This window comes from Metopolophium dirhodum, chromosome 1 (genome assembly GCF_019925205.1).
Source record: "Metopolophium dirhodum isolate CAU chromosome 1, ASM1992520v1, whole genome shotgun sequence".
Classification (NCBI taxonomy): Eukaryota; Metazoa; Arthropoda; class Insecta; order Hemiptera; family Aphididae; genus Metopolophium; species Metopolophium dirhodum.
Window position 1 is genome coordinate 82,795,754 of NC_083560.1, and position 134,738 is coordinate 82,930,491.

The 134,738-nt window shown below is 30.7% G+C and overlaps 4 protein-coding genes and 1 long non-coding RNA gene across 9 annotated transcripts; 3 read left to right on the plus strand and 2 right to left on the minus strand.

Annotated features, from left to right (window-relative positions):
• The first annotated feature begins 4,327 nt into the window (after positions 1–4,327).
• LOC132934719 (uncharacterized) lies at positions 4,328–69,446 on the plus strand. Its single transcript, XM_061001057.1, has 13 exons — positions 4,328–5,032; positions 40,874–41,032; positions 44,860–45,086; positions 51,882–52,093; positions 52,818–52,897; positions 52,990–53,183; positions 55,034–55,194; positions 56,930–57,098; positions 60,430–60,623; positions 61,061–61,190; positions 61,844–62,033; positions 64,627–64,769; positions 68,516–69,446. Exons 1-13 carry the CDS (start codon positions 4,759–4,761, stop codon positions 68,693–68,695), a joined length of 2,313 nt encoding a protein of 770 aa, XP_060857040.1. The 5' UTR covers positions 4,328–4,758; the 3' UTR covers positions 68,696–69,446.
• Positions 69,447–69,780: 334 nt separating this feature from the next.
• LOC132934271 (uncharacterized) lies at positions 69,781–76,662 on the minus strand. 5 transcript variants are annotated; one of them, XM_061000560.1, is made up of 4 exons: positions 76,520–76,662; positions 75,080–75,297; positions 71,517–72,420; positions 69,781–70,940 (listed from the first exon to the last, which is right to left on the minus strand). In XM_061000560.1, the coding sequence occupies exons 2-4, from the start codon at positions 75,238–75,240 to the stop codon at positions 70,392–70,394; spliced, it is 1,614 nt and encodes a 537-aa protein (XP_060856543.1). In that variant the 5' UTR covers positions 75,241–75,297; positions 76,520–76,662; the 3' UTR covers positions 69,781–70,391. The 5 variants fall into 5 exon arrangements, with proteins under 5 accessions (XP_060856543.1, XP_060856542.1, XP_060856541.1 ...); XM_061000559.1 differs by lacking the exon at positions 76,520–76,662 and adding an exon at positions 76,128–76,272; XM_061000558.1 differs by lacking the exon at positions 76,520–76,662 and adding an exon at positions 75,782–76,272.
• Positions 76,279–81,158, plus strand: LOC132934274 (uncharacterized). The gene is made up of 3 exons (XR_009663004.1): positions 76,279–76,431; positions 76,530–76,939; positions 81,023–81,158. It is a non-coding gene; the product is annotated as an uncharacterized LOC132934274 (long non-coding RNA).
• A 196-nt stretch (positions 81,159–81,354) lies between these two features.
• Positions 81,355–85,028, plus strand: LOC132934273 (GON-4-like protein). Its single transcript, XM_061000563.1, is given in 10 exon segments — positions 81,355–81,427; positions 81,430–81,513; positions 81,912–81,983; positions 82,090–82,253; positions 82,310–82,375; positions 82,462–82,923; positions 82,985–83,100; positions 83,312–83,452; positions 83,849–84,056; positions 84,765–85,028. Coding segments are annotated over 10 exon segments (1,530 nt in total). The 5' UTR covers positions 81,355–81,360; the 3' UTR covers positions 84,915–85,028.
• Positions 85,029–89,288: 4,260 nt separating this feature from the next.
• On the minus strand, positions 89,289–90,632 carry LOC132933987 (uncharacterized). The gene is made up of 2 exons (XM_061000261.1): positions 90,192–90,632; positions 89,289–89,561 (listed from the first exon to the last, which is right to left on the minus strand). Exons 1-2 carry the CDS (start codon positions 90,630–90,632, stop codon positions 89,289–89,291), a joined length of 714 nt encoding a protein of 237 aa, XP_060856244.1.
• Between the last annotated feature and the right edge of the window lie 44,106 nt (positions 90,633–134,738).

A 134,738-nucleotide genomic window follows, 5' to 3' on the forward strand; every position in this document is an offset into this window, starting at 1 on the left:
ATACCTCATTATAATATCAGGTCATTCAAGAATCAAAAGTGTTGTCCTTGTACGATTTTTATTATTCCAAATTCTTAATTATTATTTGTTTTCACTGTATAATATAAATAATATACTATTTTCTAATATTGTTTAACTAATATTATCATTAAAAAACGCCTTAACAACCTAATTTATTATAGATTAGTAAGAAGAAGAATGTGTGGATAAGGTGACAATTACCTTAGATAGTATATATGACTATATGAGAGCATTTCTTATAATTTAAGTGATGGAGCGTTCGATGCGAAGCATATGATGAATGATAATAGTATAATACGTATATTTATGGAATGAGCTAGGCAATGACCTCAAAAAAGGTCCGAGAAAAAAGGTCAAAGAAAAATAGGCCATTGAAAATAAGACCAAAAAAAAATATACATTGTCCTTTAAATAAGTAAGCAATAATTGAAACAAAATAAAATAACAAAATATTGTATTGAATAACATAATCAAATTAAAATAAATATACATATCTATAGAGTATAGATACCTAAAGTGTTATTAAAAAAATATTTAAAAATAGATATTATAATACGGGTACATTATTTTATATTTATATAATAATTATAAAAACATTTTAAAAGCTTTAATTTACTATACTCCAACAACTATGCAGCATTAATTTACAATTGTTATTTTGTTCGCCCCTAGCGCCTATGCACGTCTGCATTGCTGTTATTGACGTATTTGTGTATATTATTATTTATTAATGTTATTAAAATCGTTTTGTATTTGACTGATTCGCGTCTGTCCGTCAGTCATCAATCGCTTATTTAATTATCATCAATCTTCTCAGTGTGCCCCCTAAATGACAATGTGTGTACCAAATCTTATAAAGTGTATTTGAATCTTAACTGTAAGCCTTTTTAAATAACAATATTTTCAATAGTCCAATACACTTTTTTAGTATTCATTTAAATTAACACTTTGTTCAAATATCATAAGCATTAATGTTCACATAACAAGAGATTTATTATACTGTAATATGGTGTGATGTTAATTTTTAGTGCACATTTATACAATATATACATTTTTAGATTAAACTTAATTGGTACCTAATTCAAAACATTTTGTTCCGACCATTCATAATTATTTGTCGATCGTACTATTTATGATTTTGATACGTCGGTAATGTCTTTATCTATCTACAGTTTAACTGCTGTTATAAATATTATGCATTCGTATTTTTGTTTGCTCAAAAGAATTGTTAAAACAATTTTGTTCATTTTTAAGGACATTATTGCGGTTAAAATACATTTTTTTTTAGGGAATTATCGCTATTTTTAGAGCATTTTTGGATAGTTCATAGGGCATTTAAATCCGGGGCCAAAAAATTTACTGCTTTAGAATACGAAAAAAATTGTTTCAACATGAAAATATATAAAAAAAAATATATATATATGCAGACTATTGCCAATGACCCAATACAATCATCATTAAGATCGGTCGCTTCAAGTACTACTAAATAAATAAGCTTACTATGAGTTACCTACTTAAACAACTAATTATTCACTAAATGATTGTGTACCCAAGTAAAAATGATCTATCTATCTATCAAAATATGTATAATCTACATAATATTATCCATAATTTATGATTCAAGTACAATAAAAATAACAAACAAATAATTAAAAACCCCTCAATAAATTTGAATTTAAAAAAAATGTATCACCTGTTGATTATGGTGATAGGTGAATAACCAAAAGTCAAAAATAAAGTTCTAAAAGTTTAGGTTACAATAGTATAGGGCCGATTTTTTCTCATTTATAATGGGCCGACTGGGTCCCACTTCGCCTCTGCACTTATAATACGCTTAACGCGATTATGACCTTCCTATTTTCAAATAGGTATATTACTAAAACGTAAAAAAAAAAATTAGTTTCTCGCACTCGTATATCTTTTTGATCTAAATTCCCGAGTTTGACCTACGAAATGAAAACTTAAAATAATCAATTTGTTTTCTTGTCCATTCTATGAAGTTATAACATAACATAATTATAGTATAAAAAAATTAATTATATAATAGGAACAATAAGGTACTTATTACTTTTCAGCGAGAAGTTCTCACTTATTGTATAATACGTTAATAGTTGACAATCAATTAAAATGTTTTCACATCATTGTGGTCTGCAATAAGTAGTAATTTAGAATTCTCTTTTATGTCTGTACAACAGTCATATATTGGTCATGGTATCTATGCCAAGGAGTTATTATTTATTTTTTTATTGTCTCAGTACCTATTTGTTTTTGGAAATATTAATTTGAAAACGAAATATACTGCAAGATAACTGACAAGTATAAAATGTCTGTTTATCATTTTCTCGCGTATGTGACAATAACACGGTTAAATATATTTGAGTTAAAATTGAAGAAAAATAATGAATAAAAACCGTAAAAACTATAGTTTTCTAAGGTGCACCATAACTTATAGGGGACGATTATACACTCCGTATGCTTGAAAGACTCAAGTTGAGATCTTGTATTTCAGTCCACCGACTTAAGGTTAGCATCTATATAAACAGATAAGGAACTGCAACTGACATTCTTCACATGGTTTCCAAACATTTTATTAAATACTATATTGTATAAAATATATAAACTATGCCATTGCACATTTTTTTGTTGAATTTTTTTTATACATATTTATGATTAATTATAATAAAACGTTTAATGATTTCGAACTTGTCTTTTTACTTAAGCTTTAGAGCTTTTGTGGTATTAAATTTGTCTATAGTTTTTTGTACTTATACTTTTTAGCAATTGTTTTTTATTCCTTAATGAGGAGATTTAATTTGAAAAGAATTATGAACGTAAAATAAAAGATCGCACGATAACAATATTATACATAAAAAATATGTATAGGTAGTTGACAAATTCAGACATATTTTGGGAAACTAACCTGCCCAACTTCACGCAAACCTATACGTTGAAGTTTTCCGTTAACTATATATTTTGAACTTTAACTTCTGAACTCTAGTAGGCCAGGCGCCGATTCAGGGGGAGACTTAAGCAACCTTCTTTGTAAATGTTATTTATTAATTATTATGTATTTATTTATACAATAAATAGTTCATATTCGTATTTAAATTCATAAATTTAAAATACAAAAAAAAATTGTTTAATATTGTTATCAAATCTAATCTATAATTTTATCTACATATTTAATTATGTACTAAAATTATAATTGTATTTTTTCTGAACAAAATTTATCCCCTCATAATTTCAGATGTCTAGATCCGCGCCCGTGCTAGAATTACTACCTGAATGAATTGTTCTTATACCTACATTGTGACATAATACCTCAATTAGGTATATCATGTTTATGCACCGATATATGTCGTAGCTACAAGTATTACTTGTATAATGTGATCTATGCGGCGGAAAGTAAATGTCGAAGAGCTTAGACTCGGTGACGCCAATCTTACGACGCGGGAGGTGGGAGTTATTATCCTCCACCACAAAGGCGCGTGCAGGCCTGAATTTCGGGGGGAGGGGGTAGGTCAGGTTAGGGGGGTGTCTACAATATTTTTGGGCCCTCTCTTAAAAATATATGTACATTATTAATCGGTGGTATATAATTACGATAGTACCAAGTTATATATTATTTCCTTAGATCTAATATCTATTTCTAAGATTATTTTTATTTTTATTCATTATTTGTACTTTTATAAATAACATCTATATAGCTGTTATAATCATAATAATGTATTCCACACAAATTTATAATATTTTACGTTTCATTATTTTTTTTTTTATCCCAAAACACGATTTATTTTTACCACATATTTTAGAAAATATTAAATTTTATTCTAATAACATCAGTCAAAATACAGTTATCTATGCTCTGGGACTTACACATTTTAAGGCCCCAATTACAAAATGTACCCCCCCCCCCCTCCGTGCGCACGCCTATACTCCGCCGCCATTCAGACGTTATATTAACAAAATATGTTTCTACTCTCGGATACGTTTTTTTTTGCCACCGTTATATTTTTCGCAGATGAATTAGCTAGCCTGCTGGACCCGTTCTACGAGGTCCAAGTCTATGATCTAAACTATAATCGGAATAATGTTTATTTAATTTAAATATAATATAATACACTGGGGCACTGGGGCCCTGTGCAGCGGCGTGCGACGAATGAGGCGATGACGTGCAGTTGCCGGAGCGGTGGCGGCGTCGTCGTCCACCTTGGAAGAACCAAAGAAAGTGAAAGAGATGCGTGTTTACTATTATAGAGGGGCACGTGGACAGACACCGCCGCCGCCGCCTAAATAACAATAATATATCTACGCGATAACTGACGAGCGTCAGTCGATGGCCGGCTCTGTACGACCGGCGAATAATATAAATGACATATCAAGCCAGATAATAAATTGCGATTATAAAAAATCAAAATAACATAAATCTTTCTACTAAATTATTATTCTCGACGACACGGCAACACAACACCAATAATATTAATAATATATAACCGTCAGTCGCGAGATAGGCGACCGCAGTCGACGATCATAACTCACCTACGACACGTACCATTACATATCATACGCGCAGTGCTGATATCGAGTACCCGAATACACGTCCGCAGGTACTCCACCTGACCGTTAGCGCCGACGCCCGTGTGTAGGTTTTGGGTCCATCGCCTTCGGATCCATACGCACGTCGTCGCCTTTGCATCTACACATACGTCCCAACCTTTTTCGGACGTACACCCGACCATGTCCATGTCGTTTCGACGATGGCCACTGCTGGTCGCCCTGCAGTGTTTCGTCGCTTACGTCGCGATCGGGCCGGACCAGGTCCTGGCGAACCGGAAGTGCGATTCCAGACACTTCGCAGCCCTAAACGGAAGCGGATTCAATGAGTGTCATCAGAATGAATCGTCATCATCGTCACCCACGGGACAGCCGGAGCAACAGCGGCGATACGCCTCTTTGTCGGCCGACGACAATAAGAACGTTTCGTTCCTAGTTCAAAGAGACATGTACCGCGGTGAGTAAGAATAGGATAACTATAATGTTTAAGGTGATTGGTGATGATCATCATCATTGACGTATTTATAAGACGCGTACCACTTGTGTCCAGAGTTTTTTCCGCGTTAGTCATATCGTCGTGAAAACGGTAAGAATACAAGTTTCGTGCTTACAAGAGTATCGTTTGATTTTTGGCACGTGTAGCTAACAACTTAAGCTATGGGTAGGTAAAAGAGTACAACTACTAGGCGTCTATATATAAACGTACAAGAATTGGAAAATCACATATAATAATATACCGAAAGTCCGAAATGCACAGCCAAATCTGATCAGTGGACATTTCTTTTGATTCAATAACTTATGAATATGTTTCAAATGCGAACAAAGCACATGATCTCAAATAATAATATAATTATTATAGAACACACATATTAATTAAGGTTTTCTGTGTTTGTTAGGTACCTACTTTCTTAAATAATTATAACAATATAATAGCTATACTAATAATAGGTATATAGCGTATCTAGCTCTATGCTCAACATCGTGTTGTGAAATAAATCGTAAAATTTGTGAAATACGATAGTGACAACAACCTCCAAACAACGAAACGAAACCGCTGACCAGTTTAACCCGCGAAAAAAAAACCACCGGCAATTAATTCAAAACGCGCACACAGGTTGTACTATGCTTATTTTGCAACGGTCATACCTATCATTTCCAGCAACAATTCCGTCAATCAGGTTTATCCGATTCGTCAAATAGAATGTCTTCAAAAATTCAAAATCATTACGCGATGATATAAATGTACAATAATCAGGTCATTTAACTATAACTATTATATTAATGTCAAAAAATAATAGCTAACGCAATGACCAGATTTTTTTAATTTTATCAGAAAATATATACATTAATTTTAAAACCTCACGTAAATACTACCTAGTACCTATATATATATATATATATGTATGTTATCCATAGGTACTACTTTACCCGGTCTTCACCAGAAATTGCGTTCCAATTTTCAATATAACAAATACTTACACCAATAGTTTATCTAATAAATCTTAGAATATTATACTATGAACATTTTGTGTACATCAATTTATGAAACAAATTTATATGGTGAAATAATAATATGACGTTTTTATTTATTAAATTTCTAGACTAGTAAAGTCTAATATATTTTTATTTATTATTATAATTTTATAATTTATCATTATTATAATATTAAATAGTATTGTAGTACTTCCAACTGTTTGTCACGCTTTTTTTTTGCTCATCAAGTCCATCGGATAATTACCTTCAATCAATTGTTATTTGAAGACCATATAGACAACATCGTTCTTATATAGATTTATAACTAGTATTGGTTACCTTTTGAAAATACTAAGTCAACAGATATATACAATATTTTTTGTCGGTTGCATAAATCCGTTAATTATTAGAATACCTTAAACTTGTATAAAACACTCATAGAGGTATAAAAATCGTTTTAATCATATTTTTCGAGTTTATCGTACCCATAAATTATTATATTTATTTTAATATTTGTTATAATGGTGATATATATGGTGATATGGACATCATTTACTTATTTGGTCTAATTCAACACATAAAATGAAATATCTATACTAAGTAAGACAGAACTGATAGACTTGATAATTAAACTAATTTGCGTAATTCGTAAGTACATAAACATAATATAAGTTATAATGTATATTGTATATGAATATGATTGCGAAATTAATTTAATATAATATGAATAAATTAACAAAAAAATAAAACAGGACAAGATATAATGAATAGATTTATACTTATATAATTCGATCTTTGTAGACGCAGACGTAACTATCTATTTAAATCTAATAATTATGTTACCTATAAAATTGTATAGCAATTTTTATTGTTTTAAGTTAAGAATGCCATAATTAGAAAATGTAAAAACAAAATTTAAATACTTAAATAAATGATGTGCCTATCAAAAACATATTATGTTTTTAAATGAGAATGTACCGTTTTATTTAAACGGATTTTGGTGCAATTTTGGTTAATCTATCGAAATTATTTACCGTAATTATATTTTTGAGATACCGTTCTCATTCTTACACCTATATAGGTACAAAGAGAATACTGTTGTACTGTCGAAGTAATTACACAAACTATACCTAATTAGTATAGATATGAGTAGGTAATATTTTCTTAACGGCTTTTGAAACATTTGTGCTGTAGTTCGAACACTTAGATACAATAATTTATATAATTATATTTTAACTATTTTAATGTAAGGTTTGGGTTCTACAATTCTGAAAATATTATATAGGCAGGTACTTTACGTCCGTAATGACATTATTGTGTAACCCGAGACATAAACATTTTACAGCGTATGATAGTTTGCCGAGTGAAATATTTGTCCTCGCAAATTTAAGTTATTGTGCATAAATTATTTTTATTAGGTAATAGCTAATAACATATATTATGGTATTAGGCGGGTATGGAACGTATAATCAAAAATTGTACAAATTATATTTTACCTAGCAAAACAACGATGTTGCGTATCTTTATACAATCTACATACACGGATTACAAATATTACGCCAACATATTTTATAGTTTCTGCAAACTGCAGAGTATGTTTAATTGATAACTGTGACAGGTGATTCGACAATCATAAATTTTATCCATTATTGGTTGCTATTATAGTAATGTTTAAAATGTTTAATTAATATATTTGTAAATACTTAGCCGTGTACCTACCGTCCAACCTATCCTGAAAACTCGGACAATATTTGTATTCATAAAATGATAATTGATTTTAAATATTGATAACTACAATTTTTTAATCATCGATGCTTTCATATTTTCTAAGACTTTTATCCTTAGTTTTTAGTATTTATACATTTTATTAACTCAAAGAACTTTTATTCGGATTGAGAAGCCTCATTAATATTTTCAAAAAAATAATCATCTGCTTAACAATTTACGGTAAAAAAACTATACCATTAAAAAATTATAAGTTTGTATCACCAAAGTGCACATCTCTTGAAATCTCAAAGTATTTTAAAATATGGCTGTTAAAATGTTGGTTGGAATTATTCTTGTGAAAGCGTTATCACTTGTCACATATTAAATTTGAATACTTTCAATACACAAATACATATATTTAAATATTTTAAATGGAGAATAATTTTTAACTTACTTATGAACCCTTCACACCTACGACATACATAATAATAAATATGTTATTGGTCTTACCGTTAACATATAATATGATATATGATGTTGAATTGAAATTGTTTCATTATATTGATAATGACCAGAGGACATCTCCGCAAACAAGTTGATTTAATTTCGTACAAGTAGCTGTAAATTATAAAGTCCGTTTACCTATATAAGTTGTGTAAAAATAATTTAATACTTCGTTGATTTCATTAAACGTGTCGTAAGCAAAATGTAAATTTCTCCTTCAAATAATGTTATATCTGCTATACGCTTAAAATAAACTAAGGAAAAACGTCCGTTAATGCATAAATTATATTATATTCACTTCGCTCAGGTAAATCGGCTATTACGCAGGTGTCACATTCGCATACATATATATATAATCAATATTTGATTGTAGTTGCTTACTTTGGATTTAGGGTTAAACATCGTCATCATAACCATTAATGCAGTTCCGCGGTTATCATCGGTTGGTAACAACGTCTTGTATTGGTTTTATTATTAATATTGTGATTAATGGAACGTATCTTGCGTGAGTGGCAGTCTGCAGCGTGCAAACAAAATATTATTTAGGTATATGCATTTTGACGTTAAGCCTTTTAAGGGGCTTTCTGCGCACCCACTAGCGAAAGAGAACACTAAGACTCGTCGATAGAACTCATAGGCTTTGTTAGAATACAAAATAAAACAGTCATAATAAATTAAGAGAGAGAGAACATTTTGATAGGTCATCAGTTAATATATAATATTTTACATAGCATTTCAAGTAATAAATAATAATAATTAGTTATTTTCTTGGGAGGAGGGTCTTTGGCATTTTTTGGGGCATAGATAATTTTTCAATATAGTATATTATAAAATAATAGGTCATATAATAAGATAATAATAATTTGATGGCAACAGGGCGAAATATAATATTATAATTTATAATGCTAATGCATTAGAGATCAGAAAACGTTTTTTGGCACAATATGGAAAATATATAATAACAGAGTACTTAAGGATTGTGGAGACGAAACGCACATTACTGTTGATTATATGGGGGGAAAGAGAAATGTTTAAAATTATTAAGGGGGTCTAAATTCTACGACGCCATGGCACAATATCAGATTATTATTATTATCGTTAGTGACCAGAATTATATTTGCATTGAAAATATGTTGAATATGATGCAAATTTACAAGTCAAAAATTGCAAAATATGCTCTAATATTATAGATGTAAGTATATAGATCTGTATATTTAATTCATAAAAATTATTTATTTCATCAGGTTGTCATATCAAATTATATAGGTAAACAATAAGATAAATTAGAGCAGGTACCTAAATAACGCTTATTCATTGGTATTTTTTCTTTGCTTTTGATAACTTTTCAGATTTACAGTGTACCTACCTAAAATACCGGAATTACATCATTTCTATAAAATGTTTATTTATTTTTAATATTCTTGATTATCAATTAATACTTAATAGTTCAGCAATGTCACGTTTCTATCGAATATCATTTAATATTAAAAACTAAATAAAACTAACATTCATATTGTTTACTTTAAAAGTGTACCTACCTATCAGATTTGCAAAGTGCAACGTATTCAAAAATGCACTATTGATAAAATATGCCTCAACCATCAAAATATAGACTTATATATTATATCAGTAGGTATATTATGCAAGATTCCATATTTTTATTTCTATGAAATCAGTTTAATTTTAAATTACAACATTTCAAACCCTCGTAAATGAATAATGACTCAGTTTTCTATCTACCTATATAAACATGGAAATACGTTTAATTTTTCTAATTATAGTTTTTTCCCATTTAAATTCTATACACGTCATGCATTGCCATTAATCGATAAGTACAGCGTATTCGTTTAAACACTGTAACCATAAGTAAATTTGTCAAAGAAGTCAGAGATTAAACAAAATAGAAACTAAATGAAAAATCGTTTATTTGGCTGCACTAATAAAACGATGCATGACAAATTAAGCCCAACAAATTAAATACATTTTTAAAAAACATTTGTTTTCACTATTATGCTATTTTTTCAATATTATATTATCATTCCATCAATTATTATTGTATTATATTATATTGACGGTTTCATAACATCAAAAAGCAAGGAACACACTTATAATAATAAATAAACCAAACTACATTATTGAAGACAAAATATAACGTAATAAATATTTTGGAAAATTGTATACCATAATATATCATTCAAAATTAGTATAGATTGATTTTTTTTAATCTTTAAGTTGTACATTTTATTTTTGTAAAACACGAAGCATATAGGTCATTACCTATAAAATATGTTTTAAACAGAAGACACGTTTTAAGTGTGAAATTTCTCAGGACCTTAGTATAGCCTTTATCTGGCTCTCCGTGTAATATAAGCTGCATTTTAGTAGGTTCGTATGTTTAAATGACAACTGTTCATAATAATAATTGGACGTTCATCGTAGCATTTTGCAATTTATTTTTGTTAGGTATAATATGCATGTTTAATAAATAACTATTCGTAGTATATCGTGCAGTATGGTCTGTCAACTACAGTGTATATGTGTATATATATGACGTGCACTTATCATTTTTTTTTCACTTCGCTATCTGTTCAATAATTCCACAATCAACGAAATACCATAATACATTGTACCTACCTATGTGCCGATTAATTTTCTTTGAATCTCTATAATAATAGTAGACTATTTTTTTTATTATTATTTAAATTTATTACAAATTCATAAAATATTTCATTGAGTGCAATAACTGAACGTGCTATTGCGACACATGTGTTATTAAATATTTTTAAAATTTTATACTATATAAAATAATTAATTAAACTAATATTCAAATTTTGTTTTTTTTCTAACTAACGTATGAATTATATATTAAACAGCTGATGATTCAAACAGTGCAACAGACTTTTATTTGTAAAAATAAATATAGGTATATTATTATTTACCTGGGTATAGGTACCTACCACACTTTAAACGCCATAGAGTTAATTATTTCATATGAATTCGTGTGTGAAGTGATAGGAAAGGAATAAGAAATGTTTTTTGTGGTAATTTTTTTTCTTATCGTTATCCATATAGTACCTACGAGTCTATCGTAAGAAAAATTTTCGGAATCAAATGATATTATTTTATAGATTTGAATAAAATATGTTTTTTACGGAAGTGGATCGATATCAAAATAATGTCTAGAGAGAAGTATAAATTTAAAAGAATTTTAGGTCCCTAATCTAACCTTGCCATCATTGTCTGACAACTCACTTATGTTTCAAAATAATCCAGGTACTATACAGTGTGCTGCTAACATTATGGTGACGGCCTATAAAATATGTTTTTATACTTGCTCAGCACCTGCAAAGCAAAAACTTAATACTATTAAAATCCTGACTCGACTATACAGCGTGATTTATGCTCAATCCCATCTATATTTCTTCAAAAATTTAGTTAATCATATTCCATCTCAGAATTTTTAAATATACTTTAAGACTATATTTTTAAATTATTGTGATTTTTAGTACAATTAAAGAAGTGCTATGGAGAAACTTCAACAAACTTTTATTTTTAAAATGAGAACCTCCTTTTCTAAAATAAATTATTTAGCAGACAATTTTTCTAAATGTCAACGTACCAAAATTAAAATTCAAACGAGTAGTTTTAGTGTTATTTAACTTTGTATGTATATATACTAAGGATAATAATATTATGTCCATGATAATTGTGTTTGGAAGGTACAGGGGCTATGGTGACTTGAACATTTTAGTGATTATTAATAAACTATCAATATTTATAATTTATAAAAAATTGTCCATGCACAATAAATACTAGATCCAATATTATTAATCTATTTCAAATTATTGTTGTAAACCATTTTGCCACTGCCTTTAATATAAAATATTTCAATAACTGAAAAATCACTTTGTTCACATTTTCAATTATGTAGATACATCAACATTTTCAAAAAAATTATTCACATGAAAAAGTATATTTAAAAATTCCAAAATTCGGAATTCGAATAAATAATTATTAGGTACCAATATGAAAAAATGGGGTGTTCATGCTTTATGAATCACACTGTATTATATAACACGTCAAGTTGTTTAGAGATAGCTCTTGGACCCATTTATTGGTTTTCCTCGTCCGTCATTGTTGAGTTAAAAACCGAAAAATTGGAGGCAGCGTACAATATTTACCAAAGCAGCTACGATAATCAAAAATAATGTCTCGATTAGCGTTCATTTGGTAGGCGTATCATAGGTTTAGTGTGAAGAGTTACACGGTTATTCACACCGTTGGCATAACACTATAATATTATACAATAGCAAATATATCATTCCGTCACGAATTTTAATACCCATCATGTCTGTTATGCAAATATAATATACGCGTGGATGGCTGTGTTTCTAACACGTCAAACCTTTTTGAAATATGATTTAGGAAAATCATCAACTGCTTGTACTTATATAATATTATTACTATTATTAGTGAGACACGATTATTATGCACTCTTTTTATGGTATTTTTCGATTTAACTAAGCTCTTATAATTAAAACCGTTTAGTTTCATCGAGTGTCCAACTGTCCAAGTATGTATATACTGGTAGGTATATAACCTGTAGTAATGTATGTAAGTACGCAAGTCTTAGAGCTAAGGAATATTTTATTGGCATTTCTGGCACGCAGTAGTGCAGTACCCCTGTCTACACAACACCACAGCAGATGGATATGTGTAAGACTAACAAATTATAAGAACAATAAATAACAATATATGTAGGTACCAAAAATAAAATGAAAATATGCGAAAAAATCATAACCACATTAGTACAATTGTTTGTTTTATTGATAAAATAATAATATGGAAATATACTGCATTAAAAAATGAAGGTTTTTATCACTGGTATTTATTTAAAGTACATTGTTTTTATTTGTCGTAAAAATATTGATAAATTTAATAATGTACCTAGCTGTTTCCTAGAAGGTATTTTCCAATATTTCAAATTGTTAGTAAATATGTTAAGTCCACTCGGTCATTATATGAAAACTTATCCTAGCGGTCAGCTGACGAAAGAATGTTCATAATATTGTGCTGTGCGGGATGTATCATTATATTATGTGCACTTGCTGTCTGTTACAACTTGATAATAAACTTATGACCAACAGCCCATATTTAGTATAGGTTAATAAAGGTATTAAACGCTTGGTCATTACTATACGCGTGTCACACAATATAATTATGTCTATATCGCATATAGGACGACGACTGGCGACGACGTAATTTTTTTTTTAAATATTATAATTAAAAATCGTACAGGTGCCTGGTGCATATATTACAATCAATAAACACGCGAGTCGGAGTATAACATAATACGAGTTAGGCGCGACGGACGCGCATAACGCTTACCCAACCCAATCATACAGTTATTATTGTACGATAAACTCCTTGTACTTTCTGTCGTGGATGTTCATTAATTAACAATAAATTATTCACTTGAAACGGTCGTAATGATTTGGTCAGTAATAGTTTAACACCCAAAACTGTATTCGTTGTACCTAATGCAGTTTAATAATATCCCGCGAGTGTAATTATTATTACACAATCGATTCCATACCTTATAGCGGTACGCGTCATTTTCGAAAATATTTACCTACTCGAAAACGACATAATTAAAAACGTCACTGACATTGAATATCATACGTATATGGTATACCTATATGCCCTGAGTAATAATAAGATATTACGACACAATATACCTACATTACGTATATAACGTGTATTTAACGAATTGTTTTGACGGTGCATCATTGCCTGTGACAAATAAAAAAAAAATAATACATTTATTAGTCAGTATGTAGTATAATAATTGTAGTCAGTGTAGTTGCTGTATAGAAACAGTTTACATTATCTCGCTAGAGAAAGGTAATAGCATTGAGTATAATAAACTGCATACACAATAAATGTTCATTGAATGGTAAATCTCATGTTTCTGTTTCATAAATTTTAATCGATTGAATGTTCAAAAAAATTAACAACCAACCGAATATAATTAAAATTTTTAACACAAATTTCTTATGGTTTCGATCACAATTTATGATTGTAATTTGTATAATTATGCACTTTATATACTTATACTATTCTTATTGAATAATGAGATATGAGAATTTGCAATACCCAACTTGTATTTGATTTAATTAAATCATTCTGGTGAACAAAGAAAAAATCAAACCACGTAGATTTATAACTGCCGTTCGATCAGTTATATGACGAAATTACTTTTTTTTTATGATATTAAATTATAATATTCGTAAACATCTTTTAAAAACTATCTAACAGAAAAAACTTGACCAACCTTGTAACAACTAAACTAACCTAACCTTGTTTATTGAATTATATAATATTATTATTTTTAATATGGGTGATGGCAAAACTAAAACGACTTACCTTTAAAAAGTGCCACTTTATAATAACTGATTATTAGGTTTTTGTTTATACATATACTAAAATCAACATTTTAAATCAAATTTTTTTATTTTTTTACATTTTAAAATGTATTGAAATGTTAATATTATTAAAAACATAAAAAGGTATACTACAAGTGACAAATGCAGTAACCAAATATTGTTGCACTATATTTTTAGTCGAAATATGCTGTATCTGTATTTACCGATGTTAAATTCAGTATAAACGTAATTTCGTACCTCAAAATTTGAATTTTAAATAATATCTAACTACATATTTTTGTACAATAGAAAAAAGTGACAACAAAATTAAATATTTCAGTTTTTTAAATTTTTAAATATTATAATAATGAATTAAGTGTGTTTTTCAAAACAATTAAGCGTGAACACATTTAAAGTGAAATTATGCATCAAAGGATGTATAATTATCGTTTAGTAACTACATCGAAATTTAAATTATTAAAAATCAAATTGTTTATTAAAAAAGTTATTTAAAATAAAAAGTAATATAGGTACAGCGATACTTCCATATTCATGGGCAACAACAAACATTCATATTATAGAGAAATTTGTTAAATAGAATAAAATAGAATAATATGGTTCTCATTTATGGTTTGATTTCCAAAAATTTTTCGTTAAACAGAAAATGTTTTTAAATCGAAGTTCCTTATATGGAAATTTCACTATATATTATATATTTTTCCCAACAAATGCATTTTTCGCAATTAAAAACTACTGCACTCTAGCCACCTCTAGCAATAATCATCTACATATTACATTATACGTATTATCTCATATCTGCGATTCGATTTTTGGCGAGGGGAGGGGAGGTGGGCTCTCGTACAGTTGCATATTCCCATCGCCAATAACAATATATTGCCTGTTGCTTAAGCCGCCACTGCAGCCCATCACCTACGTCATATAATATCACAACGAAGTGTTCGCTGGTCATCACTCATCTGTCAAAACTACGCACTCCACTCACATTCATAATATTACGGATGTAACTACCTACGTAGTCGTTATTGACACGTACTCGGCAGATCATAATGGCAGGCAGATCCGTGTGCCGTATGTTGGAATCGCATGATATTATATTATGCATATGTATGGACTAACGATGTGAAGTGCATAATACGCACATTCGAATTAATTTGTAAATGCATCTACGCGACAATGTTACAAAATTACATTGAAGACATATTATTATAATAATATTATTCAGCAAAACTGTATATTATACTTTATATATTTATATATGACGCGACGTCGTTAAGCATTCATTTTTTGGCCGAACACAAAGCGTTGTCGCTTGCCGAGAGGCAGTAAAATAAATTATGTCACGTTATACCGATGATTGTAACTTTTTCTATTTTCCGTTTAAGATGTAAAACTAGAAATCATAAATTATGACTTGTGATGACAAACCTTATGAAGTTAATGACAAATTACAAAATAAAACCACTACACTGACGAGTGGTGACTCCCTGCAGTGATCTACAATAATCCGCGGTAGTTTACCGCATCAATTAGGGCGATTGCGTCCTCTGATGTACCTACCTACGTACGCCATATATAGAGCCAAATTAATTTACTACTTAAAAGTTAAAATGTATATATACTACTCCTACATCTCATTAGCTCAATAATGTACAGTTTAAATATAATTATTTACTATACAGTAACTATTTAGTAATTTCATGTTAACCAAAATACTAAATGTAACAAGTCTTTCACTTTCTAATATAATAACAGTACATATAATAATAAATAAGTATAATATAGTATAAAAATAAACAAAAAGTTATCTGAAAATTCCATGAAGTGTGAACATTTTTTCGGTGACTCAAATGTTTTTATTTTTTACTATAAAAATTTGATAACTCCAACGCCCTTAAACACATTGACACAAATATAGAGACCGGCTCGGGGGGGACTAAGACTATTATGCCTCCTTTCTACAAAATCATTTTATTCTAAAAATTTAAATTAAAATCAATAAATATGATTGAAAAAATAAGTTTTGTCAGATACTCCGGTTGCTTAGTATATATAAAATGTAAATGATTTCATTTATGTGAATAATACTTCATAGTTTGTACGTCTATAACTTTAGTTGGTGGCCGGGAGAGGGGCTACGCCCCACGGTTTTTTAATCAAGCCCCCCAAAATAATTTGGGCTATTTGCACCAATTATACTTATTTTTAAACATAAACAATCAATTTGTACAAATATACGCAAAAGTGCAAGACTCTCGATGTCTCGAATAACGTTCGTCGCTAGGTATATTATCGGTAAAAACTGTAAAGTGAAAAATAATTTATAATGTCGCTGTTAATTTAATCGTAACAATATTTGTACCTACTGATTGTAGGTAGAGTCTTTAGTCATTTAAGTCATTTTAGTCTTTAGTCATTAGTGACACATTCTTATACTTTAATCCTAATTCCCAACTACCATCAGAGGATGGCGATATGCTCATGGTTGGTATCTGCAGTTGCAGGTGTAGTGTACTCGAGTTTTTTTTCGAAAACGATGGTTGGTAATATAGTATAATAGTAAAATCTACTAAAAAGTAAAAACGTGTAAAACATTTTTTATTTAAATTGACAATGACCCGCAAGATGGTACGACTAAAATATTTTCATCGTCGTGCTTTCTACACAAAACTCGTCTAGCCAGGCGCACGCGGTCAGCTGCGTATATTAATAATGATACGTATAGGTTCAGAGGTTCTACACTCTTATTAATATAAAAAACTATATTATTATACATTTATTATAATATAAGACATACCTACGCAAGGTCATCCAGTTACGATGCACTTTAAACCGCTGCCGCGGTCGTCCACATCGGTTTTAATAATATTATGCAACGACTCCGACTAAAATGTTACATAATAATATTTTAAACACACACATTGTCGCACATATTATATACAACTTACACATAAAGTGCGTATGTATTTTTTTTTATCGTTGTCATTATTATTATAACTATAATTTCTCTATCAATCTGTCTCTCTGTCTCTCTGTCTCTCTGTCTCTTTGTCTCTCTGTCTCTCTGTCTCTCTCTCTCTTTCTCTCTTTCTTATTTTTGTGTACCCAGAAAAATTAATTTTTTGTTGTTTTTTTTATTGGAGAGGGCACCGAATTTCATAGGTGGAACTAGAGTTCTAATGTTTGTCTTCTTACACTTTTACCAATAGCTAGGTAGCTGGTACCTACTCTTTCTTAGTTTTTTCCAATCGCAAACATGAACAGGTAAATAAAAACACTAAAATATGTATTAATATTCGTAACTATACTTAGTAGGTACATAGTTTACGAATTAACCATTTTTAATTGACGCTAGGTTATTTTGAAGAAATCCGCGAGAAATGTTTTTCTCGTGGTATATTATTTGGGTCCATCTCCATATATCTGATTATTTTTTAGAGAAGGCGATGTTTTAATCTTAGATAACAAGGTATGTTTAAGATTTGAGAATATTATAATATATAACTATATAAGGATCCCTAAAGTTTAACTTTTGGTCTAAAATTACACCAAAATATTTTATGACCAACGTCCCTGATTTTTAGGGTCGAAGGAGTGTTTTAAACATTATAGACTTTATAAGAGTAAATAGTTTTGCAGAGGGATTTAGAATTTTTGTATGATTAGTAAGACCCTTCAACTTTCAGTCGTCCAGATATGAATCTGGAATCTTAAATGGGTTTGAACGTTCAGTAAAATTGTTTCTAGTTTGTTTGAAGTTTGAACTTAAGTACCTAATGATAGTTTAATACTGTACTATATGTATATCACCGGCAATATAGCGATATCTGTATTTTCATTTTTAATTATATTTGTGCAGATATGTAAACTTATATATTATTTAGTAAACAAGAGGGGGGAGCACTTACCAAGCATCTTTACCACCATTTTTCCTTTAATAAAATGATTCATTCAAATTCCGATTTGGTATCATTCATACGTACCTAGTACCTAGACCTGCGTATTCTGATAGTCATATAGACATTTTAAGTGTACCTTTATTATTACTTCGTATTTTTGTACCGTTTAAGCGTTTAAGGAGTGTCCTCTGGCGATAACAAATTATTTTTGAAATGAGAATCACGCTTTTTTCCTGCAAATTGTTGAGCAAATGGCCTTATTTAATATGTCGATTATTGGTGTATCGAAATCAAAGTTCAAACGACTATTTAGTTTTTAACTATATGTGTACTAAGAATAAAAGGTCCCATGGTAATAGATGGTTTGACAAATATGGGACCATGGGGTCTATACATTTTGATGATTTGAAAATTATATATTTATTAAATCCATTATCTTATTAGTTATATTTTTGTAAAACCATTTTTAAGAATTATTATTCTTGTTGTATAAGTTTAATAACTCAGAAATTATACTCTTTTGAATTTTGTTAAAGATGTGTACACCAAAATGTTCTATAAAATCATTTGTTTAACAATTTACAGCAAAAAAGTTTAGATATCATTAAAAAAAAACGCATTATCAAAAGACATATAATAGAAGTAAACATACTTGGTGAATCATCCTGTATACTATATTCAGAAAAGGAGAAGTCGGGTGATAATTTAGAACTTTTACGGCGGGAGTCCTCCATACACTTGTTTTAAATAAAAAGGACTGATCGCTATAACAGTTATCAAATTGACGGATTCACGTGATTTTACTTATTCATAATATTATCGTCATAAATACTAAATTTGGTATTTAAATGGTATTATAATATAATACCATTTATATATATTATATCAAATTGTATGGCAATGATAACGTTCACAACGTAGGTGGACTAGGTGGAGCCATCATAAGGGTGTGCTGCAGGCTACGCTGCAGGGTATATTATATCCCTGAGGTAACTATACTTCCCCAAAAAATTATTCGAAAAAACGGCATGGTAATAATATGATGTTAATGCTTTATAATAACGACTATAAATTAGTGTTTTTAAAAAAACTATTTTATTCATAACTGTTGAACGAAATCCGTGAAATATTAATTTTTATACCTTTGGGTACCTTCTACTTAATATTGTTAACTAACAGTAATATTTGAATACTTGACGAACTCTGGGTATAATAATAGAATGTTTGATAACTTATTTAAGTAATAATTAAGGTATAAATGTTCAGTTTTTTTTTCATCCCTTGAACACGAGATCTATGCCAATGGACGGCTCGATTTCAAACGGGTCGACTTTCGAAATAAAATAACTTGTCACGTTGTAAGTGCATGTATTATATTATACCATTTATGAGTATGGCTAATGGCTATTGGCTACTCGTAGATTATAGTATTATACCTATAGTTTGTTTCAATATAGGATTCGAGAGAAAATAAGCGTTTGATCAAACCCGCAGACTACATCTATAATAATGTTATAATATAAGTACACGGGTCATTTAAAAACAATATAATAATATACAATTTGCGAAAAAATAATTTCGCATTCGTTGAAAATGAAAGGAATATAATATACGAGGTAACCTCATTCTACGATCGTATAATATTCTATAAATTAGTTTAAATCGCTATTACTAATACATCTATTTTGAAATGTTTAAGCTATAATAAAACAATAATTGGAAATAACTTAGTTATTTTATCAGCACATTTATTTGGTTAATTAAGAAACATTCTATGCATCAAAAAAAGCATGCGTTATTAGTTATTACCTGCAAAATGTCGAATTAAAATACCGTTAAGATTTCAAACATAATACACCTACATATTATATGGTATTATGGTATTATGGTATTATCGTTAAATAGGAAGGTAGGTACCCAGCAATAACTACTAACATTTCATATCAATTCTATGCGTAAAGTTACTTATGTATAGCCATTAGCCTGTAGGTCACGACTTTTGAGTACGTATGACATTTAAAGTATAATATAATACGAGAATTATTACTAACCATTAGCAATACTGTCAATATTAAACCAACTGGTCAAGACGATCGTGTCTTAATTCGTTCAGTCCATGCGGACGATCATCCATCTGTTAAGTCGTTCCACACTCATCAAAAAAATGACTGGTTGAATGTGGCTGTATATGACAGTATGTTGTCCGCAGGATTGGGCCTTCTGTATGTCAGTACTTTATGAGCTGACGCTTTGCAGTGGTGCCTAAATTTGGGCCTTAAGTTTACGACCAACTTGCACTTAAACAATTTAAAATAGACTTTTGAATTTTCGCAAACGATCTGTTGACTCTAGGTTTTTCATCCATGTCCCGTCGATTGATATTGCAGGGCCGACTTCACAGATTCAATAATTATATTATATGGTCTTACGAACGTGACTGTGTTCATGTTTAACAATCGCCTGACTCATCTCACGGCTCGGGATAGCGTCCGTATAAAATATAGTGGTTAAGTTCAATATCACATCATTATAAATTTGAATGTAAGATCGTGACAAATTTCAATTGTAAAAAAGTTGAAAGAATACATCGATTCTGTAAAAAATTAGCCCAAAAGTGATCGATAGGTTAGAATTACAAAAGATGTGTCTTTACATTTATGGTGTCTTCACCATAAATCAAGATTTATAAAATGATATGGTAGTAGGCACATCATGTAACAGTATAATATCGTATATTATTTACAGATAAAAAAAATAGGCCTGATGGGCGATCGTCAACCCCCTCAAAGACGCTTTTTCTGAAGAATAGACAGCCCCTTATCGTTGTATCGTAACAACTAATAACATTTACGTACAATATAATATGTCGAAGCGGTGACATGAGGATTTCGCAAAGGCGATGGTTTGTAGAACAGTAATATGTACCTATACCTATACGTAACAGCCTGCATACCATTGTAAGTACTTATCTACCACGCGTATACCAGACATGAGTCGTAGGTAGGTACCTATATAATATATATAAATATATAATTACAACAATTACAGTCCATCAGATTCCATAAACACTCACACACATCACACAAATATTTAGGCTTTGGTCTTTGATGAAATATCGCATAATCGGCCGTCGTGATTTTTTTTTCTACAAATAGTTGCTTAAATCTTTGTCTGACGTTTGCCCATAATATTATTATAGTAACATCATTACACTCGTCGTGTGCATAATATATTACAGCGTGTGTACAGGGTGATTGTTTTATTAAAAAAACTGTAAACTTACGTATTTTTCAGAACATACTTTTCTCGATAAATCGTACTATTTTTTATCATTATAATGTTATAAATTTCTTATTTTTTTTTTTAAAATTACAACACAACTACTTTTTTTAAATTCATATTCAAAAGCAGAATATTTTTCTGAGAATTTGTATTTACTATAATAATGGAATATCGAACGAAAATGTTGGTTGTAGATATTATAGTAAATGTATTAATAACATTGTTATATCATGCATTTGTACGTAAAAAATGACGTGTTTTGCGGGATAAAAGAATCCCGCTGTATATTATGTAAATGGTAATAGGTTATTATATTATATATTTATACTGTACTGCAATGGCCAGTGGCCTAATTACTTTCTCGCGCACCGTGACTTGCGTCAATTCAGACCCAACACATAATATTATAATAGGTACCTATACGGAATACGGATTGCACGTAAATGCGTAATTATGTTATAATAATAATAATAATATGTAAAACCACAGTCATCTTCAATTTCTCGCGACCGAGAAAAAAATCAAAACAAATAACAATGATAACAACGCTCTTATACTACCCACGCGGAGTATAACCTGCAAACGTTATGCAATTTTATTTTGTTTCGGTTTTACTTTTTCCACACTCTTTAACCGCAGACCTCGCTGATCTGATTTCAGCCCCGTCATCGTCGTCCACTGTTTGTGCCCAATTATAGGCCTTAAATAATGATTAATTATGATAATACTATTAAAGTTAGATTGTTAGTTCGCAATTTTCCTGTTTATGCAATTTTACCAACATCACAACAAACTGTAATTATATTGGTATAGTATTATTATGAATATAAAAATTTATTAATATAAAAATTTAAAATTGAATTGGGAACTATTAACTTAAAAGGCCTATAAAAAAAATCGTGCCTATATTATCTTTAATATTTTTGAATAGCTGCAATAACAAATTATGAGGAACCTTGTAATAAAGTGTTATTGATAATTATAGGAAAAAAACTCAAATTAAACGAAGATGTAAAATGGCCATAATAAATTGCACAAAAAGAGTCAATATATTTAGAAAATTTTACAATTTGTAGGTATGATAATATAAACGTTTAGTGAACATTTAAAGTATCTAAACGGGTATTTGTTTTTAAAATACAACCAAATAGAAAAATCGATTTTCTTAAAAATGGGCTTTGAGTAAAAATACTCGTTTTTTCCATAATTTTTTTTTTGTTTTTTGCATTTATTAAAAAAAAAATACGTACTTAGGATTGTTTTATTTTGACCGTTATAAGTACCATACAGATTTACTTTTCTACTAGAAAAGATGTCGACATTAATAATGTATTAAATTGCTCCCACGTGACACACATGACACACACAATAAGTATTCACACAGTAAAATAAATTTGATTTGTAAATTCAATACATTCATCACTACGCTCAAAATTAAAAATGTTATATTAGTAGGTATATTACTCTGACAAAAATATCTTAAATTGGTTTTTGGCTGTTTAAAATATTCAACGATTTTTATTATTATATTATCTTACCATATTGAATATCCACTAACCGTCGTGTACGGTTTGCTTCATATCTATTTCTAATTTCTTAGATATTATTCAAATAGGTAAATAAAATATTTATGAAAAAGAATGATTTTACTATTATATAGGTTATTGTTATCGTATGCCATAAAAATCTATGGCATAATATAAAATAGCTATAGTGATATACCTATATACCTAACTCCCAAGCCCTGAAATTACTATAATGTACAGACGCCCACGATTGTGCCTTTTTCGCCTCGACGTGAAAGCGACGACCTTGATTTAATTATGTCACCGTTCATTAATGCGCGTGCGGTTTCGATTATTTGTTCTCATTTATCTATTATCGTTTATCAGAATAACATCATTTAAAACGGGAGATTGCGACCCGAGACGATGCGATGACGTCGTCGTCTGGATAAAAAATATTTGCGATTTGAATTCTGGTAACGTTTATAATATTATGTTTATTGCCACCGATATGAATAGTATAATATTATGATATAGGCTGGATTTCCTTGAACGGCTTTCATTTTCTACCGCTGCAGTGCATGTTCCATTGATACCGAACAAATTATTACATATTATTATTATTATTCATTATAATATCCTTCACGAGTGTCCAAATCGAATTCTTTTTGTAACATAATATTTACGATTTGTTAAAATAAAACACACAATTAAATATTAACCACGGATGAGGTCATTGGAAAAATAATACTTTTATATTAATTAATAAACGTTTATATATTTTATATTTATCTGAGGATTAAAAACTACACAAAAACACGTCTTGTTGAGAAGTAATTGTTCAATATTGTAGTCTGTAGGACTGTATAATCTTCAGGAGTAGGTACTGATCTTTTGTATACTATTCGTTGTATTTCTGTTATTTAAATTTTCTATTCTTAATGGAGAGTATTGGTTTAACAAAGTTGGGGTTTTAAAAAATTTTGTAACAGTAAAAATTCTAAAAAAAAGGAAATATTTATGAAACACCAGTTTTTAACAAAATTAATTTTTCTTTTTATTGTTATTTAAAAAGGAATAACTAAAGAAAATTCTATAATTTTCACCAAACATTTATATTACAATTTTCAATATAGTTTAACTTTCTCTGTGCTGTTTATGTAAATAAAATGCTATAAGTATTTTAGTAAAAAAAAACTTGACAATGGAATAAAAAGCCCACCCAGATTGCTATAACTACAGCAGTGAAAACGCAATAACACAAGTTCAAATTTTATTAAGATTTATCAAAATCACGAAAATGTCTAAACTATTGTGTAGTTAAGAATTTATAAAATTAAGTTTTTAATGCATAAGTCATAACTCCTAAGGTAGGAAAATTTAATACAAGGTTCACCATAAGTTTCCTTTACTAGAATAAAAAAAAAAATTTTTGTGTAAAACCACATTTTAACGGGCATTTGAAAATCAAATTTTGATATAATTGGATATTTATATGGAAAATAATAATTTTTCATGAAATGATTTTACTTATTTGAAGGTTTTTTCCATTGAAGGCGGATAATATAACATTATTTAAATACAAGTATCTATTTAATTTATGTAAATCAGTGAAATGAGATTGCATGCGATCGACCTTTCTTTGAAATACGATTGCGCTAATTTTTCACAGCGTCAAAATAAATAAATGATTGGGGACAAAATTTAAATATTACGTTTGCTCTATTTCTATATTTTAAAGTTTGAATAGTTTTGAATTAAAAAGTTTTTTCTTATGGTATTTTCTACCAAATTTAATAAATGTATTTATTTACAATAATATGCAGAATATTGATTATTACAAAAATGTCCAACCGAGACTTAATAATATACCGATATAAAATTCTCCTAAGATTGGTATTTTGTTGATGACCAAATTGATAACATTTCTATACAAGTTTAACGTGTATTTATCGGCAATCATATATAAATATATAATATATAACAATATAACATAATATTACGTGTTTAATGTAATCCGATATTAATTAATATTTATATATGAATAATAAATAATAATTTGCTCCACACTGCCATAAATCATATTATTCATACAACTTACAAACATATTAGTGTGTGAAAATGTATATTAGGAATGAACCAGTTCATAAAAAATAATGACATTGAAATTCGAAAGCACTAATACCGTAATATGAATACACAACGACGACGATCGTTAAAATTGTACTGGAAATCAATACGTTTTCGTTTTATGTATTTTTAATCATTAATTATTACATTAATATTAGGGCTTTCAAAGTGCAAACGTTATAATCATAACGTTATATTTGACAAAAAACGATTGAAATTTGTAAACGTTATTATAACGGAAAGCGATAATAAAAATAATTAAATACCGCAAAACAAAACATAACGATTAACAAAATATATTATATATAATTAAAAAAAAACATAATGCAAAACATAATTTATAGAATATCATTAAACGAAAAATAACGCAAAACGTAATTTATAGTATATCATTGAACGAAAGATAACGTAAAACGAAATATTTTAAAATGTATTTATTTGAAAGGTCTATAATTGGTTTCGTAGAAACATTGTTTCATACAAACAATCTAAGAATCTAAGAATTGATTATATTATATTCGGTATCCGGGCCATTACCTACCAGCATTAGTTATTATTTTTAAATTGAATGGGTATTAACACAATTTTAAATAACGATGGACGCAAAACTTGGATAACGTTTTAATTCTGAATAACGATAAACGCAAAAGTTGAATAACGTTTTAATTCTAAATAACGATAAACGCAAAAATTGTGTAACATTTTAATTGTAAATAACATAAAACGGAATTTTTTTTTCAAATGCAAGCCCTGTCTGATTAATATAGGTACAGACGTGAAGTATATTGGTACAGTGTATTCAATATATTGGTAAACATTTTTTGAAATATATTACGTACGCAATATTGTTGTCAAGGTCCTGGAGAGGTACTCCATTTTTTAAGACTACTCTTTTATCTTTCAACGACATTTTTATACACTGATTAAAAGAACAATATCCACTTATTGTACTGTTTATTAGGTACAATATTATGCAAACAATATAAAGCGTACAATTTAATACAAACAAATTTAAACCTATAAGTCTAATGTCTATTATTCCAATTGATGTACTATTACTGCCTGATCACTAACTTAATAATACTATAACACTGTTGAAGTAACGTTACTTCACTCAAGCCGTCAAGCCTTGCACATTTTTAAAGAAACACCCTGTATATTACGTATTGCATTTCATTATACGGATTTTACATTTTCATTGTTAGTTAAAAACAACAACTTACTTATAAGCATTCTAATGTTTACTGTACGTCATATAAGCATTATAATATTTACTGTACGTCATACATTATTATTTGTTATTAAAGCTGAAGTATATAAATTAATATTTTTTATACGTGGAAGAGGTGAAATAATGAAGACGGAATTGGTCATTGGCGAATAGAAAACAAATGACTGTATATTTTCTGAATTTCTGGGATTTGAACATTTTCTCATACTGCAATATCATTCTAGGAAAATGTCCAGATTTTAATTTTTTTATCGCATTTTGTTTATCTTTATAATCATATCCGCTGATCATAATATTTTCGTGCAAGTATAGAAAAATAATGTTTAATTATAATTATGCATACGAGATGTATTTTTTCTGAAAAATGGTAAAAACCATCGAACAGCGTCAGTAATATTATATTGTTTAATGTAGGTTGTAGGTATTCGAAAAAATTGTGTGCACATATTATGACGGATTACGTATTTATATTATATTTTGCGTGGCTCCAACGGGTTCAAGGTCAGCCGGGCGTGTGAAAACAAACTGTCGACGGTTTATAGATAACTTCACTGGCCGACTGGCGTGCAATCCAATAATACATAATAACGGTACGGTACGCAATAATAAATACATGGACGTAATCGTTATGCGCGAAATTCAAATCGAATTCGATAAATTAATCGCTTAGGTCTCTAACGTCTTCTTAAACATTAAGAGAACATTATAATATGGTATACACTTATTATACCTCACAATTTTTAGTGTAGGTACATGTAAAAACATTGAATTCACACTGTGTACAACAGTGATTACTCGTCTTAAAATTGCTTAAGGTGGAAACCCCAACCCACCACAATTAAAGCAAACAATATTTTGGAGATGAAGACACCCATTTTCCAAAATACTGGATAACAAAAAATTGTACAGCTGTTTAAAAAAGAAAAAGAATGATTTTTTACTGACATTTTAACAACTATTAGAAAAAAAATTATTTAAAATCTGATAGTAATTATAATGTTATAGCACACAGTATATAAGTACCTATACGTATGCAGTATTCCTCTTCCATAATCTTTATTACTCATTTTACTCTTTCTACTTATGATAAGTGTTTAAGTGTTTTAGATCCAAAATCGTACTAGAAGAGGTCAAAAAAAGCATTTTGTCATCTACGTCAAATCGCGTTTTAATGAATTGTCAATATAACTTAATAATAACTCAACAACTGAGTCACCCTTGAAATACTTTGAATTTTCATTAAAATTAAAATTGCCTACAATTTATTAAACCCCTTAAGAGGACGTCACATCAACATTTCGTGAGTGTTGTCTCGGTCTGTACAAACGTACCAAATTGCTGTTGTTATAGATTTAGCAATATTAGAGTGAGTTGACCTATTATTAAACTTAAAGATAAAAACACGTGTGTGTGTCAGTAGACACTACACACGAGTACACGACGGAAGTTAATACTTAAATTAATATTTAACTTTGATTGGAATTTAAATATTAGTATATGTGTATATATTGTCTAGTATAAAATATAAAAAAATAATACTAATTTAATTTAAGTTTAACGCTGAGCATTAAATGTGCTAAACGGTCCCCTGTCGCCTATTCACTTCAAAAATATTAGCTGTTGTTTGTAAATCAGTATTTTACGGTATTTACATTTTTAAACGAGTTATGAGTATAGGTTACCTATGTAATATATTGAAATTTAAAAATACTTATAATTCGTTTAAATATTAAAACACCGTAAGTAACCGACGTAAGAACATTTGGTAGTAACAATATTACCTATGTTGTTAATTCACTCTAATACTGGAGCTAACAACAAAAAATTTTCTGTACGGTTTTAAGGCTGAGATGTTTTATCTTACGAGTAATACATCTTCTTAAAATAGAAACAACATTTATATTATGCACCTATATTATAATCGTAATTCTTAATAATAATAATAATAATAAATAATACATCGACGGTTGGATTCTCATCATGCCACGCGCATTTGACCTTATCGTTGCACACTCCTATATAAAATGCCAACTTCTTATGGAATGGGCCAATGGACACCGATTTAAATTACGTAAATCCGTCAAAAATGTATCTGGTTTTTCTTTTTATTATTATGTTCTCCGATAATGTCATATCGCTCGAAAAAATGTCGTGTTTTTCTAAGAGAGTTATTTCGGAATTAGTGATGTCTATATTGGCAATAGGTACCTACAATCTACACTCAAAACCTTACCGCCGCACAACGGCTGACCTCTAGAATTTTTTTTTTCGTTCCTATTTAGTCATTAAAAATAAAATATCCGACTTATAAATAACAGTTATAAAGAGCGGAGACGCCGGAGGTTAACACAAAGCAAAAAAACGACTCCTATACAAATAACAAAACTATAATTTATTTTGAATAATCAAATATCAATAATTATTTTTCGATGAATGAACGATGTGGATAGTAAAGAGCAATACATTTATCGTAGTTAGGCAACGAAAAACGTCACAGACAACGACGACCAGATTAATATTATATACTATTATGAATTATGATTTATCAGCTTCCTAGCTACAACAGTACAACGTTTGATGTTTAGAATTTAATAACACTAATGCAATTATAAACTAAACTATACGACGATATAATATTTTATAAATGATTAATTTAATGTTGCATCAAATTATTCATAATATTATTACGTAGAATAATTTAGTAATACAAATAATTATGATTTTATTCTTGGACAAATCGAAAATGTCGTTTTAAAAATACTTCAAACTTGACAGAAAATTGTTTGCAAATGATTTATTTTTACTTTTTTTAGTACATTTATTGGTAAAATAGTTATTTAACTATTTTACCAATAAATACGTATTATAATTAAGTACGATAAAAACGATTCAAATTGGACCGTGTTTAACTGTTTGAAAAAATAATAGGTACTTATAACGGTTTACTACCACCTATATATATAACGATTACGAGTCGGCGTACATCAGTAGTACAATAATTAATATTACAACACAGTACGAAATGTAAAATGCCGACTCGAATCAGCGGGTTCAGACTTCAGAGTTCAGAGAGAGTGTGTGTGAGACAGTGAGAGAGAAACATTCGGGAGACATAATAATATTTTGATGGTCGGTACTTCGGTAGGGTGTCTTGTAGGGGGGAGGGGGGAGGATGTAACCCGGATGACCCCTCCCTGCCCCTCCATATACGTGGAGCGTTGTTATGTACCACATAAGTTCAAAAAATTCGTTCGATATATTTTTTCGTCCCACGACGTCCATCTTTGTCTAGTTGTACAACATTACAAACATTGCATCACAAATTCACAACGGCGTCCAAGGACAGTGCAACGACGTTGTACAACACGTATACACAGTTATTATATATTATATCCTTATTTCTGACCATTGAACTTTATTATAAAATGACGCGAATCACAATAGCTGTTATACTATTATTTTTTTATGTTTCGTTCTGTTTTTATAGTTGTGCACAAACGTAAATTTTAACAAATATAAAATAAATAATGATGAATTATTGTCGAGAACCTACGCATCTCTGGTCATCGTGGTGCAACAACACTGCTGCTATCCGAGTTATCGTCAATATATTGTTATAGACCGCGTATGTCTCGTGTATTAAAAACGAAAGTCTAAGTGCGCGCGCCAAAATGTGTGACCAGTTTACGGCCAATGCCATCCTGTTCGGAAAGTTCCTATGGTTCCTGTAGTTGATTTCTCGAGACGATGTGTCGATCGATATCGCACCAACATTTAAAATTCAACGTATCCAGATACGTTAATATAAAAATCGTTTATCTCTATTGATCAAATTTCAACATACAGTTATATAATATCATTGCGTTGTCTGCGGCTCTAACTCGTAAAGAAATGTAGGTAAATGCGCTTTTGACACGATCGGTGACGAACCGATTACGATTCAAATTTATTCGTTCCAACGATAGTATACATTTGTGTATATTTGGTGTTTATATTTATATACTGTATTCGATAGACGAACGTCTATATTGTATCTAAGCTAGAACTTTTATTCATTTATTAGGTACATATTGATTTTCGATTTCGTCCCAAATTATAATAACAGCGCGCCCAGGCCCAACGCGGATTACTAGCTGATAAAAAAATGATTCAAAAAGGATAGGTAATAATATAGTTTGTGTAATGCTTTTGTGCATCATTTCTGTTACCTTTTTTTAAACATTTATATACCTCTATAGTTTTGTCTCTAACAAAATAACAAAACAAAAACTATAAAATGATAGTAGAAAATTAAAAATGAATTGTATGTGAAAACTATACTTTTTAAACTCATTTTCCAAACAAAAATAAAAATAACACAGTTTAAGATCACAAAAAATATTTGGATAACAATATTATCAATCATTACATATTACGTAATTTTAAGTATTTAATAAAAGGTCAATAAAGTTAAAATATCAATCTAAATTTATTCTAATTAAGTATTTTTAATTATAATGTTTTTAATAATATTAGCTTACCAATTATTATTATCTTATATTAACTATAATATTATAGCGTGAGTTATTATGAATATTCAATTTTTTTTTCTAAATTTGTTTGCATTTTTTTTTATCAGTGATAGTGTTTTGATTTTTAAGTAGAATTTTTAATTTTAACATAATAGCCAATTGGTGGTTTAAAAATGTAAGCTGAAAAAGTTACGGGAGGCAGACCGAGATAGGAGGTCATAGACCTAAAATAGTATAGTTGCAGACGGGCTGTGGGCCGTAGCTGTAGCTATATAGTACGAGGACGAACGCACATAGACACGCTCTTATAATATTATGTTAAAATATATTATATTACACAGCTATAGAGCAAGGCAAATGAATAAAAAAAAAAAACATATTAAAGTATCATAAATTAACGATATCATTAAAATTGTAATATTATGAACAATACCCCGGAATGATGTAAATATAAAATTGCACAAAACGGTTTTTGTATACATATTATAATGTCATGTCGTTATACCTACACGACGAGTTCAGATATCAGATCATAATTTTGAAGTTATTATTTATATAATAATTATACACTATATTATGTTATCGCAATCAGAAATTTTCAAAATTATTCTATAACCAATTAATCATAATAATTACTTAATCAAGGACTTCTTTTAAATAATTATAGGCGAATGGCGCAACAACACTTCATAAAAACTTACGAGTAATTCATGAACATGGTGTCAAAAAAAATGCTCTTCACGAACAATGTCAATGAAAATTGATAAGTATTCTCTGATAGAACTAGTTATCCAAAGAGGAATTTTTTTTTTTAAATTAAAATTAAAATTAATTTATTAAACGTCAGCTGGCCCAGGCCGTTTCACAGTCAGACGTATTGTGCTCAACGTATCATAATATTATGCTCGTTTTTCGATTTACTTTGTTTAAGTTCGTTCGCACCGTGAGCATGATTTACGTCAATTGAAAACCGTGCGGACCTAAATCTATTTTAAAAATAACTAAAATATTACTGCAGTCGGACGGCATTTCGTTGATAAAAATAAAAATGAGTTTCTTTTTCATAATATCCGTGTAGGCTTACTTCTAACATCATAAAACAAAATAAAATAATATTACGTAACTATTATTATTAAGAAAATATAACATGTAAATAGTTTATAAAGCATATAGACTCAAACGCATTACTTGAAAAAAATTATATTTTCTACACGTGAATTTCATTCGTAAATGTTTCAATTTTATTTATAGCTTGGACTGTTTGGTGCGTGTGATGGTGATTTTGGTATCTTTCTATCATAACATGAAAACAGTACCGTTTCTTGGCTTAAAACAGGCCAGACAGGGTCATCATTTTAGCATTTTGCGTGGAATCCAAAACAATTTAACAATAGCCAACTATAATGACTATAATCATAGCTGATTTTTAAATTATTATAATTTACGTTTTAAACAACAACACGTCATTTAAATAACTGATAATCGTTTTTTTTCTTCAATACAAATCAAAATAAGTCTTGTATAATGCAAAAATGTAATTATATTATTTTCAATTAAAATAGCATAGAAGACGATTTAATTGAATTAATAATATTTTAGAAGGTATTTAACATTTCCAATAAATAATAAATATAGGTACCTACCTATAATGAAAAGATATTATTATGAAGAATATTAAAATCTTAAAATTTAAATGCCTCAATTTGCGATGATATAATTGCTATATTCGATATCTGCAAGTTTTTGACGTGTGTCCTCATTTGCAAGGAACGTCTCGCAAAATAATATTATGTCGATTGCGTTTTTTCTCGATATATTTTATAATTAAAAGGGGGTTTTCACGAATCGAATTAGTATGGAACAAGATACGGAGCCGGTCGGTAAAAATACCTTTAAAAATAGTTAATAGTTATAATAAAATAATTAGAATCTATCGTTTGTTTGGTCGGATTGGTCCCTCCATAACATAGACTTCACCTATAATTATTATGCACATTAAATGCAATTGAAGAACACAAGTGAATTAGTGTATAAACAGTAGAGCACGCGTATAATTTACATAAAATATTTGAAAAATATAAAATCTATAAAATATAAAGGGCATCGATACCACTTTGCGGGATATAAATGCACATCCAAAAAATTACGCCCATACCTTATAAAATGTAAAATGTGTTAGTTAAGATAAATAATATCCGATACCTACTAATAGTTCATCAATTCGCCAAACCTATTTTTATTATGGTCAAAGGTACATCGATTCCTTTATGAAGGGCGGCCAGAGGGGATGTATTTTAGCTAAAAATATTTGCACCGACAGTATTTTAGCCAACACATATTTCAGCCAACAGTACTTTAACCGACAAATATTCAGCCAACATAATATATTACGGTCAATTTGAAGTTGTAAGTTTAGGTTTAAAACCCTTAGGTTCATTTCCAATACAAACTTCCCAAACAAAAATGATAAATCGTAATTATTCATAATAAAATACATCTACACGGGCGAGTCACAAGTCGAGCGGCTTTCCATTGATATAGACGGTAGACCGATTTTGTTGACAATCATTCACATTTTTTGGGTAAATGTGTATTCATAACATCGTCAACTTTATTATTGCTGCACAATTTTAAAAATAACTATTTTGTTTAAACTAACACGTCATGTCGGCGACTTAGTATAAAATCCCAATTTAAATATTTGGAAAATAAATTAATAAATTAATAGAAACATCCATAATAATAATATGTTATGTGTTTTTATCTGGTAGACAAGACAATAGCAATGATTAAATATATGTAATCAATGACGGCCATTGTATGCCGATTGTTCATAATAAATAATAATATTAACCACGAATAAACGTATTTATGAATGCAATAACTAATAAGAAAGACATATAATACAATTTTTAATAGATATTGAATATAATTGATACAAAATAGGTAAAACTTAGGGCCGTATTCATATTCGATGCTTAAGAATAAGTATTCCTTAAGCATCGAATTTAAATACGGCCCTTGGTATTTGAATGTAATATTAATTAGTAATCAATCTATATTTTACATTTATTAAATTAAATAATGTTAAAATATTGTCTGATCGTGTTCGTATGTATTTCATACGTATGAATATTGAATAGGATAATAACTTAATGCTATAATATTGTGAGAGGTTTGACGAGGGTGACACTGTCTTCATTACCTCATACCTTATTAATTATTTTATAAAAAATGTCAGAATTCCAGGCCCGCCTAACTTAAAAGCCCAGTTACTCCTATGTTATCTATGTATTTATAACTTACTAATGACAATAATAATATTAATATAAACTAACTATGCTGACTTTTGATAATATCGAGCAGCACCGAAGCGGGCACAACTCGATTGATATGGATTGTTAACAATCGCGTTGACCTCGTGACACATTCAGTAAAGGTTTGGGTTCGCAATTAATAAATTGAAAACTCACATCACTTATTATATAGATCAACAGTTGTATAGTTATATATTAATATATTATAATAGTATTTTATAATATGTATATTATGCGATGTACTTATCACTTATACAGTTATGCGAAAACAAACGCGTTCCAAATGTCTAAAAATCATAACACAATTTGACATTAAAATAAGTATAGGCCAAAGGTACTCGTTCACAAATTTATAATTATACTTAAAAGTTATTGGCTATAGCTAACAGGGATCATAATATTTAATATCATATTGTATAATGTATTTTCATCTCCAATAGTTTACAACTAACCCCCAGCCCCCGGGACCACAACTTCTTTTTGCGATTTACTATATTATAAAAAACCATGACTACATGAGTGTGCGGTTTCTACTCTCTGTATTCGTATTTCTCATTTTATCTCATTCTCATTTTATATTATATGAAAATATAATTCAGAAATTGTTATTAATTTCCATTTTCAGTAATTTTATTTTTTTACCGAAGCCAGCTGAGGATAGCGTGTTCTGTATACAACGATAATAATTCTGAACAGTTTTATATTTGGCATAGATACACAATATCGTCGTGGGACCTTTTTATAATGTTATTCTAAAACGATTATTATTGTGAATAATATAGGCGCAATGTCGTAATGACTAACAAGTAATAATATACTACTGACGACAGTGTTGTAGATAACAATGGCTTAATACTAAATATAACAATGCTGATAACATTAATTAATTCTATGAGAAAAAAACCTATAAAACGCCATTAGTCATCATCTAGAACATAGTTATAGCTAGAATATCTATAAATATTTGTCCGCGGTGATATATTTTATGGGCGCTTACCGCCGACGACGACACGCTATTTCTGTTCATTCTATTAAAATATATCACAGAATTGTAAATCGATTCGTTGCGTATTATTATAATATTATTTACATTACAATTTGCCGATTAAAATATAGTCCGTGTGAAATTCAATTCAAATAATAATTATCGTCGAATATTTGAATGCGTAGAAATACTTTAACCCATGTAGAAATTATTATAAATACTTTATGCCATGATCTTTGTAGTTTGTATAGGTAATGTTGTATATATTTATATGTTTTGGAGTACATATTAATATTTCATCGATATTTTACTATATTGTTATTGTTATTCCTACAACATAATAATTATAATAGTTTTTATAACAACTAATAGGTAATAACAATACATTTGTATTAATTATTTGCTCCATAATGAACCAAACACCACTGTATACAATATATTATTAAAATTTATAACGAACACTGAAACACAATAATATTATATTATTTAGATATCTACGTAAAACGTAATATAACTTTTATAAGTTTTACAGTTTACAAATTACAAACACTATAATTATTGCTTGTTGCTGTTATACGTCTATTGTTTCCCATTGAAAAGCTTGGGTAGGTAGGCACGTTAAATGTCTTTATTATTTTACATGACTGTAAATCGTGATTACCTTGTTTTTTATATAATATGTCCTTCTTATGTACTAGATAGGTATCCATTAGTAATTTATGCGTTTAGTGTTTACCGTAATAACTAATAAGTAAATACGCCGTTATTTATAAAATATTTATAAACACGCAATCGATAAATTATAATTATTATCATTTTATACTTTATAGGCTTATACAAACAAACGTATTTTTGCGTATGTGATCCTATGTCATATATCTACCTGACGTAGTGATATAGCCATATAGCGGTGTTAGGTATCGGTATGTAATAATATGGTTATATACATACTTTTTGATACATTATATTAGCCATTAGAGGTATACTTCAAAAGTAAGAATTTCTTGTTTGAAATTGAATCAATAGTCTTATTTACTACTTTATTGAATATTAATTTCAAATTTGCTTAAAAACTCTATTATTCATATTATATATCATGTTATATAATTTAGTGTTACGAAATATAATTCATCCATACATTTCAAGCGTAGGTATACAAAATTAATTTCAGAGCTTTATTTTCAATGTAATATAAAAATTAAAAGTAAGTAGAATAATAACCAATTAGCCGAAGATATACATTCAGCATATTAGCATTAATACTAGTATTTATAATCAATGATATTAGTTACATTTTATAATAGGTACCTAATATAAAAGTTATTTTACCGGAATTAAGAAACTGTAAGACTCTTAAGCGAAACTTGTGTAGTTGTGTGGATGGAGCTGGAGAGTTTAGCCCCCTCAACATAAATTAATCTTCGAACTTGTACCTATAATACCTATAAAAATCAATTCAAAATTAATAAATAATGACAATGTAAGAATTTAGGAAGACATTGAGAGGAAAGGAAGTAATACCTAAACAACTACTCTATCAGTTTCACGATTCATAAAAAACATACAAGATTACTATGTTATACTTATATGCCTTGGGATAATCTGGAAGGCATGAGGGGCAGGTACCTCCTTGGCGTTTTAATACTTTATGATGTAGGCAAATACCTAATAAATAAGATATTTTGCCCCGGTTTAAGCTCTAATTCATTAAATATTGATTACAAATTACATATATTTTTTTAAATCGTTATACTTGAGCTTCAACATCATTTTTCTGTGTGCGTATTATTAATTTATCATAAAATATTGATAATGTAATATGTAGCCATGTAGGCACACTTAAAGTTTTGCTTATTATATAATAATATGAAATATGGATAGTAATAACTTGATATTTTTTCATTAATTTTACAAGTCTATAAAACTTCAAAGACTTCTAGGTATAATAATATATAATGTAATGCTTTCATGTACACATTTATTATTGGTAAATTATATAATGTGTAGTATGGTATCACCTTCTCCGTCCTACCACACTATATTGATAGACACGTGAGGTAAAAAACATTCTCAATAATAATATAATTTATTATACATTTTTAACCCTAAAATAAATAAAGTGTAAATATTTTCAATTTTATACAGGTACAAGATATTTTATGTGTATTATTACTAGCAGAACTCGTATTACCGATAGAGGATAAGTGAATAAAATTACTCGAATGACGCACATAAAACTTTCAGAAAGTTTTATACCTATACTTATTAGTTATTACTTTTTTGTAAAATATAATATTTTAGTGTTGACAAAAAAATAAATTCCAACAATAACCAAACCGACGATCAACTATTTTATTTTATTAAAATTAAAACTATTGGCCTTGGCCCGGTTAATTCTTACAAAATATGATTATCAGCTATTATATCAATTTTTATACAGAAAATTTATTGTTTATGAGAATTATAGCAATATACCCTATTACTAATAAAATTGCAACTATAGGTAATGCATCCGAAACGTGTTTAGAGAATTTTTTTATGTACGGCTGATGGCTATTTAAATATTTTGTTTATATATATTGTCGATCGTTATTTTATTTATTGCATTTTTATGTACTTACTATTTTTCGTTTTATTTGTAAATCATAGCCACTATGAATGTAACAGTATCTAATAATTAGTACGTAATAAATAATAACCATAACCATCAAAAGTGTTAAATGCTTATAACAGGTTAATGGACGTTTAATACTTTAATCATATTCAGTGTTTGAGTTCATCTCGACTGTGATGTAACGGATTTCATAACGATTTTCAAGTTCAACTTTTCCGTTCTAACTCCACTATTCTATAATAATATAGTCACGTAAGAACGGTTATCAAATAATATTCACGAATAAACATTAACATACACACATGGCCGAGCTGTAGTCAGTGGGAAGTGCAAGTAAATTGTATACCACACACTATGTTCTAAGTACAAACATTACAATTGTCACTTTTGAGACACAGTAAAAGAGTCTAAGCTTTCGAATGCACCAAAATAAAATTAAAAGTATTTCGGAAAAAAAGCCAGTACAGAAATATTATTTACGGCCAGCAAGCAGGGGACCTCATCCGCTTCGGAAACGACCAAACGAGTCTAAAAATATATAGTTCAGACAGTTCAGTTATACTGAGTATACGATTTTGCTGTATTTTGAGTTTTGACAAGAACTTGTTGTAGTATACAGATTACTTTTTGTATTAAAATATTATATTTAAATCAAATATTAAAAATGTGTTATTTGATTTCTGTATCATACAACTAATAAAAAGAACAACTGTAAATTGTAAAATAGTAACGACGTTGCTATATTATGACATGTAACTTCATCATGTAAAACTTGTATTTTCTGCTCCTATATAGCCAAAAACTAAATCAAAATATTATGTTGAACGTATTATGTTGTGCGCACGTAATCTGAGCTTTTGCCTTAGCTTAGACCACACAATTAGGTACATAAAAATAGAACAAATAGTATAATGAATGAATGGCATATATATATATATATAATATATCCTTATAGACGAAACGTTCTAAATTTTTTAATTCTCAATATGATATAAACTCGTTTACTCGTTTTCATTTAAAATGGATTGATGATATTTCAATAAAATCTTGGAAACTTCCACAGTGCTTCTGTTACTCGTATCAACTTATTTTATATATGCTGCATAAGTCCATAACGATTTTATAGGCCTTTTAAAGAATCTAAGTATATTTTAGTATATGGTCCTTATGTTCAAAAATCAGAATTTTAATAAATTTATTATCGAAGGAAAAAATAGGGGTGAGCATGCTCGATAACTCATTATGATTTTTGACATTGTATGTATAATAAAATCACGTGTAAAAATCGGTCTGTTCAGCGTGGTAAATTTTTACCAAATACCGGGAAACGGTACCTAACACTTATAAAGCTGCGTCTCGTGTTTTTATGTCATAGCCTTCAGACCATCACAAATCGCTGAAGAATATTTTATTTCCATTTATGTCTATTTGAGCGATTTACTCTTTGCTCGCCTATTTGTCCGTAAACTACCATTTTATACGCACACATAAGCACACAACTACCTATATAAGTAAATACTTGAGTTGAGTTATTGAAAAAATTAAAAAGTTGCATGACAGATTAAAGTTCTCTGAAATGTATTCAGTATACGACACAAATAATTGGTCATTATCAAGGCCACATTTACTTGTTGTGTCAAGTGGAAATTTTAAATGGGGACAGTTTTTAACTGACCCGGAAAATGTTATATTTTAATGTAATAAAACATAGTTTTTTTAATGTTTTCTTATTTAATTGTTGACGAGGAGCACCAATCTTTAATATTTTTGATAACTTGGTAAGGTTGTGCAAGTGTCCCTCCATCAAGGGTCATTTATAACACACCTCATAATTGAATTTGATATTTCCTATATAAGTACAGTGGACCTAATCTATTCTATTTAGTTATTAGTTATTACATAATAGTTGGGTAATTTACCTAGTTCATTATACTTAAAAACTTCAGTCCTGAATTAATAAAATATTTATAACAAATTGCATTTAAATCAAAGTTATAAATGTGTATATTATTATTTATTATATGAGTAAAACAAAAATTGTATTTATCAATCATAAAAAAAAAAATGTTTACAGCTTAACAAATAATATTTTAATATATAGCTTATGAATATAGCTTAATAGTTTTATTTAATAAAAAAATATTTTTTTAATAATGATGATGTTGATGCATCTTTGTAAAGCGTCTTCTAAATCAATTATCGTATATTATAATAAAATTAGACTATTCAGTAAATAGTAGTACAGTACTTAGTTTTTCTTTTTTGTTAATGTTGCAATTAATAAATACCTAAATATTAAGAAATCAAGTACAAAATTAAAAAATATTATTGTTGAATAATAAATTAATAATAACTAGGTATCGATTTCTATTGAGTATCGGTTTTATTGATAATGTCATATTGATATAGCTTGCGTCCCTTTATAAACTATTATTATTATTTATTAATTATTATATTGCAGCGTACTGCGTAGGTACAATTATAATTTTAAGTATATAAATATTCAATTTATTATGGACTAGGTTTGTTTTCATATAGATCATAGATTTTATATGAATGAGAAAATATGAAAAAGATCCTTACAAAAAAACACTGGAAATGCTATGCGTGTTTAATATATTATTATATGGGTACAAGAATATATTTACTATATAATACTTAAATACATTTTAATTATTCTTTTCTTGTGTGTTTTAGATAATAAACAAAACGAAATATTGTTGTCAAACACGATTCAAGGATTGTTTTTCGCGAGTCCTCCAATGGCTGTGTTAAGCAGTTCGAACGAATTATGCAAGAACCACAGTCAAATTTATTTAAGAGAATTAGAAAAATTAACAATATGGGCATTAAGAAGTAAGTGAAACTGTTATTATAAAAAATGGTTCGACGGTTTAAAGTGTTGATTGAATAATTATAAGAGTACTGTACTACTGTATCTATATAGAGTGATAAATAGATAGCACCTAGGTAATCATCAACGTGGGCAGGATTGAACTTGGTACCGGGTGTTAGAAAAATAATTTTGAAACGCCTAGGTGTGAACATAAATAATTCGAATATTTTAGGATATTTTATTTGATGGTTATAATATTATGTAATGTTTTCGAACAATCCTATTATGTTATTTTAGTAGGTATTAATGATACGATCAATATTATTTGTTTTTACTTGTTTTGTTAGGTACCTATACCTAATTAATTCACTGATGCAGCGTCACAGCATGCCACAAGGAACAATATCGTTTTCTATTGTTGTAAATTCGGCTGTTGTTTTAAGCACGTCGATTACTATAATAATAGCGATTAGCGCCGATTAGCGTAAATTAGTAGGTTAGGTTGTTAGGTACCTATATATCCTTTACAACTCAATAAAGATAGTTTTTCAAAATATTAAATGGGAAATTTGAAATAAGATTAATCATTAATGGTATTTTCGTCACCAATTCGAGAGAGCATTGAAAGTTAAGGCTTGTAGATAAGACATTAAACCCTGCGCAGCATCCCCTATTCTAGTATTCAATGATACATTAATACATTATACATTAACACATAATATTATAATATATAGTGCGCACTTATACAAAATATAAAAATAAAAAAAGGAAATTCTTTATTAGTTTAAAATGCAGCTAGATAAGCTACACATTTTATTCCAACTGATTTTCCTACTGATTTTATGTGAAAAATTGTATTTTGAATGTTTTTTAATGATTTGAACATTTTAATTATAACTCGTACGGTAAAATTTTTTGATAATAACATCCATACATTGAAAAAATTGTGTTCTTTTAAAAACATTGTGTACACTACTTTCCACTAATTGTCAACTGTAACATAACAATTCTCTAAGGTAACAAATACAAAATATTATAAATAGCGCATATTTTAACAGTTAATTAAAAAAATTAATTTTTGTTCAATAGGTATCAACCAACTTTTTTTAAACGAGTTATTTTAAAGTTAGTTACTTTTAACGAGTATAAACAATTTATTTACAATAACATTCCAAAATATTCACTTATACCTTCTAGGTACTTAATATTATGAATCAGGAATTTAATATGAAAATAGAGTGCACATTTTTTAAATACTTATGTTTAATTAATTCAATTTGAATATTTTTAAATAGAATTTGTTTTTAATTTTTGTAGGTGCAAACATTTGTATTTAGCATATTTTGCATACCTAATATTATGTTAATTATGAAAAACGCATAAAATATAAACGCTTGCATATATTTTCAAATTCCTTTTAGGAATACGTTATGCGGTTGTCGCACAATTTTTTTTTGATACAAATAGGCAACTAAAATTTGTAGAATTCGTATCCTGGTGCTTTTTTACTATAATATTATATCGGACAGAATTCGCAACACACAACTTGGTATTGGAGAGTGTCAACGTGCATTCTATATACTATAGAGGTTATTTTTCAAGTTCGACCTAGTACCTATTATACTTTATACAATACTACGCAATTCACCGTGTACACCTGTGTCTATATTATACGTCATATTATTATTATGTAGGTACCTATACCTATATAGTTACACCTGTTCCGACTAGCCGGCAACTATTAATATTCAATAGACGTTAAGCGGTGTACCATGTTTACGTATACTGCATATACAATTTTTAAAAAACCTTCACGCTTTTTCCGAATGTTTTGCAAATTATGCCTAATATGATATGTATATTGCACAGTGACGTCATTTCAATATATATATTATGGCAAGACAATGACCAACCCAATAATCATACAATAAATAATTATATTTATTCATAAAACCCATCATTTCGTTCACAGATTTTAACCGAATTTACTTGTTTATGACTTCTCCTTACAATGTGCGTACAAGACGTGTTGACGTATGTAAAAAAACTCTTTATCATTTACAAAATGAAACATTACACTTAATATGGTGGACCTTGGACAAATTATTATTATTAAACCTAAACGCTTAATTAAAATTAAAAATAGGTAATTGTGATAATAATCTATGAATAGTATCCATCGAACACTGCTCACGTGTCTCCATATAAACAAATTAATTACAAAATAATATATAATAATCTTCTCAACTCTCAAGTATTGCCTTATATTAATAAATTCTGTTCAACGAGAGACGCGCAGGTTTCGCGCATGGAGACTGAGTAGATTACTAAGATATAAATGCTATAATGTAAAATTTTTCATCTGAAGTGAATACAAAATAAAATAAAAATAGATCCGAGCGATTCAAATTAAAATAATAATATTATGTATAAAACATAATATTTAGCTTATCGTTCTTTCGTGTTCTGTTCTTATCGAAGATGTTAGACGTCAATGAGACTATGAATGGAAACGGATTTAACAATGCCGTATTGATATACTCTGGTAGGTATTCGATAGTAATGGCGGTCATATTAAGTTACGTCTTTGTCTCCCATTTAGAAAAAATTTAAATGTAGCAGAACTCTGCAGAAGTGCCTACGCAAAAATTTTTAAAAATTAGTTAGTCAGTCCTCCTCAGTCCCCGTGAGTCCTCCACATGTCAAGCAGAGACACCGATTTTGAAAAGATTGCTTATATGAATATGACCCAATGGCACCGGAACTGTAGGTACACGCTAAGATTAGTAACCATTCGTAACCGAAAATTTATAATTCGTAACCTAAACGAAGTACCAGGAAAACTGTTTTTCCCAACCGAGCACATATTCATGTTAAAAAAACTATCCAAAATAAATTTGATCAAGGATATGCTTGTATATACTTGATAAAAATATATTCAAAGAGTATATTAAGGATTATAATATCAGCACCTGGTTGGGAAAAACGGTTTTCCTGGTACTTGATTTAGGTTACGAATTATAAATTTTCGGTTACGAATGGTTACTAATCGGTTACTAAAACCTAGTTTGGTTTTGAACTTCCAAGTAGAATATTTCAATGTGCGGGTGCTGGTGTAACGTTACACCAGCACCCGGTTGGGAAAAACTGTTTTCCTGGTACTTCGTTTAGGTTACGAATTATAAATTTTCGGTTACGAATGGCTACTAATCGGTTACTAAAGTATGGAACCAAATTTGAAGAAAATAGTTTAGGTTGTGGTGCTAGTGTAATGTACCTGGGAAAACGGGAATAATTTATGAAATATTCAAATTGTATAGCTAAGGATTGAAAAATTTATTTAAACAAGGTTCCACGTAAATAGGTTATATATAAATTAGTTTAAATTACTTTATTCACAATAATATATCATTAAATATACTTAGTAATATTATAGGCTGCCTGACCGTCTTCGCTCAGAACCGTTTTTCTTATACAATGATATTATATCATTGAATTACAATTTAAAACCATCCATTACAGTGACTCACTTGTAACCTAATGTACAGCAGAGCGACATTCACTTGTCCACCTTTTTAATATTATGTATATCTTGGATCTCTGACTAATGTATTAGCCCGGTACCTTCTACAGTTTTTAAAGTAGATTATTTACAATTTGAATACCGCCACACTTGTAAGTTATATCTTATAACTTATACAATTTATACACTTGTACATGTCATATGGCATCACAGACCAATTTCGTCGAAGGCATCTTTGTCAACAAATGCTGTATTTGTCACGTTCGAGTGTTTGACTGTACGAGTCGTCAGTCTTGAGTTTTAATATCTTATTTTTGATTGCAGTGTACGACTCTTCAGCAAAAATACCATCGGGCATTCTGAACGGAAATATAAACCAGTTCGGAGACTTCGATCAATGTCTTAGAGTGAACGATGAAAACTCGGGCATTCAGGGACAGTATTGCTTAATGTACGTAGAAATGACGTTGCCATCAAATTCCAACGAAAAATTAAAATACATAATCGATCTAATGCATTCACACTCAGCTTTTCGTAGTCGGTTGGAAGACGTAAGTATACATAATTATGTATATTGTTATTTATATATTAATATTTAATGTATATAGGAAGTGAGAAACATTAGAAATATGTTGTTATGTGTTGTATCTTATAATTTATATTATGTACAAAATTTTTTAAATTTATACAATACATAATACATTTAAACGAAGATGCGTTACCCAAGTGGCAGGACACAATGGTATACTATTTTGTTTTTCTGAGTCTCTGATACGAAATCGTTTTTTAACAATATATACGGTTATATAAATGTAATATTGGATGTCGGTAAGTTTTATGCGCCCTATACGACTATACGACTATACAGAATATTACATAGATACGTTTTAAAAATACTTTTGGAATGTATTCTATCCTGGCGCGTACTCGCGATTTACGGGGGGCTTAAAGATGTTCTTACTTTTACACACATGGAAACAAATAGGTACCTACCACTGATAATTTAAATAGTCATTTTGTTTCTAGAAAATCTAAAAATTATTTGGTAAGTTATAACCGATCAGCGATGGCCACAAACCTAATCATGTACAACTACTATGTGTATCTAACAAAAAATTCAAATTTAAAAAAAAAACATCATCATTCATCATTTTAATATATTTGTTAATCAACTTATGCTGTAAGGCGCCAAAGATTCTATACCTATAGTGTATAATATGGATAATGTTTGCATTTAAATTACTATATTTCCCAATAAGCATAATACCTACATATTATGCTTTAGGTATACGATGTTTATATAGTTATTATAATATTCGATCCTTTTCATTTTTTTTTCTGTAAAATATTTTTTTATATTTCTATATGAGTAATGTGACTATAGGTATATCGATCATAATTCATAACAATATCATAACTTATTAATGGTAGGTATTCATGTTGAAGGTCATGTGATAAAAAATATAAAATATATGCTCGAATAAATTATTTTAGATTCTGAGTGAAACGATGAATGTATTGATTTTACAATGATGTGTGTTTTTTTTTTTATTTTTTTTTTTGTGTGTGTTGGTGTACACAATATATAGTCGAAATAATGCTTCGATTTTCAACTTCAGTATCTTGTTCGATGGGAAAGACAATATTGTTGGTGTATTCGGGAGATAAAATTTAAAATTTCCAATAGTTTTCAAAAGCGCCGGGAAAAACAACATAAAAATTAAGGAAAAACGGAAATTTTTACGCAAAATCGGTTTCCCTCCAAATCGATTTTGGTTTTTGGTATAACTCTAAAACAAATGAACGTATATACATGACATTTTCACTGGTCGTTCATATTTGCATTTTCTATACACAATAAAATGTTCAAAATATTTTGATTTGTTTTGAACTGTTTAGGAACATTTTCTGTTTCAAATTTAATTAGTCATTTTTCTATGAATGTCAATAAAACTTTATTTGTTGAGTAAAAAAGCTTGAAAATGTAATACAAGGCTCCTACTATATTGTTACAATGACATTATTACATATTATAGATAATTAACTTAATACAATTCTAAGATACTGATATTAGTTTTAAATTTTAATCGGTTTTAAGAACGGTTTTTCAATTCTAAAGTTTCGGTTTGGGTTTTGTAAATAGTTTTTTTTAAGATTTTAGGTTTCAGTTACGGTGTATTAACCGGTGTTTTAAAGCTTTCGGTTTGGGTTCCGGCTACGGTGTTCGAATATGAAAAACCGCGGTTTTAACCGGTTTTTCGGAAAATTGGTTAAACTGGTTTCAAACCCCTAGTATCTTGTCAATAGCATACCCATTCCTGTATGCATTTATTTCATACTTTTGTTCATTACAAATCAGAAAAATATGCGAAAAATTTTTTTTAAATAAAATAAGAAAATATTTAATAAAAATAAAAGAAATAAGAAATGTTTTCATTATTAATTGTAACGATATTATTACCTATATTGAGTATAACATAAGCGAATAATCGAGCTTTATTATTTTTATAGTACTTTTTTTTTACTGACCGAGATGTTTTTGGGAACATTTTTTTTTTGCAGTTTAGTTTAAAACTTCTATAGTTACATCTGTAGAATATAGAACAATCGATAGTATACCTACAAGTGTTGGCCCAGGGTCGACGGCGTTACCCTCAAACAACGAAAATTTAAGCACTTGCGAGTAATCGTTAAATTTAAATAAACAGAAAGCTTATTTTTCTAGAGCATACAAGAATACAACAATAAAAACGTGGTTTGGCGTTATTAAAATAAAATATTGTGCATCTATCACCGTGTGACCGTGTCACTAGTACCTATTGGCTAGTGCATTCGATATTCCGGATACCTACTGTAAACAGTAAATACGTAACATATAATAACACTATAAAATATAAATTATAATGCCATAAATATACTCATGAACACAACCATAGTTTAGTGTGTCAAGTATACGGATTAAATAATAATAATATGATGGGTACTGCCGTACTGGGTAGGTAGGTACGTATATAGCATGCCTGCGTAATCGAATGTAAACATGTATAGCATCGAATAGTTCAACATTGACGAGTGACCGTGAAAAATAATACGAAAAGAAAATAATGCCACTGGTGGAAGGTATAGTCGTAACTGTAGACGTTTTAATTATACGTTCTATGTATAATAATATTATGTCCTGAAGTTTGATAATATTATAAGAAGTCAATGTCCCGTGAATGTCAAACCAGTTATTGCGACTGTGCCGATGTTACCCATATAATATAATATCAAGAGACGATTTTATTTCAAATCCTGGTATTGTTATAACTATCATAATTATTTAAAAATAAATTCCTAAATTATCGACGGTTTTCAAAAGATGAACAAATTAATATCATACGGGTCAGTGACAGTACACACGGCCTTCCTATTGATGATAGATAACATTGATCTAATTAGATCGATGACATTGATCTAACTGTATAGTTAATAGTTAATAATATTAAAGGTATGGAGTACAAAATTATTTGTTTATATTTATGAAAAATAAGCTTTCGTTTGCCAGTAGCCAGTGTGTACTTACAGTGACGGATCCAGGGCTTAATTTTGGAAGGGGCATGGGGGGGGAAGTACAAAAAGTTCCAAAATTGGCTATAAAATTGGCTAAACACGGTGTACAACAAAGGAAAACTACGGTGATTGGGGGGGATGGGCAAATGCCCCCTTTGCCCTCCCATTGGATCCGCCACTGTGTACTTACGCACTTGTCCCTTGGTATAAGTATAATGTATTTAGATACCTAATAATTAATATTATAAGCTATTTATAAATTTTTTTCATTTTAATTTAATTTAAATTTTTAAAATGTTATTAATACTTTAATTATTTTACAGTTTGTATAATACATTGTTTACAATAAACCAAAATATGTGAATAAATGGTTAATTAGGTGTTAAAATTAGAAATTTAATAAATGTTTGACTTCAAAATAATTTGCAAATTTTAATGATTTTGATGAATTTCGTAAAATTTTAACTTTAAATGCTTACGGTATAAACAAATTTGTTACTTTGTATTTTCAATATTTATTAATAAGGGCTCAAATAACTTATAAGGAACCTTGTCTAACTTTCAAGCTTTTTTACTGAAAAACATAACTTTGATCATACAGAAATCGAAAACAAATTGAAAAAAGTAGAATATTTTAAAAATCTATAAATAGCTCAAAAAGAGGAGAAATATTTTGAAAATCATATAATGTCTAGTATGTATATTAAAACTAAGTTTAATTCAAGTCAATAGTTTTTAATTGCAGTAAAAAACAAAATGTATTTAGCTCAAAACTGTTTTTCTTAAAAATTCCGGTTTTTGGTTATTTTTGTTTTTTTTTCCTGATTACTTTTATAAGTATTGGGACCCCTCTGAGAATCTAAAATTAGACGAGATCCGCCCTACGGCCAACTTATATAAAGAACAAAAAAATAAATACCCAACAAGGATCGCTGTTTTTAGCTCATATAATAATATTGTATATTGTGTAATTTACCTAATTATCGGCCATTAATATTTAATACTATAGTAGGCACAGCCGCATAGGTCCATAGTCAGGAATTTTTACATATGCAAAAATATAACCAATATTTGGATGTAGTTGGTCCCTCACTCCCTCTGTACTTGTTATACACTTCCACCACCATCCTTTCAATTATTACAAAAAATATGGGAACATTTTGGTCAGCTGATGAATAATAATACAATCTTAAGCTGGGGACACTCTATCCGGTTGCTGTCCGGTTTCTCACAGAATTATAATTTATAATCCGGTTGTCCGGTTTGATTGAAATACATTGTTTTGAATGAAAACCGATCACACTATCTTAAAATAACCGTCATAAACCGCAGCATGTTGCGGTCGAATCAGACAGTGTTCCAGAATTTCAATTTAAAAAAAAAAATCCCTCGCCAACCCGGCATGTTCCGTCTATTATAAGGTCTTTGGGTTAACCGTGCAGGAATTTTAAATTGATTTATTAACTCTTTTTACCTATTTCGTGCACAAGCGTATTGTCAGCATATAGGAAGGTTCTAAATATAATATATAATACGTCGTAGGTAGTCAGTAAGTATTCGAAGTGTACAGGTACGACCTGGCTACCTATATTTGTGTATAGGTATTGTGCTTTATTAATTCGTCGCTTGTTTTTCTACTATTTTTTTGTACGTGTCTACAATGTTTCCGACGATTTGAACGTATCTATAATCTATATACATTATAAATTATAATACTTAATGTATTTCATTTGTTTGGGCAATATGTCATTTTAATGCGTTTTAGAGTTTAGACTCATAAATTACGTAGTTTATGTGTACATGACGTGTGCAGTGTTTGTTTACAGACCCCGGAAGTCGACTATGCTTGTGTCTATGTACTTTTATTGTTTTGTAAAAACGCGGTTTGTCTGTGCGGAACGTATTTACCATAAAAAAATCGTTTATCTTGATATGATTGTGTAATATAATATAATACCAAACACTTGCCATCATAAAATGTTATTTTAGTTGTGGGCATGTAATATAAGTATACGTATACCTAAACATCAGAGTCTTTTACAAATATCACTAAAATAAAATATAGTGTGATATTAGACAAACATGACGTACCTACCAGATACTGTCATCGTCTACTGAAATATGGCCGATATCAGATGTTTATCGAGAATAATTGAATATTTTAAAAATAATGAAGTTACCACGGTATGATATATATAGCATTGTTTGTCTACGGCTGTTTCGTCAGTCACGTTTTCAAGATAAAAATCTTATACCACAACCGTCATATTAGTTTATTTTTATCCGACCCAACAATAATAATATTGTATAATATGCTAATTTATTTTAATTAGTATGCCTACTATAATAACATCATAGTTATATAGTAGTAATTTAACGGTTAAAGCGGACATCGAATAATCTAAACGAGTGACGGCAGTCTTGCTGGAACTGCCAACTGGAGTAGTTACAGGGGCTCTACCGAAATAGTATATTGTTTGGCAAGGGCGGGAAGTGAGCTATTTCAGTCACGGGTGACGTGTGCTGTTGTACGAGTCGCAGGCGAGGGATATATTGCACCCAAGACTAAAATATTGCCTTCCTGCTCGGGCCAGGAATACTATTTTTGATCACGCCTCTGTCGCTCCCGAAACAGCCTTCATCGATATTGCGGTAATCCGAAATGAACTGTGTTCTCGCCGTAAGTTTGATACGCCAAACAGTAAAGTTTCTCAGAACAGCACGGAAGTATCAAGTTAGCGACAATAGCGTGTGGTTGATATATTAGACAAAACTTATCGATACTTCCATGGCGTATTAATCTGATGACTGATTTGGACAATGATTTTAGAATTTCCATAGCATTTCATTTACCACAATATAAAAAACGCAACGTCACCCCCAGCCCCACACATGACAACGATTAGTTGTAAACAATTTAATTAATTAATTGAAGCCAGAGATGCATCAATCCAGTAGATGAATATGTGACTATACGGCAAAGAAAAAGAAAATAGTTTTGAAGTAGATACTGTTTATTTTAATAATACTATTTCCTTGCTGTTACTATAAGATTCTTTATCGGTCGAGCAGCGTGTATTAGTCGAAAAAGTTCTGATTGTTGTTGCTTAACAATAAGTATACATATAATAATATAATGAATAATGATATATATCTATTCGGAATGTTGTAACACTTTTAGCCAAATACCAATTTATCACTGTCACTTCCTACAATTTAACTACTTACCTGTGATTCAAACTCTCATAGAAGTTCTGTTTAAAAATAAAAGTGACTTCAAGGCAATTCAAATTAATTGTACATTTTCCAGTATCCGGTCTTGTACAGGGAAATAATTTTTAATCTTCCACGTAAAGAGCATTATATACATACAGCAAGTGCGCAAGGCTATGTAGGCTTGTAATTTTTATTTTAACAACACAATATACATAGTATTATTTGTTAGAGTTCGAATGTTTATGACCTTTAAAAATCTAAAAAATACATGCATTAAATACATTACATTTAATCAATATAAGGATTTATTGTAATAATTTTAGATAGATTGTACATTTGTACATAGATTACATATTCGTTTTGAAATTATGAAAAATGTATATATTATAGAGATCGCACGTCCCTCGCTGTTAGTTTTTGTCACTGATGATCTGATAATAACCGATATGTCTATAAAGATATTATTGTGAAACTAAGTACACTTGCCTCGGTCTTTACACTGGAGGGATATCAATAATATATAATTTGTTTTAATTTTTTAATGTACAGCAACTGTAAAACACGATTTCGTCTTTCAGCCTGGCCATCGCGTCCCGAGGTTTTCCACCATGAACTGGGCTATTTGCACTCCGGCGAGCTGTTCTCCAGCCGACATCGAACATGAAATGTACCTATTGCTGTCGAAATACATCGACACGACCGAAATCAATTTGCGTCTTAAAGTTGATCCGGACATGTGTCAGACGTATAGGCCTTCTATCGTGCCGACGACGGGTTCGTTGATCGCAGTGTAAGTACAAAATACGAAAATAAATAAATGATGAGCTTAGGTACAAAGCATAGGCGCAAATTGACTAAAATTTTTGGGGGGACTCAAGCCCCCCTCATAGACAATATTGCTTAGTACCACAGAATATAAAATTAGTACTAATTACGAGATTTTGAACTGGGGGACTTGACCGACATTTGGGGGGACTAGTCCCCCCTATTTGCACCAATGGTACAAAGTCATACATTTGATAAAAGTATGTATTACAGAGGTTCCCAGACGATAAGTATGACCATAAAGTTTTGTTCAGTGGACAGGAGTCTACAATACTAAGTCCGTATGCAAAGAACTAGCAATAAATCATAAAGAGTATTAAAATATTATTTGATTTATTGTGATTTGTGATAATGTGATTTATTATGTATTTTGAGTTTTGACAATATTGAGTGATTAAGTACCTACCTGACTACCTATTATAGAATACAAAAATACAAAATACAAATTATCTAAAATTATCTGTACCTATTTATATAATATCATAAAACATATATTTTCTAAAAATGTTGTATTCTAAAACTTTAATATTTTCCGAATTTTAAAGTTTCCTGAATCTTGGCAATTTAAAACATGACTTTTAAAAACATGCACCCAATTCGCGGTTAGGCTATATTATGTTTGTGTTATGGGTATAAGTCATCGTTTAACAATAACGAACGCGTGCCTATATATCTACATTAAATTACAGGTCGATTTTTGGAATTCTGTTCCTGGTCATAATCTTGTCTACCGTTATGGACAAGTATAACATGTTCCAGAGTGCAGAAAGTGAGTGGCACCACGGATAATGTGGTCGATGTAACACTCGATTGTTATCGATTATATTGACATCAACTGGAATTTTTTCGCGATTTTTCCAGGCACCACGTCAAAGGTACTGTACTCGTTTTCATTGAAGAGGAACGTTCGGCAGCTGTTGAGCGTTAATGAATCACCTGAAGACATCGGGTCAGTTCACGGGATCCGTGCGCTGAACGCTCTCATGCTGCTGGCGTCTCACAAGTCCATGGCGATGTTTTTCAACCCTTATTCGAACAGGACCGCCATGACGGAGGTAACGCTCATATATTTTATGACTAATGGTTATATAAAATGATACGTGCGTGAAGATTATTCGTAAATTAGGCACAGACGATAATTTTTTCGATTTTTTTTCACACTACATCTTTTCAAGTGAAAGTTTATAGGTACATTTAAAAGAGCAGACAAATTCACAGTTCGAGAATCTGAATCTGCACACAATTTCCTATTAATTTTTTTATATTTTTGTTCCTTTTAATATAACAATATTAACTATATGACCAACTGTGAAATATTTTACATAAAACATATCAAGTATACTGCAGTTAATAACAATTAAGCACAATATTTCTATATAACAGCTAAAAATTAAAAATCTTTAACTTTTTATTGAATACCTTATTTTTATTAAATATGCAAATAATGTTTGTTTTTCTGTGATGACGGGCTTATAGATAACAAATAACAATTAATGAAAACAAAATACTTAAATACACCTGTATGCACGAACAATATAGTGTATTTTATACGTCTTATTCTGCGTAGATTACTGGTTAGATACCTATATAGTTATAGTCTTATAGATATCTATATAGTTGTCACGATATTATTCTGTAGCACCCGGCAGCGATGACTGCGCATTAATGCTGTTGTTTGCAAATTCAAACGTGATACCGACTACGCATCAGGAAGTAACCGAAACAATTCCACAATAATATATTATATGTTTGTGTGCATCAAAATAATGAATCACCAGGAAAAGCGCTTTTTTATAATTGCGATCACGACGGTTTGAAGATTTCACCTTGGCCTGTCGTTCTGCGTTTCGCGTCGCTTAACGCGTACACCTAACTTTTGAAAGGAAAACCCCCCAAAACAATTATTGTGGTTCAAATCGTGTAATTATTATCATTTTATAAATATATACAATTTACCTCAACCTCAACTATTAATGTACCAATAAATTGTCATCTCATATTCTATACATAATTACAATACCAACTCGTAACATAGGGTAGGTACATAATGTATTGTGTAAAAAAATGCATATTATTACAAAAATAGTATAAAACGTAGGTATTTATTGTATTTTTTAATAACTATTAACGAAACAATATGAACATAATAAAAGTAAAACATTTGGTAGGTAGGTAGGTACCTACTTGTAACTATATAATATAATATGCAAGTATTGTATTTTGTAATGTGAAAAAATGCACATAATAAACAAATTAAACATAATATTTAATATAATTAATTACAAAAATTTAAATTTTTACTACAATTTAATACTTTTTTTGTAAATTTTGTATGCTGCTTATAATTATTAATATTATATGAGTTATTTTATTATAGGCATTTTTTTATTTTCATTTATTTACATATTTTACGGGTTGTTATTGTAATCGTGTATATAATATGTGAGGGCAATTGGTAAATTTGGTTAACGGCAACTGGTGCATTTCAAAATAGTTTTATTTTTTTTTGGGGGGGGAGGGGGAGTGGTATAAAAATATATACTTTTGAGGGCAACTGGGACACGCACGTATAGGAATGTCTGAAGAAAAAATTTGGAAAAGGGAAAAATGAATCATTATCTAGAAATCTAGCAACTAGATTCTAGTGTGTAATTTGAGATGATCTACGGTTACATTATCAACTACGGTCATGAATACCGGACATGAATTGACAAAATGAACTAAAATTAATAATTTAGATATAGATGTGAAAATTCACATTTAATATAATTTATTCCTATAATCTTTAAATCGCCTATCCTACGTGCAATATAATATAATACCGAATCCGATAGAAAATCGATTTAAAATATAGTCATCATTCATCATCACATACCAGTATACCATTTTCTGAAATATGTTCTAGCATCTCGGGAAGCAGTGGACTGTTATTGCTCGGGCGGCGAGTCTCTACACGGATCCTTTCATATTCATGAGTGGATTATTGACTACGATATCGTTCTTGAGACATTTAGATCGAAGGGGCAAGATCGATTTGCCAAAAGAATTCCTTTCTAGATTTGCCAGGTACGTACGTTATAGCCCATAAGCAATATAGTACGTAAGTATAACAACAATGCCTGATTTGATTGGGAAGCTATTTAGGTCACAATAAGTAATTATCAACAATAATATTATTATATCTAAATCATGCAGAGTGGACAAAGTTGAATAATATGTATTACATATTTATAGAATTATATAAGCCAAATCTTCGTTATTGAGATTAATTATTAATCGTATTTCTTAGGAAATGTTAATTAAAAAAACAAAATTTAAAACGATTATAGGTACCTACATATTATTGTACGATTACATTTTTTAACTTCATGTTTTAGTTTTGTATTACATTTGATTTTTTAATGGAATTTAAAAACCGTTGTGGCTTGGTTATACGTATAACTTACAGCCCATAGCTATATACATATTATAATTTATATGTATACCTAATACGCATCTACGCGTCTACCTTCTTGCTATTGCTGAATCCTGCAGGTAACAATTTATTTTCCTCATGAAAAAATTATTTTTATTTGAATCACCCCTGATTCCCTTTAACTAATTAATTTTTCATTGATTTACACTCCTCAAAATGTGATATTATGTTTTCCACAATGAATATGGTAAAATATGCAAATCGAAATAGCCGAGCAATACGGATGACAATAGAGTAACTTTCATGTGTAGAATGATTTCCTAGAACGGTTTATTTTTCTACATGCAGTGGCGCAACCAGGATTTATTTTTGGGGTGGGGAGGGGGTTCACCCCCCGTCCATAGTTGTGCTACGGTTTTCCTGAATAAAACGTAAATCTATTTGAAAATGGTTTTAATATAAACTATAAATAGGTACATCATACTTTATAATCAAATACATTTCTTCACACTAAATATTATTTAGTTGATTTTTAGAGCATTTAGTTCCAAGCTCTAGTTAAACTGATCCGTTGTCAATGGTTCGTAAATGTAATACCTAAGTGGCATGGCAAGCCAAATGTTTTCAAAATTCCTTGGAGAAAAAAATGTTCTCATAACTACCACCTATACACATACGAATATAAATAACATATTACCATATATATTATATAGGTATTATATTTCTTTATAATCGTGATTACACTACATAATTTTATAACTACATAGGTATTGAGATTACAAATTTTGTATTATGACAAAGATCAACGTGATAAGAAATGTAGAAATTATGACATTATACCAATTTTTATTTTCTTCTTTCATCATATTTTATAATTACCATAATATTATTATTGATCGAACTTTTGAGTGAGATATTTTTTCTTTCCCTTTTTATCTTATATTTTTTGCTCCTCTTTATCTTATATTTTTATTTGTACCAGTGAGAATTTAAGGAAAATGTATTCTTCACCTTACTATAGTTGACAATGGTGGGATGTGAACGGTGTAACAATTGTCATATGGTTAACGTGCAGTTTATAATTTTCTGGATTAATTAACAACACTTAAAAAAAATTTAGACTATTTTAAGTATTAAATAACTGTTTAAATCTGTAAAACTATATTAAAATTGAATAAGTAATTTATAATTTTATTTTCTTCCTACTTATTACATAGGTGAAGCGCATAGCCTCACTTACCTCGACCAGCGAACCGTCACTAAGTGTTAACACTTAGTGTTCGCCGACATCTATTTATTTATCTTATATACAAGAAAACGTGAATTTTATGTTGAACCGTTAGGCAAAATATTAATAATATTTTTAATTATCATTTGACATTGCAGACTAGTGCCGACGATGGGCGCCATCATATTGTTCTGCACGCTGATTTTACCAAATTTGGGTTCCGGTCCGCAATGGAATCTAGTGGTCAAACACCACGCTGACATTTGCGAAAAAACATGGTGGAGAAACTTCCTGTTCATCCACAATTACTTTGGCTTCAAAAATATGGTAATACTAAACGTGGAATGAGAGGATGTAATATAGCAATATATTATATAATATACAGATATACCTCAAATAAATTTATATTAAATTGTATATTGGTATAATTCATAATAATAATATATCAATTTTATATATTGTAATTTGTATAGCTATATATATAGTGCGACCGTGTTATAAAATATTTCATTGACTTGTAAAACATTTTTTATCACGCCTGCGCTGAAAGTTTAGTTTTCGGTAACGGTTGAAGCGTTGGAAAGCGACCTTTTTTCTGTCCAGTGGGCAGCAAAATGAAAATACCAAAAAGTGCTGGGCCCGCGTATCACGTGACAGTCGCGTAATGTCGCGTATCTCCTGCACAACCAGACACAAAAATCTATACCACGGTTCTACAAAACATAAACTTTTGGTTACATCTTATATTCATACGCTTAAAATAGATAAAAGCAAATCGATTATTTCATGAAAATATATTATTTCGTAGAATAGTCTAGTTGTTGCATAGACCCCTGCAATACCTTTGCCGCAATCGATAAATGCAGAGGCGTGACATAAAATAATATGTGTGGCTCGTGCGGGAAGGCAATTTCAGTCTTTTGTGAAATGCGGCCCTCGTCTGCGGTTCGTGCCGTACCTATAGGTCGCCCGCGGCTGGAACAGCCATACAATATACCATTGTGTTCTCGGTAATGACGCGACTTCATGGGAATTAAAATAATTAGATTACATTACTATGTACTTTACAAACTTCCTCTGGATGTATTATATATTTATATGACAATATGATTTATTCTGGTATTTACCTTATATACTGCACAGTACACATAGTGTTATATAAATAGGTCAGATAAGTAGGTGCATGATTGATTTTTTTTTTATCGAGAAACGGTCTTCTTGCCATGACAAAATAAACTTTTTTAAAAGTCAATGTGTAAACTGAGACCAAAAAAATATACAAACCATGATAAACCCGATAAGGTACACTAACTGCGATCATTTTTTATAAGTTGCAATAATATTATACAATCTGGGTATCCGCGACAATTTATTTAGAAGAAAGAAATGATTAATAACGTGCAGTAAAAAATGTGTTTTACGATCATAATGCAATTACTTAATACCTATAATAAGTAATAACTATATAACTAAGTAAATTAAAAGTTGTTATGAAATATTATTTTAGATGGTTGTTCATTAATACGGTTTTCAGTCATTTTTCTTTTAATACTATTTCGTACTGTTTGACGTTCAATCGTAGAATCTAGTTCATGGTTATGATATTATGTAGTAATAATATGTACCAAGAATGTTTTTTCTTGTAAAATATTATTTTAATTTATTTACAACCAATTTACACTTCTTACTATATATTATAGAATATGTTTTATTACCACTTTTTTGACTTGAAATTTAAAATTATTTTATGCTAATCGTTGATTATTTTTCTGACTAAACATCAATGTAAATTCAATATTAAATAAAATTGATTTAAAAAAACTAAAACATTTATTGATAGTTTTCAACACAAAGACACGTTTAATTGCTGACATGGATAAAGCCACGCACTTCTTTTACTGCATCTAACACTAAAATATCAAAGGTTTTAAGTACCTACCGATGCTTTAAATTTGGTTTGTAATATCAGCGACATTTCCAATTGTATAACTCATGATTGCTATACAATAATTATCGTAGATACCTAATATAGTGTTGATGTACTTTATCACAGTTTGTATGATAGTTTAATATTTATTTATTTTTCCACAGTTTACACATAGCATTTCAATTTACTTTGGAAAAATTAACTTTTTTACATAATTTCCATTCAGTAAATTAACGTATCTAAGAAAACATTTTATTATTATTTGAAATTATTATTAGATTTTTAATTTATTTTTATTAACTTTTATTACTATCATTATTTTACTTTCATATTCCGGAGCAGATTATTTTTCTTAATTTTAAAAATTGAACATCGAACCTGTGGTAAATAAATAAGTTATTTGTTAATCAATAATTGATTTAGAAGCACTGAGACCGCACCAAAATTGTCGATAAAAGCGATAAAAGTGATAACAGATATCTTACTCTGTATATTATTGTTCCATTTAAACTATTTGTCAGAAAACTTTGTAAATATATTTTTGACATTAGCTACAAAGTTTGATTAATTTAAACCTTGGACTAAAATTTATTTATTGAAAATTGTATATTGTATAATGCAATCTTACGAAAATAACGTAATACGTCATTGAAAATTAAAAATAAATAGATAAAATTCATGCAACGAAGAACGATAAATAATGTTAATTTTATATTGCAGAATTGGGTACTCATTAGTTATTTCAGTACATCATTTTTTGAATTTTGGTGAATTTAATTATTAAATATGGTACATATATATATATTACATATTTACATAGCTGATAATTCTATTAATTAAATTATACATTTTATTATTAACTAATTGGTATGCGTATTTTATATTGGAAAACAATATTTAATTTATGTACTTTTTTTCAATAAAACGCTATGAATAATTCATGGTTTTTCGATGTAATTTGAGCACATCAAAATGAGTATATTATATTATAATGAGTAATGACGAAATGAAATGAAATAATATTTTAGCGCAATGACTTTTCTGCATTAATTATTTAGAAATACCTATCTGACTCGTTTATGTTTTATTCTTATACCAGATGTTGTTAAATCAATAAAAATTATGCAGGTGCACCGTTAATCGAAAATGTGTACATGATAATAATATTATCATCACAATTCCCAAACATATTACAATTCACGAATAACTATCATCTCTATACGTTTGTACTTTGCAGTAAAAACTTGAAATCCAACTTAATAATAATCGTTTGTAGTGTATATGGAGCCTGTATTATTATATATAGCTGGTATAGACCAGTCTGTAGTTCTCATTTGTTCACGACAACGCCCTAACTTTAAATCAAATAAATGGTGACACGCTTACATCTTTAAGACCAAAGAGTATTTTAAATAACATTAAAATCCAAAGATATTATTGTCAAACATTTTGTTTTGGTGACACGCATCGCGGTACTAAGCTTAGAACCACGGATATAGATAATATTATATTATCACGGGAAGATTATCATTTTTTTCATAGGGGGGAAGGGAGGAAGGCAATTTTTAGGGTAGGATTAATCCCCTCCACCCCCCATATACTATATAGTAACTTTATAGGATATAATATTATATATCTAGGTGCTTAATATTATTAATATTATAGAAATTACAATATTTACACTTAAACACATCAATATATAATGTAACACATTTAACTTGTACTTTGCAGTGCTTGTCACATACGCATCACATCGGAATCGATTCACAGCTGTTCATGGTATCACCGCTGCTCGTGTGGACTTTGTGGAAGTGGCCTAGGAGGAGCATGGCCGCTCTCGTGGGGCTGGCGGCTATCTCGACCGGACTTCGATACTACGTGACGCTAACGAAAAAATTGAACTTGTTTATCAATTTTGGAAGCTCGTAAATTATACACATTATATATTATTCATAATTATACGTCCTGTACTATTATGATGTTATTAAGTATAGGTTTGTAAATAAAATATGGAGGGAAAGTTAATGAAATCAAATAATTTGAGTTAGTCGGCTAATAGTAGGTAGTTAATAAACGTTATAAGAAGTTTAGGTTTTATATCAATAGACCAACAATCAATATATTCAAATATCTATAAAAGTTTTATGATAAAAAATATCAACATAACTTATTTAAGTAAAAGTTACTTTATTTATTTTTCTTAATTACCATCCGAGTTAGGTACCGTCGTACTCGTGTGAACTTTCGACTCGGAAAATTGTTTGTCCTGGGTTTTTTTTGTAATTGTCTTACAGCCTATTATAGTATATAGATACATATGGTAACTTTAGTAATATACGACACTTTTTTGTCACGTCTACAGGGTTTCGCAAATGTATGATACCGCAGACCTCTCATATATTTTGCCGACTCACAGGCTGACCGTGTACATTATGGGCATTCTATTGGGTTACTGCCTGCGATACGTAGGAAGAAACTACCCGTTGAAAAGCGTAAGTCTGTTTATCATTATTTATGTTCATATTTTATAAGTAATAATATGTATATTCATGTCGATAGAATTGTTACAATATTTACTACGATTTTATAAATCAATTTTCTATCATTCCTGCTGTCGTTCTGACAATGCATTTATGTATACCTACAATATGATTGACTATATATATATCATACATATAAAAATGGTAATTATTATCATTGGATACCTACAATAATTATGGCACTAATCAGTAATAAGTTATGACTACCATTGATTATAAATACTAATGTGTGTTTATGTGTGTGTCATGTGAATGTGTAAATTTTCATTAAAGTACAATATAATAAAAACACTTTTAATTATTATATATTAAAACTAATACAAAATATCTCATTGAAGTAGTTATAGGTATACAAAACACAGCGAAGTGCAATTCGATTTTAGATAACAGTTTTCGGATGACATGAATGATTATGCATGTTTTTGATATTATATTATTGTTATTGAGCTTAGATATTAGTTACTATTAGTAGAGTTAAAATATTATAGCCTTTAATTTAGTTAACATTCTAGAAACTTGATGATTGTGAAGATTATTGTTATTATCAGAAGAAACAAAATAGGAACCATTCAACCATTATTTATATTAAATGTTTTGTCGTTTAGGGCCACTTGAAGTTGGGTTGGATCGTTGCTATTGGATTCTTCTACGAAGCGTTTATACACCCTGCCAAAATGGGCGACATAGATTACGTGTACAACGCCAGCGATGCCGCCAATTATGCGGCTTTTGCGCCCATCTATTGGTGTATTTTTTTCAGTTGGATTATATTCGTCTCATACACGGGCAATGGAGGTACCTATGTTATACTGTTTGAATAAATAATTATTATGACACTGAAACTTGGTATTAAGTCCTGATATATGGCTCAGCCTAGGCTGGGTCTATAATTCGGCCCCGGGGAACTGGCATAATCGCCCAAAGCTTACCAGCAACTTTCATGGAATACAACATGATTAACGTGTACCTATGTAAGACCATTGACAAATAAAGCTATAATTCTCAAGTAACTTTAATTTGTACTTTAAAGTTTTGACTTCGATATTTTTTGCAAACAAATGCATTTACATTTAAAAACATATAGGTAAAGGTAAATCCATTTGAATTTGTTGATATTAAATATTATAGAAAATATCGATTTGCATAGGCCCAGGGGGGGGGGGGATTGTCAGTCCACTTCTGTGTACAGGAGTGACTACAACGTAGGTACTACGTAGCCTGCAATACTCGTTGTCACTTCGTATTTTTACACGTTTCAAATGCAGATAAAATCGGTGTGAAAATAAATTTCAAAAAACTGTACCAAGATTTTTATGTACAACTTTTCATTTTTGTTTTAGTACCAAAACCATGTACTTACACGACCAACGAGTCCCTTGTACTATTGAAAGTAGGAAAGCATGTTTTTACGATTGATTTTTTTTTACTGTGACGGTTGTACATGTATGTACAGAATAAAACAAATCGAACGTTAAAAGCTTTGTTTATTGATTGTTAAAAATTTACATCAGTGGATATAGTGCATTACTAAACATTATTTTCCGATAACTACCTTGTGCTATTTTTTCCACAAAATATTATGCTGTGTTCGTTTTAATTCACCAAAGTATTAAATTCGATTCGGTTGTGGGTGTACAAAAATACGTCACCCAAATGGCCTACTACTATAGATTCCGTTGTAAATTAATACTATTGAATTCGGTTTTTTCTACTGTAATTATTCCAATTTTAACGAGACAATTTTCGGTTTTTATACTTTCAATTCCCCCCACATAAGTTTTATACTTTTATGTTAAACTTCATTTATCGATTTCCCCTTGAATTAACATAATAAATTTCAGGTTTGGTTTTCTTGTTTGTTTAATATAACGAGTTACTGTAATGCTATGCCAACGTTTTTTTTCACACTGGTTTGAACAAGCAAATTTCTAGAGACACACATCATTGTAAAACCAATACATTTATGATTCATCGTTCCGTTCAGAATCTACAACTTCTGTAAAAATACTGAATACAGATAAAATATTATTCTTAGTAATTTTTAAATGTTATGTACCTTAAAAATCACAATGTCGCAACTATAGAGAGCTGACAGCTGTTATAACTTTTCACAATACTCGACAGGTATTTACTATTACGCTTAATTTACAAAAATTATATTTATCATTTTTATTGTGGACATTTTTTTGCTTCTGACTTCTACCGAGACACCTAATGATCCTTATTGTAGACCCTTAAACATATTATTGTAGTTCGTAAACTCTATAAACAGTAGACCCGTCTTGATTGAAGTTTATGTTTATCACCTCGTTGAATGTATTGCCCATATTAATTGGGACTGCGTAAACTAACTTTTATTTTTATGTCAACTTAAGGTGTTTTACGTAATTAACTAACCTAACATTTTTGGAATTAAAACTTGTAGGTGAACCTACATAAAAATAAAATAAATAAATTGTTGTTATTATTGTAATTTCTAATATTATAACTGTTTTTATATGCATAATATTATAATGTTATAAATATTTTTATTAAAAAATAAATAATTATGAATTATGATTGTTCCCTTCTTCTTTGTATCTTAAATTAATACTTAATACCTACTATAGTTTTATTTTTTCAATGTAGCTCATTATATTTTGAAATACTGACTACGTTGTTACTTGTTAGGTAGGTATAGATATAAAATAAATAAACATAATATAGAACAATACGTAATGTGTTAATAATTAATAAATTATAATAAAGTAATAGTTAAAAATGTTCTTCTAATAAAATAAACTGACCCGTCATACTTTCGCAATGTGAAATTGATGATGATAACTTGACATAAATGACCATCGGCATGACTACAACAGTCAACAGATGACGATAAATTTGTCTTGATTAGTAATATTTCTATCTAAAATATTTATCTCAATATTCGTCTAGATAAAATCAACTAAAGTTGTCACTTGTCACATGGGCGCAGCTATAGGATTTAATAGTGGCTAGAATCCTAGACCAAAGTTCAAAATAACCCCAGGGTGCACCCCATCACGAGCATCGCCGGAGTTTTGACTATAGTCACAGGAATTAGAGAAACCCTGTAAAATTAAAGTTGAAAATAAACCATGGACTAAAAGCTCCCTAGACCCTCTAGTTAAACAGATGGACTTGTGCCCGAATTATTTATATAATAGGTAGCTTTATTGCCTAGTAATAATTACTATGCCTTTTCCGTTTGGCATTTCCGAAACTCTGTCTATAATATTATTTATTCACAGATCCGTATTTAATTTATTTCCCATACACATTTAGGTGTTTAATTTAAATATATTGTACATAGATATTATAATCATTTCATCGGATTTCACTCACACATTAATATTATGTACATTTTTTTTAGGATTCGTATCGTCGTTGTTTTCTTGGAAAGGATTTATCGTGTGCACACGTTTGTCTTACACGTTCTACTTAACACAATTTCCGGTATTTTTCTACAACGTGGGAAGTCATAGATCTGCATTGGAATACAGTTTTGGATTGATCGTAAGTATAGATGTTTAATATGTTAATATATATTATGTGTAGCCTACTAGCCTAATACGAATGATGTATCCTACGCATTTACACCCATTCAGTCAGTATAATTGTATAAAATATATACTTTTTAAAGTATTCAAGTAATCGAATACCAATACTTGTGGAAATTGTGGAGAGTGGAATATACGGTTATGCTTCAACCTACATCACATCTCCCAAAAGTAGTCAAAGGTTGTTCATTTATTCTAAAAACTTAAATGGTCAATAATAATAGAAATAAATAAGTTTATTACACTTACCACAACAAATTAAGATAGCGTAGGTACCATACTATGTTCCTAATCATACTTGTTAAAAATACTTTTGAAATTTATTTAAAACATACAATAGGTATAGGTATGTTTAAGTACTTGAGTAGAACAGTATTTATAAAAACGAATTTAAAATACATTATATAAAAATATATTTATAATAATTTTATATACCTATCATGATTGAATATATTTTTTAAATTTAGTGACAAAGTGAACAGTCACAAATATCCGTGGAATTAAGGGTACCTACGACCTACCAGTATAAGAATTTTGACTTTTCTTTAGTTTTTGTATTTTTAAATATAATATCACAAAATAAATACCTATTTCAAAAGTATTTAATACTTTACTATTGCTTGGGGCAAAAATAGAAATAATAAGGAGTCACTTGAGTAAAACAGAATTATTTAAAACTATTAGGATAGGTATTTTATTACCATTTGATGGTAAACTTTTGACATCCAAGTCAGATCTGTATATCTGTAACGGTATAACATTTAAAAATGTATGAAAGTTCAAAGTTGAAAACCATGTTGTACAGGGCCGTGTTAAGCTTTTTGGCGCCCATGGGCACTCATTTTTAAGCACCCCAGTCCCCCTCTCTTCTTTATATCATCCACTTATTGACTACCTCGCACGTTATTTAGTATTTCAGGTATGCGAAGAAGTATATGATGACTTTTTTATGGAGACTCCAAAAAATTATCATCTATATTTTTAATTGTCTGATGATCCTGATCCCTGATGTTGTGTTGACATAAAACAAATAGAACTGAAATGGCTAATTTGGTCAATTTTAAATGTGCATTACAATACCTTAACATAGATTTAGTGGGTAATAAGTTTATTAAGCTATCATATAGTTATAATGTTGAAAACTTTATCTAAATTTAATTTAGTTTTATTCAATAAAATTCCATTACATAAACAAATTATTATAATTTTTTTCTCGCTTTCCCTTTAGCAAATTTATTAACTATTATGGTTGGAGGGTCACAACTCAGCAGTCACTCATCGGAAAACTTGTGTGAGTATAAATAACTCGCGATAAGAAGTTTGTGACCAGTTCACCAGTTTATTATATTATTATTTTTAGTACCTTAGTACCTATATAAAATTGAATTCGATTAATTTTTATTTTATTATCGGTACGACAAAAATATTTTTCGAAATATATAACTAAAGAAGTAATCATCGTAATTTTTCATTAAAATTTGTATTAAATATAAATTGAGGAGTCACTAACAGGCAACTGGCAACAGCGGTTTCTCAAGCTCGAGGCGCCCCTTGATTTTACCAAGCTGTGGCGCCCGGTGGCAAATGACCCTTTCCCCCCTCCACCTTTAACACGGCCCTGATGTTGTATCATTTGGCGGTCATGACTTTGGTCGTCTATTTTTACAATACCAACATTTGAACTAATCCAGACATCTATTTTGATTCGCCAAGTCTGAATATTTTAAATTGACAATAACTCGTTTTGAATATTTGACCATTGTGAGAATATTGTATATTCGGTTGTACGCATAAATTGCACATAATGTTATGGGTACCTATATCAATAATTTAATTTTGAATGAAAAAAAAAATATTTCATGATTTATTTCAAAATTTTCATCGACAGCACCATTATACATTTATGTATTTGTACCTATATATATAAAAAAAAAGCAACAATGATAATAATAATAAAAACAGTTTTGTTCGCACCGGCGGCGGCGCGGCGTCTACACAATAAGACCATGCAAAGGTAATTTCATAATATTATACTCATAACGGTCGCGACTAGAATATCAGATTGGCGTCTGGACACTATAATTATATTATTATGTTTTCTGAATATAAAGTTAATCATTGCGCAAAATCGGTCGAAATGTATAGACCTGCGGACACAGTTAAACCTTTATGGTTATGGGTACTACCATTCTACCTATCTACCTATTATTCGTAAAATCGAGTGATAGCTAAATTGTTTACGCTATGCTAATATTTACCTATATATTATATAATAAAATATATTAACAGTATCATTTATAACGAAATATCAGTTGTAAGTTATAACAGTATATTCGCAAAGTCCCTGAAAATTTCTTTGTACCCAAGTGTTTCTTGTAATCCACTTGTATATTGGTCATTGGATATATAGCCATATGGATACAACCACCTTTTGCACATTTACCTAAATTATTATTGTTATTATTATTCGTCAATGCTAACTTTTTGTAGGTAACCAAATAACTACCATTCATTTTTTATTTGGGTTATATGGAACCTATAGCGACAAAACCCTAATACGACTTTGTTTACTGAAGATGGCTAAAACCTCTAGAACAAGACTGCCACAATTCAAAATGCATAGATTTTGAATTATTATTACTTTCGTGTAGAAAAATATCAACTATATAATATAGCGCAAGAACGCTACAATATAACGCTGTCTATCATTTTTAATTTTGCCACCAAAAAGATGTATCGGTATTGAATTATTCAATTTTTAGCTAATTTTCAAAATTCAAAGCACACAGCCATGTCTACTTTATGGTACTATGGCAGTATAGGTACGTTTAAACGTTTTAATATATAGGTATCCAATTAATCATAATTGAAGTCAAAATTCAAGACGGCTTTATTTCAATTTGTAGTATTTTTGTTCTAAATAAAAGCAAATTTTTAATTGATATGTTGAGCGGAAAACAGCAATGTTGTGATGGAATCGGATTTCATAATTTGTGATATTTCAGCCATAATATGAAATACGTCAGTCTTGTATTTATACATTATATTCAAATAGTGTATATTATGTTAAAAAAATCAGTCATATCAACCACCTCCCCCTTGACAAAATAATTTGACCGCCACTGTTGTAAAGCATGTTTGTAAGTATATAAGTTTTTAGTTTCAACTGCACACATAAAGAACTCTTTAAACTTCAAATCGCTTTTTCTCAAAACTATCTATACCTACATTATAAGTTGTGGTTAATTGTATAATTTATAATGATTTCATTTTTTTTCAAGTTTCGTGCGAGGTCGACATTTTAATTTTTGTCAACTGTATTATTAGTTTACGCAACAATTTTATTAACAATGGATATCGTTTAAAGATATTTCAAAATATATAGGTACCTACCTAACTACAAAAAAATCGTTAAATATAATTTTTACAAACCGAAACAACAAATTACCAATATTAGTTTTAAATTGCCTTATTATTAACGTTATCAGTAGGTAGTTAAATTATTTTATTTTACATTTTCTGCTAAAATTTGTTTTGATCTTTCCCTCCTCCCCCCTCAACCGAGAAAATCGACCACTGCAGCGATGACCCTTCCTTTAAAATATCCAAGTAGGCACCCATAGGCCATAAGTACTCGCACACCTCTTTCGATGGACAGTTTTATCATAATATTCATCGATCATATGTTCGTTTTTCCTGCAGATAAACATCAAGGAGATGCTGGCCATCGTCATGGTGTCCGTGGCACTCACCGTAGCCGTCGAGATGCCATTCAACAACATCAGAACGTCATTCGTAAAGAAGTCGTCCAGGAACGAGACAGAAGCGCCTACCTCCGTGCCAAGCGTGGGAGGCGATACAGAGTCGCGCCGTAACCGATGAGAGATTTCATCATACGCTCGTGCCCGAGGGCTCAATATTACATTATTCATCATTATTATCTGTCATCTCGTCATCGATCACATCGTTCATCACACGCGCACACGGTCACGCTCAAAATTTCCATAAAATTTAGCGTTTAGGTTTTAAATCGGTTCACTCTCTCTTTACATGGCCGCCTCTGTAGTGAAAAACACAGAACATTCACGCAGGTGTTTTGGATACACACGCATTTATAGGTTTTTTTCAAACATATTCATACAAACAGTCGACGCACTCGCACGTCGGTTCACAAATTTGCCAATTGTTTCAACGTATTAGACTGAACTCAAGCGCAACGCAATCGACTTGCCCTGCGCTGTCGTAGTAAATTGTAGTATCGATGTATAGTTTATAAAGCGTACAAAAAAAATTAAGCTCAATAATTTTTTTTTAAACATTGTACTTGCCATTTCAACAAGCTGGTGTACTACTTATAGGTTAGTTTACATGTACATACGATTCAGTATAGAATTAGTTAGGTATTTATCATTATTATTATTATTATCATCATCAACATATTAAATAATTAATGAACTCATAATAATAAAGTTCTAAATCCATATTTATACTTTATCATAATTATTTTGGGTGTTATAAAAATAAAATCATTATACGTTAAACCTATTGATATATCATGTACTATATATTATTATTATTATTCTATATTGTGTTTGTAGTTTTTAATAATAAATAAAAACAAATTAAAAATATATACTGTTGAACAATTTTATGGTCCTTTCTTTTAGTTGTTTTATATTTTTAATCACTTGGAAGCAAGTTTGATTTTTTATTACTACTAGTACCTTTTTTTCAGTTTTGAACCGATGGCGCCGCGGGGTCTGCTTTTGCATTGCTTCCGTGGCGCCGATTACTACTAGTACCTACACGTCATAATTTGAACGCAAAGGCAATATATATTATTTATTATGACATTAATCATAAAATAATATTATTCAATAGTATTTAATAATATGTGAGACTTTGTTAAATTATTCAAAAATAATTATACAATCAAGATATTAGATGAGAAATTAAATCTTTTATTCATATTAAATGATAAGTTTAAATTAATTACTTAACAACTTTATACTAATATATTATAATACCTAATTATTAAAATATATATAAACTTAAATTATATATTCAAACAATTATTTTTCAAATTAACCTTACACAACAATTAAGTATTAACAATTATTTTTGTAATAAATAAATTTTTTTTATGACAAACAGTAATTTGTTTTAATTAATTTCGTAGAGTAAATTTAATGTTAATAAAATGCATTTTTTTTCTAATGAAAAAAAGAAAAAAGCAGTATTATTCAAAAAAAAATTTACAATCCAAATGAAAATTTAATACTAAATCTAACACAAAATATAAGAAAAATCAAATAAATCAAATAATAAAAAAAATGTTATATAAATATTATGCTACAAATGAATATATTATCCTCTTGAACACAATCATAGTAAGTTAACCCAATTATCTTAACTAATAACCTTCAGTTAGTTTATAATTTCAAAAATATTTTTGTTTTTAAATTCATAATTAATAAACAAATAATCATTTGCAATGAACATTGCATTGTAATAGAGTTTAAAATAATAATCATAATATATATATAAAAAAAACTGTTGTACAAAAAAAATTACATAATTAACTAAATGCAATTACCATAAATTGAGTGGAATTAGAGAACATTATAGATAGTTTACCCACATGAACTAAAGAATACCCTGCAGTTAATTGTATTGACCTAACACAAACGTGTTCTTTGACATCAAATATATCATATGAATTTGGATAAGTCGATCGAACTAACAAATATCTATCATTTATAGGTGTTAGAGGTAAGAGATTTGATATAGCATCGACAGCTATTTTTTGAACTACTTCAAATTTGGACAACATGGACTTTAATAGGTCATACTGAAATATACTTTGATTAACATTATAATAAATATACTTTCTAGTACAGTCAAATGAAAATGTATCGCATTCAAGCCAAAACACATTTAAGTATGAATTTTTTTGCTTTGTGATAAATGGAGTTGCAGAACCTGTATTTTCTACTCCAATGCAATTGCTGGTCACCTTGAACTGAGTAACAGGCCCTAACAAGGGTATCTTTAATCTATTGTCTTGTGTACATCCCTTCATGTGATAAATAATTGCCAAATGTTCTGTTTTCAAGCCCTTTTTTTTCTGAAAATTAAAATAAAAACATAATAAATGTAAATTTTTTTATTTTATAAGCAAAGTAGGATATGATAAACACATTGGCATGTAATAAAATAGTTAATATTTACAAACATAATGTAACATTTCAAAAATTTAATTTAAATACTAATAAAAAATAGAAAAGAATAATAATATGATAAAAAACAAAAACATATTTTGAACACTGTAAATTCTTTTAATTTAGCTTAAATCATATAGAGTAATTACTAATTAGTATTTATTCTAGGGTTTAAATAGTAAATTATTATTATACTGTATTTAACCTGAACTTTACCTACTATAATATATATGTAAAAGTTAGTTACAGTTTTTGGAGTTAAATTACATCATTGAAATTTCCTGAATTAAATTTTTTATTTATTGAAATAAGTTATGGATTTTTTTTGCGAGACATTTTTTATACTGTTGGATAACAGAATTTTGTATAATGAGTTGGATGGCAAAAATATTATTAGATTTTAAGTTAAAAAATCATTTGCAGACAAACAGTACAATTGTCTAATACAGTATTTTGAAAAAGTTTCATGTTATATTACTAACATTTAATAAATTTACCCTTCGTGTGATTCCAATCATGAGTCTATAATCAGAGCATTTCATGCTATCAATAACGCATCTTCTTGAACTAAATTCCAATTCTTTATATGTTTTTCCAGTACTTAAATCAGTTAAAAATAATGTACTATTAGCTGGGTGCACCATTGCTAGTTTATGATCATATAAATCAAATTTGGTGTCACAATGATTATTTAAGAACTCTTCGTTGAAATCATCCTTATTCAAGCCATATTCAACAGATTTCTGTATTACTTTAAAAAATTTTTTGGTGAATTGAGTTTTCCAAATTGAATATACGAATATAATTGAACAAATTTCAAATACCAAGTATCTTTTGTTACCAATTACTTTGAGTGGATATTTTCTCAATTTAATTAATTTTTCAAATTCATCAAATATTGGCAAAATTGCGTTGCTTATGGGCTTATTTGCCCCATTTAAAATAATTATTTGAACTGGTTCTTCGAGTTGGCAATTTATATTGACTATATAATCATCAGTACAATATGATTGTTCTACATGCTGACGACGTATATAAATGGTCGGAAAATCATTGTTTTTTATATTCTTTACAATCATTATATAATGATTAAAAGTTTGCCAATAATCACATAAAGGCCCGAATAATTTTTCTGAAGCTACACATGCATATCCTATGCATTCTGAATCATGTCTTGACCTATCATTTAGACACCGGCTATAATCAATGATTCGTATATTTAAATCCTCGCAAATCCTTTCCCATATCTCATTTTGGTTTACATATACACATCGCCACATCTTGTTCACTAGTTTCAAGTTGAGAACATCATTGAAGTCTAAATGTAGCACAATTTTATTTATGATTTCAAGTGGAAGTTGTTTAAAAATATCATACGGTTCAGATCTAAAAAAAAAAAAAATTGTTATTACATTATCAATACAATTGGTTGTCTAATAAATTTTTAGTTGGATTATTAGATATAGACAATTTTATCAATGATAAAATAATATCCACGATATTATCCATATAACTATTATTATTAACTAAGAACTTTAAATCAATTTATTAAATGTATGCCATAATTTGTTACTCAGAATTGTTTTTTTTTTGTAATAATTAGCACTACCTATATCTGGTTGTAAAAAGTTATGTTTGATAATAAGGTTGGTTTTTCCACAGATGCTTATAATACTAGTACATTTTACTTGGATATTAAAAAGTTATTAACAGTTTTCATTATGATAAAGCTACTGTAAAAGTTTATATGAATAAATATATTATTATGGTTTTAATATAAAATAAAATTATTTAATAATATTTATTTTTGTCTAAGAATAAGCTTTAATAAAAATATGCTAAACAATTTTGAAAATTCTCAGTTCATTTTTAGTTGACATTAATGCAGAATACACTAGAATTATATAAAAAATGTATTTTATTTGTACAGTATTTTGTTTTAAAGAAGTATTATTTAGGTACAATTAAATAGTGACAGCATGTTAAAATTATTAAATTATGTTCATTGTTAGAAGTAAGGATAGGTAGGTATTTATAATTTTTTTTATATACCTACATATTTCATTGTATAAGTTTTTAAGATCTGTGAAAAATAGGTAATTTAAAATATGAAAAATGATTATAAATATATTATTTTATAATCTATATGTTAAGTGTTCAATTACCTTATAGATAAACAAATTTATAATATTATGTGAACAGATATGGGCAAGTAATTTTGTTTTATTAGTGTAGATTATAAAAAAAAGTTAATTTTCCAAAGAAATATTCATTTTTGACAAGTTTTCCCATTAATGTCCGTACAAGCAATCATGTGATTACGGCAGATTACAAATAACGATGAGACAATAATTTCTCAACAAAATTGCTTGCACCCATAAGATGTACATGCAAGTGAGAGGAACCCCGAAATTGCTGTAAAGTAATCTTACTCGACCCTTGCCAGCACAGAACAATTTATTTTTAAATATCAATAGTATCAGTAGTCTTATGGAATGTATATATTATATTCATCTTTTGAACAAACTAATTAATAAATTATAAATAAGAACTGTAAAACGCCTAATATATTTTCAATAATCAAAAAAGACTTACATTTAATGTCCCATGATGTAAGTGGCTAAAAATAATATTTAAATAGGTACAACAGCATTTTTAATGAGATTTATATATAATATTAAATCTATTGGAAGACTATAAGATTAAGGTCAGTGCCCTGTGGTGTAGGTAGTTGTTAGTTTTGATATAGGTACACCTAAATTCCACCATATTAAAAATGTTAAGCCTCCTCCTCACACCGATTGTGTGATTCACAAATTAACAATGTAGTTTAAAATTATTATTTTTATAGTACATGAAATTTTAATCTAAAATAATTAATGTGATATTGAAATGATTATAGAAGTCTTCAAGTTTTTTTTATATTGATCCCTGTTGGGATATTGAACAAAATATTTTAAAAACTAGGTTATATTTTTAATATTGCTGTTACTATTTAGCATATTTTTAAGAACTATTTGTTTTTGTTTGTGATATATTGTATTTTTTCAGTTTTTTCTGGTTGATGCCATCACAAGAATATTAATTTATATGATACATCATTTATACATAGTACATTAATTTATATTAATAAATATTAAGTATAATAAATTAAAACTGTTGTATACACGAGTAAGTTGTTCTTTCACTTAAAACTATATAGTTTGTGTAGTTTGTTGGTAATTGATAAAAATAATACTTTAAAATATATGAACATACAAGATGGATATTTGCCTATATTATGTTATCAGTAAAATATTTTAATCATTGTACATTAAACAATGTTCTAAAAATATGCTCCAAAAACGTAAGAAAATCATCTAAAAAGTTGAATTTCCTAAGAAATTAATTTCAACAATAAAATAAACAAAATACTATCATACATTTAAGTACCACCTTTGTAATAGTCAGTATTTTAGAATTTCATATTAATGGGTTTCATAGTAAAATTTTATAATTTTATAATTTTATAATTTTATATTAATATTCAGTATAATATTCTTCATTACACAACTGGCTACAAATTATTGATAATTGTTCAGTGTTGCAAGAAAAAATAAAATAAAAATATTTTCTTTCCACGCAAAATCAAAGACCAATAAGTATGAAATACTATTGTTTAAAATTAAATTTAAAAAATTTTGTATTAAAGAAAATTCCAAAAAATAATTATTCATTTGGATCCTAAGGTTTCTATATAAATAATTTTAAATTTATTCTGTGTCAGTAACCATGAAGTTCTGGTGTTTATAAAGAAGTATAAATAACATATCTGAATTTAAAATTATGATAAATTAAAAATCCTATTTTTTTGTTGTGTACTTGACTTTAAGTTTAGTACGTACCTAACTATTAACTTATAGTAATATGGACTTAATTTAATTCAAAAAAATAAAAAAACCATAAGTATTCATTTGATAAAGCTAATTAATGGAACTCTTTTACCTATCCATTATATGAAATGTGTAGGTAAATATTAATTATTAATGAATGAAAATCAACTTACTTCTTTAATTTGCCGAGTGACATGCTTTCTGTTTTTACGTCATCAATATTCATACTGTCTGATTCAGTTATTGTACAATCAGTATTCATATTGTCTGATTTTGTATTTACACAATCAATATTCATGTTCTCTAATTTTGTTGAAACACTATCAATATTCATATCGTTTGATCATGTTATTAATCATTGACATCTAGAATAAAATTATTATAGGTAGATCTGAAAAAAAAAATACAAAATAGAAGTTACTCATTTGTATAGCTAGGTGGCGAGGTATAATTATTATTTGATAGTTAACCTATAAAATTAAACCTAATTATTATGAACACTTTATAGGAAAAGACTGAAGCTAAATCATAAAAATATTAGTTGTACCCAGTAAAGATTTGATGATTAATACTCTTATGGAAAAATGTTAAAATATGCTTTATTAATTACCTATGCGACATGCAAGACTTGACTACGAATGACAAATAATGTGGACAAGAAAAGTACCAGAAAAAAAACTTCAAGAAGTAAATGTGATAACTTTATTATGGGTTTTACGATCAAGAATATGAACAAAGGGCAATCTGCAAAACCATCGTGTCCGACAAAAGCCACTCAGCGTTTAGACAGAGCGACGACGTCGTTTACGCTATCGCCTACGGGACAAACTAACAAAATGCCTATGATAACATCGATCGGAAGCGTATTATATTACCTGAGGTGTTAACAGAAATAAATAAAACAATCCCATCACACATCACCGTCGGAGTGATATTATGGACACCAAGCTCGCGAGTATCGACCGGGCACAATGGCTAAGGTACCTATAATTGCGTTACATCAGCCGCGGTCGATAAGAATTCGACGAAACGATTAATAACAAGTCGACGACTTGTTGAACGGTGTACGACGTCGATGACGATAATAATATTACCGATGACAACAACAACTGTACACTATAATGTTACGGTGGACGACAAGAAGAACAACAACAACAACGACGACGACAATAGCGTGCGTGTACGACGATTGTGTCGCGACTCGCGAGGTTACGTACTTACGTCTGTGCGTGCGTGTGTATGTGTGCGAGAGTGTAATCGCGGTCAAACAACAACGGCGATTGAAGCGCGAACGACGGACGGAACAACGAAATAATAATAATAGTAATAATAATAATAATAATAATAATAATAATAATAAAGACGATTGCTGTGCGTGGTGTTGTGGCCCGACCGAGAAGAAAAGAATAAAATCGAACACTACCTATAATACCACCACATATTATTGTTATTATTGTTATTATAGACAACACACACAGCGACAACAGTGGCACGAACTCACTCCGGTCGACGACGATGACGAACGGTAAAAGTTTTTGTTGAGAGGGGGAGTAGTAATAATAATAATAATAATAATAATAATAATAATAATAATAATCATATGTAATAATTACACGTTATCAGGCTGCGGTCGCGGTGCGGAATTCGACAACATTAATTTGTCAGAGGAGCAAACATGGATTAAAAACGGGTTGAGCGACGCAAACGATTTGATATTTTCGCACGCACTCGAAATTTCGACGCCGAGTTTCGGCCGTGGACGACGGAAGCGCCACCGGTGTGTACGGGCCGCGACGTTATCGCGACTCGGATGGTTTTCTACGCACTTACGAAATCGTCGAAAACAGAATAATAATTTATTAAATCTTAAACACAGTTGTAAATTATAAAAATATGATTAACGATTTACGAGTTTTAGGCATTGTTTTTCTTTTTCATTCCCTGCGACAACGACGACGGCCTGGCGAATCGAACCACCAACCATTGGACGTCCATTGAGTAGTGTGCGGACATTTTAATATAATATATTTATGGTGGGTTATATAAAAAAATGATTGATTTAATAGTTTACTAAAATTTAATGGACCAATCATGGGCTTATCGATCATATTATGTATAATGTATTTCATAATAAATATATCGTTCAGAATCTTAGCGATTCGTGTAAATCACAGGGTAGGCGAAAATAGTGCACCAAGCACAATTTTGCCGTCTCTAAAATAATAATATAATTTTTCCACTGATTTTTAAAATGATGCCACTCTAAGTCGGTGCCTAGCTAGCCTATACCTTGAGCAAGCCCTGGTAAATTGTCATATTATAGCATTCACATTAATATTATTATGTATTGTGTAGCCATGTGGATCTGGGGTATTATTATTATTACACTAAACATACCTACCAAATTTGTAAAAAAAAAACCATTTGGTAGTACCATTGTACCAATTGAAAATATGGGGTTTTCTTTAAATAACTATTTTAAAAAGCAATGTTTTTACAACAAACAAAAGCCACATACCTAAAAAGTTTTCAAAATTAAACTGACTAAATTCTTTGTTTTTTTATTTAATTAAAAGGATTAGTTAAAATATACTGTAGTGAGGATTTAATTTTTTTCATAAGCTTTCACTGAACAGTTGTACCTATTATTAACAAGTTCTCATTTTAGTTTTTACAAACCGGGTTTTAAATTTTTTAATTTTGTATCGGTTATAGGGATTATACTGAAAATATTTATTATTAATTTCGTGTTTGGTATTAAATGTCTAAAAATAATTCTAATCAACAAATATTTCATTTTTTATTAATTGCTCATTTATTTAAATTGTTTCAATAATTGACCAATTTAATGATTAATTTAATTAAATGCTATTTAAAACATGATTGTATATAGTAATTACTAATTAGATACTGCCTAATTTACTGAACTGCTGATTTACTGGGTAGACTATCAAAAAGGTCCACGGCGAAAAAGTCTGGTTATAGACTAACATTATGTAGCCATGTTAGATATTAGGTTTTTTTTTTAATATATTATGTTTTGTATGACAATAGTTAATACTTAATTAAACCAAAAAATCATTATAATATATCATTATATGTATATTTTTTTGAATGAATAATAATTTCGATTTTTTTTTTATAGGCAATGATTCTAATTAATTATAATGACTAATGCTATACTAAGTCATTATATTATCATTGAATTTGTTTTTAAATATAACATTTTTATGACGGCAGTTAATTAAACCGAGAAATAAAATTTTAGAATAAGACCTGATAAAAATATCAAAAAACTACTTTTTCGATTTATTTATTTTTTGAAAAAGTGCGTTTTTGTAAACTTATTTCTGAAGCAATCACTATTGGGTATCATACTTACTTTTTACGTCATTCTAAAAAATCCGGAAATAATTGTTTTTTTCTAAATTTTTTGTTTATTCTCAATAAAATATATCATCAACTACTTTTTTCATTAATTTTTTTTTTGAAAAAGTGTGTTTGTACGCTTATTTTTTGGCTATCATACTTACTTTTTATGTAATAACAAAAAATTGAGCTGCGCTCACTCGGACTGTTTAAAACGAAAATATCCCTCCATTTGTTATGAAAAACCATCTCAAGTAGGTCAAGTAAAATTAATTGCATTTTGAGTGCACCTCGAAACCGTACAAGATCACTCGCTCACTCGCCAGGACTGTTTAAAATGAAAACCAAAACTATGAAACATTGTACATGGCATGAGTTGTACCCAGTGCTTAAATTTAAAATAAATAAATCGTTTTTATATTTTCGGATATTTAAACGTTAAAAATTTTAATGTTGATCGTTATTTTACTTAACGTTATTTGATTTTATCCGTTTATAGTTTTTATATTTTTTGTTTTCTGTTGAACGTTTAATTTTTTTTTTATATAAATTATATTATTATTTTTGGTATAGATAGGTAATGAGCAGCACTTTGACGAAAGCACTATCAAATATAGGATATATATATATCAAATATTAGATTATTTTCGTTTTTCGTTTATTTTTTTTTCATTATTTTCTGTTGTAACTTTATAAATAACATTTTGAAGCCCTGGACTTGTACCATATTTAGATATCATGAAAACGTTGAGTGTCTTTCGCGAAATTTGAAGCAGTTATAACAGGTATATGGCAGTTCAGTAGTTTCTTCGCATAAAAAATCAGTAATAGTAAGTGCCGCCGTTCAGTAATATTGCTGAACTGCTCTCAAATTCTCAAACCCGTAACACTTTAACAAAAGTTTTGAAACTTGGTACACGGCATGAGTTATACTTTATTTAAATATTGTGAAAATGTTGAGTGTCTACCGTGAAAACCGAAGCAGTTCAGAAATTGCAAATCAGTACTTACGCGCAAATTCCATGATAATACCCACTAGCAGGACGTCTATGCTATACGCACGATATGATAAGAACCCTGTATGTTTTGTTGCATTACAACATTTCTAGGGCAATTACTAAAATAAAGCAACGTATAACACTAGACAATGACTTAGAATTCATCCACATCCCTGAATTTATAATTAAAATTAAGGATTTGTCATGGCCTAAGGGTAGCCGTTTTTTAGATTTTTTTATGCATTGAATTTAGCAGTTTTTGTACAACTCAATAATTTATAATATTGTTATAACATAATATTATATGTGCATTCTTATCATCATAACATATAGATTATAAATATGTTTTGAGTACATTAAATTATCTGGCTACATAATAATAATAATATTCTAACATAATATTATATATCTGAAGGTCGATCATTGTATTGTATACGATATCAAATAACGGCATATAAATGCTTATCACTTGCACTCTATTGTACCTGTAGTGTATTTAAATTGTTATAACTTATAAGTGTCAATTTTTGGCGCTCAACTTTGTGTCTTTTGTTTTGGAAAATTCTAGGTAGTTAAAAAAAGGTTATATATATAATATATAACGCCCCTGGTTGTAACTACGGTAAAGTGCGATAAAGGCAAGATACCCGTACTTTTTCGTAAATACTATATTTATAGCATGGAAAATATAATTAATGATAGATTAGATTGTACTTGTATAGCAATAGCTGTATTTTAGATATAGATGTAAAATATAATACATGAAAAATCATCCTCAAAATAACAACGTTTTTTAATTAAATTTTGAAATTTTTTAATTCGGGAACTATAACCGTCGGAAAAAAGTTCATTTGGGAATTTTGATTCGGGAAATACGGGGGGTACCGTTTCCGAGAATGACTGTCACCGCCGCCGGATGCAACTCTCGCACGTACATGTTAATTTTTTTCTAAAAATGAAACATATTCTTGTTTGATAACTATAAAAACTATTAAAAACGGTAGTAAATTAAACATACTTCCTGAAGTTCGATTGTAATTTAGAAAAAATGGTTGAAGTTATACCTAAGCTTCTAGACTGTATGCTCTTTAGGAATCACTTTTTTGATTTAAAATCAGATGTGCTCAAAATAAATACAATTATTTCATCAAATTTTTTTAAAAAATCTTCACAGTTCACACCCCGAGTCCCTGAAAGGCTGAAAATGTACTAGTTGTACTAAATACTGTTTATTCTATATTTAATGGTTGTAGCCATGGACAGCCGCTAACACCACTGATATCCTAGTGGTTTAGCTTTTAGCGCCCGTATTACAATCGTTAAACTAAGGTTAAACCACCGAATTCGGCCGGTTGGGCGTAACCGAGGTTTAAACTATGATTGTAAAAAAGGCCCTTAGCCTACACGTCCGGTTTGGCCTACCGAATTTTTAGAATATATTATAATATATTGTTATAATGTTATACTATAGAATTGTGGAGTAAATGAGTATTAAACATGGTAATAACTAATATTTTAATAATAAAGGTCGGTATAGTACTTTTTTGATTTCAGACCTTTATCGTTTCTCGATCCCTTATCAGTTATCATTGAAATTAAATAACAAATGCTTATCACATCGAGTTGATAGTATCATATTGTTCTATGATAGTAGTTGATGTTGTTACAGTTGTTAGTTGGCCAACGATTTATATTTAAAATTTAAAATTTTAATATTAATAATTGTTAATATTATTATTTTGTTCACAGTCGGTTAATTTTAGTTGATCATCTTCAACGACCATCTCGATTCTTTTGTTTTAATCATAGTAAAATTAACACATAACGGTTTTCTGATGCGAGTTCTACACACACAGTAATTGAAATCGTTCTGTGTATTAAAAGGTATATACCATTAGATTTATTCTACAAAATAGCATAGTTATTATTTTAAATTTTTGTTTTTAGAGCCTAGCGTGAAATACCGCCAGTGAGACATCCATACTATGTATAATCAATGATAATCAATAATATACTATGTATAATCAATGGTATTATGTATCAATCTAATATTAAAATTTGTTTGATTTGTTTAGGAAACAATTTGAATGCGTACTAGGTCAACATTTTCTCTAAATGATATTCCATTAGAAATTATAGAACAAGCTTTTATACCGTAGATATAACCGAGGATATGTGTGATTCAGCTTGTGAAAATGATGAATGGTTGGAGTTCCTTAGTGAATTTACAAAGCCTTTAGGTATATTCAATTTATAAAATATAACTTATGGTTAATATAGTTATTAGCTTTTGGAATCAAAATTAATTTATACAAACATTATATTTCATATTTACAGTACGTAGGTATTTTGTTATATTTTTATTAAGTTACATGTAACTTAATAAAAATATAAAAACCGAACAGGTGTAAAGATGAATTAACAACATATTTTGGTTTGTTATAATATTATAGAATGAATGAAAATATTTGTAATACATTTGTCCATTTCTATAGTTTTTTGTATAAAGTAATTTTTTAAGATAAAGTTAATTTATATTTAAACACACATCATATTAGTTATTTAATTATGTATCTAATTTTTATTTATTATTACATTATACTTATTTATGTGTTCATGCAATGTTGTTTTGTTTTAGAGTCTGTTCAAAATGACGAGGGTGAAGATGACCCTGAGTATAATGTTCTTGGCGATGATGATTTTACTAATGGTAATCATTAAGATAAATATGATTATAAAATTATTGTGTTAAACTGGTATTTTATTTAAAAAAAAATAGTGATATTTAATGATTAAATAAATTGTGATTTATATAGTCGATGAAGAAGAATTTCGTATTGATAAATCAGTTAAGGTCACTCGTGAGGAGTATAATGATTTAATGAATGAATTGAACGAATTTACTGATAGCTTCCTTGAATTCAATGGTGTAGAAAAATTTGAAACTAATACCGATATCAAAGAAACTGATAATGATAAAGTATTTAATTCATAACATTTGATATACATTATTTTAATAATTAATTTTATTTATAGAATACTGGTATTCCAAATAACTATTCGGATGGGAAATCAAGCTCTAATTTTTCTTTTCATAATAAAGTAAATATATTTATATTTATATACATTCAAATATTTCATTAGATTTAATTTATATTTTTATAATTTTGTATGATTATTATTTACAGAACGCTGTTAAACGTACAAATTTTAATATATCTAATCCAGTGTTAATGTTAGATTATTGTAATGGGAATTCAAGTACCAATTGCTCTACAAATAATTATGCAGAACCAATGGAAGTGGCCAGATATAATACACAAATAGATAAACAATTTAATGTTTCAGAGTTTAACAATAGTCTACTTAGTATTAATGAACACCTTGAAAAGCGTAGCTCTATACATCCTGCTTTACCAACATTTAAAGAAAATGGTCAGTTAGGCATTGAACAACATAACAATAGTAATGAAGATGTTTCTGTGATAATAAATATAGTTCCTCAATATGTAAATACAATGACACAAAAACAAATAATTTTATTTAAACAACAACTCACACAACACGTCCAATTAATAACTCAGAATTACTTGTTATGCACAATGTCAAAAAAGTTCCAAATTAATTGCAGAAAGTACAAAATTATGTTGGTAAGTTATTTAATTTATTTTTGTTTTCATTTAAATTAAACTAAATATTTAATGATTTTAGGAACAAATAAAAGATATTTGTAAAGATAAAAAGTATGCACCAATTAATTCACATTCCGCTCTAAAGTTTATTCGAGATTGGACTGAATTTAATACCAGTGAGAATGATATTAATAGGTAATGAATTTATTTAGTAGGTTGTTATGATTATAGCCCTAACGATTTTGTATTCATTGTTTACAACCCTATAAATAAGGGTTATGGGGAAAAAATGTATGCCACTTTAAATACATTCATATGTCTGTTGATGAAACTAAAAATTGTTATTTGACTCATCATTAAGTTTTAATATGATAATCATCATTAAGCCTTTTATTGTTATTTTCAGTGACTATGTTCTACTACCATTACATGTGGAAGAGTTTATGCTATATTATGATAAACCTGTCTTTATCTATCCTCAATTGTTACCAACAAGAACTTACCATCATGAATATACAAATCATCCTATTGGACCTTCAGAAGAAAAGTAATACATCCTATGTTTTTTTAGTTGAGAAGGGTGTACATCAATATTCACTCTATTCATCTCTCTTGTGTGTAAAATGCCATATTATTTAAAAAAATTATTAGTCATTTATATGAAATCAGTTTTAATACCTAAATAAAAATTGAAGGCTTCTCCCAGAAGTTTAATAAAAACTAATTTTTTGATTATATAATATACTACTTGATAGCAATGGTAAATCATAACAATATTCAAATATTTTCTTGAATGTATTTTCACAAAAACTATGAAACTAATAAATTATTGTTATGTTGTGATGTTTCACATGCATGAGAGACAAATTTAGAAAATGTTACTATAGCATAAACCTTAAATTTGTAACTTGTTATAAATATAACTAACATTTTTTTTTTATAGATTTCTGGTATTAAAAATAGATTATACTTATAAGAATTTGAAAGAGGGTTGTAATACTCGGGCAAAATATAAAAAAAATAATTTGTCTGATTTGATGCCAATAATATTAAAAACTGTACACAAAAAATGGTTTTCACACAGAAGTTTAATATATCTAAAAAAGTACATAACACGTCAGAAAAACTCATTTGTAATGAGTTTTATTAAGGTATTTATTAATTTATTTTTATTAGTGAACTATTAATTAATTTAAAATTGTAATGATTTATTTAAATTATACATTGTAATGAAGTTATTTCTTTATTTTTGATTATAAAAAATACCTATTACCATTGAGTATATATATTCAATGCCATTATATGTACTTTGAATTAAATGTTAAAATATTTACACAGGAACAAAATGCAAATACTAATACAGCGTCTTTATGATATAAAAAAACTATTGTTTGAAGAGTACGCTACATCCATATGCACTGTCTCTGTCTTACAAACGAGTAATTGTTTGTGCATTTTAAAATACTTATAACTTGCTTTAAAATTAACATCTAAAAACAAACTTATAAGGGTCACTAGATAATTTTCTTACTGCTTAATTTTATAATAGGTACATTTTCTCTAATATTAATCATAACAGTAAAATAGATTATCCGAACGTACAATTTGCTATGTTATGTGTTTGTTTGACAGAGATAACACGTGCAGGTGTAGTCTAAACATTATATTGTTCTTAATAAAAAAAAAAATAATAACCATAAAAAAAAATATTTTTGTACGTTTCTCTCTGAGATTGGTTGGGTTGCTAAGTCAGGATATTTTAGTCTTGATAGCAATGATACATTTTTGAATTTAAAAATCATATAATTTTTTAGTCCAGGTGTTTATAATGTTTAATTGTATGTGCTTATGTATTTCAGAATTATTTAACACACGGAAAAATTGAAGAATCTGCTTATGTAATTGACATTAAAGCTCTCTTTAAAGGAAACCGCTTATACGAATGTGATGTTCGAAAGTTTCCAACAAGTTGGAAATGTATCAGAAATCAATTGAAGTTAAAAAAATAGTATTTTTTTCTTGGTTTTGTTCTTGAAGACCAGCACTAAAATAATAATTTTTTAAGATTACTTCTATTTTTATACTAAGAACGTATAAATAAAGAAAAATAATTGATTAAAATATTATAGAAGTTTAATATTAAACATTGTATATTAATTATTATTTACGTTGACTGCTAGATGGCTGCCGGCGACCCAAGTCAGTTTAGTGTGTCTAAGGCCACACAAAGTTAGACATTTTTCTTTTATACGGCATGGTGCGTATTAAATATTATTGTCTCCAAGCCATGGAGGTTTAGTTGCATTTAATGTTGAAGTCAAATTTGGCACCAAATGAACCAAGAAGCGTTACATAAATAATATGGTTTAGGTCACGAGCAGCCTAAGTGGCTTTACAGTAAAAGACAGCACTTGGATCACCGGTGTTTTTATTTTGTTTTTCTTGCTCATTTTGCAGGTGTCATGTCTAAAAGACTTATAGCTTTATTTATTTTCTACAATTTTGGTTTTTTTTTATTTAAGTTTCAGAGATAAAATATTACAATTTTGAACCTGAATTCCAATGTATTATAAATAAGTGGATTTTTTATGGTATAAATTATAATATTGTTACAATTATTATAATCCTTTTCTGATAGGAAAATAAACTTAATTGATATTTGGGCGTCAAAAGAAATAAATTCCTAATAGTTTTCAAACAAAAGTGAGAAACAAAATACCTAAAAATTAAGGAAAAACAGGAATTAATAAGCAAAATCGGTTTTTGACAATATCGATTTTTGTTTTTGGCGTAACTCTAAAACAAATAACTAGATACATGACATTTTCACTGAATATTTTTATTAGTATTTGCTATACAGTATACAGTATAGTTGTAAGAGGTATACACTATACACCATACAATTTTCAGTTTCAAATTTTTTTAATTTTAATTTTTATGAAGTCAATAACATTTTATTTGTTGGGTAAAAAAATCTTGAAACTTTAATAAAGAGCTCTTAATGCCTCTTATTATGTTGTTACAATAACATTTGAAAAATATTAAAAATCCTTAGTCACAGTTTTGTATTTTATAAGCATTTAAAGATCAAATCTTGAGAAAATACGGAAATATCATGAAAATAAGCAACTTATTTTGAATTAATAATTCATAAAAATTTTTCTTTTAAATCTAAGATTTGAAAATATAGTACAAGATTCCTTATACGGTTATCTACGTTCATAAAAAAATATATCTTTAAGAAAGTCAAATTAAATTTTTATGAGCGTTTGAAGTTCAAATTTTTTAAACATTGAATATTCACATTATTTCTCATGTAGCGATTTTCTTATTTTCTTGTAATTCAAAAACGAATAACTGTAGATACATGAAAGTCTCGCTGAATGTTTATATTTTCATTTTCTATACACCATCAAATTTTGAAAATATTTTGACTCTTTGAGCTGTGACGGACATTTACAGTTTTCAATTTTTTTTATTTTTTTTCTTTAATTGTCAATAAAATGTTATTTGTTGGGTAAAATAGCGTGAAAATGTAATACAAGCTAGGCTCCTGATATATAGTTACAGTAGCAGTTGAAAAATTATATTAAAAATGCATATGCACAACTTTTTTTCTCAGCATTTAACGTTCAAATTTTGATAAAATGTATCATATTTAAAACAAAAAAATGATTTTGTAGTTACTGCGGTCTTATATAGGTACATACTACATATTATTATAGTATAATATACAGTATATACCAATTATTATATATACGAGTATACGACTATAATGTATACATGTCAAAACTACGTTCAATTAATGATATCAATGCAATAGCCAATAATACCTGTATATCGAAAAATATAATGGACCATTTTAATATATGAGTATTTCTTATCTTAAACCTACATATAAGTACACAGTCGACCGTAGATCGTATCTTTCTCTAGGTGTAGAGCCTTCCAATCAGTTTCTAGAGATGCAACAACACAGGCTAAGCACGTGTCACGTAGTTCACCGGTAACAATCTAGCCTTTTACAATCACTAGTTCTGGACTGAATCTTTAAGCCAATGCAAATTGCAAACTTTTGCTTAAGCTTGATTAGCTCCGATTTCACATATCGGAAGAGAGATTTTCCTTCCTGGTAGTAAGAACAAGATTGATAGGGTCTTGGCGATTCAATTTATCTGGGATCCACAGTCAAGTAGAGCTCTACATTCGCGCAGCGTTCCAAACGTGACTTGTACGTGATATTTACATGGTGATCTGTTCACTTAATGTCTTATTTACTTATTTAATAAAGTTGTTTGTATGTATACCTGTTATTTATGTATTACCTAGTCTTTTTAACCAATTTTTAAAATAAAACAAAAAAAAAAATAGGTTAACAATAATAATAAAAACACTACCTACGTGTAAAAACCTGGCTAAGAAAAAAAAACTCAAGTTAGGAAGGTTGTCATATCAAAAAGGGGCTAAGTAATTTCTTAAATTCATTAGTATAGAAATTGTTTGTATTTGATGAAGTGCGATAATTTAATACAAATAAATTAACTTAGCTTGGCGACTACTTATAGTATGTATAGGTACTTAAATAGTATTATGGTAATATTATACAAATATAAAATGGGGATATAAATATTTATGTCAGCATTATATGTTTAGTTGTAGTTTTACATATTAGTAGCCGCCAAGCTAACTTAATTTATTTGTACATATTAAATTATCGCACTTTATCAAACACAAACAATTATTATACTAATGAATTTAAGAAAATAATTAGCCTTTTGATATCACAAATTTTCTAACTTGAGTTTTTTTTTCTTAGTGAGGATTTGTACACGTAGTGTTTTTGTTGAGATTAACAAGATTAACAAGATTTACTTGAGATAGGACTGATATATATTTGTACTCAGTAAAATGTATAAAATTCTCTTTCTAAAAAAGTCAAAATTTAAATGTTACACAATTCAACTAAAAACAAAATAAATTGTATTTTTGAACTTGTAACTTACCTACATACTTCACGTAAAAAAGTTTTATAATAGGTACCTACTTGTAAATGGCAACAAACAAACGCAGACAATTGAAATTAAAAATTATCATTCTCTCAGCAAAAGAAATCTACGTCATCGTCGTTGCACGCAGACCACAATTGTAGCACTACAATTATACTACTAATTACCAAGGTACAAAAGTACTAACTTTACTTTACTATAGTATATTTGTAATATGTCAATATGTCATGACTAAATAAATAGACATGCCAGTTAAGAGGATGTCAGCGGCCAGCGCACCATTTGTTTTCTCTCTCCGACCCACGCACTACATGGAAAATTTATGTTTAGCAGAAGGTAGAACCAACTCTATAATGCTATTTTTAATATTAGAGTGAATCATCAGAGTCTATTATCAAAATTTAAGTTGAGAACATTTTACCTGCGTCCCTACGTACGCTTTTTTACGATATTTTAATTTTTATAAAAATTGTATAAGTATTTTTAAAATGTAATAATTAACGCTCTTATAACTTACATAAAAATGAAAATACCTACCATAAAATAGCCAATATAGGGACACTACAGCTAATGTTCTTAAACTTAAAATTTTATAATAGGTGAATTCACTGATTTCACTGTAATATTAAAAGTACCTAATAACACAGGGTTGGTTCTGCTGAATGTAAATTTGTGACGTTGTGCGTGGGTCAGATAAAACGGAATTTTCGTAAAAATGTGAACGTGACTGTTTTAAAAAAAATTAGAAAGATATTAAGAGGATGTGCACCCGCGTGTGTGATCTCCGTCTTACAGGCGTAAGACATAGAAAAAACGCCTTTACGCAGTCTGAGAAGACCTCTCTCAATTTTGGTTCTAGAGTAAAAATACCTATTATAAAATTGAATTGTGACAATATTCTGAGGCCTTTTTTTCCTATTATTTCCAATATAACATTCATTATATCGTTTAGAAATATCAACAATTTCAACATTTTTATAAACGTTCTTGCCTTCCGAAATATTTTCATCTTATAATTTTGTAATAGGTGTTTTTATTCTTACATTGAAATTAAGCGAGTTCTACTCATACTGCGTTAACGCGTTTTGACTATGTAGTACGGTGATAACACGTCATGCGGGTGCGACGTCCTCTTAAATATGTGGATGATAATTATACTTAATAGTCATATGTATACGTGAGCACCAGAGTTCATGATTCGACTAATATGATATGGTGATAAATTACATAAATTGCCAATAATTATGGTAATTAGGATTTTATGTATAACTTTATATAAACTAAATTACTAAAATATAAATCAAAATAGTATTAAAATCTATTTAAATAATTTAAAATTTAGGCAAGTACACTTTAAAAATATTTTTTAAATTATCATTATTTATGATGTTCCTCTAGCGCCTTTTCAAATTGTTCGATTATTGTTAGAAAGTCGTCGTCGGCCCGGCTGGCCACAACGATTGTGTCTCTAATAGGAACGGGGCGTGGTTTCCAGTGGCGATGACTGCTTTCGTCGTTGGCCGTAGCCACAATCTTCTCGTCGGCGTCTGGCTGCATGCATTGGGCAGACTGTATTCTTATCTCTTTGTCAATAGCCATACGATTTTCGGTAAGTTGGGCCAAACTGTTATTATAACGACATAGTGACTCCTGTATATAGCAATTATATAATTTATATTATAATTAACTAGCTCCTATTACCCGACTTGGCCCGGGAAAAAACAAACAAATATAAAATATAGCTCTATATTGTTGTATCTCGGTTTTAGTGTTCCTCAGTTCACGGGCAAGTCGGTGGCGGTGTACCTCGCTTAGTGAACTTATTCAACCGAGATGGGAAATCCACCTAGCTGTTTCTGATTAGATATAGCATTTAGTATATTTTCGAATTTTGTTAAAACTACTCTATACATTTTACTGATATCTCTAAGAATAATCTCTGACATTTTCGTCAAAATAGGTCGAATAGTTTTTGAGCACCTAGAGAAGCTACAGACATACATTAGTTATAATATAAGATTATAGATTTTATAAAAGTTGCTTTTATTTCTGTAACCAATGGCATCCTTATACGAATAAACAAATAAAATATGTTTGAATTTTGTGTACAAAAGATCGGTACGAAAGAATATATTGAAAATAGAACATGACTAACATCTAAATTTCTAACAGCGCGAGTGATAGCTAGTGTCTTTATAAAATATATATAGGTACATGTACATATCCGAACCCCACGTATAGTAATATTTAATAATAATAATAATAATCATTTGCACTGACTTCGAATTCATTCATCTTTTTTTCCAAATCATCGCAATAATCGTTAACGAGTCGCATCAATGACATTACATTCGGATGGTGTAAGTCCAGTTCGGCGCACATGCGTTCCATAAGCTCTCGGGCCCACCGGTCGTCCTCTCCATCGTCGATCGCGTTTCCTTCGTCGTCCACTTTGACGTCCCCTGCGTTAAGGACGTAAACGCCCCTCTGCATCATGGCATAAATTGTGTCTTTGGACACAGTCACTGTTTTCGCATTTCTCGCTGCGTCCTCCTCGTCCTTAAACAATTGCAGCCTTGACCATCGCGTACTAAGGGGAGTAGGCCTCAGCTTCGGGCCAATGCCGCCAATGTTTTCACTTTCCGCGGGATCCGCGTTCAGTAGGAATAGCGCTAAGGTTCCGGACAACACTGTGGTAACCAATAATATTTCCAACCACATAATGACGAGAATAGTATCGATCTTTGCGTCCTATTTCAAAATTATTAACTACGGTCTATGACGGTATAAATACCTATTTGGTTCGTCTAAATTATAATCATTTTGGTTTCGGTTAGTAAAAATGGTATATTTTCATCGTTTAAGCAATAGCGCATGCCATAGCAACGCACACAGTGATAAAAACCCAACGTAGAAACATATATAAAATCTATATTGTTATGGTTTTCTCTCTACAGTAAACTTCAATAATGTGCTACAAGCTCCAAGCCTTCAACACAGAACAATAATTGTAAATTTGGTATTGTTTCAAATGTTTCAATAATAATATAGGTACATGGAAAGACTTGTAGACTTATATAAGGTACTTTGAAATATATTTTAAATATATTTAAGATTTTAATTTTTCTCAAATTTCATTAAAACTGTTTATATCAAACTTATAAAAAAAACTGGTGAGTATACTGTTTATTTTTAAGTTTTTTTTATACATTTATCTATTTTTATCATAAATACAATTAATATATTATATTATAAACTATGTTTTTAGTTTATTATTCAGACTTAAGTTGTTTACTGCGCAACCCACTTGCTATTGGCTAAGAGGAACATTTATTCAATGACCGTGAGCTGAGACGTGATGCGCCACTGAAGACACGGCGGTTGATCTTACGGGTTTTGTTAGATCATAAACAATAATATTGTTTTAGTAAACAAGGATAGGTGAAACCATGTAAAAACAACAAAGATAGAATATAAGTTTAAAGGTAATGATGTTAACTTATATTAAACGACAATATCAAATAAAATATAATAAATTTAAGGAGAAATATAACAATTTTCGGGACTCAAAATGACAAAAAAAAATATGTATAATATACAATATATTATGTCATATGCATAAAATAACAATAGTTTTTATGGCAAATATATATGTTGCCACCGTAAGGGAAAATTAAATTATCGCGGCGTTATACTTTATTATTATTATAATTATTTAAGGCGCATTCACAGCTACGTTGCGTCGATCAAATCGCATTGTGAATGGACGTTACTTTAATCAAATTGCCACCGAATATACCAAGAATTGACCACAGCTCAACTTTTTAACTAATATGGACATATTACCAGTTGTAACCGTATAGTAACCACTTACCACGCCCTCGCACGACACAACACACGAAGCCGTATTATTGTGAGTAGTGTAAGGCCGGGTTGCATAAACGGTTAAAGCTGCGTTAAGCTATTTTTTGTGAACTCTGTGATCATAGCACCTTCCTGAACAGATCAACAGAGCATTTCCTCCCGATCCCGATAAATAACCTAATCGTCCTCTATCCCATGTATAAATAAATTGTTTCCACTACTGGTCGTCATCGTTGCATGGTGCGTATTGGGTTGACTACCTGCATTATTAACTGGTGTATGTGAATTTGGCTGCCTACTCCATAAGAATCGGGCGAACCAGCAACAAACCGTTGAACAGTACTAATTATTATTATAATCTCAGCGTAACATCGCCCAAGTGGTATCAATATATTATATACCTAATAGTAATCATACCAAACAATTTGTACCGCATGATTTGACTCACATTTGTCTATACAATTTTATTTTTATTTTTCAAATTTATGATTTCTTATGATAAAGTTTCATTCTACTCAAATGTATCTAGTCAGTATAATAGGCATATATTATTATTTATTATAGGTATTATGTATACTACCCGTGAGTAGTGCGGACAATAGCAGTTTTATCAGCCATCCAATACACAGCATCAAAAACATTAATAGCACTAGAGTCACCAGAATCTAAATCAGCACCAGCTTTATGTAACAGTTGAAGATAAAGATAAAGCTTATAAAAATTGTTGAACATTATCCCCTGATCCATAAAAGTTGACAACGAGACGTCATATTTGGGGGAAAAAACCAGCTTGACATTTTTTAGTTCAAGGTGGGGATGATGAGCTACGTTGTCAACAAAAAGCAGCTCTTTTCTACTTTAAGCCACTGTAACGGGATAAAACGGAGTGCCCATTTAGGTGGCGCACTCTCGTGGCCCGTTACCACACCGTCACCTGCAAATACTACCGCGCGCTCTTGCGATTGCAGAACCGGCGAAACACCGGCGAACGCCCAAACCCAACCGCACCACACAGCCACAGATAGCGCCCGTGCAGTACCCGATTTCCGGACGCCTGCCGCCCTCCGGGAAATCACTGATTAAATAAAAACCCCTCAACTTAAAACCAAAGTTGAAAGTAATCCAGAATCCAGACCAGTAGAGCTATCTCCCAGGATATTTTAAGTGGTTTTAGGTATGACCGGACCACCCAAAGAGACCAAAACCGCTACCATAACACAACCCCTATCGCTACGGCCAGACTTAACATAAGTATAGGCCAACGAGCACAGCAACAGTACCTTCGTCCCCTTCGCTGAGTGCGGCGAGTTAGTAAACCGGCCGGTACTTTGTTACCGGTAGACACGGGAACTTCCGCCAAACAATAGAACAGCGCCTTGCCTCCAGTCTGCAGAAGCCGGCCGGTATTTAATGACCGGCAGATACGGTGATGCCACAGACTGTTCCCACCAACTAGTGACGTTCATCCGTCCAGTTGGCTACCCTGTCCGCTATCGTTGTTGAGAACGCCGAGCCATCGCCGCCGCCGTCCAACCCGTTACGCAAGTTTATCCGAGAACGCCGAGCCGTTGCCGCCGCCGTCCGGACCCAATTGTGCTGTTAACGTTATTGAGAACGTCGAGCCATCGCCGCCGCCGTCCAACCCGTTACGTAAGTCTATCCGAGAACGCCGAGCCGTCGCCGCCGCCGTCCAACCCGTTACGTAAGTTTATCCGAGAACGCCGAGCCATTGCTGCCGCCGTCCGGACCCAGTTGTGCTGCTACCGTGATTGAGAACGTCGAGCCTTCGCCGCCGCCGGCCAACCCGTTACGCAAGTTTATCCGAGAACGCCGAGCCGTTGCCGCCGCCGTCCGGACCCAGTTGTGCCGCTACCGTTATTGAGAACGTCGAGCCATCGCCGCCGCCGTCCAACCCGTTACGTAAGTCTATCCGAGAACGCCGAGCCGTCGCCGCCGCCGTCACCCGACTGTACCCCGTTGTACCATCACGACCGGAGCAGTACGACATTCACGAGGCTGCCCCACAGACATATACCTCATACCAATCCACAGACCCACATCGTGAGTTCAATGTATGATTCCCACCACTAAATGTATTCCCAGATAAATCATTTGTATTTTTGTAAACTCTTTGAGTATTAATATTGATCAGTAAAAGAAAATATTACAATAAATATTACAATAGTAAAAAATTGGATCAAAAATATTGTTAAAATATTAGTTGATGAAAATAAACGAATTATTCAAGTATAACCTAAACGACAACCGTCTGTTTTCATTACATTGGCGCCCAACTGCAGTGCTCGATTAGGAAGAAATTCCACTTCGACCTACGAGAAGAAAACTACATCGTTATTTAGAAGAAAAACTACTTCGTGTCGATTAAGAAGAAAACTACATCTCTAACAATGGCACCGAAGAAAAACATATCCGAAGAGGCTTTCAACGCGTTCAGAGCGGAAGTGGAGAGAAACGGTCAATATTTAGCTGACCAGCTGTTGCAGAAAATTTACAAGTTAGAAGAAAAGTGCAACAACCTAGAAGACGAGAGTAACCGGAAAATCGGAGAAGTTGTGGAAAACTACGAAAGGAAAATCGATTTGATTGAAGCTCAACTCCATGATATAAAACTGAAATATGAGAATAGCAGTAGACAACCAGTACATAATGACTGTAATAATAAAAAGGAACAAATACACAACACTGAGATATCGCGTCCGATATTCTATGGAAACAACCGCGATGGACACCCAATAGATTTTCTGTACCGACTGGAAGAATATTTTGCAGTAAAACAATCATACGTCGGTGAGAAAATAATTATTGTGGGTGATTGTTTAAAAGGAACCGCATCAAATTGGTTTTCTACCATCCGATTCCAACTCACCAATTATGATGATTTCAAGAAGGCGTTTATTGACGAATTTTGGTCCAGGGAAATACAAATCCAGGTATGGAGTCAATGTCTGAGTACAAAGCACATACCAAACAACACCAACTACCGTGAACATTTTGCCACGTGGGCAACCAAACTTCGACACTTAGAAGTACCACGATTGTCTGAGAACGAAATTGTAAAGCACATAGCAAGACACTACCCAGGATACCTCAGAGCAATATTGGTGTCACTACCCGAATGTACGATACTCACAGCCATGAAGGTACTAGGTGAGGAAGAGCAAAGTGATCAACCCACGGAAAACAAATCAAATAATCAAAAAACTAACCAAAATGAATCCAACAACAACAGCCATACTCAAAACAACAACAGTTGGAACAACCAGCGGAGTAATGGTTGGAGCAATATGCCACCACGCAATAACCGTTGGAACAACCAACCATACCGCAGCAATGACAAGCGAGGAGAGACCCAACAAAACAGCACACCACAAACGGAAAAAATCCAACAGGTGGCAACGAATAGTGAAGAGCAAGCAGGATCTAGTGGCAATGAACAACATGCAATCAACTCATTGAATACCACTAATCAATCAGTTAGTCCGTATATTCAATGTACAATAGAAGGGGAGGAAGTCACCCTACTCATCGACACTGGAGCGACAATCAGTGTACTGACGAAGGAGGTGGTAGATATTATCACTAACAAAAATCCAAAAATCCCACAGCTTCCAGTGACCGGGATCCAAATCAGTAACGCGGTCGGAAAAAAGATATGCAAAGTATCAAAGCAGATTTTCTGTGAGTGCAAAATAGGGAACGAGTATATCCAAACCAATTTCATTCAGGTGGAGAATCTCAATGAAAAAGGGATAATTGGAGCTGATATATTGAAAAAATATGACGCTCAAATCAAATTCAAAGAACAAGTTATTCAATTCAAGATTGACCAGACCATACACAAAATACCGTTCGCCAACCAAAACCCAAGAGTGATCAGCGCCCAGGAGCACTTACTCAATGTAGAGATAAGCGAAAATCCAGAAGAAGACCAAGTAGATCTTACCAGTGATGAGAAACAACAATTTATATCATTACTCGACAAATATGATGAAATATTTTCAGACAAACCAGGGAAAATTAAAACATTCCAGTGCCAGATACGAGTGATGGCAGGGGACCCTATCCATCAAAAACAGTATCCCATACCAGTGTCCAGGATACCCAAAGTGGACGCAGAAATACAGAGAATGCTCAAATTAGAAATTATTGAAAAATCTACATCACCATGGTCATCACCGATTGTTTGCACAGAGAAGAAAAATGGCGACATCCGGCTCTGTCTTGATGCACGGAAAATCAACACCATGATTATACCAGACCGGGAGTGCCCCACCAACATGGAGGAGACACTGATGAAGTTCCGCGGCATGAAGTACCTTAGTTCTATTGATCTCACCGCCGGATACTGGCAATGTCCATTAAAAGAGGAGTGTAGGGAGATAACACATGTGCCAGGTCGAGAAAATGTCGGAGCTGACACATTGACTCGTTACCCGCAATCACCCACGGACGAAATGTCGATAAAAGATCGGACCATCGTCATCAACAAATTAGCCATATTAAACTACAGTCCAGAACTAAGGGAGAAATTCAAGGAACGGCACACAGTACAACAAGCCGACGAATATATTACCAAGCTGAAACAGCGACTAGATCGCCGAGCAGATCACAACTTAATCGAGCATAATCAATTGCTGTTCCGCAAATCCCACCAAGGGGAATATCAGGTCATTGTGCCGAAAGAACTCGTACAACCACTTGTCGTCGAGACGCACCAGATCTACGGACATTGCGGTACTTATAAAACATACAAACTGCTACAACAAAATCACCAATTCAAAAACATGTATCAAACGATCAAAAGGATCATCAAAACCTGTGATCTTTGTCAGCGGACCAAAATCAGCAACCGGATAGCCAGGGGACCGACACTGAGTCTGTTGCCAGAGAAGCCACTCGAAATGGTATCGGCAGACCTGATGGGACCACTACCCAGGGGACAAGGAGGGTGCCGATACATCCTAGCCATTTTGGACCTATTCTCTAAGTACGTTAAGCTATATCCACTAAAACGCGCAACAACGGACACTATAGTCAAGAGGATAGTGACGGATTACATACCAACGGTTGGACTGTTCCAGAAGATTATCACGGACAATGGGACGCAGTTTACAAGCCATAAGTGGAGTAGGATCATGGAAGGATTAAAAGTCAAAATTGTACATACCACTGGATACCACCCTGAAAGTAACCCGGTGGAGCGAACGAATCGAGAAATTGGTAGGTTACTACGAACATATTGTCACAAACAGCATACCAACTGGTTGCGATGGTTGAACAATATTGAATTTTGGATTAACCACACCACTCACTCATCCACCGGCTACACACCTCAATATGTGATGTTTGGACAAAACACCCAACTGCCCATCACCAAACTCGTCACTTTCCCACCATACAAAGATGATCAACCTGTCCCGGATATCATTCAGATAGTGATCAAGAAGAATCAGAAACAGGCGCAATTGCGAAACAGATTAAAGGACAAAGGCAAAACTTTTCCGAAATACGAAGTCGGAATGAAAGTACAAGTCAAAGAACACCGGCTATCGTCAGCTGAGGACCACGAGACGCATAAGTTATTCTTATTATACCATGGGCCCTATCAGATCCACGAAGTACACCAAAACAATACGGTAACCATACGTACTCAGAGTGGAACCCAACGCACATACAACTTAAAAAATATCAAACTGTACCACGAAGTGGGACTGCCTGCTGGGGTACCAGTTGAACATTAACAATTATACAATAAAAAAAAAAAAAATATAAAAAAAAAAAAAAAAAAAAAAACACAAAAAAAAAAAAAAACTTATCAAGGAGCCTATAGTAAGCTCAAGGAGACAGTATTCACAGCAAAGAAATTCATGAAAGAGTTCGAAGGAATGTCCAAGACCCAGCTCAAAAGACAGATGTACAGAGAAAATACGAGACAGATAAAAGCGTTAAAACAACAGCATCGGCAATAAAGAAACAAGCCACATCTGAAGTTTTTAGTTTTACAGAATAACTCGGATCTCACTATTCCTGTAAAACTAAAAAAGGGGACTATGTAACGGGATAAAACGGAGTGCCCATTTAGGTGGCGCACTCTCGTGGCCCGTTACCACACCGTCACCTGCAAATACTACCGCGCGCTCTTGCGATTGCAGAACCGGCGAAACACCGGCGAACGCCCAAACCCAACCGCACCACACAGCCACAGATAGCGCCCGTGCAGTACCCGATTTCCGGACGCCTGCCGCCCTCCGGGAAATCACTGATTAAATAAAAACCCCTCAACTTAAAACCAAAGTTGAAAGTAATCCAGAATCCAGACCAGTAGAGCTATCTCCCAGGATATTTTAAGTGGTTTTAGGTATGACCGGACCACCCAAAGAGACCAAAACCGCTACCATAACACAACCCCTATCGCTACGGCCAGACTTAACATAAGTATAGGCCAACGAGCACAGCAACAGTACCTTCGTCCCCTTCGCTGAGTGCGGCGAGTTAGTAAACCGGCCGGTACTTTGTTACCGGTAGACACGGGAACTTCCGCCAAACAATAGAACAGCGCCTTGCCTCCAGTCTGCAGAAGCCGGCCGGTATTTAATGACCGGCAGATACGGTGATGCCACAGACTGTTCCCACCAACTAGTGACGTTCATCCGTCCAGTTGGCTACCCTGTCCGCTATCGTTGTTGAGAACGCCGAGCCATCGCCGCCGCCGTCCAACCCGTTACGCAAGTTTATCCGAGAACGCCGAGCCGTTGCCGCCGCCGTCCGGACCCAATTGTGCTGTTAACGTTATTGAGAACGTCGAGCCATCGCCGCCGCCGTCCAACCCGTTACGTAAGTCTATCCGAGAACGCCGAGCCGTCGCCGCCGCCGTCCAACCCGTTACGTAAGTTTATCCGAGAACGCCGAGCCATTGCTGCCGCCGTCCGGACCCAGTTGTGCTGCTACCGTGATTGAGAACGTCGAGCCTTCGCCGCCGCCGGCCAACCCGTTACGCAAGTTTATCCGAGAACGCCGAGCCGTTGCCGCCGCCGTCCGGACCCAGTTGTGCCGCTACCGTTATTGAGAACGTCGAGCCATCGCCGCCGCCGTCCAACCCGTTACGTAAGTCTATCCGAGAACGCCGAGCCGTCGCCGCCGCCGTCACCCGACTGTACCCCGTTGTACCATCACGACCGGAGCAGTACGACATTCACGAGGCTGCCCCACAGACATATACCTCATACCAATCCACAGACCCACATCGTGAGTTCAATGTATGATTCCCACCACTAAATGTATTCCCAGATAAATCATTTGTATTTTTGTAAACTCTTTGAGTATTAATATTGATCAGTAAAAGAAAATATTACAATAAATATTACAATAGTAAAAAATTGGATCAAAAATATTGTTAAAATATTAGTTGATGAAAATAAACGAATTATTCAAGTATAACCTAAACGACAACCGTCTGTTTTCATTACACCACCCGTTTGAAGCTTTAAAGTTTAAAGTCATTGAATCTATTATAAATGATTAAACTAGTGTCCGCTATTAGGAGAGTCCGATATTCGGAGGTTTTCCCATTGAAAAGTAGTGAAAATGTCCCCTTTCCCAAAAAAATATCGTCTATTGGGAGTTGTCCGTTAGAGGAGGTTTCACTTTATTTATTAAGCACTACGCATAAATATAAGACACACGTGAGCGGAATATGCGTGTTGCATCTTTGAAAAACAAAACGCGATAGTATATACTGCTGTAGCATGTAAATGAGAATTTTTTTTTTACTATATTACAAATCTATTCAGAGATTTTAGTTAAATAAATTAGTATTTAGTAGGTAGGACTAAATCACCCACTATTCAAGGTAGGAATTTAAATTAATAATAATTGCATAAAATATATAATACTAGTACATGGTAGTGGTTTGTGAGTACACATCTAATATTTTAATTAATATATGGTTCCATTAAAAATGATTCAATTAATAAACTATAAACTTCAATAGTAATAATATGCATGCCTGGGTAAGTTAATGATAATTTTTAATTGAATTGAGATAAATTGATAGAAAACATTTAAAAAAGTTTATTTCAAATAAGTTATCCTAATTTTTTTAACTCAGTTAAGTAAAATGTTTTATGGAAACGTATAAATAATTTATTAACCTTAGTTAAGTTATTTATTTATTTTTAAATTTATAAATAGCCAGTTATATGGGTTAAAATAATAAAAGGTAAATATAAAATAAAATGTTTAATATGCAATATGTATCTTCAATAATAATCTTATTGTATTAGATTCTGAGCGGAGCAAGGAAGCTAGTGGTTTTACAATGGTGTATATTATTTTAATTTTTTTTATATCCGGTATACAACATTTTTACCAGAAGGAGTGATTCAATTCAAACATATAGTATCTTATCTTTTAGCAAATTGGATCAAGATGGTACTAATTATTAGGTTATTTTTCAATTTTATCAATAGTTATTTAATGCCACGGGAAAAACCACCAAAAAATTACGAAAAACCGCTAAAAATGGGATTGTAATTTCTTACGCTTTGTTTATCACCATAGAAATGAATAAAAAATAATAATATAATATTAATGCAACTTACATGATATAATAAATATTAACAATATAAAATATCCAGACTGACAAACCGTCTCCGCTCAGAATCGTTTTTCTTATACAATGATATTATATCATTGAATTCAAGTTTAATACAATCCATTATACAATGACCCACTTGTAACCTACTGTACAGCAAAGTAACATTCACTTACCCGCTTTTTTATTATTTATTTATTTACAAATTAACGTAACTTGGATTTAATTAAAATTAACTCGTTATTTATTAAGTTTATATCAACAAAAATCAGTTAAGTTAAAAGTTAAGTTAATTCAAATTCAATTTTAAAAAGTTAAAATTAACTTAACTTTAATTTTTGACTTGTTTATGCCCAGGCTTGATAATATGACGATCACAACAGTTGTGACTTAGTTACTTTGTAACTTAGTTACCAAGTTTAACTGTGTAATGGGATATAGTTTTTTAGAAATAGTGACACGTTAGGAAAATAAATTATATTTAATTATTTTTATAATACATTGATTATTGACTGTCTAAAATATAAATACTAAATAAAAAGACTTCATTTTAAAATTAATCAAAATTTAAGAATAAAGCTAAAAAATAAATAACTTAAGTTACATCTAAAATCTAGATTCTAGATATCTATAAATGTGATGAGTTATGACTGTTTATCTACATATAGGCATAGGCGTGTTCAGACTTTGGTGGCCGAGGGGCACAACAAGTTTTTAAATTGTGACACCTATTTTTTTTTAGACATGAAAAACATTCATTTTCTATGTTACAAACTTACAAAATTCACAATGGTAGGAATAATTTTTAATTATGATCAAAAAGTATAACCATTGTCAAAATAATATGAGTACTTTTTTTCCCATCCATCGTACAAGGTAAACAACATACAAATTGTAAAACTATTAACTAATCAGTAATAAATATTTTGTGTTTCTGACAACATTTAAATTATTTAACAAGTCGTAAAATATCTAAAAACATTTTTGAAATGATAATCGTGCTAATACATTTAACTTTTATCAAGTAAATATAGTAGAAAAAATACGTTTATTTATTAGGTACCTAGATTAAAACACTATATTTCAATCAGTACCTAATTCAAATAACTATAAAATGTGGACAATATATATAAATTAGATGTTTTGTGACATTGTGAGATTTTTAAATACAGCTAGAATGACATATTTTTAACTTATAAATGTTGTGGTCTAATAACACAAAATTAACTATTTTTGAACTTCAAAGCATCCGAATTTAAAATGTTTATAAAATATAAATCTCCCAAAATTACAAAAAATAATTTCAAAAATCTATCACCGTCAAAAATGTACCTAGTGAATTTATTCAATAATATTCATTGTCATTTTCATGATTTTTAAGAATCATTAATTTTGGAATCATGAAAAAAATAACGAAACTCAATTGCATGGTATCTTGATTTTGCCGTTTTTAATTTATTTGTTGGTAGATTTCCTTACGCGTTAAGGTATCTAAAAAGTATAAAATACACTTGTAATATAAATATAAAAAAATTTCCTAGTTGAAAACGGGTACCTATAGATATATTCATATACTGATTGCCAATTGGATAAAGTATTCTGAAACAATAATTTTATTAAAAACAAATTAATATTATTATTATTCACGAGAAATAATATTTTACTGAGGGCGATTTAAATACATATATTTAAGTAAGTCTCAACAGTGAATAAGAAATAAAAATTCTTAGAAAATAATTGATATTATCAATATATTTTTATTCGTTATAAAATAAATTTATTGATTTATGATTTATTTTCGTTTGTCCTAGATTGGATAGATTCGTGAAAGTCATCCACAATATGTTTAACATAATTTCGATGGTTGATGACAAAAACTTATTATCTCAAGTAAATAAGATGTGTTCTATTTAATAATTTAAATACCTACCTAAGTAGTAAAAGCACAAAACAAATTTAAAACTTGTGCTGTATATGACTTTTACTTTATTATATTACTTTTTGCATTTATATACCTAATAACAATCATTAGATATTTTAATTAACATAACAAATTAATTTCTAGTTAACCTTAGTCAATTATGGTTGATTTAAGTAGTTTACGTGATTTAGTTTTTAGGATATTAAAATTAAATTAAAACAATTTTTCAAAGAATTTTTTTGTTTATCCATATTTTCAGATAAATAAGTGTTTAAAGTACCTACTAGGCATTAATGCATTATAATCGGTTCGCTCAACAAATTGACAATATCCTCTGATTTTGTGATGAACAATTACGAGAGAATACAGGAGAAGCAAAAGGCAATTTGATTTTACGAACTATCTTGATAATATAATTAACGTTAATTAAATTATAAGGGTATAGTATCAAAACGATAATATTTTATTTTATTTTTAACGATTGAAAAATCAGCTTCTTTTTTTATATAATAAAACACGACTGTTAAGCGCACACCAAATATAATACGTCATTATAATAGGTACAATAAATCATGATAGAATTTGTTTCTTGGACCTAGCTAAAAAATAGAATATGAAAAAATTCGATCTTGCATCTTCAAAAATGTGCAAAAATCTAATAAAAATTAATAAAATTAAATATTCTGTATATATATATATATAAGTATAGTATATATTGTAATAGGTACCAAATCAGTGTTCATATGTCCAGGGCCAGATTAACTATTATTGATACAGTGCCTGCCTATATAAGGACTACCAGCATACTCAGTAGGTACTTGGTAATCACGTACTTATGGTTAATTTAAATTACAAATTGCTGTAACGAAATTATTATTTTCTTTAACAGAGTAGTCATTTTATTACATTTAAATTCAATTAACGCAATTTCATTTTAATAAGTAATTACTAATTACTAATTTCTATATAGAGTAACGTTATGGAGGACGCCACACTCGCATGTGTTGTCTCCGTCTTACAAACGCGTAACATATCAAATGTACGGTCAAAAATTCACGTTTTATGCCGTTAGCTTAAAAATTAGAGTGAATCGACCATTATGAAACTTAGGAATATATGAACCTATTTAAGAACATTATCCGTGTTTCTGCTACAAGTTTTTTTACGATAATTCAGTTTTTAGGAAAGTTATAGCGTGTATAATAAATGTAAATTAAAAATTCTCATAACTCACTTCAAAACTGAACTATCGTAAAAAAAACTTGTAACAAAACACAGATAATGTTCTTACCATCAAGTTTCATAATAGGTCGAAGCTAACGGCATAAAACGTGAATTTCTGAGCGTAAATTTGGTATGTTACGCGTTTGTAAGACGGGGACAACGCATGCGGGCAGTGTGGCGTCCTCTTAATAATATATTATGTATGACTATAATATGACCAAACACAAAAACTATATAGGATAACCGATAAGGTTAGATTGAGTTGAGAACATATAATTTGGTTGATTTTAATTTTTCTTAATTTGTCGGTAAATTGTTCTGTATTAAACCCCTTAAAAAAAACGACAGGAAAACGTTTTCTCAACAAAACCATAATTGTACTACCGCGGCTATAAGGCAGCGCTTTTGAATGTCAATATATGTATAATATTTTATGTTCCATACAAAGCAATTATATTTCGAGAAATAATCAAGTCTTTTTTGACGTCATTGGTTTCACTATATTGACAAAATAGCTGTCCAGTTCCCTCACCCAAATGACATTTTTTAATTCACCCTATATAATGCGTGTAACGCCCCGCGATCCGCCGTTGCCACTGTGCCACGTTTATAGCATCCCCTCGTGTCAATCCCCATCGTTTATTAGTTTACCATTTTGTCGTTTCCATTACGAATTCATTCTCATTTTAGGCCTTTTCTCGTTTATTTGGGAGTTCGATGTAGGCGTTTTTTCGGTATAATAATATGCTCTCCTTGAAAACTTCAGCGTACAGAGTGTAACAGAAAGACCTGAAAAAAAAATGATTCTACTTAAAAGTATGATAAAAAATGATAAAATGGTATGGTTTATAAATAATTTAAGAAATATACTCATACTCACTATTCCAAAAATAATATTTAAAATTAAAGTTAAGTACGTTCTTAATTAATTATGTACTCAAAAAAATATTGATATTTAAAAAAATTCTAAATAATAAACTACTTGACTTAGATAAATATTTTCACCATCAAAACTTTTCTTATAATCAGATTTACAAATAATTGGTTACTTTGAATTTTAATTTTCAGGTAAGTACTTATCAAAAAATAAAAACAATTTGTTTTATATTATACTCGTGTAACGCAAGGACTATAAATTATATATAAAATAAAATTTAAAAATATTGATTAGAACAAACGTTATTTCATTTGTCAGGTCTTCCTGTTACAACCTGTATATACCTATATAGTGTCGTTGACGTTGCTGCGTGTTATTTAAACACGAGTAAATATTAGTGCGAGTGAAACAATAATAATTGATTAGAGTGTAGAACGTAGGTACCTTATAACTATATTTTTTACAAAGTTCGAGCGCCCTTAATAGAATTTCCAGGAATTCGTAGTGGTTTTGATTGATTTATTAAAACTATGAGAAAACGTGTAGTCTACGTATAGCAGTATACAGCACTAACCGCTTTCTAAAGGGTCTGAATATGTTTTTACTGAATGAATAATTATTAACGTTTAATAAAGATGTAAGTTTAACAATTCAAATAAATTTAATTGCGTTTTCATAGAAATTGAAAAATTACAAGTGCAGTTTTCATTGGTATGTTACATGAATACAAAATTGGGTATACAGGTTTAAAATCAGGCAGGTATTGTAAAAATAAAAAAAACAATTTTATGCTAATCTGCAACATTACAATATTGAATGTGGTCATGTGGACATATTGTGGTTAGATAGAGAGACCCCATTTTTATCACAAAATGATAATAATTTATCTGTGATGGAGAGTTTTTAATTTGTTTGTCTGTAACTCGACTCAGTATGGTATTATACATATTATATATATTATATAATAATTTTGCTATTTTAGACTTTAGCCCTTTCTAAAACGATAGTTGTTATATTTTGCTACACCTACTGCTACCTATAGATATGTCAATTTGACAACTTTTTTTTCATTGACATTTTCTGAAAATTTTAAAATTTGTTTTTAATGTATTTTTCTTAACGTAATTAATTGTTGAGGTTGTACAGTTGGTATATTGGTATATTGGTATTGGTATATTAGTTAAATGTTAATTATTTTATTAGGAATGTATGTACCTGTATGTACCTGTATGTACCTATACTATTAAAATAATATTAAAATTGGTGAATGGTAATGCAAGTACACAGTTTTAAATATAATTATGTGGGCATATATCAATTGCGCCGAAAATTATGGGATAGGAAAAAGGTATACATCAACTGCGCCGATCGATATTCCAATGTTATAAATTGTGTACGTCAATTTATTGCGCCTATCGATATTTGAATGTAATAAATGGTGTACGTCAATAATTACGCTGATCGATTCTTAAATATATAATATAAACGTCTATAATACTATTTATATTATAACTAAAAATCGGTTTTTACGTGTTTTAATCTAATATATCTATATCGTATTCTATATCATAGGTAAGTTTGAATTATATTAATTTATTACTTGAAGATAAAACAAATTACAAAATGTGGACAAATATACCGTGTTAGGTTATAGGTAAATCCATAATATTGTCCATTAGTTTTTTTTCTTTAGCCAAATAAAGAAATTAAAATTTATGAACAAGCATTTAATAGTTTAATTGAGGTACATAAATCGAAATTGTCTGTACATTTTCAACCAAAAATTTGCATTGTAGATTTTGAGCAAAGCATACATAAGGCTGTTCTTACGGTTTGGCCGAATATAATATTACGTGGTTGCCGATTTCACCTCTCTCAATCATGGTGGAGAAAAATCCAAAATTTAGGCTTATCTTCAGAATATAAAAATCATTCAAGTGACATTGGAAAATGGTTAAAGTGGATATTCGGCCTAACACTACTTGAACCTGAAAACGTCGGTAGTTGCATCGTGGTTTATTTTATGAGCATTAAACCAATGGACGAACGAATTGATACGTTTTGTGATTACCTTGTTAATACATATATTGGTGAAGATGCAACTTTCCCACCGTATATTTGGGCATCGTGTAACATATCAGGTGAAAGAACGACAAATGCCTGTGGGTCGTTTCACTCAGCATTTGGGAAATATTTTTACTCACCACATCCAAACATTTTTGTTTTTTATGAAGTTTTAAAAATTATTCAACTTCAATCATACATAAAAATAAATAGCGTCGAGAAAGAAAATAAGAATACAAATCATAAGAATAAAAAACAAAAAACCATAGTTGAAGATAATATATCCAAGTATTTAAATGGAAATTTAGATATGTTTGAATTTGTACAACAGATAAGCTACCGCTACAAAAAATTATTATTTTAAATTTACTTTTTAATATACCTTTTTTATGCCATAGATGTATACTATTCAGGTAGTGTCCCAAATTCGGCGCAATTGACGAAACCCCAATTATGTAGGTTAAATCTTATATATAAATGTGAAAATGAAAACCTTTGAGGCCTATGTTCTCGGAAAACAACTAGACTGATCGTTATGATTTTTTTTTTTTTTAAATGAAGAGCTCATTGCGGATAAGGTTTATGGCATTTGATCGATTCTCTAACATAATAAACAACGGAGTTATCAATTATTATAAATAATGGCCTGTTACGTAATAATAAATTTCTATCGTAAATCTCAAAATTCCTGTTTGAGAACCTACCAGGGGTGATCAATTCCCTTTTTAAATTAGTCTATGGCACTCACAAAGAATGTGGCTTTCTATTGGGGAAAGAATTTTCGAAATCGGTTCAGTAGTTCCAGAGATTACTCTCAACAATGGTAACTAACAACTCATCTTTATATAATAGTATAGACTAGCTGATCCCGTGCACTTCGTTGCCCGTTAAATGTATCAACTCTATATGACTCAAACTTTGTTCAATTCGTTATTTAATATTCGGTGTATGGTGTTCAAAATTTATCTTAACTTTTCCGTTTCCCGGAATAAAAATTCTGATACGCAGCAGTACATTATCAGGTATGTAAGTATGTATGCTGTTTGTATGTATGATTTAACACTTAAGTATCAAAGTAATACCAAGTTTGTCGTTTTTACTTAATATAATCAATTTTTACAAAATCCTATCCTAACCTAACCGTACTAAAATCCGATGAATGAAATAAAAAACAAATTTAACCCTTTGTAAATATTAACATATCTTCTTCCCAGAGGTGTAATCTACAAACTAACTATATAAATACACAGACTATAACTATACAGACTAAACTCTGGAACTACTTATCAGATCTTATATGTATATTGACAAAAGACAATAATATAAATCAACAAATATGCCAGATTAACCAATAGAACCAATATATTATACACAGGTGGATTTTCCTAAAACTTTCATTTATATAAACTTTCTCCGTGCAATACATTTTCGTTTAAAAAAAAAAATCAAGACATTTATAATATATACAAGAAGATCTGATAAGTAGTTCCAGAGTTTAGTCTGCATAATTATAGTCTGTGTATTTATATAGTTAGATATATATATATATAAATTAATGTTTGTGGGTAGATTGGACCTCTGGGAAGAAGATAGGTTAATTTACAAAGGATTAAATTTGTTTTTTTTTTATTCATCGGATTTTAGTACGGTTAGGTTAGAATAGGATTTTGTATAAATTGATTATATTAATCCACTGTAGGTGGAATTAAGTAAAAACGAAAAACTTGGTATAACTTTAATACTTTAGAGTTATACACTATAATCATACAATTACGCACTAACAGCAAGGGGTCCGCGATCTACCGCAGATAGATTGCCTACCTGATAATGTACTGCTGTGAATCAGAATTGATATTCCGGGCAACGGAAAAGTTAAGATACATTTTGAACATCATACACCGAATATCAAATAACGAATTGAACAAAGTTTGAGTCATATAGAGTTGATACATTTAACGGGTAACAAATTGCTCGGGATCAGCTAGTATATTATAAATGTGTTACTATATAAAATCAATGGATTTATTTGATAAGAAATCAATATAAGAAACTATAAAATTTTCATAATTTTCAAGTTTTTGAAAATTTACATCACTAGCTACTGCTATCCATAATTCACTTTAATAGTTTGGAGTGCTTGGACACTATATAGGGTTTCTATAGTTACGAGTAAATTATTAAAGGTAGACTTGTTTAGGGATAGTGATAGTGGTTGTTATAATTGAATGTGTCCTATTTTACATACTATATTTATCAGCGCGGAAATATTGGCAGCCAATTACAATAATTATTATGTCATAAATCTGAATTTTCAATTAAGAATTTAATATATTAACATAATTCCAGACATCTTGCTGCAATTAAGTTTAAGGTAGTTTAAAATGTTTTCTAGTCTGAATTTAAACATACTAGGTTTTTTCAAATATATCTTACACTTTTTCAAATTGCAGACCTATCCTCCGCAGTGCATGCCGCAAGTCCATAGTAATTTTCTTTTACCCCCCCCCCCCCCCAAAAAAAAAAAAAAAAAAATGTTAGTCGTAATACCTGAGCCTCTTGGTCGTAACAGTTGTGTAAAGATGCTGACATGCTGTTAGAACATGTAAACGGCCATCCTGTGGTTAGGGTGTTGCGAATACCACGTAACACTCAGAATCCCGTGGGCCGTGGACCTCACAAAACTATTAACCGAGTTTGCCATGAACGTCTTGCGGCGGTTTAAAAATCATCATTTTCCTTATACAAAAAATATAACGTCTTGCGACAGTTTTAAAAATTATCATTGTCCTATAAAAACAGTACGTCTTGCGACGGCTTAAAATATAATCATTTCCCGTTAAATTAAAATGATCACTCTTTATATTATATTTGTCGTGCTGCTTGTAAATTATTCTTTACCACGATTGTAATCCCCTCAAAATTATAATTCTCAAAATATTATGTATGACTTGTCTTGCGAAATTCTTTAAAAAATTATTATTTTATTCTCATTTGTACATCTGCCGTGTTATACAAAACATAATATAGAATAATATGATATTTAACGTGCATACATCAAAAGCCGAGTGCTGTAAATGCTCCAAATGGTCAGTACCCACCTATTCAATTTGATTACTTTAAATAATTAAGTAAATACCTATCTACCCGAAATGTAAATAAATTAAATATTAACTTGTCAAAACTTTAAATCAAAATATACTCCCATTTATGCATATTATGTCAATATTATGAACTGCCTATATTTAACCCAATTAACCTAAAATAGGTATTTATGTACGACACAAATTACATATTTAACGACTATTATTTTTACCCTAACAACTCACTATGACAGACTTATTGTTAATATTATTAAGTTATGTCTGCCATTAAATGTACGTGGGCTGGATACAGAACATAAATATAGATAACAACTATATTACATTACTATATTAAAAACACTATGTTTACTTTAAATGATGAGACAAATAGCGTATGTAGCTGTATATTATGTATGTATAAAATTGGTATTGTTGTATAAGCACGGTTTGTAGAAAGTTTCTAAAAGTCAACAATTTGGAATTATCTAAAATAATTGTATTAAAAAAAATAAAATTTAGTTTTTGTAGGTATTTATTAAAATATACAGTATGCATACCTAAATAATTTTAAGTTACAAGTCGTTTAACGGCACTGCTGAGTGCCTGTCCATACATATTCATTTCTATGCTATGTTATAATAATATAAGTCATAAAACATACTTATTGTATATTGTAAACTATACAGATTGTAAGTAAAATCATTTTTAAATAATAAAATAAAAGTTACATGAAAATAATGGCATTCGAAAACTTTGAAAAAAGTTGTTCTACTCTCCACGCGTGTTTAGTATAATTTTACAAAATGTCATGTTTAAAGTAAGAAAATCTGTTTTCAATCTATTGAATTGGATGGACGAGAAAAAATTATAACAGTCACATAATTGTCAAATTTCTTGAGTGTTAATATTTTTGGTAAAAATACCATACACAAAAAAAGTATCCCCATCTACGAGAACGGCATAATTTATTATTATGATTTATGAAGATAAATTGAAAATTGCCAGTAAAGTCATCAGCCAACGTTCTAGGCGTTACAACTAGTGTATTATGAATTATTATTAAATGTTTTTCCCTAAACAAATATTCGATGAATAATTCACAACAATAAATAATATTAACATTTTTTTTTAATATGATAATATGTACAGTTTATGTGATTGAGCGGATGAAGAGTCAATGCAAAACTTCTAATAAAACGTTTCCACATTTCCAATATGGATGGCGTAATATTAGAGTTATTATGAGATTCTGGGCGGAACGATGAGTGTATTGATTTTACAACGATAAGTGTATTGTTTCACCAACTTTTGGAGCAGTAAGAATATCTTCAATCTTAACTTTGAATGGTTTCAGGTAGTAAATTAGATCGAGTTAGTTCTTTAGAATTACAAAAGTAAAAAAATCTTGATAATCCTACTTTTCAAAATAATCCGGAAAAACAAAACAATTAATTACCAATGGAAAAATGAGAATGTTTACGCAAGTTTTTGACAAAATTGATTTTGTTATTGCTCCGTAATTCAAAAATGAAAAACTATAGACTGTAGGGACTTAAAATATACACAACATATTCATAAAAGCATTTACGAAACATGATGTAATTTAAAAAAATATTTTGTCTATATTGTATTGTATTAGTTATAGATATTTGTAATTTTAAATTTTTTAGTTTTTAAAATTTTTGTTTGATAAAATATTATACAATTTAGTATAACAGTACGTGTGTAACTACTGACCGATTGACCGATATATAAGTGTGCCACGGTCATCGTTAATCGAATTTTTATAGCTTCTGATACCAGTAAAATCAAACGATGAACAATTAAGAAGGTAGGTATGTAGTTATGTAATCATCTCTCTTAGCTATAGTAGGTACCTAAATCTACGTCCGTCTCCATATATTTAACTAGAAGTCTAACTCTCCCTATAATTCATCCACCGGACCACAATCCAACAATCCCAATACTTTCACTCAAACCACTGCGAACAAACAATTTCCTAAAAAATACCAAGCAACAGTCTTCAACCCAATCGTAGATATCACCCAAATAGAATATATTAAAGCATTCAGTCAATTAACCTCTCCAAATAATATAAGATTTGCCTCAAGCATATCCAACAATAGATTTTGCATCTGCTTCAACATCACTTCAACTTTACAACATCTTAACATAAATAGTATATACATCAGCACAGAATCCAGTACCGAAAACCACTCCAAACTATCAGCCAATCAGCCATCTCCCAACATAGAACCATCGGAACAAGTTAAAAAACCTACATCTTCATCACATTCTAGTAATAAATGCTCTGATAATGATAACAGAAAGTTTAGTAACTATGCTACAAACAAAAACTAATACGCAAAACACCCAAACCAATAATAACTCCATACTAGCAACTAAATTAAAAGATTCTCAAGCCAAGGAAAAAAAAATTCATTAACAACTCATCATATACCCATATAAAATAATGAGACCGCCTCAAAAGGTCTGAAAACAACACAACCAACTTAAAAGAAAACTAAACGGTCAAACTCCATCGACCAAATCAGTATCAAACTAGACGAATCGTTAGAACCCTCCAAAGCCAATTTTAAAAAATACCAAATCTTAAAATAGATTTCACTCAGCTCAAATATATTATAGAAAATACACTCAGCGTTCAGGACCCCCCTAGTGCTCTAAAACAGTTCAACATATCACCGATGGAAATCATCGAGATTCTGGATTCGATCCGCCTTAAGGTTAAGAACCTAAGTATTATAAACAGGCTAAATAGACTCTCCAAATCCCTGCTCGATAAAACTCTAGGTATCAAACCCACCACAGATTTATAAAAAGAAAAAATAGATTAATGCAGCCACAACCCAATAATATTATGCAATGGAATCTAAACGGACTCCATAAAAAAATAGATGAAATTAAATTAATTATTAACTCACATGTAATGAAAACAGACGGTTGTCGTTTAGGTTATACTTGAATAATTCGTTTATTTTCATCAACTAATATTTTAACAATATTTTCTTTTACTGATCAATATTAATACTCAAAGAGTTTACAAAAATACAAATGATTTATCTGGGAATACATTTAGTGGTGGGAATCATACATTGAACTCACGATGTGGGTCTGTGGATTGGTATGAGGTATATGTCTGTGGGGCAGCCTCGTGGATGTCGTACTGCTCCGGTCGTGATGGTACAACGGGGTACAGTCGGGTGACGGCGGCGGCGACGGCTCGGCGTTCTCGGATAGACTTACGTAACGGGTTGGACGGCGGCGGCGATGGCTCGACGTTCTCAATAACGTTAACAGCACAACTGGGTCCGGACGGCGGCGGCAACGGCTCGGCGTTCTCGGATAACCTTGCGTAACGGGTTGGACGGCGGCGGCGATGGCTCGACGTTCTCAATAACGGTAACTGCACAATTGGGTCCGGACGGCGGCGGCGACGGCTCGGCGTTCTCGGATAAACTTGCGTAACGGGTTGGACGGCGGCAGCGACGGCTCGGCGTTCTCGGATAGACTTACGTAACGGGTTGGACGGCGGCGGCGATGGCTCGACGTTCTCAATAACGTTAACAGCACAACTGGGTCCGGACGGCGGCGGCAACGGCTCGGCGTTCTCGGATAACCTTGCGTAACGGGTTGGACGGCGGCGGCGATGGCTCGACGTTCTCAATAACGGTAACTGCACAATTGGGTCCGGACGGCGGCGGCGACGGCTCGGCGTTCTCGGATAAACTTGCGTAACGGGTTGGACGGCGGCGGCGATGGCTCGACGTTCTCAATAACGTTAACAGCACAATTGGGTCCGGACGGCGGCGGCAACGGCTCGGCGTTCTCGGATAAACTTGCGTAACGGGTTGGACGGCGGCGGCGATGGCTCGGCGTTCTCAACAACGATAGCGGACAGGGTAGCCAACTGGACGGATGAACGTCACTAGTTGGTGGGAACAGTCTGTGGCATCACCGTATCTGCCGGTCATTAAATACCGGCCGGCTTCTGCAGACTGGAGGCAAAGCGCTGTTCTATTGTTTGGCGGAAGTTCCCGTGTCTACCGGTAACAAAGTACCGGCCGGTTTACTAGCTCGCCGCACTCAGCGAAGGGGACGAAGGTGCTGTTGCTGTGCTCGTTGGCCTACACTTATGTTAAGTCTGGCCGTAGCGATAGGGGTGGTGTTATGGTAGCGGTTTTGGTCTCTTTGGGTGGTCCGGTCGTACCTAAAACCACTTAAAATATCCTGGGAGATAGCTCTACTGGTCTGGATTCTGGATTACTTTCAACTTTGGTTTTAAGTTGAGGGGTTTTTATTTAATCAGTGATTTCCCGGAGGGCGGCAGGCGTCCGGAAATCGGGTACTGCATGGGCGCTATCTGTGGCTGTGTGGTGCGGTTGGGTTTGGGCGTTCGCCGGTGTTTCGCCGATTCTGCAATCGCAAGAGCGCGCGGTAGTCTTTGCAGGTGACGGTTTGGTAACGGGCCACGAGAGTGCGCCACCTAAATGAGCACTCCGTTTTATCCCGTTACATAGTCCCCTTTTTTAGTTTTACATGAATAGTGAGATCCGAGTTATTCTGTAAAACTAAAAACTTTAGATGTGGCTTGTTTCTTCATTGCCGATGTTGTTGTTTTAACGCTTTTATCTGTTTTGTCTTTTCTTTGTACATCTGTATTTTGAGCTGGGTCTTGGACATTCCTTCGAACTCTTTCATGAATTTCTTTGCTGTGAATACGGTCTCCTTGAGCTTACTATAGGCTCCTTGATCCTTATTCCACATTGTTTGCACTGTATTCTTTAGATGCTCGGTTTCTGGGCTCTCACCTCCCGGGCTGCTGTTCTCTGGTTCGCTGTCCCTTCCAAGTTCGCGGTCACTCTCGGGTACGCTGTCACTCTCGAGTTCGTTGTCACTCTCGGGTACGTGGTCACTCTCGAGGGTGTCTTCGGGTCCAAGTTCATCGCTATCCGTGACGATTGTGCTGGTGGGTGATGTGATCACCAATTCTGCCTCTGTATTGGTGCGTTTGACCTCGATGATGGTTGTGTTCTTGACTGCCAATATTGTCTCCGGCATCGTCCAGGTGGGTTCGAGGGTATATTTGGTTCTCTTGGCTGCTTCTTCCCGATAAAATTTCGCCACTCTTTTCTTTTGTTCCCCATTGAGGTGTTGGTCAATATGGGTAACTTCTAATTTATTGATGGGTCGGAGTTTTCCCAGGGGAATCCGTATGAACATCTCCATTTTATTTTCCTAAGGGGAAATGTGTTAATTTCATAATTTGATTGGTTAGTATCACAGTTAGTTGGTTAGCCACAGTTTTTTTTTTTTCTTTTTTTTTTTTCGCTTTTTTTTTTTTTTTTTTTTTTTTTTTTTTTTATATTTTTTTTTTTTTTATTGCATAATTGTTAATGTTCAACTGGTACCCCAGCAGGCAGTCCCACTTCGTGGTACAGTTTGATATTTTTTAAGTTGTATGTGCGTTGGGTTCCACTCTGAGTACGTATGGTTACCGTATTGTTTTGGTGTACTTCGTGGATCTGATAGGGCCCGTGGTACAATAAGAATAACTTATGCGTCTCGTGGTCCTCAGCTGACGATAGCCGGTGTTCCTTGACTAGTACTTTCATTCCGACTTCGTATTTCGGAAAAGTTTTGCCTTTGTCCTTTAATCTGTTTCGCAATTGTGCCTGTTTCTGAGTCTTCTTGATCACGATCTGAATGACATCCGGGACAGGTTGATCATCTTTGTATGGTGGGAAAGTGACGAGTTTGGTGATGGGCAGTTGGGTGTTTTGTCCAAACATCACATATTGAGGCGTGTAGCCGGTGGATGAGTGATTGGTGTGGTTAATCCAAAATTCAATATTGTTCAACCATCGCAACCAGTTGGTATGCTGTTTGTGACAATATGTTCGTAGTAACCTACCAATTTCTCGGTTCGTTCGCTCCACCGGGTTACTTTCAGGGTGGTATCCAGTGGTATGTACAATTTTGACTTTTAATCCTTCCATGATCCTACTCCACTTATGGCTTGTAAACTGCGTTCCATTGTCCGTGAGAATCTTCTGGAACAGTCCAACCGTTGGTATGTAATCCGTCACTATCCTCTTGACTATAGTGTCCGTTGTTGCGCGTTTTAGTGGATATAGCTTAACGTACTTAGAGAATAGGTCCAAAATGGCTAGGATGTATCGGCACCCTCCTTGTCCCCTGGGTAGTGGTCCCATCAGGTCTGCCGATACCATTTCGAGTGGCTTCTCTGGCAACAGACTCAGTGTCGGTCCCCTGGCTATCCGGTTGCTGATTTTGGTCCGCTGACAAAGATCACAGGTTTTGATGATCCTTTTGATCGTTTGATACATGTTTTTGAATTGGTGATTCTGTTGTAGCAGTTTGTATGTTTTATAAGTACCGCAATGTCCGTAGATCTGGTGTGTCTCGACGACAAGTGGTTGTACGAGTTCTTTCGGCACAATGACCTGATATTCCCCTTGGTGGGATTTGCGGAACAGCAATTGATTATGCTCGATTAAGTTGTGATCTGCTCGGCGATCTAGTCGCTGTCTCAGCTTGGTAATATATTCGTCGGCTTGTTGTACTGTGTGCAGTTCCTTGAATTTCTCCCTTAGTTCTGGACTGTAGTTTAATATGGCTAATTTGTTGATGACGATGGTCCGATCTTTTATCGACATTTCGTCCGTGGGTGATTGCGGGTAACGAGTCAATGTGTCAGCTCCGACATTTTCTCGACCTGGCACATGTGTTATCTCCCTACACTCCTCTTTTAATGGACATTGCCAGTATCCGGCGGTGAGATCAATAGAACTAAGGTACTTCATGCCGCGGAACTTCATCAGTGTCTCCTCCATGTTGGTGGGGCACTCCCGGTCTGGTATAATCATGGTGTTGATTTTCCGTGCATCAAGACAGAGCCGGATGTCGCCATTTTTCTTCTCTGTGCAAACAATCGGTGATGACCATGGTGATGTAGATTTTTCAATAATTTCTAATTTGAGCATTCTCTGTATTTCTGCGTCCACTTTGGGTATCCTGGACACTGGTATGGGATACTGTTTTTGATGGAGAGGGTCCCCTGCCTTCACTCGTATCTGGCACTGGAATGTTTTAATTTTCCCTGGTTTGTCTGAAAATATTTCATCATATTTGTCGAGTAATGATATAAATTGTTGTTTCTCATCACTGGTAAGATCTACTTGGTCTTCTTCTGGATTTTCGCTTATCTCTACATTGAGTAAGTGCTCCTGGGCGCTGATCACTCTTGGGTTTTGGTTGGCGAACGGTATTTTGTGTATGGTCTGGTCAATCTTGAATTGAATAACTTGTTCTTTGAATTTGATTTGAGCGTCATATTTTTTCAATATATCAGCTCCAATTATCCCTTTTTCATTGAGATTCTCCACCTGAATGAAATTGGTTTGGATATACTCGTTCCCTATTTTGCACTCACAGAAAATCTGCTTTGATACTTTGCATATCTTTTTTCCGACCGCGTTACTGATTTGGATCCCGGTCACTGGAAGCTGTGGGATTTTTGGATTTTTGTTAGTGATAATATCTACCACCTCCTTCGTCAGTACACTGATTGTCGCTCCAGTGTCGATGAGTAGGGTGACTTCCTCCCCTTCTATTGTACATTGAATATACGGACTAACTGATTGATTAGTGGTATTCAATGAGTTGATTGCATGTTGTTCATTGCCACTAGATCCTGCTTGCTCTTCACTATTCGTTGCCACCTGTTGGATTTTTTCCGTTTGTGGTGTGCTGTTTTGTTGGGTCTCTCCTCGCTTGTCATTGCTGCGGTATGGTTGGTTGTTCCAACGGTTATTGCGTGGTGGCATATTGCTCCAACCATTACTCCGCTGGTTGTTCCAACTGTTGTTGTTTTGAGTATGGCTGTTGTTGTTGGATTCGTTTTGGTTAGTTTTTTGATTATTTGCTTTGTTTTCCGTGGGTTGATCACTTTGCTCTTCCTCACCTAGTATCTTCATGGCTGTGAGTATCGTACATTCGGGTAGTGACACCAATATTGCTCTGAGGTATCCTGGGTAGTGTCTTGCTATGTGCTTTACAATTTCGTTCTCAGACAGTCGTGGTACTTCTAAGTGTCGAAGTTTGGTTGCCCACGTGGCAAAATGTTCACGGTAGTTGGTGTTGTTTGGTATGTGCTTTGTACTCAGACATTGACTCCATACCTGGATTTGTATTTCCCTGGACCAAAATTCGTCAATAAACGCCTTCTTGAAATCATCATAATTGGTGAGTTGGAATCGGATGGTAGAAAACCAATTTGATGCGGTTCCTTTTAAACAATCACCCACAATAATTATTTTCTCACCGACGTATGATTGTTTTACTGCAAAATATTCTTCCAGTCGGTACAGAAAATCTATTGGGTGTCCATCGCGGTTGTTTCCATAGAATATCGGACGCGATATCTCAGTGTTGTGTATTTGTTCCTTTTTATTATTACAGTCATTATGTACTGGTTGTCTACTGCTATTCTCATATTTCAGTTTTATATCATGGAGTTGAGCTTCAATCAAATCGATTTTCCTTTCGTAGTTTTCCACAACTTCTCCGATTTTCCGGTTACTCTCGTCTTCTAGGTTGTTGCACTTTTCTTCTAACTTGTAAATTTTCTGCAACAGCTGGTCAGCTAAATATTGACCGTTTCTCTCCACTTCCGCTCTGAACGCGTTGAAAGCCTCTTCGGATATGTTTTTCTTCGGTGCCATTGTTAGAGATGTAGTTTTCTTCTTAATCGACACGAAGTAGTTTTTCTTCTAAATAACGATGTAGTTTTCTTCTCGTAGGTCGAAGTGGAATTTCTTCCTAATCGAGCACTGCAGTTGGGCGCCAATGTAATGAAAACAGACGGTTGTCGTTTAGGTTATACTTGAATAATTCGTTTATTTTCATCAACTAATATTTTAACAATATTTTCTTTTACTGATCAATATTAATACTCAAAGAGTTTACAAAAATACAAATGATTTATCTGGGAATACATTTAGTGGTGGGAATCATACATTGAACTCACGATGTGGGTCTGTGGATTGGTATGAGGTATATGTCTGTGGGGCAGCCTCGTGGATGTCGTACTGCTCCGGTCGTGATGGTACAACGGGGTACAGTCGGGTGACGGCGGCGGCGACGGCTCGGCGTTCTCGGATAGACTTACGTAACGGGTTGGACGGCGGCGGCGATGGCTCGACGTTCTCAATAACGTTAACAGCACAACTGGGTCCGGACGGCGGCGGCAACGGCTCGGCGTTCTCGGATAACCTTGCGTAACGGGTTGGACGGCGGCGGCGATGGCTCGACGTTCTCAATAACGGTAACTGCACAATTGGGTCCGGACGGCGGCGGCGACGGCTCGGCGTTCTCGGATAAACTTGCGTAACGGGTTGGACGGCGGCAGCGACGGCTCGGCGTTCTCGGATAGACTTACGTAACGGGTTGGACGGCGGCGGCGATGGCTCGACGTTCTCAATAACGTTAACAGCACAACTGGGTCCGGACGGCGGCGGCAACGGCTCGGCGTTCTCGGATAACCTTGCGTAACGGGTTGGACGGCGGCGGCGATGGCTCGACGTTCTCAATAACGGTAACTGCACAATTGGGTCCGGACGGCGGCGGCGACGGCTCGGCGTTCTCGGATAAACTTGCGTAACGGGTTGGACGGCGGCGGCGATGGCTCGACGTTCTCAATAACGTTAACAGCACAATTGGGTCCGGACGGCGGCGGCAACGGCTCGGCGTTCTCGGATAAACTTGCGTAACGGGTTGGACGGCGGCGGCGATGGCTCGGCGTTCTCAACAACGATAGCGGACAGGGTAGCCAACTGGACGGATGAACGTCACTAGTTGGTGGGAACAGTCTGTGGCATCACCGTATCTGCCGGTCATTAAATACCGGCCGGCTTCTGCAGACTGGAGGCAAAGCGCTGTTCTATTGTTTGGCGGAAGTTCCCGTGTCTACCGGTAACAAAGTACCGGCCGGTTTACTAGCTCGCCGCACTCAGCGAAGGGGACGAAGGTGCTGTTGCTGTGCTCGTTGGCCTACACTTATGTTAAGTCTGGCCGTAGCGATAGGGGTGGTGTTATGGTAGCGGTTTTGGTCTCTTTGGGTGGTCCGGTCGTACCTAAAACCACTTAAAATATCCTGGGAGATAGCTCTACTGGTCTGGATTCTGGATTACTTTCAACTTTGGTTTTAAGTTGAGGGGTTTTTATTTAATCAGTGATTTCCCGGAGGGCGGCAGGCGTCCGGAAATCGGGTACTGCATGGGCGCTATCTGTGGCTGTGTGGTGCGGTTGGGTTTGGGCGTTCGCCGGTGTTTCGCCGATTCTGCAATCGCAAGAGCGCGCGGTAGTCTTTGCAGGTGACGGTTTGGTAACGGGCCACGAGAGTGCGCCACCTAAATGAGCACTCCGTTTTATCCCGTTACACACAACAACCAATTGAAATATGTCTTCAAGAGACAAACCTAAAATACGACGAGTCTCCACCTAATATAAATAACTACCAATACGCAAAAAAAAAACCGCAGAGACTATCTGTGGGAAAGTGGGTGTCATCAACAAATCCTTTCCCTGGGAGGAAGTCCGTATAAATTCAAATATAGAAGTAGTTGCAATATCAATCACACTCAAAACAAAAACCACCCTCTGTAACATCTACATTCCTAATCAATTAAACTTCACACTTAGTGATTTAGGAAATATTATCAAACAACTACCACGTAATTTTATTATTGTCGGGGACTTTAGCAGCCACAGTCTTCCACGAGGCTCATATAAAACAGATCCAAGAGAAAAAATCATAGAAAAATTACTAGAGCAATATAACATTATAATACTTAATAATAACGAGGAAACCAGATTAAATCCTTCTAATAGAAACCTCTCATTTATCGACTAGTAAGTACTAAATTAAATATACAATAGCGACAATATATATTATTTAATTATTTGTATACAATATATCTAACTATGTCTATACATACTGGATACTATATAGGTTGTTTAAAATGTATTATTATTTTTATTTTCTCGATAAAATTAAATTTTTAACCGAGTTCTGTTCAAAACCGTTTTTTGAATGCCATCTTGGCAAAAATGAATTACCACAATACAAATTCAACACACCATATCCGGTAGATCCATTGATACTGATGTATCAGTGTATCAGCACTTTTATAATGACATTTCCATCTGGTTTATATATTTTATATAATGTGAAATCTACAGAATTTCGATTAATAAAGAAATTCAATTTTGATAACGTTTAATACATATTATCGAGTTTATTTTGATGAGAAAAATTCGTTTCTCTATAAAACACAAAAGTGCTTTGAAATTTAAAAAATCGTGAAACTATTCAATTTTTGCTTTTCTGTTAATTATTTATATAATTTAAATTGGTAAACATAATACTTTTAAAATATCGTTACTGTAGCACCTTTATAAGACAACACTGAATTGTTAAAATTGATTTTGGTGTTGAGAGTATAATTTTTGTATTCAATCCAATTATGTATTTATTAAATTGTCCATGTGGATATTTATGTTAGTATTTTTGTCATATTCATGATGGTATTTTTTATACCTAATATAATCATACAAAATATTACCAAGTTTTTAATTTTTCCAAAACATCTTCAAAATTCTATAAGCAAAATAAGTGAAATTAAATAATACATTGAAAATTCAAACACTATAATATTTCCTGTATTACGATACATTGATTTCAGTGTGTGCGTAAATTTGTCATATTTCCGTGATTTTTTTAACAGGGTGGTAGGGGTGAGTTAGTAAATTTCCGCAAAAATATTGAGTAAACGTAAAAAGTCTATTACTGTTTCATATAAACTCTCAAAGTTCAGATATGGCGTTCAGTTTCCAATTTATAGATTGATACGACACCAAACTTTCTGAGAATTTATTCTATCCGAAGCAATGGGCCAAACACACACACACGCTACACGCACATACAATTCTTAAAATGCCAATACATATTCTTTTTTTCACTAAAAATCTAATAAAATATACTATTGTGAGCACGTATTTTTTCGCTGAACCATCAAAGTTTATCTTCCATTAAATAATAAAAATATCGTATGTTTTAAATTACTTACGTTTATTCTTCGTATAGTGATGCCATGATGGTATCTATCATTATAATAATATTTTCTAAAGGATTTATATATAATAGGCAAAAGTAATATAGTATAATATAGTTATAAATAACTTCAAGGACTCAATACCATAAATAATATGATGGGTAGTTATAATACTTAATAAGACTTAGATATTATAATATTTTGATAACCTGAAACATTCAAACAATGAACTAAAAAATAAAATGTGAATAAATAAAGTAAATCGATAAAAGGAATTTGATTTTAAATAAATGTTTAATGTATGAAACTTGTATATAAAAGGCATGTTTATATTGTATATTTATGAATGCTAAAAATAAATTTAAAACTTTTATTATATAATTCGTTTAGACGTCGGTGCGTTTTTCGATGTGGTTTTTTGGGTCAGTTACGTAAAATACTTTTAAAGTACTCCCTCATTTCATCAAGAAAGTAAATAAGACTAAAAGAAAGATAATTAGTAATATTACTAATATTTAATAATATATATATACTTATGTCACTATCAAACATAATATATTGAACCGAAACAGCGATTCGTGATTGCCACGCAAACATGGTATGTAATTTTTTTTTTTATAAATAATTATAATTTAAAATTTAAAAACAATTTAATTTAAAAAACCATATGGAGTCACTTTTTATTTATATTATTAGGTTTATTAAAAAACATTTTATATTATTTAATAGCAATCTGTCGTCTCATGAAACTCCATCATTGGTTCTATACCTTAAAAATACCATAAAAGCTATCCATCATTCTACATTCTAAAAGCAATACATTATTCGTTCAGAACCTGCATAGTGTGCATAAAGAATATTTACTTTATTTGGATGAAAATATATATTTTTATCGTGATCGATAAGTCCTTCGCAGAAATAGCTGTCTTGCAGTAGGCAGTTACGATATATTTCTACGTATTTGAAAACGTTCATACATTGTTAAGAGCACAGATACTTATACTTCGAAGGGACTGAAATCAATATATTCGGTTAGGGGATGGTGATAAAATTATTTTTTAAATGTTATTGAAAACATACGACTATCGTAGCTGGAAATGCTTCTGTTACCTAAACACTGTATAGGCTAGATGGGTCCGATCGGACACGGGAGTTCAATCAACGATGTTAACTAATATTATGTTTTCTATGCAAAACAACATCGCAAGAGCTGAGTGATTCAGCGATGCACAGGGGGGAAGAAGACGAGTATAGTTAATTTGTTTAGATTCTAGATGATGGATTGTTTATCTAAAATTGCAGAAATTATGAGAAGGGTGGAAATAGTGTGGGCACTGCAGCTTGCTAATTCAGCTGGCGATTAGACGCCTAACTGAGTAAAAGGGGCCAAGAAAATAGGCGCGGTGACTATGGTCCATAGTTTGCCTGTACTCGGTTTTAGGGTTCGGAAAGCGTAATCAAGGAAAGGGTACACAGTAATTCAATTGTTCGGATCTCTGTTCAGACTCAATTTTGTATTCAATCAATATTATTACATTTTATGTCAATCCAGCTTAGCATTAAATAGTTTTATATTTAATCATGCCTGATTTTATGAAATATAATTTATGCACGACTACAGTAACGTCCAACTAGAAATGCCCGGCAAAAGTATTGTTACATTTTTTCGATGTGATCAGTCGTCATTCTTTCGTAAAATTTAATATAGCAGTTACTTTTTCAATTTGAAATTTTTTCTTGATATTTTGATCCACAATTTCTTGGTCAGTGGTCACACGAGATAAATAGCATCTCCATCATATGCCACAAAAAATTAATCTTTACTCCATATGTCATTAAAAACATGCTATTTTCAGTCATAATATAATTATTGATTTCATATTATAATAAAAATAATTAAAAGCTCAATAGTATACCATTCAGTATTTTTGTTTATGAAATATAAAACTAACGTAAAAAGATAACGTAGAACTTAATTTAGTTGGTGTCTGTAAGGGCTGATATGGCTACTATAGCAGCAGTTTTTATTTTTACAACAAATTGTCACATATTTTGTTTCCAAGCAGAACGTTGATACTTTTTCTTATAAGTGAAGATTCTTTTATAGTACTAACTAAAATAAAAAATTACGCAAAATGACAATTTACTCAAAACCTGCAATTTTTGACCAAATTGTTTGAGAGTTTTTTTTTGTAATTATAATATTAATAAATAATTATCCTATTGACTTACAATTTCCCCCAAATATTTATACTTGCATTTTAATTTACGTAGAAACTTGAAATACTCCGCCATGATTTCAAATTCCATTTTCTATACACAATGACATTTCAAAATATTTAGACTAATTTAATACTATTAAGAAATATTTAAAATTGTTTTGTATTATTTAAACAAAAAAAAAAACCGATTTCAATTAATTTGTTTCGCCTAATTCAAAATATATTATTTTATCGACTATCGTAGATACTTGAAAATGTCCACCATTACGTTTATTATTATTTTCTATATGTAAGTACTAGTTTTAAGCTATTTATATAACGAACATATTCACAACGTAGAAATGTATATTCGATAATGATATAATAATATTATAATATAATTCAATATTTTTTAGAACAAGAATTTCAAGCTTCGTTATTACAATTTACAATTGTTCTCGTAATACAAATAAATTATGGAATATACGTAGAAATAGAGACGGACCATTGCCGTCTTCAGAATCGTTTTTCGCATGGAATGATTTATCATTAAATTTAAATTTTGCACATGATTGAGTGACTTCTTCAACGTTAAGGTATATTCTCATAAAGTATACTTTACATTTTATTGATTTTATATTCATGAATATCCAGGCCATTATTATTTCTATTTTCCAATAGCTCAAGTCAAAATACCATAATATATCTATATTAATAAAAGGTAATGCCGTTTACGTGTTTGTTTGTGCAAGCAATCCACAGCCAAGTCTATCACACTCATGGTTCAGAAATGTAGTACATAGGTAATATTTTACCCAAGGATATACATCAAGAAGCCAATTTTTTTAATTGAATTTTAAAGAGGAGCTCACAGTTGAACAGTTTATACAGGGATTTGTTGGTTCACGAAAAATGAATATTTTTTTTTGTGTTTTAGTTGCCAATTTTTCTAGATATAACTGTAGACCTGTATTTTATATTTAGTAAAAACAACCCAATTTCCATTTAACGGACTTTAAGAAGGGGTAAATCTACGGGCAACATCGTGCACAGGGCTTAGATAAACATTTTATCATGGAGGTGCGACCAAGTGTATTTTAAATTTTTACCCCATTTAAAAAGTCATAAAACATTTATTTATTTATTAGTAGGACTGGGATTTTAATGCCCTAAAAAATTTCAAAAAATTTCCTTAAAAAATGCAAAAATGACTTAAAAAACTTAAAAAATGCACTAAAAAATGCATTTAAATTATATTTGTTATAGCTTAAAAATTGGAAAAGAAATTTTAAATTATTCTACAGTAATGTATTTTTTTTTAATAGTTTATTGTACGTTGTTACTTGTTTAATTGTTTTATGCTTCTGTTTTCTTAATCATTCATTCTAAAATAATAATTTAAAAACAATTTTTAATATTTTAACTCGTTTTTGCTAAAAAATTTTGATAAAATTGTTATCGACGATAACTTGTACCTATGTATGGTGTAATAAAAATAATAATTCATAATAGATATATAACGGTGATAATTTTCGGGGAATAGCCTAGCTATGATGAAATATATGAATATATGATACTATATATATAATTTATTATTCGTACCGTCGGCAGTTTGCCGAAAGTTTCTTGTGAATTGCAACAATTTTTGTTCATATTATGAATAACATTTGCCTGTATCATTATTTTCGTGGACCGTCGTATTAAACTAAACCCGTCACGATGTATTTAAGGATAAATCACCGAACGATTTCGGACTTTGGTTTCACATAATTCAATACTAAGTGGGGAACAAGACGTTAGGCGCCACCATAGTGGTATTAATATGTTTTGATGACATAATAGGTAATAATAATATTATAGTACACCCGGGAATCGTGGTTTAATCGCATTAACAGCCACCCGTTTGTCGACACGAATTCCTTCGTCGGGCGCAATATGCTGATGTGCCACAAGCTATGTGCCACGTGCTATATACTTCCGACTGACAAACACTAACTACCTATTGCATCGATGCAATAATTGTGCTGGTCAATATTTGTCAACTCGCCGGTCGTAGGTATCCGAAATCGCTAATGGGATTAGACGGCGAGCGCATAAGCTCTCGAAAGTCTATAATATATAATTTTGTCGTTACCTATGTTATAACTTTTAGCCTATAGGTAATAAAAATTATTTGGTTTTTTTTAGCAAACGAACGACTTTCGGGTCTTAACATGACACAACGGTAAAAACCCAATATCGTAATAATTTTTAATTCAGCTGCTCATAAGGTTAGGTTACTTTCCATAATGTTACTTTCCGGTAAACATTTACGGAGAATCTTCTATTTTTTAATGTTAGCAATGAAGAGTTTTCTTCATAAATTTTATTTCCTACTGAAAAAAAATTTGTACATTTTTGGGATTTTGATGAATTTTGTCAACATTTGAAATTGAAATGCATATAAAAAATAATCGTGTATGTATCTTTAATATTATTGAACTTCTATTAAATAAACTTATAAGGAACCTTGCATTAAATGTTCAAGCTTTTACTAAGTGAATAAGTTTTTATCTAAAATAATTTTAAAAAAAATTACAAAATTCGAAAAATTTATCAAGGAAATAATTAACTCAAATAGGTATTCAAAAAATGTGACATGGAAAATGAAATTATAAATATTTGGTGAAAATGTAAAGTGTTACACCAAAAAAATAAAAGTGATTTTTCAAAAATTGGTTTTGTTTGCGTAAAAATTACCACTTTTTTATTGTTTTTTCTTGACGCCTTAAAAACTATTTGAATTTTTGACCTCTCAAAAGTACCAAATAGATTAATTTTTATGTCAATAAAGATGCTGATGTCCAAAATTTGAGCAATTTTTACTAACCTAAATGTTGACAGACAGAAAAAAAAACACACATCATTGTAAAATATAATATATTATATCAATAGCTTCATTGGAACTGCTCAGAACTTACAACTAATAATAATTAAATATTTCATATGAATACGTAAATAGCTTAACATGAGTCAAAATATTTCACATATTTTATGGTGTATAAACATTCAGTAAAAATGTCATCTAAGGTAATTTTTTTTGGAGTTCCACCAAAAACCAAAACCAATTTTGTCAAAAACCGTTTTCCTTATTTTTTTTTTTTGTTTTTCCCGGTGCTTTTGAAAACTGTTGGGAATATTAAATTTTACTTCCTGAATCCACCAACATCTCACTTTCCATAAGAAAAAATATTGAAGTTGAAAATCGAAGCATTATTTTGACTAGTTATCGTGTACATATTGGACACACAAAAAATCAATAATGTGAATAATCCGCTCAGAATCTAAAAAGTTAAAATTATAATATTTTACCATTATACCTATGCATTTTTCACTTCTTGCACTATTTGCTCGGAATCTATTGAATACAATACGAGGTTATAACTCATTGTAGCATGCAATTTAATTACATTCTAAAAACCATCTATGCACCATTCGCATAGAATGTATATTGTATATACTTCAATAAAATGTATTTATTTAAGTTTCTTCATGGAGGGTACCATCGCTGGATGATTTCCCTCATCTTGTGTTTCATGTGTTATTATTTTGTATGTAGGTATATAGTGTTATGTCAGTCATCCATTTTACTTATTGTGTTACGTAATACAGATTGTAAATTTTTTAAAATAAAAAAAAAAAAAAAGTTTCTTCATATTTTTGATTTACGAACAAAATAAAATTATCAACTCTTATAAATATATTTAAATACAGACATTTTTTTAATTTTTATATTTTTGTACAGTTTTTAAATAAATTGATTTTCTTATTTTTTTGTCTCAAAAAAAAAAAAAAATAACCATAGATAATTTAAATTTTCTGGGCATAATATAATTTTTTTAATATTTTGGCTCTTGAGCAATTTATAAGTTTTTTAAATTTTCGACTTTTTTAGTTTTTTTTTCATATTAGGTATGTATGATGCAATTTTTGTTTCCAGGTAAAAATTTAACATATTGTTCCTCATAAGTTGTTCATATACCAATTATCAATTAGAAAATTAAACATATCTACTAACAATATTTGTTTATAAGCGTTTAAAGTTTAAACTCTTAAAAAATTCATCAAAAATACCAAAATTAAAAATTATTTTTTGTTTAAAATTCAAAAATTTCAAATATTTGTACCTTAAGATTGAAAAATTAATACAAGGTTCCATATAAGTTTTTCTTAAAAGAATAATAAAACAAATTGAGAATAATTCCACAAATATGGGTCATGACTCATGAACGTCTCAAGTTAGTTTGAATTTTGATGAACTAGCATATTCCCGCGTGAATAAACGGTTTTTCATCAAACGATTCAACTTAAAAGATTCCACTATTACTTAAATTATCATTTTTAATACTCGATATTTTAAAAATATTTAGACTAATTTTAAGCAATTTAAAGAAATTTGAATTTTTCGATTTTTCGAGTTTTTTACGTTATTATGATACTTTTATGCACAAGGACAATTTTATAACAGTTATATTAATTTTAAGGTATTGCCTATATTATATATCATGAACCAACTTACCATTCTACGGTAAGTTGGTAGGTATTGAATCAACAATTATAAACTTAGGTACTTAAATGTACCTAGGTATGCTATGTTTTTGGCAAAAATTCATTTAACCTACCATATTACTAAAAAAGTAAAGTAAATATTACTACAAAGTATACAATAGCATTATAAATATATAATAAAATATACTTAGTAGTTAGTAATATAGGCTGATAAACCACGGTAGGAGCGTTCAGAATCGTTTTCCGTAATCTGTATACACATTTGACAATGATTTCATGATCTCATTGGAATTTGGAACTTTTAATGTCACTGTCACCTGTTTCGTTCTACTAAAATATATGAAAATTAATTAATTAATTAATAGCAAGAATAACAAGCAAGTTGACTTTGAAAATAATAAATAATAATGATTTTACTACTAAATTAAAATATTTTTTTTAAAGGTTAATGCATCTTATAAATTATAAATTTAAAAAATGTATAAAAATGTTAATTTATATTATTTTTGTGATAAATACAGAATAGATATCTGAACACATACATTCGAGAAAATGCTTCAACTTTCAAGTAATAGGCAAAATAATGATGATGAAAGTTGTTGTGGTAATTATATTGAATGATTTGATAGGTTAAATTAATAAAAGAAGAAAAAAAAGTAACCAACCAAAGTGTACCAACTAAAAAGAAAAGAAAAGTACCTAAATCCAAATTTAAGAACGAAATGATAAACATGTTTCGCCAATGTTTTTTTTAAATATTTTGATAAATGTTGTTTCATTGTATTTGTTTTGTTGGTTGTATTAATTTTTTCGTAACAAATTGGTTTCGTCAATCGTAATTTCTAGACGCATTTTTCAATTAAGTGCTAAATACATGGATGGGTTTGGTTAACAAGTTTAGTAAGCTTTTGGTGCCATCCTTCTATGGTTTCGTCCTTTTTTGTTATATTTATTTATTTTCAGCTTTTCATGAATTTTATTGTAATATAATTTGAATGAGTAAAGATTAAAATATGTAATTAATTAAAATAAAGTTACTTTCAACTCACGCCTTCACTGGTTGGTTCTACCCTCAATTCACTCAAGCTGCTACATATAATATAATTTTAAAACATCCGTAATGCTGATTGCACTTTTTTGTGTAAAAACTGTATAAATTCTAGGTTAAAAAAAATAAAAATAAAATATTTATATTTTCTTTCATATTTTCAAATTTATGTTTCAAATATCAAGTTATGGTTATGAATCCATGAAGGTATAAAATATAAAAATAAAGGAAAAAAACTATCCAATAGTCTAATTATTTATATCGACTACAATATTACAGTTTACATGCTAGCTGTGTCTCAAAAATATAATGATTGTTGTTTGTTATTTTTTCTTTCGTATATTACGTGAGAATGATTTAAATGGGTGTTATTTACTTCGGTATTATTTCAGCGGGTGTTTCTTCCTCGGGTACCTTTTTTATCCCAATATAATAATACTTTAACATTAAGATGCTTTTTACAATACATTTTGTGATTTCTATAATTATCTTTTTAAGTATTATTTTTACACGTACTCACACTACATTTACAACTTTTATTAATATTAAATCATAATTATTTTACTATGGGTATTATTAGACGGACAATGTTGAGCATGAACCTGAATAAATTGTTTTTTCTATATTTCACTCGGACGTAAGACGTTGAAATTAATTGACCTGTCATCAATATCTAACTAACAAAATTATTCCCATTTCTTATTTGCTGACTTATGTTATCGACTATTGTAAATCGTTATTTTCTTAAATTACATCATTGGCCATAACGCTAACGTACCTTAGTATAAACAATAAATATACATTATATCATGTTTGGCAGGACCTGGTTCGGCGACCGCTTTCGCCACGTATATGTATATCGTAATGGGGCGCGGGCGTATACCTGCGTCGACTACCCTAAATGTCAACCACCCTTTACATTTTTAAAATAAAAAAATCCGAAAATTGATGGCCGTGTGGTTTCAATGTATTAAAAGCAAAACGTTTTGTTTATTTTTTAAGCGATAGTAGTAGGTACCTACTGTTATTAAATATTACCTAAATGCCTAAAACAAATGTTGTTTGTGTTATGACATAAAATATAGTATTATTACACTTATGCGGGTACTGGATTACAATAGTGTTTGATTGGTGATTGTTATGCATGGTTGCTTTATCGATTTGTAAAAATTGTTAGTCGATATAGGTATTAGTAAGTATTAAATTTAAGAGGTAGTAAGTGAACTTCAGTTTGATTTCGATAAGCAGTCCAAGTTTCCTTCAATTCGGGGAATCAGGAATACGATTGGTGCATTATTAAATAAAATAGGTATATTATACACACAACTTTACAAAACAAATAAAATATAGTTTCAAAACACACAGACGAAGTGAATTATTACATCCTTAGAGACCAGAAATAGTTTTAATAGAGTTGAACAATTTAAATACTTCAGAACAATAATAACAGAACATAATGAATTAGCTAGAGAAGTATTGGTTACTATACAGGCTAGTATGAGGGATATTATTATGTGGAAACGTATATTGGGACCAGGATCATTATTAAAACAATAAAAAAAAGAAAACAATTATGTGTTACTTTGATTAGTTCAGTAATCCTGTGTGATGTGGATATATGCCAATTAGAAAGTTATTAATACTAGTAAGAAAAATACTACGGAAACAATTTGGAACAGCAAAGGATTTCAGTTATTGAAGAGTATGAAGAGCTTGAACCTTTTTATTCCCAGTACAAGTATAATATACAAAACGAAAAATGGAAGATTATAATGAGTGATACATACTTGGAGGAGTCAAAATGAGCTTATAAAAGGGGGGATGAAGCAGAATCTGTGTGGAAAATGACCTTAGGAAAAGCACATAGTGAGATGAGAAGATATAATAAAAAAGGATAGAGGAGGCTTAAATTGAAAAGAAAAAGCAACCGATAAAGGATGACAAAGGACTGGGTGTGAGATGTTATGTCCTTAGAGACCATAATATAACCAAAAGAGAAAGATTATAAAAGCAAGCTGGATATGAAATTCAATGTCATTTTTGTAACAGATGTAGTATTTATAAGTAAATAGTTGATAATATATTATTAAAACTATATAATATTCTCTAAACATTGTAATTCCTAGTATTCTATAAGAATTTTATTATTTATTGTGATACGTTATATCTATTTTGCCTATGCACTGCGCCGTACAACGTTTTATGTGGTTTTAACCTATTTATGCTAATCATTTTTAAGCGCAAGAAAGTTGTTTCTCTTTACACCTGTAAAACAAATTGTGACTATGTTTTTTTTGTTAATATTTTTAATTTCTGTAAAAATAACTTTCAAGGAACGTTTAAAATATTTTGATATTATATAATATCTAGCAAAACTTTGTATAAAATAATAAATATATTAGGTGGAATGTCATAAGTTGGGTACAAGTGGGTCACTGTAATGGATGGTGTTAAATTTGAATTCAATGATATAATATCATTGTATAAGAAAAACGATTCTGAGCGAAAACGGTCAGTCAGCCTATGATTTTACCAAGTATATTTGATGATATTATTGTGAATAAAGTAATTTATATATAACCTATTTACGTGGAGCTTTGTTTTAAATTTTCAATCCTTAGCCATAAAAATTAAAAATTAATAAATTTTTAACCACAAAATACTTAATAAATTTCATAAATGTTGTCAAAATTTGAACTTTAAATGCTTATAAAAAAAAATTATGCCTATGTATTTTTAATATTTTTCAACTGCTATTATAACGATATATCAGGAGCCTTATATTAAATTTTCACGCTTTTTTACCCAACAAATAAAAATTTATTGATATTTATAGAAAAAAAACTAAAAAAATTGAAAACTGACAATGGCCGTAACAGCTCAAAAAGAGTCAAAATATTTTGTAAACTTTATGGTGTATAGAAAATGCTAATATAAACATTCAGTCAAAATTTTATGTCCCTACGGTCATTTGTTTTAGAGTTACACCAAAAACCAAAATCGATTTTCTCAAAAACAGATTTTGCGTAAAAATTCCCGTTTTTCCTTAATTTTTCTTTTGTTTTTCACGTCGCTTGTGAAAACTACTGGGAAATTTTTACTTTTGACCCCCCAAAGTACCTACTAGATTCACTTTCCTATCAGAAAAGTTACTATTGAAGAAAATCCAAGCACTTTTACTGTCCTAAAAGGTGATGACAGACACAAAAAAATAAAAAACGCATCATTATTAAATCAATACATTCATCGCTTCGCTCAGAATCTAAAATAAAACCATCAATTTTATTAACTATCTAATTGGAACTACAATAGCCAATGGACAATTATTAAATATACTTTGCGTTAAGCATCTTGTTATTTATTAAAATAACATTTCAGACATATTGTATCTCTTCTAGAATATATACTCGTATGCTTTATTATTAGAATGAATTGATCTCTTATTAAATGTAAAGATAAGAACATTATATTTGTTTTTACGTCAGTTTTTTTTTCTATATCTCAATATTTAAGCAAGTTTAGTATGTGTGTAACATATTACAATGTAAAAAAGCTCACAACTATCTCTTTAAATTTTAAATATCATAAAAATTCAATCTACAATCACTTATTATATACTTAATGTTCTCAAAATAGATAAATTCCCTCAAATATTTAAGTTAAGAACACAAAACTGTTTCTGCCGTAGGTGCGTAAGTTTTCAATGTTGAACGTTCGCTAGATGGAGTAAAATAAAAATAAGTGTAATACATTTCACTAGATAATAAGAATCGCTTTTTCTTTGGGGTGTAATGCTAAATGGTTTTCAGAAATAAAAATAGTATACCTAATTTAAATATTTGGTGCCAAGTTTACACATACAATTTTTAATGAGTATAAGTATAAATGTATACCACCCAAAAATTACGATTTTATTGTTAAACAACATTTTATTTTTCGCTCGGTAATAAATAGATTATCAACATATATCCCAAGACATATAAAGTTCCTATTCATTTTGGTAAATTCTTTCGAGAAATTGTCCGGTTCTCGTTTCGCTGTAATCAAAAATATATAAAGTTTCTTCAATGGTTTACATATTTCTGTGATTTAGTTGTCTATAAACAATTTCACTCTTCGTAATTTTATCTATATATAATCGTATCCGTTTAGTATTTAAATCTGTGGCACAAGAAGCACTGATAGTTAAGTATTAATGGTTACCGGTATTTTTCCCGAATCGAAATTCCCGAATGAACTTTTTCCCGAATGGTATTTTTTCCAAAAGTCCGTATACCTTAAATCTTTTTTCCCGAACACTTTTTACCTGAATCGAATAATAATATTAATATCATAATAAATGCTGTAGTGTAATAATTAAATATTTAAAAATCGATAATTTATAATAAGTACGTATAAAGCGGCCAATTGCCTATGTTGTATAATAAAAATAAATACACATAAAAAAAGCGGGTAAGTGGATTTCGCTCTGCTGTACAGTAGGTTATAAGTGGGACAGTGTATAATGGATTATATTAAACTTGAATTCAATGATATAATATCATTGTAGAAGGAAAACGATTCTGAGCGAAGACGGTTTATCATTCTGGATTTTTTTAATTTTTATTTTATTATAGCCTTTAAGTAGAATTAATATTATAATATTATAATTTTTTATTCGTTGCCACGGTGATATACAAATCGTTAGAAATTAAAATCCCATTTTAAGCGGTTTTTCGTAATTTGTCAGTAGTTTTTCCCCGTGGCATTAAATAACTATTGAGAAAATCGAAAAATGACTTCTCTAAAGTACCATCTTGATCCAATTTGCTAAAAGATAAGGTACTTTGTGTTGAAATCAAAGCGCTCTATCTGGTAGAAATTTTTGTACACAGGATGTAAAAAAAAAAAAAAACACTATTGTAAAACCATATTGCAACTAGCTTCCTCGTTCCGCTCAGAATCTAAAATAAAATAAACAATATAATATGTATTACTTACAAAAGAATATTATGCGCGATCGCCCTTAGAAATTGTAGCTCCTGGTATGTATTAAAATCAGCAGTAATGAACCGTGATAATATACCTACTATTATTTAAATTTTGAAATTTTTTATTTCGGGAATAATAACTGTCGGGAAAAACACATTCGGGAAAAAAGGTTTCGGGTTTTTGGATTTGCGGGCAAAATACCATCAGGAAAAAGTTCATTCGGGAATTTTGATTCAGGAAAAATGGCGGGTAACCAT

What these genes read in the sequence shown, in the direction of transcription:
- LOC132934719 (XM_061001057.1), top strand. Translation starts at nt 4,759, where the DNA reads ATGTCCATGTCGTTTCGACGATGGCCACTGCTGGTCGCCCTGCAGTGT. An exon ending in TCAAAGAGACATGTACCGCG is followed by an intron (nt 5,033 to 40,873) that starts GTGAGTAAGAAT and finishes TGTGTGTTTTAG; the next exon opens with ATAATAAACAAAACGAAATA. An exon ending in TTTATCAATTTTGGAAGCTC is followed by an intron (nt 60,624 to 61,060) that starts GTAAATTATACA and finishes TCACGTCTACAG; the next exon opens with GGTTTCGCAAATGTATGATA.
- LOC132933987 (XM_061000261.1), bottom strand. Translation starts at nt 90,632, where the DNA reads ATGTGGTTGGAAATATTATTGGTTACCACAGTGTTGTCCGGAACCTTA. An exon ending in AAAAGATGAATGAATTCGAA is followed by an intron (nt 89,562 to 90,191) that starts GTCAGTGCAAAT and finishes TGCTATATACAG; the next exon opens with GAGTCACTATGTCGTTATAA.
- LOC132934271 (XM_061000560.1), bottom strand. Translation starts at nt 75,240, where the DNA reads ATGAATATTGATAGTGTTTCAACAAAATTAGAGAACATGAATATTGAT. An exon ending in TCACTCGGCAAATTAAAGAA is followed by an intron (nt 72,421 to 75,079) that starts GTAAGTTGATTT and finishes TTTTTTTTTTAG; the next exon opens with ATCTGAACCGTATGATATTT. An exon ending in GAAGGGTAAATTTATTAAAT is followed by an intron (nt 70,941 to 71,516) that starts GTTAGTAATATA and finishes TTTAATTTTCAG; the next exon opens with AAAAAAAAGGGCTTGAAAAC.